This window comes from Tachypleus tridentatus, chromosome 9 (genome assembly GCF_004210375.1).
Source record: "Tachypleus tridentatus isolate NWPU-2018 chromosome 9, ASM421037v1, whole genome shotgun sequence".
NCBI lineage: Eukaryota > Metazoa > Arthropoda > Merostomata > Xiphosura > Limulidae > Tachypleus > Tachypleus tridentatus.
In genome coordinates, this window is record NC_134833.1 from 133,373,339 (window position 1) to 133,492,195 (window position 118,857).

General features: G+C 34.5%; 1 protein-coding gene across 4 annotated transcripts; it reads right to left on the bottom strand.

Annotated features, from left to right (window-relative positions):
* Positions 1-6,961: 6,961 nt before the first annotated feature.
* Positions 6,962-99,982, bottom strand: LOC143226417 (uncharacterized). Of its 4 annotated transcripts, XR_013014605.1 has the most exons (8): positions 99,542-99,982; positions 66,190-66,385; positions 55,524-55,646; positions 52,993-53,227; positions 26,929-27,019; positions 25,788-25,872; positions 8,542-8,624; positions 6,962-8,349 (listed from the first exon to the last, which is right to left on the bottom strand). XR_013014605.1 is itself a non-coding variant. In XM_076457352.1 (7 exons), exons 4-7 carry the CDS (start codon positions 53,191-53,193, stop codon positions 8,343-8,345), a joined length of 384 nt encoding a protein of 127 aa, XP_076313467.1. In that variant the 5' UTR covers positions 53,194-53,227; positions 55,524-55,646; positions 66,190-66,385; positions 99,542-99,949; the 3' UTR covers positions 6,962-8,342. The 4 variants fall into 4 exon arrangements, 3 of the variants coding, with proteins under 3 accessions (XP_076313467.1, XP_076313468.1, XP_076313469.1); XM_076457352.1 differs by lacking the exon at positions 8,542-8,624 and having other exon boundaries at positions 99,542-99,949; XM_076457353.1 differs by lacking the exons at positions 8,542-8,624; positions 66,190-66,385 and having other exon boundaries at positions 99,542-99,949.
* Between the last annotated feature and the right edge of the window lie 18,875 nt (positions 99,983-118,857).

Below are 118,857 nucleotides of genomic sequence, written 5' to 3' on the forward strand. Positions count from 1 at the left end.
TCGTTTACCATAATGAACATTTTTATGTTTGGGTTATACATATAACGATCGATACGACTCTCACGTCGCGATTGGTCTAGAGAAATCTATAGTCAGTGGTTGTCAACATTTTAAGCAGAAAAAACGTAACCTATTTCAATGAAAATTATTTACTTATGTAAAAGTACATATGATGTTTTGTCAACAATCTCTACGTGATGGAGAAAGATGGATATTATTTTCGGATTCAGAGTACAGGAATTACTGTAGAACATGTAAAAATATCAATACTATAAACCCATGGAAGGCCTGTGTTATTATTAATTACCAATCATAGGGGCTATACATTTTAAATAGAAACAGAAATCCACCTGTTAACGAGTACAGATAGACAAATATACTTGTGTTACGTTCTTACTTATAAAATATAAAATGTATTTGTGTATCTTCGTTTTTATGAGTAATAATAATCTTTAGTCACTTGATGAGTCAAACTGTTTTTGATTTGTATCAAGAGAATATGGGGTAAAAGTCTAGCTTTACGTCAAGAATATATTGGAAACAAAGTCAGTAAGGACACTACCTCTAGTTTAATATCAAAAGTGAACAGGAAACAAATAGTAACGGTACTGTAGTTTTACCTCAAGACTACATGTGAAACAATTCAAGTTAGAGCACTATGTATAACATGTAGTTTATCTGAAGAGTACATTGGAAACAAATCCAGTTACGACAATATCTGTAACTTTACCTCAAGGATGAATACGAAACCAGTCCAGTTAGCTTTACTTGTAGCTTTACCTAAAGAGTACGTGGAGATCAAGTCCAGGTAGGACTTTAGCTCTAGCTTACCTCGAGAGTACACTGGAACCAAGTTCAGTTAGAGCACTGTAGATTTACCTAAAAAATATATGGGAAAGAGATCCATTTAGGGGACTTAACGTTACTTCAAACGTTTGTAAACCACTTTAATATGAGGCAGTGTTCGTAACTATATTGCGAAAGTTCTAGAAGACGTTACCTGTACAGTTTTATTTGAAATATCTATGTAGCACATCCAGCGAAGGAATTAACTGTAGGTATACTTCAAAATTCTGATATATCTAGTAAGGCTTTTATGTGGAATGTCTGTAAAATACATCCAATTACAAGGTTTCTTGTAGCTTCATTATCTGGGAAAAGATTCACTTCGGATCTTATTTGAATTATATGACTTTGCTTCGTGAATTTCTGAAACATGGCTATGTTCTAATACAGCTTTTGAAGGTATCTAAAATTGCGTGTATTTGATTCTTACACAAATCACCGTTTACTTCAAGCAAACTTATGATTTCTGCCACTGTAAAATTTATAATAATATATTAACTCCTTCCTTTTATAAACATAAAGACACAAGTCTTTAAATTATTAGGCATTTAAACAAAAGTTTGTTAAGTGTCTGTTGCACCATTCGTGTTTCTTTCTCAGATTCATCTATAAAAGCCTTTGTTTTTAGGAAACAAAACTGGTAAGTGAGAGATAAGAGCTACTAATAGATCAGAGACATATTTGCTCTTAGGCTTCTCAGAGAGGACATTTCAAAATCGAATGATGTCTCCTTCACTTCAAACAGCCAAACCTCTGTGTCAAAGTTCACAACACCAAATATTTCATTTTTAGGTATCATTTGATAGGGAACCATAACACATGAATTACAGTAGCTGAATGTAATGTTACGAAAGCATCGTGTAACAAGCGGTGTAAAGATAAAAATAATTCGTGTTCATGTAAAAACTTCTACCAGCACAGTTGATAAAAATCATACGGTAACAATTAATAATAAATAGATTTAATTACGAGTAAATGACAGTCTACAAGGCTTTCACGACCACTCTACTTTAAGCCGTCAATTAGCGCTATTTTCAACGTCAGAATCAGTACACTCACTTCAGTGATGTCGAGAAAACCCACTTGTACAGAAATATATATGTAAAAACGGCTCGTTTGGGTTGAGAAAATATTTTACGTAGAAGAGCAAACAACGTTTCGACCTTCTTCGGTCATCGTCAGGTTCACAAAGAAAGAAAGAGGTAACTGACCGGAAGCTGACCACATGTTTGGAAGGGATTGTGTAACCCAGTATCACCAGTTCTAGCCAACATTTTTATGACACAAGTTGAAGCACAAGCAATTAACACAGCATTACATCCACCATTATACTGGTACAGATATGTAGATGACACGGTTGTGGGATTCAAATCTACAAAACACATACTTAATTTTTTCAATCACATTAACTCTACACATCTCAACATTAACTTCACATGTGAACAGGAAGAAAGCAATCAAATATCATTTCTTAACCTCAAAATTACAAGAACCGACACACAATTTAAAACAGAAATCCACCGAAAAATCACCCATACTGGACTATACATTCCTTGGGACTCAGCACATGAAACAAAACAAAAACACAACATACTAAGAAACCAAATAAACACAGCCATAAAACTATGCTCACCAGATAAAATTAATGATGAATTAGACAAAATAAAACAATAATTCATCAACATCAATAAGTTTCCTCCACAAACCGTAGAAAACATTATACGCACACACCTAGACAGAAAGCAAAATCAACCAACAAAAGTAAATATATCTCACGAATCAAATAATCACGAAACCATATACTGCTGCATACCATATATTCCCGACATCAGCAGAAAAATACCAAACATTTGGCAAAAACTAGTAACAAAATATGACATTCCAGTTAATACCAAATTTATTCAAAAACCAGGCACAAAACTGATGTCTATACTATGTAAAAACTACACTGACAAACACCACACCAACATTATTTATAAAATACAATGTGATAATTGCCACGACTTCTATATTGGAGAAACAAGTAGAAAAATGGAAACCAGATTCAAAGAACATAAAAAGTCACCTTCACACGTTTTCGAACACTTCAAGTCAAATAAACACAACATAACCATAAAAAACACTCAAATACTAAATAAAGAAACAAACATAAACAAACGCAAAATTAAAGAAGCCTTACTTATACAACAACTTAACCCAAAATAAACCAATATAAAGGAACGCCTTTATACCTATATTAATATAATAAAATAAATAAAATTATATATTGAAACATCTAACACCGCCCTCTACATTCCGACACTCAGTTACACAACCCCTTCCAAACATGTGGTCAGCTTCCGGTCAGTTACCTCTTTCTTTCTTTGTGAACCTGACGATGACCGAAGAAAGTCGAAACGTTGTTCGCTCTTCTACGCAATATATTTTCTCAACCCAAACGAGCCGTTTTTGCATATATAGTTACACTCATTTCGTTTTACAATCATGAGAGCAGGAAGTAAGACAACATTGTGTGAAAAACAAAACGTCAAAAATGAAACGATTACCAGATATATCTTTAAGATTTCTTCAATATCACGTGGGTTTCCTGCTTTGCACCCATGACAATAACATCAACACGTGAGCTCCGTTACTTCTGATGTTGGTCGTTTCTAGAGCAGCCAATAAACGTTTAACAAATAATCTCTTAGCGTGTAAAACTTTCAATACGGCTCAATCGTGCAAAGCTCGTCGCTGCCCAAATTGTATTGGTCGTATTTCTGTATTGTCAGCATGTATTTGTGATAACAAGCCGGAACTGTTGTGTCCAGACAACAGAGCTGTTTACAGTAGTGTCTCGACCCCGGGACGGATGCTAACACTTTTTTTTTTTTTTTCAAGCTTTTACTTGATTACGCGAAAATCTGATTGTACTCAAATTTGAAGCGAAGCTCTAACTTTGCTACCTGCTTAGCTCAGCTGACACACGGACGTGTAATCTGAAAACGTGTGCTCTGTAGTAATGAGGTTTTAAAATTTAATAAAGTCTGGAAATGATGAAAAGCCTTGAAACACCAGCCTGGATAGCAAACGGGTGATGTGTACCTAGCAAAACCAATTTCTGTGTGCCCTTGATTAGAATGTAATGTAGAGAGAGACTTGGCAATAGCTTAGTTGAGTGGGATGCTCTCATAATTACAAATATGACGAACTATTTCATGTTATTACGTTCACTTAATGACTCATAAACATTACGTATTGACCTGCACGGATTTCAGGAACGTGTCTTTTTCTTTTTTTCATTGCTTTTATCTTCCATTTTATTACTGTCAAATTTGTCATCGACGTTGTCGCTTGTAACCATGGGCGCTTAGAAGGTAATCTGGTAAGAGTATCACCTCTCCAATATTTCTTAATGAAATTTTGGACTTAGATTAAAACTTTCATTGAAAAAAACAACATTTATGTTGCGGAACTATCCATAAGGTATAAACAGAGGATGTCCATACGGAATATATATATATATATTGTCAACAAGAACAACACGTGTAAAAATTAATTTAAATTGCTAACATACTATCTACCATTAGCTGCAAAAGATATTCGTTACGTTTTTCATAAATTTCGTAACAATAAAATTGAAATGTAGGTAATAATTATGCCCATCAAACGTTTCCTGTCACAAACATACACGTTATTCAACTGTAACCGGCGGCGCTGATCTCTTCTTGTAAGGTGGGGAGCCATTTTAAAAAGAATATTTCATGACGTCATTAATTAATCAATTAAAACAATTCACAATGACCAGTAGAGGGAGAAATTTCACGTGATTCCATAATCTTTACAGCAGTCGTGTTTGATTGCATCTTATGGTATGCAAAAATATAATCACATATCTATAATAATAATATTTCAGTATACTGTTATCTAAAACTGAATAAAGTTATTCACTTTAATATTTTCCAAATGCGTTATTTTAAAATACATTCTGCAATAGAACTGTTTTTCCGATGCAGTAACATAAAACAAGAACCAGGCAGCTAATTAGAACATTAATTTTTTCGCTTTCTAAAAATAAAAAGACACCTCTACATTTAATCAAACGTCTGTGATGCATCTAGTTGGGACAAAATTACGACTTACTTTCTTTTATTTTTTTCCTTTTATTTTTACGCTAGTATTTAAACAAATAAGTAAAACATGCGTTTCCAGCATTTTTGAAGTAGCAACGTTTAATCATTGCAGTTGAGGGATATCGAGCATGTCATGTTTCGGGTTTCAGACTGGTTTAATTTCTGAAGAAGGGTGGTGGAAGATTCCAATACGATCCAGTCCAACGCATACGCACACATACAGAGAAACAGAAATTATTGAACACATATATGTTTAATAGGTCTGTGTGTGTTTTGTTATGGCAGATCCACATCAGATTATCTGCTGTATCCACCAAGAGGAATCGAGCCCCTGATTTGGGTAAATCCGAAATCTTACCGCTGTCCCACCGGTGAACTTTAATAAGTCTCTAAAATGAGAGGACAGATACATATACTCCCATGCGGAAGGTGCAGGGGATTGTTTTTACACTGTCAGCTTAGTTATGAAAATTTAGAACTAAACTGACACTAACCTTGTCGAAAAGGGTGAGGTATTATTGGGTTTACGGCCGAAAACATCATTAACGTCGAGAGTATCCGAGTGATGAGTCAATGGATTTTAATGAGCATACGTTTCAGTTTCCGTGTGTACTTATTAATAAATTACATTAAGTACTTCTTGTCAGTTTGTTACGTAGAATTGGCTTCATTTACTTTAAACCATATTTTTAACTCTGATCTACAGACAGCTTACTTCCGATTAGAAGTTATTAATAACAATTAACATCAAAAGAAGCGAAATGCCCTGTATAGTATCAAATATCATGTTTTAAGTATAATATTACACTATTAATCTATCAACAATAACTATTTTTGATTACTCTGCATTCGTGACAGTTGAATATAAGTTTTCTCTAGATTTCAAGACATTCCTATATAATGGGAAGATTTGGTTATTTTTGTACTTTACTAAAGCAACCTAGGTTTTTCAACGGGTTACAAAAGTTGCCCAATCATTGATGTCTAATGTAAAGTTTTACGATTAGATATTTTAATTTTTCTATATTCTCAACTTGATGCTTCACGATGTAACGTAAGCGAATATAAACAATAACAATGACTCTTAACGTTTATTTTTATCAGTCGGGGTCCAACACCACAAAAATTAAAGGTATGGTTCGCTCTACGAGGACACTTAACCTTAGGCCCAGTTGTTAGTGTCCATCTGTAAATACCAGCTTAAAATGGCACAATTAGTTTTTTTCTGGCATAACTTGGTGGTTAGTGCGTTCGATTTGCGATTTTTGAGTCCTAGGTTCGAATCCCCGTCACTGAGAATGCTCGCCCTTTCAGCCTTTAGGACGTTATAATGTTACAGTCAATACTATTTTTCGCTGGTAAACAAATAGCCCAATAATTGACGGTGAGTTATATGCCTTCCCTCTAGTTTATCACTACTAAGTTATGGACAGCTAGCGCATACAGCTCTCGAGTAACTTTGTACGAAATTCAAAACAAGCGAATCAACTATTTCTTTCATCCCTCTGTATCGATGAAACCATATTTCTCAGTACCTCTCGAGATAAGATAATGAAAATAATAAAAGTTATGTTGCCTTTAATTAACAATGGTAAGAATCTAAAAAATTAATTGTATGGGAAGTTATATTCTATTGTATATTATGCTCAGCGCATGCAGAACCACTGTCAATACGAAATTAATCCCTCAAGTTAGCGACGTATGTTTATACCATTCACTACTGGTTTAATTCACGTGCTTTCCCTGTTTTAACGCTCACTGCAGATAAGAGACGAACAATCAGTTTTCTTTATAAAATACACAGGGAACCTCAAAAGTAATTAGTGACATTAAGTGGAATATTCTTGGTATTTTTGTTGATTTTTTTTTTTTAAATAAGTAATGTTATTAGTTACCCTGTAACCAATAAAGTTACTAACACATGCAAGTTGGTGTACAAATAGTTTTAAAGACTCGATGGGGTCCATGGACAGCTTTCATTCATAATAAACAAACAGTGACACTAAAGTCAATATTTTATTATATATAAGCCTCGGCAGATATAAAGTTTAATTGTCTTTAAATGAATATGGGATCATTAAAGATTGCAGGATTCATAGAAATTAACATTTGTACATTTTTCTCCCATGAACTCAATGAACAGATATCAAAATACACTTTTCGCATTTTTATACTTCAAGCCACTACCAAAGTTTTAAACACTGCAGGTTTACGTCCCTGAATAATGCGAAAAACGTATTTACAACCTTCGTAACTTAACATAGTTTAATATAACTACGTTAACATTTATATTCTAGCTATAATGCTGGAAAGGATCCCATTAAAAAAAAAAAAAAAACATATACAGCAAAGTAGCTCAAAGTTGGAAAAGGAAAACCACAGATGTAAACAATCATTTTAGAGCTATGTCAATTTATATTCTCATTACAATGTACTTATCTAATTGACAAACAAGCTGCAACCAAATTCTAGGATCCATTAATCATTGGTGTAATTTTAATAAATTCCATACTTTGAAAGATAGCACCGAATTACCCCAAGAAGTCTAAGATTTTAATAAACAATGATAACTTTTACTTCTTCCAGTAATGTAACAGATCAGTGGACACATATAGTACAGACAATACAGTTTAATACTTAACGGTAGCAAAATAAATAACAATGGGCGATTTAAAAACTCGAGTTTCTTCCTATACTTGGTGTTTATTTATTCACTAACCTAAAGCAGTAAAAGTCACGTGCTATATCGGGTCCAGTTTTCTAGCGTACGTTCAATTCGTTTAGCCAATTAATTTTGCAATATTAACTCACATGCCAAGTGTAGACATGCTTAACTGATAACTCCACGTGGGCAGGGTGCCAATTTAATCTTAACGAATAATATGCTGATAATAATAACATAGACGAATGAGAGACAAACAGAGCGTATACAGCGATAAAAGACAAATTCTTAGTTGTTGTTATTTGCTTGTTCTTTCACTATGCAATGACTCCAGAGGGAATGTAACTGAGAAGAACCACTTTTAAAACATGTTCGATTTTTTGTTAACATGGTGAATATGGGTTTAACCTTTTCTTAATGTTTATCCACATTTGTTTAATTTTATAGCTCATGTTTTAGGTTTAATTAAATGTGATTACATGATGAATTCTGTAGTGCTGTCGTCACATTCAGAACATTACAACTTCACACAGATAAATTACAGTCGAAAAGTCAGAAAGATATTGACCACGTACTGTGTATCTGACATCACAGAACATCAGATTAAAGCCGGATAAGGTATTTTTTTTTAAGCCGTCTTCACAATCTGCCAGTTCTTATGGGATGTTTACTTGTACTGACATCGTGACGATCCTGAAGTTGTCAGGCGGGACATAAACCTTTCAGTTCCTGTGGAAACAAGAACAAACTGCCATGAGTATGGGATATATCACCAGTTAATTTCACAACTACGGCCGGGCAAACGAAACAACAACAAAAATATTATTCGACTTAACCAACTTGAAATGGATTAAATAATAATAATAAAAAATGTCTGAACGAGTTGCTCAAATCACTCCAAAAACATGAAATTAAACGTACTTGTTTATTGTTGTTAAGCCAAACAGCTTCTTCCAGAGCGCCTCGTGGCAAATGAAGAAATAACAGGTGTGCTTATTTAATAACTGAAGTCACAAACAACGCATGTAAAGGAAAACAAAGACTAATTGTGAAATGTGACACAAAACAACATACAGGAATGTTTGTGTGATGTAATATCATAAAAATCTTCAATTAATTTTTAAACTAGAATAAAAAAAAAAGCTTCAACCTACTTCACGCCACCATTACGTAGTTAAGCATATGGCTGAAGCAACTCAGCCAAAACATTATTGTATTCATACTTTCAGTCACAGAATGCATTGTGAATATCCTGTTTCTAATAAAACACTGGCCAAACTGGATTTATATTTCACGCAGGTGTATAGAAATGCAGCTGTGGGAGTTTACCATTAAAAACAAATAGCTTGCAAATACTGTTTTTTTGGTTTTTCTTGTCATTGATATTTTGAACCACAACACGACATTATCTTCCAATTACGTTTGAAGAAATGAGAGAAAAGAATTTTGTAACAATTGTTGTTAAATTCAAATCTTGTACTTTAGAATTCGTCTTAATGTCCCATTATATTGGTAGAGAAACAAAACTATGCAACTTTTGGTTTCAGTTCGAAATAAGCTTAAGTTATTGAATTAATTGGTACTTTTACACATTCGATAACATTAATCGGTTCTGGTACTTTGGTTCGGCATGGCCAGGTGGTTAAGGCACTGGACTCGTAATCTGAGGATGGCGGGTTCTAATCCCCGTCACACCAAACATGCTCGCCCTTCCGTCCGTGGGGCGTTATAATGTAATATTCATTCCCACTAATCGTTGGCAAAAGAGTAACCCAAGAGTTAACGGTGGGTTGAGTGCTGATGACGAGCTATCTTCACTCTAATCTTACACTGCTAGATTAGGAACGGCTAACCCTAGTGTATCTGTGGGCGAAATTCAAAACAAACAAATCTGGTAGTTTTCAGATGAAAATTTAAAAGAAATGATAGCTTAATCTCGCAAATAATGATTTTATAGTGAACAGTAGAAAACGAAAGTGTGCTTTGCTTAAACTTGTTTTGATTAACACGTGTTTAATCTTGTATTTGTTGTTGTTGTTTTTTTAAGTTTGAAAATATTTATTTTAAATTACTACTTAAAATGCCAAATTTTATTATGTTTAATCCTTCGCGTCAATTTCATTCTCAGAAGTAAAAATTCAGAGTAAATTAGCTCTAAAACTTTTAAAATGTAAAATCTTAATTTTCAAAATCTGCGAAAAATCAAAATGCGAGTTCAGTTTATTTAATCAAATGAAACCCTTGAAAGATATATATAAAATTACCAAACGCTCTATAATTTGAGATAAAATCTAAATATTTTTTTAGTTACCTGCAGGGCTCAAGAAAGCCCTGAACATAGGCCGAGGTATTGCATTTCTTCCACTACCTCTTCTCGGGTAACTGCTATCAGTTTTAAACAATCCAATCAGAGATGCGTGTTAGGGTCATGTGATCGCTCGAGCAGAGTGCAGAAAGGAAACGTCATCAGCAATCATGAGATTCGATTATGGATCCATCAGCGCAAGAGATGATCGTAAATTGAATTCTTACCACTTGCAGTAAAGCGCTTGCAGGAACTTCCTATATATTCCAGTAGTTCACATTTTTCCGCTAACTTAAGCTAGCCCTCAGTGCCTACTTCCATCCTCTGTGTCTTGCTTTAGGCCCTCGATATGTTGCTTGCATTTTAGTAAACAGGCAACATTTCAGTTCGTGTAAAGCCAGTTACCTTACTTTATATGTAGGGTGAAAATAGGCTGTAATATGAAAATAAACGTTCTTACCCGATATAACGGCTTTAACCTACTGTGAACGTTATGCAGTTGTCCCAAGAATAATCGTATACAAAAGATCTGCATGATTTTTAAAACATTCCTCTGAACTTTGTGATCTGAAATCTAAAAACATACATTCTGATTTATAGTAAATTTTACGTAAAACTTTTATTTTAACTTTAGTCAATATAGAATATCTTCTTTCCCCACTAAGTTTAAATTGGTAAGTGTTGAGATACATGGTTTAAGGCAAAAATATTTTTGTAACTAAATCGCGAGATGCAAGGCATGGTTTAAAGTAAACAACAGTATTTAGTAGTTATTAGGCGAGATGTAAGACAAATGGCACACGGAACACTTGTCTCGAAAAATCAGGATAGAAAATCATGACCGATATCATATTAAAACGTTGAAAATTACCTCGCCTATGGGCTCGAACCCGGAATCTTTTAAGCAGCTAGCGACGCCTTTGATGCAGGGCATGATTTAAGGTAAACGATATGTGTACCTAAATGGCGAGATATGTGGAATATTAAACAGTATATGTAGCTAAACCATGAGATGTATGGTATGATAAACAGTTTGAAAAGCTAAGTATTAAGATGTATTGCTTAGCATATAGTTCAGTTGGCTAAATGGCAAAATATATAGCATGTTAAATATATTGATTACACAACAAAATGGTGAGATACATAGTAGAGAACTTATTTGGTTTAGTGATGAGCTGCGTGGCATGGTAAACAGCTTATTTAACTGAATGGTGAGATACGTGGTTAATAGTTGATGTAGAAATGGTGAGCTGCATGGCGTGGTAAACAGCTTATTTAACTGAATGGTGAGATACGTGGTTAATAGTTGATGTAGAAATGGTGAGCTGCATGGCGTGGTAAACAGCTTATTTAACTGAATGGTGAGATACGTGGTTAATAGTTGATGTAGAAATGGTGAGCTGCATGGCATGGTAAACAGCTTAATTAATTAAATGGTGAGATGCGTGGTTAACAGCTGATTTAGCTAAACCTGATTAACGGCTTCTACACTTATGTAAATTTATACTTACAGCCTGATAAACATAATATATATACGTCTAAAATTTAGTGACAGTTCCAAAGAACGAACGCTGTTTTATGCACCTTTACGATCCATGCTTTTTGAAAATGGAATCCCATGTTATGAAATCAGTTATTAAATATGAAAAACATTAGGAATAGAAATTATGCTAACCAAATATTTTCAAAACTAAGGCATAAAATGGCATAAACAAATTTGCGTGAAATTTGAAGTTCCGCGAATTATCAGTTATAGAACTGGATCTCAACCGGGTGGTTAGGGTGTCGGACTCTGGATCGAAGGATCCATGGTTCAAGCCCGACTGCTGCAAATTTGCGCTCCGTCCTTTGGTGCCGTAAGTGCTCTATAAGTGTAAAGGTCAAATCTCACTATTTGGTCAGGCAAGAGGATTCGTAGTTAGGGACAGCTAGTGCAGAAGGTATTCGCGCAATTCTCTTAAGTTATTCTGATTCTTGTGCTCTAAACTTGCTGCTGTTTAATGTAATCTAGGCCTCACATAAATTACATTAAACAGCAGCAAGGTTGGAACACAAAAATCAGAATAACTTAAGAGAATCAAAGCGCGAATCGGTTTTTACAACAATGCTTCTACTGTGTATCCGTCATGAAAATATAATTAACCAAACTGTTGATCGGTTTGTAAAGTTCAAAATCCGTTTATAGAGCAAGAAGTTTTGCCAAATTTCTCTTTGAATGACCAATAAAGTAAACAAATTATTTTGTTATTAAAGCTGCAGGCGTTTAGTTATCCCAAGCATCGAACTTTCAGTTTTACTTTCTTTAGACAATTTTCGAACTTCGTTAGGTGGGTGTCAAATATAAAGATTCCGTGTTTAATTAACCCTGGAACTACTAATGAAGTACCTATATAAACCCCATCTGTTCTCTATTCACCACATTATTTGTGGATCCATGGCTGTGATCGCTACAAAATCCATTGTGTGTGTGTGTGGGGGGGTTATATGGAAAAGCCACTTCCCGGTATCTGCTATGTCCACTGAGGAGCATCAAACCCATGATTTTAGTATTGTAAATCCATAGCCTTTCAGTTGTTCCACTGGGGAAATACAAAAATCCATAATAGCGTACCAGTCACTACTGCAGTTAATCGCTCTACTAAATTACTGGTGCCATCTTCCAAATGTTTTAATAGAAAACGGATGGTTTCACTCATTTTTTTTCGTAAGTATGTCATAGTGACTGTTGTAATAGACAAAAGCATATACTACATCAATCTCAGAACGTTTTCAAGCATTTCGTTTATTTTATCAGACTATACATAAACTGATTTACGAGTTAATACAAGATGTATAAGTTTGTTTATATGGCCCGAGGGTCGCGGGTTCGAATACCCGTAATACCAAACATGCTTGTCCTTTCAGCCGTAGGGGCTTTATAATGGTATTAATTCTACTATTTGTTGATAAAAGAGAGCCCAAAAGTTGGCGGTGGGTGGCGATGACTAGCTGCCTTCCCTCTAGTCTTACACTGCTAAATTAGGGACGGCTAGCACATATAAACCTCGTGTATCTTTGCGCGAAATTCAAAAACAAGCAAACAACGTTTTATAGACAGGAGTTTCGAGCTTCTGCTATGAGAGTACTTGCCTGTGCAAGTTGTACAATTTACGAAATGCTGGATGCGTGAAATCCAGATACTAATCCTTCGCACATTCAGAAATAAATGTTAATAAATGATTTGACATAATTTTAAGACACTCGAATATGCGGTACAAGAACAGAGATACTGATTCACTACAGAATGATTGTCTTCAAGAATGTTGTTCCATGACACTTTTGCTTAACTATGTCACTAACTTAACCATGTGATCTGTTGCCGCTATTGTAAATAATCACTTTCAAAAACATGTCTAATAATTTAAGCAAAGTAGTTTATGTTAACTCAGGAACATGATATTTGTTTGTTTTTTTTTAATTTCGCGCAAAGCTACTCGAGGGTTATCTGCGCTAGCCGTCCCTAATTTAGCAGTGTAAGACTAGAGAAAAGGCAGCTAGTCATCACAACCCACCGCCAACTCTTGGGCTACTCTTTTTTTCCCAATGAATAGTGGGATTGACCGTCACATTATAACGCCCCCACGGCTAAAAGGGCGAGCATGTTTGGTGCGACCAGGATTCGAACCCGAGACCCTCGGATTACGAGTCGAGCGCCTTAACACACTTGGCCATGCCGGACCTGGAACATGATATATATATTTATAAAACAAAAAAAACATTTATCGTTACTACACCAAACAGAACATACACACCTGTTGCGGTCAAAGAAATTCAATAAGATCATTATGGTATTACCGTTTCGGATACAACTACTACCGAAACAAAATAACGAATGTGAATTATCGTGTTTGTGCGTGTATTTCGGGCATAACTATCAGTTAAACTAAATAAATATAAATTAGTGTTTTTTTCTGTTTTAGGTTAGACTTAACAAATATGACCTATTGTTGTTGTTATTATTTTCACACAGGTCATGATATTTCACAATGAGCAAGAATACAAATTTAAAGCGACAAAATCCTTTTAATAAATTTAATTTAAATAAAGCATAATTTTTTAAACTATCATTAAATTCTCTCTAACGCACCTACATTTTACAACCCACTCCTAGCAACAAAACAGTGTCAGTCCTTGGATCGGTATCAGTCAATACAGTCTTTAGTTCAGTATCAGTCAAAACAGTCTTTGGATATTGCCTAAACTGCTTTGGCATTTATAACCATATACAACTTTCTTCCAACAATATCAGACCTCTAGTACATATTTTTCCAAATTTTTACGAAAGATGTAGGCCTAAAACAGTTTATTATACTTACCATACGAAACGAAAAATTATACACAGACATTTATAAACATTATTCTTTAGGCTTGATTCTGCTTACGCAATAGAACATAACATAGTATTGTAACAATCACTCGGTTACCAAGACGACATTAATTGCTCCAGCGTATAACACAGTCAGTGTACTTAAGTATGATCGAAGCGTTGTACCTGTTCTAGAAAAATATCTTACTTGTTGTAAAAGTTGCAACTTTTAATAAAGTGTATTCAGTAAAGGTTTAACGAACGATACAAAAACTGCTGTGCATTTGGGTTTGCACTTTGATTCTAAGGCAAAAATAAAATATAAAGCGAGTGCAAATATTGCTCAATAGTACTTGAATTAACGACACCGATTTGTGTTACTTTCCAGTTTTAATATAACAATAAGAAAAGAGTAATGAGCTACTTGATCACACACTGACAAGAAAAAAGTCGAACAAATAAAGCCAGTTTACACTGAAAATCCACTGAATTTGTAATCCACTTATGAAACATACTGAAATCTGGTTGGAGTATCTGTTCTTTGGACTCAAAAATGGCCACAAAACCACAAAACACAAAGTGTGAAACCACAAGTTTCAATGTAACTCTGCATGGACTAAACAAATCTCCATGACTTATTTGGTGAAAATCCATTAAAAGGAGGGCGAAGTAGTAGTAAAAAACGCAAAAATATCCATTAAAACGGCAAAACTCTTTGTAACCCCACATGGACCTACTGAACATTCACACCAATTTGCCCCTCAGTGGTTTAGCGGTATGTCTGCGGACTTACAACGCTAAAAACCGGGTTTCGATACCCGTGGTGGGCAGAGCACAGATAGCCCATTGTGTAGCTTTGTGCTTAATTCCAAACAACAATAACAAACAACATACCAATTTTGGTAAAGGTCAATGCACATCTTGTGAAGTAGTTACATGGACATACAACAGACAGTGTTACTATATTTATATAAATATGAATTTTATTCGGCGCGCAACTACTAAACAAAGGACAACCTGCGCAAATATGTCTCTACATTTAAACCGACAGTCGAAGATATTCTCATCTGATCAATAAGGCCCGGAATGGCCAGGTGGTTAAGGCATTCGACTGATAATCTGAGAGTCGCGGGTTCGAATCCCCGTCACACCAAATAGCCTTTAAGCCATGGGGGTGTTATAAAGTGACGGTCAATCCCACTATTCGTTGGTAAAAGAGTAGCCCAAGAGTTGGCGGTGGGTGGTGATGGCTAGCTGCCTTCCCAGTCTTTCACTGCTAAATTAGGGATGGCTAGCGCAGATAGCCCTCGTGTAGCTTTGCGCGAAATTCAAAAAATTCATATCCACCTTTTTGATATGAACGGCACTGCTATATCGTTCTCACAGTCTCAAAAATGAGGGGCAAATTTTGTTGTGAAACCAATATGAATTTTATTCCGCTGTAATACCATTATAACAGCTTCTATGTAAAACATGAATTACTTGTGTGCATGAATAATCAGTAAAAGTCAAACAAAAGATGAAAATTGTATTGCATTCCGTATGTATTTCAAATATTAGAACCCACTAAAACATTCACTTACTGTCCCCTGGTAGGAACAGTAGGTATTTCTTGGGGTTTCTCATCTTCTGTTACATTATAAACAAACTGAAATTTAGAAAACTTATTTATAAAATTTAAACATTTTTCATCCTTCGTATCATTCATAAATAACACAAATATTAGTAAAACCTGTACCAATGTTTACAGTATACAATATTAGTAAAACCTATACCAATGTTTACAGTACCGCACAATCGCTTATATTTACCTGTAAAGATATTTCCCTGGACCATAGCCTACCATACCTGAACCATGCATACAACGAAAAACTGACAAGTGTATCAGTTTCAACATAAATAAATTATTGTAACTACTAAAACACAATAAAAGCTTTTATTGTGTTTGTGCACTAACCTTCAGGTTACTAAGTTATTTTTATACCGTTCACTATGTGTTTCTCAAACTGTACCTGATTGGATAATTTTGTGGTTTTTACTTTTTATAACGTTTACTGTGAAAAACTGGCTTCAATAATTGGGTAACAGCACTCTAGTTTTTCATGTAATATATATAAAGGATGCCAGCAATAGTTAGTGTGATTAAATTGTATTACTATTTTTTTATTTTTATGTAACTCATACATAATTACAGATTCTAGTAATCAACAAAGCCATGGACCCACAAGCAGTTTTGAGTATAAATAATTTAGAAAAACGGGTTTAGAAAGCCGATTCATGGATTCCATCAAAAATGGGCGCGAACTGGCCATGTGTCAGAACTTCGAAGTTGGTGAGCCGGGTTCGAATCCATGTGGTATCACAAAATAATCCCAGCACTTTAAGCTATGGGAGTGTTATAAATGTGACCTCAGTTCCTTCGTGGTTGGTGAATGAAGCTGATTGTCTTTGATCTTGTCAGGAGTTCAGTATTACAACCGGCGGCATGTTTTCTCAACAGCTTTGCCATAGGTACAAAATACATGTTACTTGTAAAATTCTAGGGTTTAATGTTTTTAAATACTGTTTGAAAGAAAACTTAAAATCATCTTGTAAACAAATACACTAGTTAGTATAAGATAAATGCTATTTGTGAAACATTTGGTCAAAATGAATATCTTTGTTTTTCATTTCTTTCTTTCTGATTACACCGCAATTTGTCTCTATACTAGCTAAGAAAAAAAAAAATATAACTTACTTTTATAAAGTATCAACGTTCAGCCAGGAGGTACAATTCCTAACATAATGGTTATGTACTACAGTAAGCTCATACCCCATTAACGGGAATATTCTGTTGTGGAATTTGTGAGAATGTTAAACGTGTGTTGTTTTCAAATCTGAAGGAACATAGTTCCGTGATTTTTTTTTTTTTTTATTTACCCATTTACACTTGATAACTGTGTCGACGGATGTAAAAAAGAGAAATGGCGGAAAATGAACAAAGTTTTTAACTCCGTTGTGTGGGAAAACAAAAAAAAAAAGAGTCTCAGTACATTTTTACAAATATTCTATGAGACATTTATTGATGGAGTCTATATTTGGGCACTGACTATTAGGTCAACTTAGAATAAAAGCCAGTAGTCAAACAAAGTGACACAGATTATTCAAAGAACAGCATGAAGGATGATCAGTAGCCCTACTGTATTGTTCCACCTGCATAGCAGACAAACACCGGTAAGGTGAAACGGAAGCAAGCATACCTCTTCCACCGAGTAGCTAGCGCTACCTAATGGTCGAAAGTTTTCAAATCCCTTCAAGCATGCACCGGAGCGTGGGAAAGGAAACGAAGATACCGTTACTGGCTGGCCAGCCCTTAAGTTAGAGGTCTTTTCCATTTATTCTGGTACATCAGAGAGTAACCTGAATGACCATTGACTCTTTCCATAGCTGAGGTCAGTTGGAAACCCTTAGAGGGAAATAAAAGAAGAGAAAAACAACAACACTGCATGCAGGTAACATAAATTCTAGACACAACGTTATACTTGGATTAAGTTCCACGACTGAATGGAGACACCGAATCTACAAGATTTCATGCTTATGTAACCAAGGTTTTGCGACTACCACAGTTCTTCCTCTTGAGCCACGAAACATTCAGAAAGAAAAGTAAATCATGCCACTAAAGTCAGAGATAGAGATAGGGTTACTGTTAAGAAGACAAGGTGGCACTGTTTCAAAAAGAAAGAAAGAAGAAGGGATGGATAGAGAGAAAGAGAAATTATACTGCTTTTGTTTTTCATAAAACTGACATGACATCATCATTAGTTCAACAAGTCGCAGAGATAACAGACGACTTTAAAAAAGTGAAATAAAAGAAAACTGAAGGCAGAGGGTGAAAAGAATACAAGATATCGATGGCGTTAATAGTAGAAAAACTAAATATCAAAAGTGGGAGATCAGAGGAAAAATAAAGAGGGGAAAAGGAAATATTAAAAGAAGTGAGAGTGACAGAATGACTGAAGAATTAGAGAAGTCATAAAGCCAGAAAAAAAAAGTAAAGCATGAGAAGTAATAAATTAGCAGAATAACCGAGAAATAAGAATATAAGGAAATCAAACACACAGTAACGTAGAGAAAATGGGAACCAGACAGAATATATACTTATTATAAAGATGACGGGCAGCATCTTTAATTACTCAGCAGAGAAATCCAATGAAGAAAAGAAAACGTGGAAGACGAGAAATGGGAAAAAAAACAACTAAACGTACAAAAAAAACATAGGACGTAAATATTGAGAAACGTGAGAATAGTTAAAAAATAAAATTAATAAAACACAAAGTTAAGTCGAAGGAAAGTCATCCAGTTGGATCATAGGCAAGCATGTGAATCAGAGGTTGATAGGTTGGTAGACTATAATAGACAGCGTAAGAAAGATAAAGAAAGGTGTTTAAAGGAAGGCTAAAGACTTCGATTTTTACTGGTTTTCTGTCATTTTCGGTTTTCAACTAGCACGTGATTCAAGCTCTCACTCAAGCCAGTAATTACAGTTTCTTCTTTGCATCTTATTAATTGATATAAGTTAATTTTGTATTACAGGATTTTAAGACTTTCTAAATTTATCTGCTATAGTGGTATTAGGAAAGTGTTTGGAAACTATATAAATTCGGGACAGCAGTTACATATTTTAAACTAAGAGATGCTTCAAGTAACAAAAATGTTCCAGAACTTTTATACCGTCTCGCAACAGCTACGTTACGTGTCGTTACATTCGACCTTTTGTAGACGAGAAAATAGAGCACTTCACATCTAAAAGTGGTGACCTATCAACGCATAGACAATAGGCCACGTGACGCATACAAGCCAATCACGTATTCAGCTTCGCTATTAACCTAAGTTCCCTAAGGCATTTTGTTCAAGCATATGATACTGTTATGCATAAAATTTTCTTCCAGACTAGGATCTCTTGCAATAAATACTGAAGTTGACATCAAACGTGACGTCAAAGGAGTGGTGTTTACTAACATAAACAACAAATACTTCACCTTGGTTTAAACGAACTAAGGCATTTATTGAAACTGGTAGCAAATCTCCGTGTATATTTTTAAACTTTAAATTATATTAGTGATCAAGGAGATATTCTAGAAGTTACTTTGATTAAGACTTTTTAGAATGGAATTTATTATGAAATTTCAACTGCAAATTCAAGATATTTTGTACGGTTTCAATTTTTTTTTAAACCGGAGTACTTCAAACTAAATTCTCAAGTTAGTTTTAAATTAGAACAGAAAACAATATAGTGCAAAAAAGAACAAATGTATTTGAATAACAACAAAATCATTACGCTGTCACGGATCACAAAAATACAGTTAAGCCTATTATGGTATCATGAAGTGCATCAATCAATAGCTAATTTGGTGAGGTTCCGTGAGGCTCTTCACGCAAGGACTTTAAATTCATTGCTTAGACAGAGACGTGCGAAAGGCGTGTCGTTCCTACTAAATTCGAAGAAAAGCAAATATTATATATAGATCTTGATGAAAGAGAATTTATTTTGAAAAATTCGCATGCCAGTGATACACCACAAATAAATTTACAGTTTTCTTGAGATAACGTATTATCAGAAAGCTGGCGAGCAATTTAATAAATTATGTTATTTCCTTTCGCCCTTGAATAGCTATTCCCACTAAACGTAAACTCATTGTTACTCATAGCAGTTAAGCCTATCCATACAGAGATTAAAAGATTCACAGATACTTGAGACAATAATAGATCTTAGAGAAAGGTGCAAAGGGATATTTTAAAAACATTTTATTATCATTGTAATACGTTTAAACAATTACATATACTACTGTTGTATTTAAACCGAAAATATAGACACTTAACGACTAGTGTTACCTATATTGTCATGACCTTACCATAAGATTATTTATTGCGGAAATATGCACTAAGTTAGAAAAAAAATTACACGTTCCTAATTTTAAACCGATAGACTAGAGGGAGCCTATTCAACAGTACCAATCACCAACTTATGGGTTACTTTAGTTAATTAGTGGTAGTTGACCGTTACTATTATGAAATACCAATGGTGCCAAAATGTAGAGCGCATTTCAGCGGCAACGGGACTCTGAGATACACAATTAAGCACACTTACTATGTGGCCACGCCCGAACTTAGTATTTTACTTAATACTTTTACAGACTTAATAAAAATGTGCAATTTTCAATTTTTATTTAATGTACACTAATTTCGCTAATTGGCCAGCATGCGTAATGTTTGAAAACGTATTTTTTTCTTAGATTTCGCGCAAAGCTTCACGGCAGCTATCTGAGCTAACTCTAATTTTCGAGAAAAAGACTAGAAGGTAATCAGCTTGCCAACAATACCAATCGCCAACTACACTATTTAACAAGCTTTCCATTGTTTGGATTCTGTGAATTCTGATAACTTGTAAGTGAAAAAAAAGAAAAAGAATGTGTTGTATCAGTTACACTACATCAGCCACATCCAGGGCCGACGAGGCCTTTCGTACAGTACCAGGACTTAACAAGTCATTAAGATATAACAAACGCACTAGTAGTAGACTTTCGTGAAGAATGACTGTTATGTGGTGAGCTGGATTAAATAAACAGATTGTAATTATTATCAATTTTATTTACGCTTGTTTGTTTTGTTTTTGAATTTCGCACTCAAGGGCTATCTGTGCTAGCCGTCCCAACTTTTGTAGTGTAAGACTAGAGGGAAGGCAGCTAATCATCACCACCCACAGCCAACTCTTGGGCTACTCTTTTACCAACAAATAGTGGGATTGACCGTAACATTATAACGCCCCGACGGCTGAAAGGGCGAACATGTTTGCGCGATGGGGATGCGAACCCGCGACCCTCAGATTACGAGTCGCATGCCTTAACGCGCTTGGCCATGCCGGGCCTTTAATCTAGGTCTTTAAGGTAAAATTAAGGATAAAATACCAATCTGAAGATTTCCATTATCTAAGAAAAAAAGAAAATAAAAACACACTCAGTTATTCTAAAGCTCTAAATGTATAACTTAACACAAGTTGATCTTACTTGTGGATACCTTTCCAGACCTAATTGTGAAAATTAGTTTTATAAGAAAGCTCTTATTTAAATTATAATGCCAATTACTCTTTTCTTTCCAACATCTGTACAGAGGGACGTTTAGCTGGTATATAAAATTCTTAATAACTGCACATAAAACACAAAAATATTATTACAAATAACTGTAGACCCACGATAGATGAAGAACATTATGCCAAGCACACATCAGATAATACTCCACATTTTTGGCTACTTCTGCTCTTAGATCTATTGTTTGTATCTGATTGATGGCACATTTGATAAAGATTGGTCACTTTAACAATGGTACATGGGAACCATTACTAACAGCTCTATTTATGAATTCACGGAAACCTAGTGTGGCTATTACACCACATTAATTTATTTGTAACTATTAATTTGTAACTTATTTCAAAATAGACGTATTTTGGAATACAAAACACAATTCTTAAGTACGAAGAGAATTCCGCCAGCTGTTTGTGGTGAAAACGGCCGGTTAGTGCAACATTAATTTTCGTTGTCATAAAATACACAGGTGTGTGAAAAGAGTGTTTTGGACCTAATACTTGATTTTTGTGTGTAATTTGAAATTTGAGGATCGTTTGAGATTTCGTTTATTCTTTCCGTTTCTTGTTTTGTAGTTTCAGTCTAAATTAATAAACGTCAGTATGTGTGTTTCCACTTTTCTTGATCAATCAGCACCAAATTTGACACTGTTATACACGATGACATGAGGAAAGTCATGAGATAAGTGGGGGTTCGGACCCTTCCGCCCATCTAATTTCGGAAAAGTACCAAATCACCACAACTTGACACAGCCATACAGGATGAAGGGGGGGGGGGCGTGGACCCCTAAGCTTATTTCACATATATAGAATTCTTGAAAACAATGTCTTTCTTTTCAGTATCGATACCTTAATGTATTTTAATTAAATTTTTAGTGTTTATTATGTTAAGAAAAAAATAGAAACACAATTTCCTATCCTTTGTTACAAACCAGTCTTTAATTCACTTATCCAACGAAAGAGTACTTCATCTAGTCTAATATATAAAAAATTATGAGGCAGATCAATCATTCTGGTGTGTAGTTTGTTTTTCTGTGTGTGTTTATTTCTCATGTTTATGATAAATTCATCTTTGAGATACGTGCAAATGTGATATTAATATTTCTTCTTCTTTGTCATTTTAAAATGACCAAAACAGAAGGCATAACTTTTTAAGTGAATAAAAAAAAATAAGTTAATAGCAGTGGCAGTAACATTATGTAAAAATAAAACGAAAAGTAATTTAATTTACATCTGAGTTTAACTCCTACAAAATTTAATCAATTAATAATTAAATGTTTAAAACGTTTAATTAGCACGTAAAGTTGAAATTCTACAGAAAATGTTGTTATTGTGCAAAGCAGAGATAAAATTGTACAGAAAATTACTTCAGCATGCAAAGCAGAGTTAATGTTTTACAGGAAGTATAATTAGTACAAAAAACAGAGTTGAAATTGTACTGAAAATCTTTCGTATGTGAAACAGAGTTAATGTTTGTGCAGAAAATGTTATCAGCCTGTAAATAAGAGTCAAAATTCTGTAGAAAATTGTATTAATATGCAAAGCAGAGTTGTTATTGCACAGAAAATGTAATTATAATGCAAAGCACTATAGTGACTATGTAATAAGACTTCATTAGCTCACACATCTAAGTACTTTTTGAGAATGGAATTTATAGAATGTTCAACGAGCTTTTTTTTTTCTTTTCGTGAAGCTAAAATTCAGGCGCAAAGTTTGTTATAGGTAAATGAAGCGGTTGAAGAAACACGTAAGAAAATAGTTAAATCTCCTCTAGTGATAGGCGTAAGAAACTCATTACCTCTATTCGGGTTATAGGTATACGTCTTTTTGTGTTTGGAGAATGGAGTTTGATGCAATATGGAGAATCACGGCAAAACTAACTTCCATTACAACTCATGTTTAACTTAAGTTATAATCTGTATTCGGAATTTTTTGTTCGTGAACTAGTCAGTTCTATACCTGAACAATGATAAACTCAGTTAAACCATCAGCAACTTGCAATAAACTACGTTAACAAGCATGAAAACAAAACAATAATGGTTTGTGAGCTCCCTTTACCATTATACCATCAGCAATAAACACGTTAAAATTAATGCAGACACAAAAAACAATAATCACAAGAAAAATAAATGGTGACTAGTCAAGTATTTAAACGCTGGTAACGTTTAAGACGTGTTTGTGTCATCCTTATCAGGAAACAACAATATACAATTCCTAACTGTTGCCATGGTGACAGTTTTTCTTAATACTTACAAAACTCTTCCAAACGATGGGTTTAACTTTCGAGTTACCTTTACAGTTTAATGAGAAATACGTTATTTATAAAACTAATTTGTTAAAATCGAATAAATAAGGCTTATAGACTTTTAAAGTAGCTGGTTATCTACTTTTGGTACTTTGTCCTCACTCAAACGTGCTCTGAGTGTTTGTTGAAATTATTATCCTGATACTTGTTTGGACATGGTTCATTGTGCAACCCTGCATGAAAAGATAATGATCCATACGCGACAAGCAAAATATCAAAAATATCGATAATTGCTTAACAGAAATATTTTACACACGAATAAATCAAATAATTTCAGTTTTCATATTTGTCATGGAAAATTCCCTAATCAGTTATAAATTTGCTGAAAGCCGCCTAAAAAAAAATTTAAAAAAATTCTCCCCAAATAGGCTTAGCATTATAATTTTCCAGAAGGAGACTTACTTTATCAAAACAATCCTACTTACGTGAACGACGTTATTTAGATATGCATGTTATTCCCATCCCACTAAATGAAGGATCTCTTAACAAAACGGTTTCAGTAGGATTCAATAACATATTTTTGAAATAATTAATTAAATTTGTGATTTTTTCTAATTAGTTCAGCTGTTAACTTACCAACAAAAACTGAATTGCGTGGTATATAAGAATTACGAATAGAATATTTCATCTAAGTTAACAGTTTACCTTGAGGAAATGCTCTATTACAGAAAGAAAAATCAAAGTTTCCTGTAAAATGACAATTTGAAGTAATAATTAAAACAGGGCATTCCTTATAATTGATCTATCTATAGCATATTAATAGGAAAACCTCACTGCGATACAAAATATTAAACACTGTATTATTTCTACTATACAGATACAGCACTTTCAACAGGAAAAACCTGATGAATTATTCTTTACGTGAATTTTAAAAAAATAACGTTGTTCCTCCCTACAAAAAAAGAAGGAAGTAGAAGCAACTTGAAGCGTTTATTTTTTCCGTTATTGTGTTACATGCACCCACGGTGGAAATGATAAAGTGATTAACTTCACATACCGCGGTTTTTATCATTACACATTTTTCTTCAAATATCACAATAACAACAAAAATCGTTTCCTCCATCTCGCTACTGCATTTTAATACAACGCTTGTAGTTCCCTGGTGATACAGCGGTAAGTCTACGGATTTACAACGCTAAAATCAGGGGTTCGATTCCCCTCGATGGACTCAGCAGATAGCCCAATGTGGCTTTGATATTAGAAAACACACACACAACGCTTGTATATTACAAAATACAGGATTAACATTTGTACCTATATCAAATAATACATCTAAAAGAAGGCTACAACATTGACTTGAAATTCAGTATAATATAGAAGTGAGTCAGGACCGAGCTAATCCAAACATGACAAACTGAAGCTAGCTAAAGGGAAATTAGCAAAACTTTACAACAAAACTGAATCACAGACAGCAACTGACCAGAAAATGTTCTCTGCCTTACAACAGTTAGGCTAAAAGAATGAAGTTAAGCCTATGGTGTATTATACTTTTTGTAAGTAACAGGTTTGGTGTTACGAACGTAGGAACTTCGACAAATATACTTTTTCTGACAATGAAGCTTCATATTAAAAATCTGGTGAAAATTAGATTAACAAGATAATTACCTGTTTACGAGTAATAATTAATTTTTCAAGTCAAGGTTCGGTGAGCTAGAACAAATTTCCACATCATAATTAAAATTTTATGATTTAAGGGTTCTTTTCCCTGGTGCTGCTAGCAACCGGAAATGAATGCGTCTTTGTACACTGATGAGAATACAGTTCAGAAAGCGTCAAACGTAATTGAAAAATGAACATAAAAATTAATAATGATACAAATTGCAAATGATTAAAAACGTATTTAACTAGCTAAATCATTGCAAAACAGATTCGTATTTTTGTTTCTTCCTGACAATTTAAATGATTTTTTTGAAATGTCGAGATAAGTGTATATTTTAATGGAACAAGTTCAGACGACCTGAAATTCCATTAAAAACAACACAATTTATATATATTATTATTATTAAAAAAAAAACACTTTCTTCCAGAATAAATTGTTGGCCTTGATTAGGTACATGAAAATATTCCACTGTTACAAGACAATCGTCTACAGTACCTTAAGGGCCGGACGTTGTTAGTTGTTACCAGGATGTACGTGCGCCAGATTGTGGATCCGAGGGTCCATGGCTCAATCTCCGTCGCTGCAAAAACAATACTAGAATTTGTACTTTGAAATTATGGATGAATTACAAAAGTGACAGCCAAATCCAACTATTTGGTTATAGTAGTCCAAGAACTGGATGTGGGTGCTGTTGACTAACTGATATATAAGCCCAAAATTAGAGACGGCTAGCGTAATGAGCTCTTGACTTGCTTTTAGCGAATATTCGACACAAACAAACACACTTTATCTTGGTTTAACACTAAGACTAAGTATTTAGTAAACAAGTTTAAATCTGTTCAGAAAGCCGATTAAATTACATATATTGGTCTAACACTGAGAGTAAATGTGAATTACCTTTCACTGTTCTCAGTCATTTAACTTATCTTGGTCTAACATTGAAGGCAACTGTGAATTTAATTAATACATAATGGAACACGACATTGATGCACATACAATAGGGGAGGAAGGTATTTTTTTACTTTTTTTAAACAAGTGCGTATTGTTTTCATCTGTTATCTACCACTATCTATTTTATTACTAAAAAGTAAAATAGAATGTACTTTTACACTCGTTTGATATCTACATAACGTCTCAGCGCATAACAACGAGAAGATATTAAAGATTGATACGGTTCAAAATACAACCCTGACAAAATTAAAATACTACCAGATATGAAGTCGAGACTAGGGTGAAGCCTATTGGCTACTTTTCTTTATCTTTAACGACTATTACCTTTTACATGGTTGCTTCTAGCATAGCCTAAAATAGGAGGCCACTGGTCGTTGAGCCACAATACACTACTATTATCTGGGCTATGGCACACCCTAGCTCACTGTCTCAGGACGTTCTATGTTAGCAGCATTATCACTGTGAACGACAATTACAATCCGGTATGTGGTTTGGATCAGTAGAAACTAGGCCGACTGATCCTACTTGTTGGTTGTCATGACTCAGATACACAAACTGTTATTAGAAAACAAATATAAAACAGTGGAACAGAAAAACGAGGTAATTACCGAACTCTCTGAAGTAGTTCTTATTGGAAGTACCACAAACACAACACGTGACATTGTGCGTGAAGCTTAACACCTACCTTGAATGGGAAGGATACAGGACAGAGAGTTTTCCAAGTTCCCAACCTTCTGAATGGCAAATACCTTGTTGTTGTTAGGAACGGCACAAGTCTAAAAATTCGACGGAACGTTACACATGTATTCGAAGTTTGTAAAACAAATTATTTAATCATTATTATTTTTTTTTTACATATGATAAAGTATAGCCAGCAGGGATAGTCAATTTCTACACGTGTTCAGACTTTATTCTAACACAGTTTACACCATTTAATACTTCATTGGTTGACTATTCTCTTTCCTCACATGACTTAGTTTAAAACGACGATAATACAAGACTCAGAAAAAATAAAATTCTAACAGACATTGTTTAATATGAATAGAGTGTTAGTGCTAACTGTGTATATTACTGAACTGTAGGGTATTTATTTTTAAGCTACAGCAATAATTAAACGTGTTCGGCTTACGGCACTTCTAGCCGGTTTACGTATGTACTTAGTTATCTCTAAGTGTTCATAACCTCTCATTATAAAAACATGAAACAAAACACAATATGATTGTTTTCAAATAATTAAATACGAATGTAAGTATTTTCAGCGTTTAATACAATGACGTGAAACGTTGACTCTATGTTATTTCTCGGTGGAAAGCTTCTTTCGTTTCATCAATCACAAAATAGACAAATAACATAGGCCTGTGATAATTTTATATGTTTTACAGTAACTGCTGTGCGCTAAATCCACCACTATTCGTTGGTAAAAAGAGTATCCCAAGAGTTGGCGGTGGGTGGTGATGACTAGCTGCCTTCCCTCTAGTCTTACACTGCAAAATTAGGGACGGCTAGCACAGATAGCCCTCGAGTAGCTTTGTGCGAAATTCAAAAACAAACAAACAAACAACGCTAAATCCAGAAGTGGCATCTAATTCTCTCCATCACGTACAGATTTTTCACAAAAGCTCATACGTACTTTTATACAAGTGGATCATTTTCATTGAAATTGGATCGCATTTTGTCATTCTTGAAACGTTAACAACCACTGGCTATAGATTTCTTTTGACCAGTCTCAACGTGAGAGTTCTATTAATCGTTTTATATAACCCAAATATAATAATAAAAAACGTTTTCTGTGGTAAACGAAATAATAACTTGATCTAATTAATAGTTTTCTTTTTAGAAATCTGTGTAGCAAAGTTGTAGAAAATCCATTATTAAAATCAAAATAACTTATGAAGTTTAAATTCGCAGGCCTGTGTAATTTAAAGCCATTTATTTTACGACTTATCGATACTAGGTATTAAGCCTAAAAAACGTGGATGCATTTTATACAGCGTGTTTAAGAATAAAAGCGTTCGATTTTTTACGTATCTAGGCAACGAGAGATTCCCAAGTTTTGATACTTTATTCGCAACACAATCTTTTCTTTCAGGTGAAGAAAAAAAAACAACACAAAATTTAAATGAATGCTTCACGTACCCAAGGACTCGAATGTACCCGTTCATTTTTAGTTCCCATAACTACTTACTCTGAGGTAGAGGATAGATAGGAAAATATACTGACCGCTGCCCATCTGTGTCTTCCACGGAACAAAATAACCAAAACCTGCATACATGTCTGGGATCCTATAGGAACACTCACATATGAAAGAAGTGGTCTGATTCAAAGGCCAGGTGCTATGCGATCTTTCCCGACCCCAGGGATGCTATTCAATGTAGGGAGGGGCCAGCCTGAGGGAAATAGAAGGGAAGTTTCCCATTCTTAACCGTTCAGTTGTCTCATTCCTGGGACGCAGACAAACGGCGGGAAAATAATCGAATATCGACACACGCACAGTTTTTTTTTTTTTCAGTTGCATTTAGAACATGTATAAAACTATCTATACAGGAATTCTAGTGACGTATGATCCATCGGACCCATGTTTTACATGATAACTAAGCATCAATCGAACGATCTCAACATTTGACAGAAATTTAAAGTTTCAAAAAGTTCCTTGTATTGTAGTATAATCGAGGAAAGATGAAAGGTGTTATTTTAACAAAATATGGAGACAATTCATACGTTATATTATTATCGAGTGAAGAAGCTGAAATATTTGATTTTTAACCAAATTGCTTACCTAGTTATTACCAAGGAAACAATTTGTTTCTTAAATCGACTGTTGTTAAGGGCAAAACTGCACAATGAGCTAGCTATCTGTGCTTTGTCCATTGCCAGTATCGAAACCTGATTTTTAGCGTTATAAGCCTTCAGACTTACCGCTGAGCCACTGGGGGTGGTTGGGTGAGTGAGAGGGACAAGGATAGACGGTGAATGATAGGAGTTTTAACAAAATATCTTATCTTATTACTTCTGAGGGAACAGCATCGCTGACACTTAAATTATAGATTTACTGCACATAGAAGACAATTAAAAATGTTCCTGAAATATATCAGAGTTACGTATAACTAATGAAACGTGGACTGTTACAGGTTGCAGTATATTACATCAATAAACAGCTAACTGAAACTGGAATATTACATTCTATGGTATATCACTGCAACATATAGCTGGTTAAATGTGGACTGTTATAATCTACCTTAAGTTACAAGATCTGCTGTAACATCGGGATATTCCTTGACATTATTCTAACTGGGGTTTCATAATAGGGCATATCTATAGATAACGCAGAGATAGCACTTAACCGATGTTGTCAGCTGGTCTTGAAGTACATATTAAACGTCATTGGTCTATCTTTATAACTGCTAATGTTAAGGTTTGTACCACCTGGCGCCAATGACAATACGAACGTCGTTATAAAAACATAATAATTTTGTTTGGAAGTTCGGTAAAGCGCTAACGTGAAAAATTAACGACAAATAAGATATTTATCTACAAAGAGATATATAATCTTTCACAATGATATACGTCTCGAGAGAGCTATGAGAGTGACGTATTGACACTAATATTTTCTTTCACGTAAAGCACGTGCTGAAAACGTTCAGATTGCTCAGGTACATAAAACCAGATTAAATTTTCGCTACTTTCTTTTACTCTCAGAATAATTAATAGTGAAGTACTCGTTTTTAGTTTTATGATTACATTGAAATTATAAAGTAAAAAAAGACGAGTCTTAACTTTTATACATCATTTCAAACATAAAGAATAGGATATGATTTAACTGAAAAGTATGATCCTAAACAATGAGAAGTAAGACATGTAGTCTAACTTTAGTCTGTTAGACGAAGGGGAAAGAGATGCACACTAACTTCAATATGTCCATTTAAACATAAGAGATGCACACTAACTTCAATATGTCCATTTAAACATAAGAGATGCACACTAACTTCGATATATCCATTTAAACATAAGAGATGTGATCAAACTTTGATATGTCACTTTAAACATAAGAGATATGATCAGACTTTGATATGTCACTTTAAACATAAGAGATGTGATCAGACTTTAATATGTCACTTTAAACATAAGAGGTATGATCATACTTTGATATGTCACTTTAAACATAAGAGATGTGAATAGACTTTGATATGTTACTTTAAACATAAGAGATGTGAATAGACTTTGATATGTCACTTTAAACATAAGAGATGTGATCAGACTTTGATATGTCACTTTAAACATAAGAGGTATGATCATACTTTGATATGTCACTTTAAACATAAGAGGTATGATCATACTTTGATATGTCACTTTAAACATAAGAGATGTGAATAGACTTTGATATGTCGCTTTAAACATGCAATCAAATTTTGATATATCACTTTAAACACAAGAGATATTATTTGACTTTGAAATGCCACATAAAAAATATAAGTGGTATGAGCGACACAATGTAGCTCTGGCATATTCCTAAACATAGCAAAGTACAAAATGTGATCAGACTTTTATATACATCAATGTAAGCATAAAGATGCAAAACGTGTGATTTAACTTTGATATGTGCTCTAAAAGTCCTTTGACTTTGATACGTTATTCTATACACAAAGAATTAAAGAACATTATGGTCTTTATTATCTCACCAAAAAAGAGATAATCTGTAGCACGTCTCATGTCACTTTAAACATATACTAGACAGAGATGCCAACTGAGTTTATCATATTATTTTACACAGTGACACAGGTTACGTGATTGTCATATCACTCTTAGCCCAAAAGTGAAAGAACGATGAACTTGCCATTTTAATATAAATAAGGGGTTAAAAGAGAGATGAACTATTTTGTCATCTCAATTTAAACAAAAGGCAACAATACTCCTGACATTCTATCATGTTACTCCAAATGTAAGGGAAGCCAACTGGCTTTGTGATCTCACTCTAACCATAAAAAAGTGCTTATTTTGTCATATCTTGATAATCAAGAGATTATCTGTGTGATCATGAGCAGCAGTTAAGGTGTTCCTCAATCTGATCTCTCACAGTATTATAATGAAGTTATCAATAAAATTACTTGTGTCACATCTCACTGATCAGGAATTTAGTGGGAAAGTGTTATTCTATTGTTATCCTTCACTAGACACAAATTAGTTATGAAGACATTCTTGTTTGTTAAGTCTCACTGATTGCAAGTAAGTGGTATTGGTTTCTTGGCTTTGTTATTCCTTGGAGAACAAAAAACATCAAGAAAGATATTTTTCAAATTTAAAGCATTGAAAATGATATTTTTACTTTGTCATCTTTTTTAAACCTAAAGTATAAAGATATAAACTTTGTAATCTTTCTTCTTGTCAATGTAAACAGTTAGGAAGGTCTTCTCATATGACTATTTCTATGTGATCATATGGAAATGATGGTTTTCTCATATAACTATTTCTATGTGATCGTAAAGGTGTGTGGAAGGTCTTCTCAAATGATTATTCCTGTGTGATCATATAGCAGAGATGATGGTATGAATCTATCTGTGTAATTGTATAGCAGTGATGAAGGTATGAATCTATCTGTGTGATCATACAGCAATGATGAAGGTATCAATTTACCTGTGTGATCATATAGCAGTGATGAAGGTGTGAATTTATCTATGTGACCATATAGCAGTGATGAAGGTATGAATTTATCTGTGTGATTGTATAGCATTTATGAAGGTATGAATTTATTTGTGTGATCATATAGCAGTGATGAAAGTATGAATTTACCTGTGTGATTGTATAGCATTGATGAAGGTAAGAATCTATCTGTATGATTATATAGCAGTGATGAAGGTATGAATTTATCTAAGTGATCATATAGCATTGATGAAGGTAAGAATCTATCTGTGATGAGGTATGAATATATCTAAGTGATCATATAGCAGCGATTTAGGTATGAATCTATCTAAGTGATCATATAGCAGTGATGAAGGTATGAATCTATCTAAGTGACCATATAGCAGTTATTTAGGTATGAATCTATCTAAGTGACCATATAGCAGTTATTTAGGTATGAATCTATCTAAGTGATCATATAGCAGTGATTAGGTATGAATCTATCTAAGTGATCATATAGCAGTGATTTAGGTATGAATTTATCTGTGTGATCATATAGCTGTGATAAAGGTATGAATTTATCTGTGTGATCATATAGCAGTGATGAAGGTATGAATCTATCTGTGTAATCATATAGCAGTGATGAAGGTAAGAATTTATCTGTGTGATCATACAGCAGTTATGAAGGTAAGAATTTATCTGTGTGATCATATAGCAGTGATTTAGGTATGAATCTATCTAAGTGACCATATAGCAGTGATTTAGGTATGAATCTATCTGTGTGATCATATAGCAGTTATAAAGGTATGAATTTATCTGTGTGATCATATAGCTGTGATAAAGGTATGAATTTATCTGTGTGATTGTATAGCATTTATGAAGGTATGAATTTATTTGTGTGATCATATAGCAGTGATGAAAGTATGAATTTACCTGTGTGATTGTATAGCATTGATGAAGGTATGAATCTATCTAAGTGATCATATGGCAGTAATTTAGGTATGAATCTATCTAAGTGACCATATAGCAGTGATTTAGGTATGAATCTATCTGTGTGATCATATAGCAGTTATAAAGGTATGAATTTATCTGTGTGATCATATAGCTGTGATAAAGGTATGAATTTATCTGTGTGATTGTATAGCATTTATGAAGGTATGAATTTATTTGTGTGATCATATAGCAGTGATGAAAGTATGAATTTACCTGTGTGATTGTATAGCATTGATGAAGGTAAGAATCTATCTGTATGATCATATAGCAGTGATGAAGGTATGAATTTACCTGTGTGATTGTATAGCATTGATGAAGGTAAGAATCTATCTGTATGATTATATAGCAGTGATGAAGGTATGAATCTATCTAAGTGATCATATAGCAGTGATGAAGGTATGAATCTATCTAAGTGATCATATAGCAGTGATGAAGGTATGAATCTATCTAAGTGACCATATAGCAGTGATGAAGGTATGAATCTATCTAAGTGATCATATAGCAGTGATGAAGGTATGAATCTATCTGAATGTTCATATAGCACTGGACGAGGCGTTCGACTAACAAATAACAGACTGTCTTAAATTTCGTCTGTTTTCCAATAATTATACAATTTATATTACTTCTTTTAAATTTCGTGTTTAAAAAAACACACTCTCATAATTCAGTTGTGAATATTACGATATACCGTCTATTTGGTTTTTATAATGTGCTTTGTAGATTTTTTGTTTGTTTTGAATTTCCCGCAAAGTTCCAGGAGAGCTATATGCGCAAATCAAACCATCCTAATTTAGCAGTGTAAGAATAGAAGGAAGGCAGTTAATTATTACTACCCGGTGCTAACTCTTGAACCAACGAACAGTGAGATTGACCGTCACATTATAACGCACCCACGACTAAAAAGACGAACATGTTTGGTGTAACCGGGATTCAAACTCGTGACTCTCAGTTTGCTAGTCGAGCGCCGTCACCACCTGACCATGAGAAGCAACATCTTTATATAATTTTATGTTAAATTAACGATATGTTTTCATGCGTAGGTGCTGAAGGAAGATCTTCAAAGTAGATTTTGAAATCGGTAAAACGTGATACGATACGATAATCTTCTGCATATGAAGTCGTGTTACATTACGATGATACTATACAATCGTTAGGTCGTGATATGGGATATTAGATATAATTTGATTTTGTACTTACGTTAAATTTTGAACAGTTACTCACTTAATGCGAGTTATTTTACATGTTGTACACTAATGCAATACTAAGAGGAAATTCTACATTTTGAAAACACGATAATGGCCAAGCATGGCTACAAGAAGGCTATCTGTGCTAGCCGTCCCTAATTTAGCAGTGTAAGGCTAGAAGGAAGGCAGCTAGTCATCACCACCCACCGCCAACTCTTGGGCTACTCTTTTACCAACGAATAGTGTGATTGACCGAAACATTATAATGCCTCCACGGCTGAAAGGGCGAGCATGTTTGGTGCGACCGGGATTCGAACTCGCAACCCTCAGATTACGAGTCGAACACCTTAACCCACCTGGCCATGTAGGGCCAGCCAAAAAGGTGTATGCAATGTTTGTTCTACACTCGCCTGATATTTTATTGCCTGTATTTTAATCATTGCGGTACCGAAACTTTCCTGTTGTTTGTCATTTTTCTTTAGCCATAAAACACCATTTCTACTCAAGGAAACCACAGCTAATTATCAAAGAAATAGAGAGTCTAAAGAATAACAGTGAATGTCCTATTTTTAAAAGGGAAGTTATTTTGCAATAAAACGGTTTGACTGCACAAAAAGATCTAAATATTTCCATTTCATCTTCTCTCTCTTTTTGTTACTGGGAAGAGTAAATATTAACTAGCCCGAATATCGGGACGACTTTCTGAAGACTAGAGATACCCTTTCAAGATCTGTGAACGATGTACATCCATTTCACGTGAGATGTATAAAATTGGTATAACACAGAGCTGACTATCATAACGTTTGTATTTTATAATGAGCATGACTACAGTGAAAAAAAACATTTGCAGTTTTAAGTTTCCAACTCACAGAAGTCTGATTCATTGGCAAGCAGCCGCAGTTTCAACAAAACGAACGAATCTCGCTTGAAGCTTATAACTCTGTACAGAATTTTCTAAATATGTTTGTTTCTAGCTGGTATCGTAGTCACATATGTTTATATATACATGTAAAAATACGCCATAAGTGTAACGTTAATCTTCTAGGTTTAAAAGGATCATTTTCTATAAAAGTCTTTATTAAAAAAAAAACATGTATATATATATATATATCCTTTAAGGATAATGTCGAAATTGTAATCGCTCTGACACCACTTCAAAACTGGGACAAGAAATACGGGTAGGTGTTGGTACTTTTAGAATATCATGGATGAGGTGGACAGTGATGTGTGTACCGACATTAGCTAGCGCGCGTGTTTGATAACCTGAACTAACTTAACACTCCTACGAAAAGTGGGGCCTAATAGGCCCCAGAGCAACTTGAAAGGTTATTAATATTAGGTTAATAAATTTGTATTTAAATGGAATTCCCATTTCATTTGATTTCATTTCATTAAATATCATTTAAATTTCATTTAAATACAAAATTATTAGCCTAATATTAATAACCTTTCAAGTTGCTCTGGGGCCTATTAGGCCCCACTTTTCGTAGGAGTGTTAAACAAATCCAAAACTATTCTCGCGAACAATATCCCCATCCAATGTTATCATTTGTATTATTTATTCTCTTTCGATGAGGAAATATATCTATCTGACAAACATAGATAAATAGTTAAAGTATATTCTGTTCTTCAGTCATTGAGTCTTAGTTGGTTGAAGTCATGATGGAGCTATTTCAGTTTTTTACTGCAAGTTGTTTTGTGTTTGTTTTGTTTTTATTTTAACGATTGTTTATTTGTTTGTTTTTGAATTTCATACAAAGCTACTCGAGGGCTATCTGTGCTAGCCGTCCCTAATTTATCAGTGTAAGACTAGAGGGAAGGCAGCTAGTCATTACCACCCACCTCCAACTCTAGGGCTACTCTTTTACCAACGAATAGTGGGATTGACCGTCACATTATAATGCCCCCACGGCTGAAAGGGCAAGCATGTTTGGTGCGACCGGGGTTCGAACCTGCGACTCTCAGATTGACAGTCGAACGCCTTAACCCACCTGGCCATGCCGGGCTTTATTTTAACCAAATGAATCGTCTGCAATGTGGAAATCGGATGTCGTAAAGTGTAAAGATAGTTTCTTCCAGCTCTACCAACCATCATGTAAAAATACAGAAATTTTCAATAGCCCGGCATGGCCTAGCGGGTTGCGACTTCCAGCCTCTACCAACCATCATGTAAAAATACAGAAATTTTCAATAGTTCAAACAAGGGACAGACATATTTGTAATCAGATAAACGTATACATGAACTTCAAAAATGTTATGTCAGAGATCAAGTGTTAAAGGATTTGAGGGGCATCACAGTAGGTACAAAACTATCCTATTAAAGGTGTTACTTACTCCAAAATGAAACTAAGTCTCAACCAATTAATTGATAATTTATATAAAAAAAACTACTGATGTCTAACATTGCATACGGGGTATTTCCAAATCCTATTTATCTTCAAAATAAACGTAACATACCTCATCTGTCTGTTTCTTTCGGATTTAACATTTATATGTGTTATGGATTTGTTTCAGAGATTTTGGTCACAAGAACGTAACATCAGCGAAAAATGACAAACTTACCTTTCTGATTAGCAATAAAAATAATAATTTTCGTTTGTTAAACCTAATAAAACTTATTTTATTATTTTATCTTGTAAAAACCTTCTGATGAAGTGAATCTAAATACAATACTAGCTAGCTCTCTCTCTCTCTATATATATATATATATAGTCGCATCGTGTATCTTTACCGATAACACCTGTCTGCTCCACCCGTGACATCTACACCTACACTGAACCTTTGTACAATAGGAAAACTTTAAGGCATGCTTTAGAGAAATTATGTCTACTGGGAAGCACGTGTATGTACACATCCGGATTGATGTTTGAATTATCATTTCAGCAGGCAGCTGCTGTAGTATGTCGTGACTAATCTGTTTTTTTTTACTAGGCGAGGGACGTTGTAAAAAAAGGCAGAAGCCGTATCTGATGGCTATTTTAACAGGGAGTTCAGTGGTGCAGTATATTAAAAATATTCACTCTCTTACATATACATATATTAATATACAATAGAATTCAGCTTTAGTCAACCATAAAGTTTTAGTACGAGTTCTTCAAGTAAGACGTGTAAGAGATTTCATTAACATAGTTAAAATTTTCCATACAGAAAACATAATTTATCTTTATGTTAGTTTTCCTTTCAATGATCTGTCCATTTCCAGAAGAGACATTTGTTATTATTATCATATGTTAGGACCACATAAAGTTTGGTTGTTGTTAACCCTAAAGTTACACAATAGGCTATCTTTGCTCTTCTCATTACAGTATCGAAACTCGAATTTTTAGCGTTGTAACTAAATAAACTTACCGCTGAGCCATTCGGATCCCACAAAGTTACACAGTAAAAGAAGACTATTTCGAAAACTTGTGTTGTTTTTGACAGAATATGTTGAAACGTAACGTTTACAGTAAAGTGGTTTATTGTTTATTTGCAACAACAGTAACAGGAAGAAATAACTAGATCTTTCGAAAGGATAAAAATACTGACACGTTATATAAAAATTATGACGTCCGTGCCAAGGGTAGCATTTTAATTATTTCCAGGTTATCAGTCAATATACGTTATTACAAGATTTTTGTTAAGACGGTTGTTGTGACATAGATATGTTACATACGTAGAAATTGAGAATAATATTTCCTGCTCTTGCATTTAAGTTTAAGCACAATCATAACACTTTTATCACATTAACTAATACAAATTATTGTTTGTACTCAAAACTTACTATCCCTTACAAAGTTTATGTTTCTCATGTTCGAAATACTCATTTTCTTTGTTTCACGTACCATTGGGACTTATTGAACAATTTGTCCTGAATAATCCTATAATGATTGGTTGTGTTTTCTTACAACAAAGCCACATCAGACTAACTGAATCCACCGAGGGGAATCGAACTTCTGATTGTAGCGTTATAAATCCGCAGACTTACCGCTGTACCAGCGGGACACATCCTATAAGGAAGTTTTTGTTGGTGAATTAATTAATGAAGGCCTTCGTGGTCATGGCCAAACATGACTCAGAGCGATAAGCTACTTTATAAACATTGATCAAAAGTGATCCTATAAAGCCTAATAAATTCTCTCCCGCCTGATAAGACAATCAATCAAGGGTGAAAAAGGAGTGATCAAAGGGTTAAATGTATGTTTTAATCACCGCTACACAAATGCGAATCATTTTCTGATTAAAAACGAATTAAAAGAAGGAGTTGTAATTTAAAAATTTAAATAAGATATAATTTGCTTACTTAAGCCTAACTGAACTACTTCAGGTAAAGAATGTGCCCTAACGTCACATCAACAAAAATGCATTCGCTGTCCAGTTTTATCTTTATTGATTATTGCTAAAGCGAACCAACATTAACAAGATAAACTTCTATTCTTTATGATCAGAAAACATAGTGCAGTCACTTAAATATTTTGTTGGGCTAAGTTTCAACAAAATTATACAGGTAATTTATAGCTCCAAATATAGAAACGTTCTTAAACCTAACTATAAAACAATGTTTGAACATTTAAGTAGTTCATAAAATGAAAATAACAAACTCTCACTAAAGGCTTTGATCTGAGTTTTGTTCTCTCTGGTAACACTTGTGACCTTGACCCATTTCCTATGGTAACAAGGGAGATGTTAATCGCGATCCATTGCTTGCATTTCACAGACTTGTTACCTTTACTAATTTCTAAATTTCTAAAATAAAGTACGTGACATGAATGTTCACTTACTCTTTATGTCTTCCAGATAACGCGAGTGACCTGAACGTTAACCTACCCCTTACCTTAACTTCGACTCGCTCCTATATTTTGTTTAATAAAATTTTCTCAAAGTGTGAGGTGCATCCACCAGGGGGCGAGAGCGATTACGATAGACTCGACAGTGCAATGATGTATTTCTTTATCAATGAAAATAATTGATTACTACAAGACAGACATTTTAATGCGTATCCATGTAGTACATCTCGTCACTTAACTTAATATTTTACTCATGAAATAAAAAGACGGGGGCAGGCAAGAAACCACATTTATTAAAAGGGAGCATAGATGACAAAAGTTTGAGAAACGAAGTCTAAAATAACTCGTGTGACCTTGTTTCCAAAGTAAACATGTAAACTAACAGTTTACCATCCAACGTTTTGTTGTTGTTTTTTTCTCATACAATATAAGAGAACTTTGCTATGCCATTCTCAGAAGTTTTCTAGTTTCATATTCAGTGATCTTTTATTTTTCGCTTCCGATTTAATCACTAAGAAATAGTAACAAATAGAACTTTACTAAATAGAAACAAATAGCCTTTAAAACTCTACTTATGCAGAGTGAGAGAGAAAATTGCAGCCCAGAATATTAAATTATTAGGTTAATTAAAGTAATATTATTTTGTGTGTGGAAGTCTATTCTACATCATTTTGTGTGTGGAAGTCTATTCTATATCATTTTGTGTGTGGAAGTCTATTCTATATCAATTTGTGTGTGGAAGTCTATTCTATATCAATTTGTGTGTGGAAGTATATTCTATATCAATTTATGTGTGGAAGTCTATTCTATATCATTTTTATAAAATTATAATTTAAACATTTCTTAAATAATCATAATTTTCAAAAATTGGTAACCACACTCAATGGAAAATGTTTCATTTGAAGTGTATACACACAAAGCATTACCTTACTTTGAATTTCGAGCGACATTATGACTTGTGCGTTTTATGAAAGGTGGAAATAAATATTGAAAACAATGTCGATGGTATATAATATTAACGTAGTTGTTTTTTATTATTAGTTATATCTTAGTATGCTCATATATCACAACACGCAGTTTTCCAGTATCAATACCATAGAATAATAAATCGCGTTGTTTTTCAGTATCAATACAACAGAGTAATAATTCTCGTTGTTTTGTAATATAAAAACCACTGAAAAATAACTCGCATTGTTTTCCTTTATCAATACTACAGAACCGTAACTCGCATTGTTTTCCACTACAGATAGCACAGCATGTTAACGAACATCGTCTACCACTAAAATATGTAAAACTGAAAAAGCATTAAACCAAAACAAAATTACCATGTAATTTTTTTCCATTGAAATACATTTTTTTTTCTCCTATTATCATCTAAATAAAAATAGCTATTATAAACAATAATGATTAATTTACCTACCACCACGTTACAGGTGTTCAACTATCTTTTGAGAAAGGAAAAATAATAAATTAAATCTCTCAGAACAGACGACGGCAATATTTTCAAGTCCAGTAATTGAATCCGTAGCCTACTAGACTAAAGTTAGATAAAATGTTGCTCCTTCTGGAATAATCGAACCAGAAGAAAAGCAGTCACAGAGAAAGAATTGTTGTTATAGGAGAAAGAACCTCAAGGACACAGACTTTCATTTCTCACGGAAAAGGTAACATGTAATATCATCACTAATACTGTGAACCAGAAAAGAAAGAAACCCTATGAAAGGTAGTCATCCATAAGGTAAGATATCCACAATTTTAACGTTGGTGAATTTTGTGTTGCTTCTTTAACGTTATTGTGAAATAATAGAAAGCAAGATTATAGCAGAAAATGACACCCAAGCCTTTAAAAGAAGGAAACAAACAACAATAAAAGAACTCAGTCATAACTGGCATTACGTGAAGCAGTGCCAGACTTTTACTCGTGATAGTGTTATGTGTCCAGGAAGTCAGTCACAAGGTAAATCGTTGTTTTAAATACAATGAACACAAATTCAATGTATGATCTATTCTGCTGGAAGTATGCAGATGAGAAAACTTGATAAAAAACAACTATTGCACACAACATAGAGTGCGTGGTATCCACACACTGTACAGTTTGTTATGGTATAAATAAAACTTTAATGTAATCGTTTTGGTAAACAAGGTCGACCTGCTCACTGGCTTAAACAATTCAAAGGTTTATTCAATTGCCTATCCATTTAAACGTGATACTTGAGGAGTCCACCTAATTCGTTAACCACATTTTACCGAATTTGGTTTAACCAGTTCCTCACAACAGCTCGTGACACCAGACAGACTGACGAAAAACTCTGATTTATTTACATGGATGTCTCCCATCAGGAATAATTAGTAGAGTTTGATTGATAAAATCAGGGGTTTATTTCTGACAGATTGCATGTTACTTTAGAATTGATATGTTTACTTTTTTGTTTAACAAGAAATAATTATTAAGTTTGTAGATGAATCTTATAAAAAAAACATTGTTTACGCAAGAAAAATAACAGTATACATTTAGCACGTATGCTTTTTTCTTTGACGATTCAATGGTAAAATTGGAGTGTTGATTTTAAGATGTAACGTCGATACTTCACATCTTTTGTAAAGTGTAGAATCTGGTTTACAGATGGAATAACAAGTAGGAAATTACTATTTTTCACCCCAAGAGGCAGAAAAATAAAAATAAAACGTTTTGAAAATGGTTTGATTTCGTTTTGAATTTCGCAAAAAGCTGCGCTAGTCGTCCCTAAATTAACAGTGTAAGACTAAAATGAAGGCAGCTAGTCAACACTACCGACCGCCAACTCTTGAGCTACTCTTTCACCAACGAATAGTGGGATTTACCGTCACATTATAACGCTGACACGACTGAAAGAGTGAGTATATTCGGTAACGAGGATTCAAACACGCGAACCTTAGGTTGCAAGTTGAGCGCCCTAACCATTAGGTCTTGCCAGGCCTCGAGATTAGAATAAGAATGGAAAAGGTGTAAGCCGTGTGAGTGAGGATAACATTACTACCATTAATGTAACTAGCACTGAGAACCACGCTAGAGACAGCTCAGATTCAAGTTCAGTTACAGTTAGTGCTACAAAACGTTCCAGGACAGGTTTGTATGGGTGCGTTGCTGCTTACCGCAAGGTAGCAATTTCAGAGACAGAAATAAATAACAATTACTATTTCTGGAATCTTCTGTAAATGAAGCTCAGCACATGAGGTCTATAGATAAGAATGTGATCTTTCTTTCATTTTAAGGACTTTTTAATGAATCTATAGACAAACTGTTTTGAGAAAATCATCTGGTGACTCATGATAAAACTAATATTCCCTTGAACGTTTTCAATCTAAGTAGTCCCCCGCTGGTACAGCGGTAAGTCTATGGAGTTACAACGCTAAAATCAGTGATTAGATTCCTCTCGGTGGGCTCAGCAGATAGCCCGATGTGGTTTTACTATAAGAGAACGCATACAATCTAAGAATGTAATGACATTGAAGTTCTCATTGTATAATCTAAGCTTATTTCATGATCATTAGGATATTCAACAAGTACAATATGTTATGCAACACATGGGCTAAATAACCAGATTGGAAACCCCAAGACTAGGCAAGCATAACTGTCCCATAGTTGTGAACTGCTTACCAGAGAGAGGACAACAAGTTAAATGTACCCTCCAATTTTATGGTCATGCTTTACCGATTGTAGCGGGGTTAATCTTATTATTACAATGCCAATACAGCTGGAAATGTAAAGTAAGTTCATATGTGTATTGAAACTCGAACCTGGAACCTTAAGATTTGTAGCCTGGCAAGCTAAACACTGGAACATACTCAACACGTATTTAATTCACAATCGATAGATAGGATGAAACATGCACAAAAGAATATGTAAATCGTCAAATTTAAGCCATTTAATAACCACTTTAGGAACATTAATTTTCAATAGTTGAAACATACCTGAATTAATGAAATTAATAAAAATATTTGTAATGAGGTTCTGAAAAAGTTTAAAGATATTTTAAAATGTTTTTGTAGTTTATGTCACAATATTAAGAGCAACTGATATGTATGAAAGGCAAAGAAAACTAATTACGTGTAATACCTATCATAATGAGATAGACTGCAGCAAATAGAGAGCTATATAAGCTATGTTAAAACGAATATGCAAATCATCAGGCCATACGACAACCACAGCCGATATATAAAGTCAAGGAGAAACAGAATGTATCAGTAATACATTTTGACACTGTGGTCGTAACGTAGGTAGTGTGATGCTATTGAAAACTAATTTCTTTTGGAAAGGTTATGTAATAGTTCTTTACTAAGCAAAATATTTATGAACATAAATTATAAAGATATATTCAGATCGCAGATTTGAATTAGTGCCATTGGATGAGCTTGTAAAAACGCAGACATCTAGATAAAGACCCACAACATATTACACTGCAGATGTGGTAATAAGAGTGCCGAATCTTGTAACAGGTGAGAATCTGAGAACACAGGACTCAGTGTCAAAAGCAGTTCATGCGCTCTAGGTAATAGCACATAACGTAATCAAAATAGATCTACGCCTGGAAACGAGACCAAGAGGGTTTGGGTTCATCAGAATAAGACTTCCAGTCATACTTCTATTTCAATCGTCACATACTCCAAGTAGCTGGGGAATAAAACCTGTATTAATTCTATCCCATGGAAAGACATACGGGTCAGTTCGCAAGATGCAGTGCCTATGGATTTATGTGTTTTATGACTGGTAAAACATTCATTCTCGTACAATAGATGGATTATGGAAAACAAGAAGGAACCAGTGGCGCGCTTTGGACATAACAATCTCACGACAAAGCCTTATGGAACGGGAATTACGCTACAGAGAAATTGTCATGATTCATCGCCGCCATATAAGGTCAAATATTAAATACGTGACAACTAAAAAAAAACAAACGAATAAGAAGTAACAATACGAGTAGCGTACTCTAACACTTCACTCATTACGTTATAGCGTTCTTATCAATACATGGTGGCTCAAAGTAGAGGTTTTCATCTTGGTTTATGCTCTAAAACCCCAGTCTTACTCTTTTACTTGATTGTTTCATATTTTATCTAGTTTCAGATATTCTTCACACTTGAAAACTTATACTTTCGAGGTTACAATGAAACAACAGTTATGATAATAGTTTCATTCGCTTCAGTGAAAGCGACTGGTCTTTCCATAAATGATCTAAAACATGCATTAAACAGAAAACTCAATTTTTAAAATGAGTAAACTGAAGAATCGTAAAATGATTTTCAAACTTTATTATTAAAACAAAAATGACTAAGTAGTTATTTACCTCTGTTCAAAAACTGCTTCGCAATAACTCTCCTTGTACCGTAATGCCGTAACTATGGTAACCGCTATTGAACTTACAATTACACTCTTCACAAGAGTCAATTTTACCTCTAGTGGCAACTGTGGAAAGCTTACGTTATGAAAGTTTCCTTTCTACAAATAATGCATGTATTGTTGTCGCTTTTATGGATAAGTGAAAACTGTAGCAAATTTACGGATGAGATTTGTCACGTGACACATCAACCATTTTGCGCAACTAAGTTTACTATGGGAAAACTGCACAAAAATGATCGGAAAAATATTTCAGAACAATTAATGTATGTAACAAAATAACGTGTCAGTAGGTGGCGCTACAGCAAAAAGCTGCAGGTATGAATACAACCTAGATGTGATTGTACAAGTAGCATGAGGTATGATATTTCATGAGCATATATTTATACATACACGTAAGTGCAGTATACACAAAGTTACACTAATTTTTAACACTTAAATAAAAAACCAAAACTTGAAAACATTTTTTAACTTGGAGTTTACTTTAAATAAAGTAAATAAATTGTATTTTGGTTATAACGTTAAGTGATACTCAAGAATTAGGACTAATAATATGGTAGGGATTGAAACACCAAATATGAAATAATATACTTACACACACACACATATATATATATACAGGGGCGTAGATCCTGGGGGATGGGGGATACATCCCTCTTCATTTTAGGTGGGGGTATGGTGCATACAATCATCCCCCTACAGTTTGGTTTGTTGAATTGTTTTATTGGATCGCAGGCTAACAAACTGTGTGTTTGTTCTTGTGATTCACGTGTTCTTACCAATCGAATTACATAATTAGGCCCAGATGTAGGATTTTTCAGTAGCCGAAATGTACATCTTTAATACAGACGTGCTTCTAAGCTTTTCGATCTAAGCGATAGTTCGTAAGTATCAGTCAGTAGGCCTAAGTATACATGATCGTGGCAACAAGATTACTCTGTGACTGCATGTTTACAGCTTTCAGGTTCACGTAATCAGAGATTACCAATTTGCAAATTGAACAGTCCACATAAGTGGTTGCAAAAAACGTCCCCCCCCCTCGGGTTACAATATATATACAATAAACATTCAGTGCCGATATTTTGTTGCTCAAACCCACAATGATCCATAGCCAACATTTTTTGTTTTAAATGAAACTGACTAAAACGACATACAGCTGGTTACCACAACCTAACCATTAAAAGTAATAAGTAAAACATATCTCATGAAGTTCGCAGTCTAGCCATTAGAAGTTCAATAACCTATATTGATAACATGTAGGTTGTTGAAAAAGAACAAAGTTGTAGCCTCGGAAAGTAAAGTGAGCCACGTGCATATACATACCGTTTAACTTATTTATTTATAATTCACAATGTGCGATTTCATACACGTAGATGTAGACATACGTCTACTCACACATGGATCTATTTGCAAATATGTGGAAACAGACACAAAATACCACACCTGAACCTGATTATTTAAGCAGGTCCTTTTCTTTGGTTATGATAGCATAATAAAAACTGATAAATGAACAAACGTGAGTGCATGTACTCTTTGTTGGAACCTGAGTTGGGCACTTTGCGTTGGCCATAACACTATATAAGTAGTTACAAAAAAATTATTCTCCAAATGTAGTTCGCTCTTCACTACTCTGTTGGTTTCATTTTACACGTTTTCAGCTTTCAGGTTATTTCTAAGGAGATAATGTTTTTGTTGTTTGGGGCTAACAGATGTGTTTTATAAATAGAATATATTTGCATGTGTTGAATAAAGCATGCAAATATATTCTATTTATAAAACACATCTGAAGAGACGTTACTGTATACAGTACATGGCATTTGATATTGTTTAACATCAACAATACCCTATGCTAAAACATCAAGTTAGTGACCTCGAAATTTGGGAATTGCTCCTGTCGCAGAAGTAGGAAAAACATTCGTCAGCACCTGCCGTCTACACTGCCCCTCTTCAATGAATAACACTAGTTTCATAAAGCACCCTCATTTGAAAGCGTGGAAAGTGTTTAAAAGCATACTAAGGGCTCGAACGTTGCACCTTTTGAATTGCAACCTGAATACGAACTATTAAACTGCGCCTAGCCAATAAAAGTAGCTTTCAGGGACAATTCCAATGAATATAATATAGACGAAGCGTTCTCTTTATAGAAGTCTTGACTGCACAAATACAAACGCTCTTATAATTACTTTTGTTTCTCATTTCTTCCATATGACTTTATGAGCAAGATATAGAAAGTATGGCTAAGAATTAATACTTTCATATATATATAAACCGTGACATTTACATATCAAGAAACTAGAAGCTCCCAAATATTTTTATTTATAAAGATTCTAGAACGCTAGTTAACAATTAATAACTACGTGATTTTGTCTGTCAGTTAACTTTCCATGGTCACAAAGTTGGCGAGGCTTATGCGGACTACTCTATACTCACAAACTAGTAACACTGCACAGTTGATAAAGTACACCATGACGTCATGCTGTGTTAGTTTACCCGAGTCGATAATCTAAACACCATTCACATAAAAATGCGTGTTTTATTGATCTACGCAGAGATTATGACTTAGATGTCTTCGCAGTCGATGCCAAAATTAAGAGAAAAGCTACGACAAGTCCCTGAGAGTTGTTTTTTTTATTAGGTTGAGGAATAATTCGTGAGCGTTTTTAAATAATTTCATTCAAGCATTACATGCAAGACTATACAATACTTCAATGCATGAACACATTACACCCAAAACATTTATTATGATACTTTATTTCATGTAATACCTAGGTATATAGTATGCATTGTTGTAAACGAAATTGCAAGAAATTAAATGCGAAAAGCAGATGGTGTCGAAAACGCTCGATTTTGTCCACTTGACATTCCATTTAATGAGCTGAAAATGAAAGCAAAAATTAAAGACATATGAAAATCAAACACACCATCTATTAGAGCAAAAAATTATCTACCAAATGACATGAAATATTTTGCGAAAGCGTTTCATTTATGAATATATTTTTTTAACTTGAAAAAACGCTCACGAATTATTCCTCAACCCAATATTATTTTGCGCAAAGCTACACGAGCGCTATTTGCGCTAGCCGTTCCTAATTTAGCAGTGTAAGGTCAGATGGAAGGCAGCTATTCGTTGGTAAAAGAGTAGCCCAAGAGTTGGTGGTGAGTGTGATTGACCATCACATTATAAAGCCCCCGCGGCTGAAAGGGCGAGCACGTTTGTTGTGACGGGAATGCGAACCTGCAACCCTCAGAGTACGATTCGAGCGCCTTAACCACCTGGCCATGCCGGACCACACAAGTTACTGAGAACCATTTCTGTATACTATTGTCATAAAGTTAGTACGAAATATAAGTATGGATAATGGTTTCCTAAGACGCTGCACGTAATTTTAAGATTTCTATAGCAACTGTCTTGTGATATCAATAAACTAGAACATGTTTTAATCGGTAATATAATTTTCAAATAGAACTCCATACAATATAAATTTCCTTCTGTCAAATGGTCTTAATAATACTGTAACACATTGTCAGTTTGTACGGCACTAATGCTCAACCATGATGTGCAATATTTCCAGTTTGTAGAATTCCAGTATGTTATCTTATCCTTTTCATATCACCAATAATAATAACAAAGGAAGATTACTGTAACAGAAAATTCCCGACTTGCTGGTATAACTATATTAAACACATCTTAAAATAATTAATTGTATTTCACGTTTTTGTTTTCAATATATAGGGCCTTGCATGGCCTAGCGCGTTAAGGCGTGCGCTTCGTAATCTGAGGGTCGCGGGTTCGCGCCCGAGTCGCGACAAACATGCTCGCCCTCCCAGCCGTGGGGGCGTTATAATGTTACGGTCAATCCCACTAGTAATTGTTAAAGAGTAGCCCAAGAGTTGGCGGTGGGTGGTGATGACTAGCTGCCTTCCCTCTAATCTTACACTGCTAAATTAGGGACGGCTAGCACAGATAGCCCTCGAGTAGCTTTGTGCGAAATTCCAACAACAACAACAAAGTTTTCAATATAATAATTTCTATTGTGTATTATTTTACCATTTTCATTACACCAATAATAGCAAAGGATAATTATTTTTTATATCGAGTTAGTTTATTCCGAAATGCTTGATGCATGCAATGAGCAACACCTGGATAATTTTGTATGTATCATTTGTAAAATTGTGTTAGCAACATATTAGTTTTCATATCCTTTATACTATTTATCGTAGTTTCACATAATATTTAAAACTACACATATCTAATTTTGAAGCCCTCAGTCGGTAAAGTTAATGTTTTTATGTTGATCAAGTTTTTCATATAATTTAAAAGACAAGATTATTGTTAGGCGACGACATATTTCTCCTAAGGATTTAGTGACTATATAAAAATTTAGCTTTTATACAATGAAATCAGTGTACAAAAGTTCTTTCAGAGTGAAAGGTGAAATTTCTAGCAGATCAAGACACGTTTGTAAGAAATAAAAAAACAAAAAACATTTGATGTCATACGCACATATTATTAACTCTCATTAACTTAAAATTGTATGGATTCAACAGTGTAAAATGACTTGGCATAAATCTAATTCAGAGTACATTTCAGTTTGGTATTGCTTTAATGATATGTGTTCACACACTGACTTTGACCTAATCATTTTTCATGTCACGGTAAGGTTAAAGAAAATATGCATTTGTTGAATTATTTCTGTTCAGTATTGAAATCCAGAGAGAGACATAACACGTTGGTTATATCTGACACCAGTCGTGTGAACTGAAATGTGTTCACTATATTTATATAATAGATGTGCAACAAGAATAATTTGTAAAGATTTTAAATTTATGCCTTATCCTCCTCCCCAAATAAAATGACTTTGTTTTAAGCCCAAAGCTGCGCAATGAAGTATCTGCTCTATGGTCAATGCAGGAATCGATCTCCAAATTTTTGTGTTCTAAATCTCAAACTTACCGCTGAGTCAGCTGGCGACAAAAACGGGGAAATAAGTATTTCTTCATACTTTGTGTGATTTCAGTAAAAAAAAAAAAAAAAAATACAGTTTATAAATGTGAAAATGTGCCCCTCTGGTGGTTCAGTGGCAAATCAGATTGTTTGTAATTGGTAGAAAATCGGATTACGATTTCCACAGTGGGCACAGCACGAATAGCCCATTGCTTAATGACGTCGACAACGTCAAAGTGCCTAAGTCATCACACAGAAGCAATTCTCAAACAGCTGTCACTGTTAGTTAAATATGGCCGACAGTAGCTTTGGACTCGTTTTCTATAGTTACTCAGCCGATAATGTCATTAAGATAAAAGAGTGAAGCGCAGTTAGTTGTTCCACACATATTAAATATTAATTTAAAGAAGACAAGATGTAAATAAAATGTTTTAAAAAGTCAACCCAATTTACATTAGGTGTAATGTGTGTATGATGCTGAAACACAGAAGGCTACTGTACTTGTTTATAATAATTATGGTCATAGGAAATCTAAAGTATCGTAAACAAATTTTGTATTGCTAGATTTTCAATATTCTCCTTGTAGGTATAGTACATTAAATGAGTTTTGATTACGAAGAAACAAAAGGTCAAATTATACTAGGAATGTTGTGTGGCTTCGTAATTTTACTTGAACCTGAAACACGTAGCAATAAAAAAAGAATTGTTATACGGAGAGTTAGTTACACATTATTAAAACTATGTTCTAGGTCAGCTGCTAACCTTGGGCCAGCTTCAACTATATGTGATTGAAACTAGTTTGATTGATGACCTGATATTACAATTCCATTTTTAAACGATCTTTTACACACAAAAAATAGAAAGAGGAAGAAAAACAACGAGATAAATCGCAGCATTTTGAAAACTTTCCATAGGATCCCCCCCACCTCCTCTTATACGTGAGTATTAGTTTCCAAGGTTACTTTCAACTACAGAGTTGACCTCGTCGGCATTTTAAGACACATGTAGGAGAAGATTGTGGGTTTATGATGTCGTTGTTCATAGGGTTTCTCAATAATATACGACTCAACCAAACAAAGCATCCTAAACCTTATTTCGATTTTTTGTTAAATTTTCATCACCTTCAATATATTCTCAGTAACGTAAGTGCTCGTTTAAGTGTTATTCGATCAGTAGTTGTTGTTTACTAGGAATGTGCACGTTGTTGATTGTTTCATCTATATCCTCACGTTAAACAAAATCTACGCACCTTAGTTACATTATTTTTGTGCTCGACAACAAAAAAATGCAACCAATAACGTTTGACGTTGGTCAATCATTTACTAATGTGAGCCTTTAGTTTCGAGTTATTGCACTTACCCAGCATGTCACATGGCTAGGTGCTGGATTGTTTTCTAGTTTTTTGTACATATATAAGTTACATCTGCGAATTTACAAAGTTTGCCATACAGTTATGTGACATATTTTTATTATAGTTTTATACGTAGGCCCGGCATGGCCAAGCGCGTTAAGGCGTGCGACTCGTAATCCGAGGGTCGCGGGTTCGCATCCCCGTCGCGCCAAACATGCTCGCCCTTTCAGCCGTGGGGGCGTTATAATGTGACGATCAATCCCACTAATCGTTGGTAAAAGAGTAGCCCAAGAGTTGGCGGTGGGTGGTGATGACTAGCTGCCATCCTTCTAGTCTTACACTGCAAAATTAGGGACGGCTAGCACAGATAGCCCTCGAGTAGTTTTGTGCGAAATGCAAAAAAAACAAACGTTTTATACGTATTGTGTTATATTTAATGTTTTTGTTGTTTCAGTGGTTTGTTTCGAATTTCGCGCAAAGTTACACGAGGGCTATGTGCGCTAGCCGTCCATAATTTAGCAGTGTAAGACCCACCGCCAACACATTATAACGCCCCCACGGCTGAAAGGGCGAGCATACTTGGTGTGACAGGGATTCGAACCCACGATACTCGGATTAGGAGGCGAGTGCCTTAACTATCTGGCCACGCCAGGCCTTGTTGTTTCATGTTAATAAAATAAATAAAGAACCTTTACAATAATGAAAACCAAAGAAATTAAAACGGACAATCATTGCACCACAAAAAAAGAAAATCATGTTGCACATAAGTCTTTTGGAAAGAAAAAAAAAAACGTTTTCATGGCCTTACCATAAACCTTGATCATACCTATGTACAACATCATAAACTTTGTTACATGTCAATAGAGAGACTGACGTGAAAGAAGTTTGATTTTTGTTTTTATGTCAGTCTCTCAGTAGATTAAAATATGTAAGACGTTTAATATGAATAAATAGTTTAACATGTATCATTATCACTGGTTGCTATCCATGGGTGAATCATTAGATTAAATATTTAAGCTATATTTATAATTTTCACTGTTTGTTTTTCGTTTACTTAGCTAAAGAATGATTTCAGGTTTTCTCTAAAATGGCTATTGCAGAGCAGAAGGAGGATAGCTCGTAAGAATTACAGTATGAACAAAGCTCAATTATCTTTGTTTAATTAAGTTATTTTATGCCACCAGAAAGTAACGTTTCGGTTTGTTGCTAAGGTCGATCTTTGCCTGAATCCTTAAAGAAAAGTCCCTAAAACGTGGTTAAACTAAGATAGTGTTATTTACGCGCTATCATACGTTACTTATTCAGTTTCATATTTTCATCTGACCCTTACCCTTATTTATAGCGTTGCAAATGAGTAAAAAAAATAATAATGGTTACGTAAACTATTAATTTAATATGTTTCAAATAAGAACATCACATATGAGCAGAAAGCTAACAACATATTCGATAATTATATCGTGGTTTTTAATTACTTCTTAATACTAAGCATTATATATATATCGATGATTAACTTTTAAAAACTAGGTTTAGATACAATCATGAATTATCCAACAAACCAAGCAACTGAACCTTGCAGATCGCCTCTTGTAAACAACATATTCAAAATAGATATAACAATATCAAACAGCAGATTGTTTCAGCTCAGTGTACTCAGATTATTAAAACAGTTTGAAAAGGTTACGTTATATCTTATTCTCAGGTGAAGTGCGTGTTTTAAATCATATCTAGCTTTCCATTTGATCTGAGGAATGTTGTATTCCATGTTGGATAAAATATAATTTTTCATGAACTTATTACAGCATATAAGTTAACTATTTTCATCGCCTATGTCGCGAATTATTTCTAGAACAATGAGCTTTTCTTGAATTTGGTTATTTAGATAAATTATCGACCCGTACAAACGCTAATTCTAAATTAATCTTTTCAAAACAGTTTTACATATTTTCCCAACATTCTAAAGAAGTAACTTCCCAGTGGCACAGCGGTTTTAAACGTTGGAAATTGAGTCTCGAGAGCCGTGGCGGGCACAGCACAGATAGCCTATGGTGCAGCTTTGTGTTTAATTACAAAAAAATATTATCTTCAGCTAAGAAATGACAAAAAGTTAATTATTTTCATTTTCGCAAATTTTTCTAATTTCAGAAGAATATATGAGGTGTGTTTTACTGCGTAAAAGAATGTTTTCTGTTAGTTCAAATGCACAATTTACATTTCTTATAAATTATAAATCACTAACTGAAAGTGACAGAAAAAGGAAGAAAAAAATTAAAGCGCTTTTGATTAAAATATTCTGAAGCTTCATATTTTGTTTTATTGTATCACGGAATTTCACATTTTAAAACTTTAGAAAACTCACATTCGTCCGTCGTTACACTTTTGTCCTATTTAATTATTTTAAACTTTAGAAAATGTATTTGTTTCTATAACATTTTCTTACAAAAACAATATAACAGCTATAATTTAAGGATGTACTTTAAGAGTCTTCTAAGTGGTAAAATCAAATTTGTATCATTCTTCACTTACCAGCCACATAGAGGCGATGCGTTGCTTCAGCCAATCATATCCCAAATAAATCATGCACGGCGGGCTTTCTCTCATTTGACCGTTCTCCAAGCTGATTGGCTTACTGGTCTGGTGGAGAAGCCGGTAAAAATTCTCGTTATGTACACAATCGTCAGTGTTAATAGCGAAGTATAAGAAAGGAAATTTGTTGTGGTTTTCCATGTTATCTCCCAAATCCCAAATGATTTTTTATTATCTATAAAAATTAAGTCATCGATACAAATTAACATAGAAATATTACGATTATTTGATTTTTTCATCACACACACAAAAAGCAATAATACCAATAACGTCTAGCAAATAATTCTGTGGATTACGGGAGAAAAAAACTGGCATAAACGTTCTTTCTTCAAAACTACTTGTACATAAAATCTAACTATCTGTGTACTTACCTCTTTTGTACTTCCAGTGTCTCTAAACGCCGGCAGTCATGAAGACATAACTTAACTGCAACTTTTATGCTATTTAATTGATAACATTAAGCATTATTTGTGTTATATTCTTGTCATGCAGCTGAGATTCTTGAAGAACTAGCTGCTTTTGCAGCGTCACCGTTATATTATTGCGGTTATAACTCCGTAGTCTCGCCAGTGGATCGTCATGCGCTTTCAAGGTCGTTTCTCTCACAAGTTCCCGCCGTTTCAGCTTGCAAAGCACGATCGCGTCCTCGGTAAAGACCAGTAGGCTCATTCTCTACTATTATTGTTTCTACGGGCCTACCACGAAGGTCAGATTCACGAAGAAAAGAATTCGCCACTGAAGTGCGGAAAGAAGAGGCGGGAAAACGCACCCATGCCGCCAATAGAACCGCTTGTTCCCAGTGGCCTCAGAGTTTCTTTCAACAGCTTTCAATGGCGAAGGAAACACGTTTCTGTTGCTGGAACACTACGGACATAACTAAAGATGCGAGCTTACTGAATACTTGGTGCCAGAACCATATGCTAACAAAAGGTAGGCCTCATGCTGGCCCAGGCTTGTACCGCCGCCCAAAGCTAAACCTGTACAAACGTTCCCAACAATAGTTGTTGAAGACAAGTTTGTCTCTACCTGGCGTTCTGGATCGTCAGTAAAGCCCACAGGGGTCTGGAAAGGACAGGTACTGTCCAGCTTTCTTTGTTCCTGCAGAAGTCTCATCCTCCACTCCAGCCAGGCTCAGTACGGGTTGCTAACCGTCAGACTTCGCTCCCGTTATCTCGAATTGTATTAAACGAACCGTATAGATGTCAAATCAACATGTGCTGACACTCACTAGGGGTTTATATATGAGATCACTACGTGTATTCTGAGAGCTTTTAACCCGCTACATGTGGATTAGTAATCCTAGTTATTGAAGTATTTCCTTTAAACAAGCTATCAGTAACAAGAGCTGTAAAACAAACCATCAGAACAATTCCACCATTGACAGGGGATAAAATATTTAACAAATGATCTTCTTTGAAGATGACCATAGAGAACTTTTTTATATAAATGTATTCGCATTCAAGCTCAAAAAACAATTAAAAGAAATGCATTATGTCTTTCGTAAAGCTTGCATAAACAAAGCTCTTTTCACAAAGTATACTATTTACTGGCAATAGAAGTTTCTACGTAAATCCCACACATTAAAATGTTTTTTTCTTTTTTTAACAGACTGCATGTGTCAGCCAGCCAGTGCATGTGTGCAGTAAAAAATATATGGTTTAGTCTCACAATTTAACAACAAAAAAAGTTATCCATAATGTATAGTGAGGATAGATTGCTTCAGGGTTCAAAGATCGATACTTGAAATATCAGGAAATCGGTAACCTGACAACTGACCCCCCCGCAGACATATAACCGACTAAAATATGAGAAAAAAAAACACATTTTTTGTATTTCATAGAAAAATGAATATTATACAACTGTTTTAAGCAGGAAAAAATAACACCGGTTTCGTGTTAAATTATATTTCGTGTAATAAAATAAAAAAGCGCAGTACAGGACAACCGGGATAAGGTAGTTATTCTATAAGATATAATAAGTATGTGTTATTTTTCCTATCTTAGACAGTTATATTAATATATATAAGAAGTTATAGCTGCGGGGAACAGTTGTGAAAATTCTTCGGGAACATTTGTCCTACAACCCAGGAAATCATTGTTGAAAACCCCATGGAACAAAAGGAGATTCTAATGTGAAGACCTTTACCAAAATTACACAAATTTTAAACTACCAAAATGATCTGTGATTGGATCATGAATCATTTGTTTTTTTATTGATTTTAAAATATTTCACTTAGAAAATAAAATTGTATCTTACTGGTTCTTTGTATATATATATATATAATATTTAATATATATAAAATTGTATCTTACTGGTTCTTTGTATATATATATATATATATATAATATTTAATATATATAAAATTGTATCTTACTGGTTCTTTGCAAGTCTTCCCTTATACATTTTCAATGAAGACGACATACAATGTTAGTTTGTTTTACTTCTTTTTCATAGAATGAATAAACATTTACCTGAAGTTAAAAGTCTTGATACAGAGTCATGCCGTTTCAAAACTTCATTTTCTAGAAGATTATCAAGTTGTTATCTGAATTTTTCTGCCGTCTTCATTGGAAGTTGTTTCGATTCACTCAACCCTGAAAGTTTTTCAAAAAATTATACAAAGTTAATCTTCACGTATATATTTGGACATATATATAAATATATATCTTTCTGACTGTTTATGCCACTTCATTTAGAAAAATTGATGTACCATGCAGTGTGCGTGTGTTATAGATACGTTGGTATGCTTTGCCGATCTTGTCACCTAGAAAAAATATATATGTACGATTCTTTGTAGCTCTTCGCATAAAAAAACTAGTATGTCTTGACAATTAATTGTGGCTCATCGCATACAGAAAAAAAATACGCGTAGCTACTGTCTGTTCTGCTATATAGAAGAGTTGTACTGTTTGTTCTGCTATGTACAATAATTATAGTCTGTTCTAGTATATATGTTAATTATAACGTCTGATTATGTGTGAGCAACAATCCCGACACCTGTTGTGCCACATCCGTAACAATTCTAACGTTTAGCCTGGTATGTGAAACAATCACGTTGCAATGAATTTTTATCTTTTGGATGGAAATACCTTGTATCATATGGTTTGATAAGTGAAGCAATCCCGTACTTTGTAAATCAGTTCTGTATTATTTCATCTACTACATGAAAATAGACCTGATTTTTTTAACCTAATAATTGAGAAAATAACAAAAATGTCAAAAAGTTACAAAAGAACTGGTGAGAGAAAACCTTATATTCTACATGAGAAGTCAGAGAAGACTGTATCTTCTACATTATAAGTGTGACACAGCTTTATCTTCCTCTGTAGTATCTCAGTTAGCTTCCATTTGTTAAATAAGACTATATTGTATCTTAAACCTGCCAAGTGTTGTGTGTTCCAGCTGTTAATAAATACATTACTCATCTTCCAGCTGATAGGTAACATGAACGGTATCTTTCAATTGACTGCTAACATTAACTATATCTCCTAGCTCTTAGAAAACAAAAAGTCTATCTTTCAGTTCCTAGGTAACATATATTGTATCTTCCAGCTGCTAGGTAAAATAAACTGTATCTTCCAGCTGCTAGGCAACATAAACTGTATCTTCCAGCTGCTAGGTAACATATACTGTAGCTTCCAGCTGCTAGGTAACATATACCATATCTTACAGCTGCTAGGGAACATATACCATATCTTACAGCTGCTAGGTAACATATACCATATCTTCCAGTTGCTAGATAACAAAAACTGTATCTTCCAGTTCCTAGATAACACAAGACTGTATCTTCCAGTTCCTAGATAACACAAGACTGTTCCTTTCAGTTGCTTGGTAACAAAAGACTGTGTCTTCTAGCTGTTAGCTAACAAGAGACAATAGCTTTCAGCTTCCAAGTAACACAACACTATCTTCCAACTGCTAGGCAAAACAAGAATATGTCTTCTAGTTCCTAGATAAAACAAGACTTTATCTGCTAGGTAACACAAACTGTATCTTCCAGTTCCTATGTAACACAAAACTGTATTTTTCAACTGCTTAGTAACACAAGACTATATCTTCCAGCTGATAGGTAAAATAAGACTTTGTATCCCAGCTGCTAAGAAAGATCCTAATGTATCTTTCACCCTCTAAGTGAGATATAATTACATCTTTTAGCTACCTAATATGGTTTATTGTATTTTGTATATCCTAAGTGAGATTTATTGTACTTCCCAGTTAATGCAAGACTGTATTTCCATTTGCTAAGTAATACAATACTATATCTTCTAGTTGCTAAGTGAAACAAGAATGTGACATTTATTATGCAAGACAAGACTAAATAAACATTGCAGCTGCTAAGCAAGGCCTAATGTACCTTTTAGTTACTATGTAAAAGAAGATTGTATCTTATGGTTGCTAATCAAAACGAAACTGTATCTTCTAGTTGGTTAATAACAAAATTCTGTATGTTCAGGCTGTTATGACACAATTGTGTATCTTCTAACTGCTAAGTAAGACAAGAATGTGAGTTTCATGTGTTAAATAAGCCACAGTGGCTTTTTACACCAGCTACGTAAAACATGGTTTTATTTGACAATAAAGGCTGTATCTAGTATGTGATAAATAAGCAAAGACATTATCTTGCAGTTGATAAGTAAGTAAAACTGTATATACTACTTGTATGTTGTATATTTCATCTTTAATATTATAGAAGATCTTTGCTTATACTCGGCAAATAGGCAACAAAAACTATGTTATCCATTAGCTAAGTCACAGAAAATTGCACCTTTGACCAGTTAATAGAATACTGTATCTTCCACCTGCTAAATAAGACAAGACAATATCTTCTACCATCTAATAAGACAAAACTGCATCTTCTAGTGGTTATATAACAAGTACAGTATAGTTAAATAAAACAAAACTTGATTTTTCCAACTGCAAAATAACACATTATAAAGACAACATTTGTTTTTAATTTATGAAATAACAACACATATTGTGTAGAAACAAAACTTAGAAACTGAATTCAACATCCAATTGTTAAAAATGTGTTTTTAGAGTAAGCAATTTTTATAGCCTATTAACATGACTCTAACTTCAGGAAGGTCTTAGCTGGTTAAGTTTTCTAATGTGCTGACTACATAGAAAGAAGTTTTGTATCTGTTCTGTTCCATGCTCTTATGCATTTTCATTAGGAATGTTTTAAAAGAAAAAAGCAAGTTAATTTACATTATTTTCTCTAGTCACATATGTGATAATGATGACTAGTTTTAAAACAGTGAAACAACTATCATTTAAATATGAAAGAAGTAGCTTACAAACTCTAACAACCACAACTTCCAGGGTATGGTTCATGTATGACAATATACGTTTAAATGTTAGTGTGTGTCTCTCTCTACATAAAACTTAAACATTCTAACAACCACTACTTCAAGGGTGTGGTTCATGTATGAAAATAAGGTTTAAACATTTGTGTGTGTGTGTGTATACATAACTTACAAACTCTAACAACCCCAATTTCTAGGTATGTGTGTATACATAACTTACAAACTCTAACAACCTCAATTTCTAGGTATGTTCATGTATGAAATATAGTTTAAGCATTTGTGTGTCTCCCTCTCTCTCTATATATATATATACAACTTAAAAATTCTAACAACACCAACTTCAATGGTGTGTTCATGTATGACAATATATGTTTACCTGTATATGCATATTTATTGGGAATGTATAAAATCAACCCATTCTTTACAATAGGCATAGCTATTAATCTCCTGTCTCCATGTTTTTTGTTTTATTATCAGCTGTATTAAAGCTATTTTTGTTCAAAATATTTTTGAAGAAAAAGCAAAATAATAATTAAAAAAAACAACAACTTCTTAGTATTTAGTTCAGAACACTGTTTGTTTTAGGCAAATAGAAGACTTATAAATCCAGTATATATTTATATATTATTATTAATTCTGCTATTATAAAGTGGTGGTCAATTCAACTTCTTGTTAGTAAAAAGTAACCCAATAGTTGACGGTGAGTGGAGTTAATTAACTAACTCCCTTCTAATCTATCTTTTCTAAATTAAGTGTGGCTAGTAAAAATCAAACAAACAAACACTAGCTTCTGATCAAGGCAAATTACCTAACATAATATAGTTTTTGAACTAAGTGTGTGTGAACAATTAGAATGCACTGATGGATCAGGTAATGATATTTTTGGGTGTAGTACCAATAATATTTCATGAGACTCCGAGAGCCTAGAAGGCTAAAAGGTTAATCGTAAATCCAACTAGTAAGTTAGCATAATCACTTTAATAATTGATGTATAATAAAAAAGTATACATGTAATATTAATAAATAAAGATAAGTATATCATATTTTAATTAATACTGTTAATGAAATTAACATTTAACAGTGAATAGAATACAACTTACAAAATCCATAAAAACTATTGTTTACTTCACTATCACTAATTCCCTGTACCTAGCTAGACAAGCTGTTTTTTATATACAGCATTCATATAAACATATGAAGGCGCTGCTGCATTTGTTTTGATTCATTTCTAGTTGTTTTGTTTTTTTTCACTTACAGCATATTTGTTTTATAAAGTTTACATTGGGTTTACACTAATATGTTTTATACATTACATTTAGCAGGATAAACTCTGATTATAGGAATGAAGTTGTTTCAATGAATGGAGAATTTAAAAAAAATATATAAATCTACACACACATATTCACTCATTGAATTCATGAGTTTCTTTACGAATATGAATGGTATAACTGGTAAAAACCTCTTGAACCTTTACAGTTCATGTCTAACAGACTACAAACCTTTACAGTTCACGTCTCACATACCATGAACTTCTATAGTTCATGTCTAACAGGCTACAAACCTTTACAGTTTACGTCTCACATACCATGAACTTCTATAGTTCATGTCTAACAGGCTACAAACCTTTACAGTTCATGTCTAACAGACTACGAACCTTTAAAGTTCATGTATAACAGACTATGAACCTCTAAAGTCCATGTATAACAGACTACGAACCTCTACAGTCCATGTCTAACAGACTACAAACCTTTACAATTCATGTCTAACAGACTACGAACCTTTAAAGTTCATGTCTAACAGACTACGAACCTCTACAGTCCATGTCTAACAGACTACGAACCTTTACAATTCATGTCTAACAGACTACGAACCTCTACAATCCATGTCTAACAAACTACGAACCTTTACAATTCATGTCTAACAGACTACGAACCTCTACAGTCCATGTTTAACAGGTTATATTGCTGGAATTTATGGTGAAGACATTTTATTTTGTCTTTTACCTCCTGTAGTATTTTACCACAATGTTTTAGGAGTAATCCATAAATCAATAATTTAATAAACTATGGTTCTTGGAATTCTAAATGTTATTTTTCTTCTTTCATGCTAACAAAGAGAGTTCCAAGAAATATCAAATTTCTACTTTTAATGTTCTTTTTTTTTTCTGTATCCCATTAAATACCTCTTTTCTCCAACTACTTTCTACTCCTAACTATATAAATGGTTAGGTAAGACAAAAAGCAACTTAATTTTTAATTACAAATGTAATGGGGCTTGAGATGTTCCGTGTTATACTGTCGGAATGCAGTGTTTGTTGTATCAATTCATATTACCTCCAGGGGCTTACTGGGGACTGCTGTGATCAAAAAGGAAACTGCAGCGTTGAAACAATCAACTATTAAGTATATACCACCAACTATTACTTGTGTAAATCTTAATAGTTAGTGTAACAGTTGGTGCATTTGTTTGTTTGTTTTTTGAATTTTACGCAAAGCTACACGAGGGCTATCTGCGCTAGCCATCCTTAATTTTGGAGTATAAGACTGGAGGGGAGGCAGCTAGTCATCACCACCCATCACCAATTCTTGGGCTACTTTTTTACCAACGAATAGTGGGATTGACTGTTACATTATAACGCTCCCAAGGCTTAAATGGCGAGCATGTTTGGTGTGACGGGGATTCGAACCCTCGACTCTCAGATTATTAATTTTATTAATATTACTGGTTATATTATGTAAAATAATTCTGAATGCTTTTATGTTTGATTTTACGTTTCGCATTATTAATTTTGCTCATCCTCGTGAGATATCATTGAGATTCTGGCAGAAAATATACTTAATAGTAATAGTACTAACGAATGAGTCTGACAGTGATAAGTTTAGTGTGTGAGTGTGTTGACTTACGACACTGTGTTGTTGTCATTAGTTGGTTTTATAAATGTGATTCATTAATCTATACTTCTAATTTATACAGTTAGCTTACTGTTAATCAGAAGGTACTAATAATTACATCTTCTCCACCATCGATCTTTCGACATTGCACTCGACAAGCGCTATTTTTCTCCCACTATCATACAAAGTCGAGCGTCCCTATACGTATAATCTGTGTAGGTGAAATTTCAGAGTTAAGGTTCGCACTGACCAGAAGATCGAGGTTTAATCGGTTCGCCTTTTTTCTATTTTTCATACAAGGAATTTTCTTTATTACCCCCTCTCCACACTCGCTGGATCAGCGGATAGCTTGTGGATTGATATCATTGAGGCGAGATCGGGAGTTCATCGCGCAAGAAACGTGCCTTTCGGAGCTAATCTGTATACACACCAACACTTCATTGTTTTTATTTTCTTGTCACGGTCTATTATAATCATTATAACTAAACAGATATACAATTTTATTTCCACAACTAACTGCAAATATGTCAGGTGGGTTAAGGCGTTCGACTCATAATCTGAGGGTCGCGGGTTCGAATCCCCGTCACACCAAACATGCTCGCCCTTTCAGTCGTGGGGGCGTTTTATGTAATGGTCAATCCCACTATTCGTTGGTAAAAGTGTAGCCCAAGAGTTAGCGGTGGGTAGTGAAGACTAGCTTCCTTCCCACTAGTCTTTCATTACTAAATTAGAGACGGCTAGCGCAGATAACCCTCGTGTAGCTTTGCGCAAAATTAAAAAACATATAAACAAACTGCAGATATGAAAGGCCCGGCATGGCCAGGTGGTTAACACACTCGACTCGTAATCCGATGATCGCGGGTTCGAATGCCCGTCACATCAAACATGCTCGCCCTTTCAGCCGCGGGACATTATAATGTGATAGTCAATCCCATTATTTGTTGGTAAAAAAGTAGCCCAAGAGTTGGCAGTGAGTGATGATGACTAGCTGCCTTCCCGCTTGTCTTACACTGCTAAATTTGGGACGGCTAGCGCAGATAACCCTCGTGTAGCTTTGCGCGAAATTCATAAGAAACCAAACCGTATATGAATTGTACAGCAATCGAGAACAAACCCCAAATCTGCAGCTTTGCGTAAACGTTATATATATAATGTTTCTTTAAGCTCAACGAAAATTCGCCGTGCGACTGGCTAGTGTTACCGGCCTATTCGGACGCCTCCCTCACAACAACTCCAGCTATTGCACAAATGATCACGGGAATTCTGGTACGTGTGAAAGAAAACAATGCAGTTGAAAGCACCCACTGCCCAGTCTGCGTTGTGTCAAGTAACTCTGAGCTTTGCTGTCGTTCACTCGGTCTACTGAAAGATGGAAGGTAGGATTCACCAAGCCATGTTGCAGTGTTGTTTTGTAAGATCATCACTAACATTCCTAGCCAAATTCGTATTTCAACTGAGACACAACAAAGTTTCGAATACAAATATTCGCTGATTTTATAGTAATATGTCAGTAATATACAATAAGAGTAACTTACATCAATTGCCAGTGATGATTTGAAATAAAACTTTGAGTTTCTGCACACTTTCTTTAATATTCCTTCAAAATAATCTTCATAAAGTTTAAAAACTGACGAAAATCCAGTATATATCCAAGTGTAAATAATTCTGTATATGTAAACATTATATTTATTTTATTTTCTAGTTTTGTTTAAAAGATAGTTTATATACAGTATTGTTAAATCATGATGTTAGAAAGGTGGACCTTTCTTCCTTAGTTTGTGTCGCTTTGCACGAAGATTCTGAACAAACAAACGTAAATGTGCACACAAGTCAATCCTAACTACGTAGCAGATGCTAACGATGACAAATCTTCATAAAAAATAAACAGTGAATGAACTGCTGTTGAAAAAAAATCTTAAAAAAACAATCTAATTTACTTAAACCTTTTGTAAAGCAGTTATTATCGGTTAACCCAAAACCCTCACACATTAACTACACATAACGGTCATTGATTATTACAGATTACACACGTGTACACTTTAATAGCTAGAGAGCTGTTCCCCTATCTTTCACAATTTCTATCCTACAGCCGTGAAGTTCGACATAGTCTTGTCGCTGCCAGCTGATCTGTTGGATCAGCCTTCTACAGATCCTTTCCAATATTGATACAAAATGCATCACCAGTAACCGATGTGTACGCATAGTGAGGATAGGAAAAGATAATCAAATGTTTTAAAACCACGCTGTAAAACAATGACACTCTGTCAGCTTTTTAAACCACAGTCGGTAAAACATATCTCAGAAAGTACACACACTTTGAACTTAATAAAATTAAAAGTTTTGTTTTTAAGTAAAAATCTCTAATTATTGTAATATTCTCACGGTCAATGAGCATCCGTTCAGTCTGGCTGAGCAAATAACTGGTTCGCCGACTTAAAGAGTATCAAAGTTTCTACTAATAAACAAACACGTTCGTTACTAGCGTGGCTTTAGCGATATTTTTACCGATCTACCAAACAGTCGTAAACAACACCGACAGTGTAGTACACAAAGTGACAAAGAACGGTGAACGGCCGTAGCACCTGGCTTAGAGCTAGCTCGTCATTTCTTCGGACGTCTGTTTATGTACGTTTAAGCCACTCGCACATCGACCCTCAGCCAAAGAATGGGGTAGTAAAGCCACCTAACAGGCTCTGACCTAACGAAAATGCCACTTTCTAACATTACTAAAGTGAAATTTGAAGCAGATAAGAAGACTTATTGATCTAACTAAAGATGCTTCCAAAATAGTGAAAGTGAAATGATAACATCAGTCAGTCCACGATGAAATTTAATGTTTTCTTACAACACTTGATAAACAGCGTTGAACAAACAACAAAAGGTGGTTCAACAAGCCGTTGACTCTTAAGATACGTTAAAGAGACCGTAATTCAAACTAACTTGTTTTAATCGCGAGATATTACTTTAATTATATTAATTAATTTCAATTGTACGCACAAACTTTACTCTCTGTTAAACCACAGCTCAGCTGCTATAATATTTGCTTCAATTAAATATCGTCTTTACACAAACCGTATTATACTGAATAACTTGCATGGAGATACAATGTATCAGTAAAAACTTTACTAAACTGTTCAGCCCAACTTACTTACTACATCCATAATGTAACACAACCGTCCTTCTTGGACACACCTGTTTAATATGTGCTTAACCCAACCCGCTATCTAACCTTACAGTTAATTCAAAACCCTAGTCCAAGGATTACAAGGTTCTTGATGTATCAATACATTTACTGTTACATCATAATCCATCTGTTAAACCTTCTGTTACAGGTTCATTCCTCAGTTAGTTTACAACGAAAATCTGCAGTTTGTTTTCAGATTTATTTCAACTTCTCCATGATGAACCTAGACTAGTAATGGAGGATGGATCGAATTGGACTTTTAAGAATATTTTAATACATTACTTATACACCTAGCTGCTTGGAATCCATCACTTTCTATGTTACAGGGTCCCTAATTAATACATAAGTGCTATGGACTCAAAATTTGCCACATCTTACTTTGTTATTTGCACAAACAACAGATCATAAATATACATATATGCCTTTGCAGAATGATCAATCGAATAATTAAGTCGTCCAATCACCCACGAGCATTTTATTTTGGTATTAGGTCGATAGACTCATTCTATCCAATCCTCAAATAAAATTATTATATTCATAAATATTAAACTTGTTTATTCTATCAGGAGATTAAAGTTAAAACTTTCCAATTTAAATTTTACCTTCGGGTAATCGAAAATCTCTACCTGAAAGTTTTCTTTAAATGTAAACCTGATCTTAAAAAGCAACAAAACGAAACAAGATATTTAAGTAAGAACAGCTGACGTACCCGTTCAACGCACAAAGAAAGAATAACAGCCCTTGGTAGTTCAGGTCTGAACGTAGACTTCTTCACTTTCTCCCCGGGGGCCCTAAATGTACTTGCTAGGTTTGATGAAAACCAGTCCATCGGTTCGCCAGTTAAAAGCGGACAGACAGGTGTCAAATAATTGTTTAGACCACTTATTAATATTAGGGTTAGTGTAGAACCACTCCTATGAACTATGGTATAGATAAGTAAGTCTTTAACATGCAATACATACTACAAGATGTACTTGGGCGGGGTCCCCGAAAGTGTTCTCTTTCTAGAGTAAGTAAAACCAAAATTAATAGTAGCAAATATTTTTATTTCTTGCTTTTGAGATTCGTATGTCACACGGTGTTGTAGCCTACATAATCCACAATTCTTCTCGTGCACATATTTAATTGTCGTCACAACTGTGCAAATTGCAACGTTAAGTGCTCTTCAAGAGAAATCGTTTTAGAGTATACTAACAGTTAGACAATATACTACTGTATAGTGACGTGAGTAGTTATAGCATGTGACCCCTCCAGACGAGCTTCGGCCCCTTTCGGAGAATAAGTCCTTGTGTGTGTGTGTATATATATATCTATATTTATATGAATATTAAAATAAATATACATATATACACATACATATGTGCAAGATTAACATTGAATTTCCATATATATATGCTAATAGTCACTACGAGTAATAAATGTGCAGAAAACAACAAAACTATATAACGCAGTCCAACTTCAATTTTGTAGAAACTGTACAAAAAAGTTGTAAAGGAATATTGTGGGACATGTAGAAACTGTACAAAAAAGTTATAAAGAAATATTGTGGGACATGTAGAAACTGTACAAAAAAGTTATAAAGGAATATTGTGGGACAACTCTCAAATACTCCTTTATTCTCAGGACATAAGAAGTTTGAAAAAAATATTGGTTGATTAAACAATTTTGCTTACAGGTCCTTCAAAATCAAAAATTTAAAATCTAAGTTTATACCTACAAAACACAGCCTTTACCGTATATAATAAATGTCTCATACCTTCTAAAACCTTTGCCAGCTCGTAAGTTGATCGATTTATGTTCGTTGCTCTTTCGTGTGCTGGAGTAATAAATAATCTCGACATTGGCCATCAGATTTCTTTGTTTCATTCTGTAACCGGCATAAATCACTGTGTACTCGCTGGAACAGTTCGACTGTACAAAGTCTGGCTAGCGTGAGTCTTTGAACATCTGATCTGCAGAGATACCATCATTATACCCTCCCTTAAGGAAACGTATAGAACATGAAGAAGGAAGTATGACAATTAAAAATCGAATTCTCGTCATTAGGTAAAACATGAACAATTCCAAAAACAAATTAAGCGAAATATTACTTGATTCGGTTACGTTTTACTTCTGTACTTCGCTGTACTTCTACTTTTAAAAGGTAGCGAAATGTTTTGTAAACCGTTTGTCAAGATCTGTACATATACAGAGCTAGTCCAAGGTAACTAAAAGTTATAACAATCATATCCAGTTATGGGGAGAATTAAACTACAGTTTCTTCTTCCAATTATTATATTTTATAGCAGCAAGTCGCAGAGATGTAGCCTCGACAATAGATATTCAACTTACAAATACGTTGTCTTTAAACGTCTCTCGAAAGAACGTTGGTGTACCTTGTGGTCACAGTCGCTACCAGGAACCAGAATGAAAACACGGAGCCCTTGCCTACTTATGATATTCATGACATCATCCACAATGTGCAAGGACAGTAAACTTCTAACAACACGAAAAATTGTGTACATTCACTATAATACTTTAACTTGAAATATATTTTTATTTGAACAAACATGGTATACAACCATAACACTCTCAATATCAATGCACAGACTTGTGCTGTTAAAACGAGAAGTGACGTCATTGCCTCTTGAAATAGTTCATTTTATACGAAAGTACTGACTTTTAAAACTTTGGATGACCGTTTTCCTTGGACTTGCTCATGGTCTACCATTGTTTCAGTTCACTACGGTGTACACTTTCGTTGCGATAAAGCAAGACTGCACAAGAGAGACTCACTTTTTTCTGTGCTGCCCTCATGCAGCTATTGTTCCGAGGTTCCCCATGATAAGACACAAAAATGGAAGTTACCACGTTTCGATCATGAACCTCATATAGCTGTCTGGTTGATGGCTTTCCTTACTAACGATCAGGGGCGTAGATTTTTTACACCCGATGGGGGGGGGATGATTTTTGCAACCACTTATGTGGTCTGTTCAGTTTGCAAATTGGTAATCTCTAAACCTGAAAGCTGTAAACATGCAGTCACAGAGTAATCTTGTTGCCACAATACTTGGACGTGTACTTGGCCTACTGACTGATACTTACGAAGTTACGAACTATAACTTACATCGAAAAGCTTAGAAGCACGCCCATCTTAAACATGTACATTTCGGCTACTGAAAAAGTCTACATCTAGGCCTAATTATGTAATTCGATTGGTAAGAACACGAGAATCACAAGAAGAAACACACAATTTGTAGGCCTGTGATACAATAAAACAATTCAACAGACCAAACTGTAGGGGGAGATGATTGTATGCACCATACCCCCCACCTAAAATGAAGGGGAGGATATATATCCTCCATCCTCCCAGGATCTACGCCCCTGCTAACGATATTATAATTCTATTTTCATATTCTCACAAAATTCCATTAGAAAGACTAGATTATAACCTCTAAAGCTTATAATATAGCGCTAAGATCGGGCTTCAATTCCTGTGGTACATGTAGTGTATGTAACAAACAACAAAACAAGCAACTCTTACAAAATTACAATAATTTCAAAAAAGGATCAGTTAGTTATAAATTATAAAACTATTTAAAACTTTTCATGTTTTGCCAAAACATGTCTTTTGATTTCAAAAATAATTAACTGACATAGCAAATATCTTAAAACCATGGTATTACGTAGGAGCTGTTCAGAATATCTAATAATCTTAATTGTCATACTACGAAATACGTGTCAGATAGCAAGTTAGTAGTCGTTATTCTAGTATTATATGTAGGGTTTGTTCAGACTCGGTTAGGCCTACTTGCAGCACTACCGAGGAGTTGTTTGGAATATAAGCAGTCTTGATTATTATAGTGCAATTTAACGGGTTGTTCACACTCTGTTAAGCCTGATTGTAAACTACGGAGGAATTTTTAAGATTATAGGTAGTAAGTTCAATTGATCTTAACATTTGAAGCGATTCTCCTCACAGTTCCTCTTTAAATTAATGTCTAGCCATCAAGATCTAGCTTTTCATAAGAAATTCAATTCTAAAATTGGCTTTCAATGACTAAACGATATTCACCTCATTATAAGCCTCGAGATACGAGAGTTTTGATTCAATTATATAACTAAATGTCACCTGTCGTAAACAAGATAACATTTTAATGCTGCTTTGACAACAAGTGTAGACTGGGCGTTTCTAGTTTTGTTTAGTTAATAATTTTTGTGAATAATAATAATAATATTTCTTGATGATAACAATAATGAAACCATCCTACCATATTCGTCATTTCTGATCAGAGTAGGCGTTTCAATTTCCTGAGCACTTCTAAACGAAGACTTTAGTTGTTGTTGTTTTTTTCTTGTTAATCGAAAAGCTACGCAATAGGATATATGTGCTCTGCCTACCTCAGGTATCAGAACCTTCCTTTTAGAGTTATAAGCCCCAACCTAAACCTGCCACTGACCTATTGAGGGACAGGCTGTGCTTACAATACAGGATCTTCTTCCTAAATTTTATGATGAAAGAATAGACGCACGAACAATGAAAATAATTTGAAACAAGTACAAGTAGCACTATGTTAATGACAATTATTACTTAATTCAAACAATATGAAGCAAAATAAAAACATTATTAAAAACTGTATGCGGCTATCGTTAAGAATGAAGTTTGGGAGACGTTTATAAATAATAAAAACGTTACATGTTTTTATACATACATGTATATACTGGTTTAACTTTCTGAAATAACTGTCAACAAACTTTTTATTTCAACAAACATTTCACCACTACGATTTTATCAGGGTTAATAGTACAAGTACTTGCACTGATAGCATTGATGAGGAAGCAACGAAATAAGTTTTTCTTTATTACTTGTAAAGTAAAAGCCTTTCGAAAAAAAAACTCTTTGATGAAATGTCTACGTCTCTCTATGAAAAATAACAGAGTACTTTGAACAAAATACTTTCAGTCGTTCACTTCTATTTTGTTGGCGCGGTTTCTTCCTACTTACAATTTTTTAAACAGTTACTACTAAACACAAACAATTTGATCAGTTTCAACCACCCATCTTGTAATTTTTTTCCAACATTTACATACGTATTTGAAAATACCACAACTTTTAAAATTTCACAAAATTTGGTTTAATAATCTTATATTTCTTTTTTATAATATGAAGTTTTATTAAACATACTGAGGCACATTTTACCCCAAAAAAAAAAAACAACAACAACAAAAAACAAACAAACAAGTAACCAATATTTTAAGTTTCTTCAGAATTCGTGGTCAGTTCTTATTGTGGAAGAAAATCAATTTTATTAAAGCAATACGTTAATTACGGTTTCATGTAAAATGCATTTTTTACAATTCTATAATTTTATATAATCTGAAAGAAAACCAAAACGAAACTGAATTTATAGGCTAAACATTATTTCACAACACGACGGGTTCAAATTACTTCTATTTTATACATTATTGACAAACGAACAAATTATTTCATGTATAATCAGGAAAGTTTTTATCAGGCAACTTTTAGATAATACCTTCGTTTCAGAGTTGAGTTAAGCCTTTTGTTTTCATATGATACAAGTATGGAGTGTAATTATAAGATGATGGAAACTTAATATGACGTGGTCATTAAGGAACATTTAATGAACCACGGCATACGCTTGTGTTTTTAATGTTTTCAAGTTGTTATTCACTCTGCTTAAAACCAAATTGATCTAGCTTGATAAAAGTAAAATAAAAAAACCGGAGTTACAATGAAATCATTTCCTCTAAAAATCTTTAATTAGTAATGACACAGCTGGCAGTTGATTAAGCAGAAAATAACTAAGGGAATAGGAGAACAACAAGTGAAAAAGCAGGACAAAATAGTATTCTCTTACTAATAGGTAGTGCTGGAAATAAGATCTCCTCAATAAGAGATGAATTTATCATCCATGGAATAGAAGATATATTTTATCCAGGGGGAAATAGTTACAATAGAACTTTTCAATTACTTTTACAGAAACAATCAAAATAATAAAAAAGGTAAATGTATTATTAGATATATAGTCAATGTTTTCAAAGGTATAGCTCTGACGCTTAAATCCTGCTCAACAGTAACAAACCATAATGTAATGATATAAGCCAAAATAACTTGTTTGTTTGTAGTCAAGCTCAAAACTACACATAAGTTATCTGTGCTGTGTCTGTCACGGATGTCAAAACAAGGCTTTTATCGTTATAAGCCTGTAGACTCACAACTAAACCACTGCAACAGTTACATTAAACTTATTAGGCCAGAATGATGTCATACGTCCATTCTTCACATTAATAATGAACGTAAATATGGGTTTTTGAGATAGAATGTTTTTAAGATTTTAAGCCAGGATTGTGTAGCACTTCTTTTCTTCAGAACAACAAAATGTTCATATGATCCGCATAAACTACTATGATACAATATTTTCGGCCTTCGCAACAATGATTGACATAATATAGGACACTGCAATATTTAAAGATCACTCAGCCATATTGTGAGTCAATAATATACTTTTAAACGTTTCAAATTTCTAATTTCTATGCATACAAAACTGTAAATATGATTCTAGTTAAGTGATTGATTATTAATAAAATAGAAACCAACTTCAAAGCGTTTGAGTTAGGGGTATAAAGATTGTTTTAATACACAATAAAAGAAGGTTCCTTATACAACAGATTCCTTTTCATCAGGAGTAAATATTGAAAATATAATCTGTGACGTAGAAGCCTAATATATATATATATATACATTCTTTAATTCGTTGTAATAACTGCTAAGAACTGAAGATTTGATTAATGAAGGCTCATGAGCAAAGTTAGGTCAGCAAACCAAAGACATACAGTATGATCTCTGAGACAGTTGGTCCACTGTATAATACCAAAAATAAATTTGATTCAATACCGTTATATTATTAATTTACCTTCAGTAATTTAGACTATTAAGTGATGAATGAAATGAATATAAAAAAACCCACAAACAGAAGGTACAATCAATTTAAATATCTACAAACACTTGCTGTTGACTCTAAAAGCAACTCTTGACTACCTTAGATGGGAAATTCATCTCTTGTCGAGGCAACCCATCTTCCAACATTAACTATTGATAACTAAATATATTTCTAGTCTGATTGTCCATGTATTGTTCATATATTCCTGCAGTTATTTTCTGATTAATCAACTGCTAGTTGTATTATTACTAATTAAAGATTTTTAGAGGAAATTATTTCATTTTAACTCTGAATTTTTCAAACTTGTTTTGAGCAGAATGAATACCAACATGAGAAAAGAAACACAAGCGAATACCATAGTTTGTAATATCTCTCTTAATGACCATGTCATGTTGAAATAAAGTGTTAACTCTGAAATTGCCAGTAAGAGGATTAAAAAGGATTTTGATATGATATAATTAACAACAAGAAATGTAATTTTGCCATCTTAAATTAGGAATTATATAGAAGATATTAGGACGTAAAATCCAAAAATGTTACAAAAGAAGTATATTTTAATCAGGGTTTTTATTCAACTGATAATTAATTTTTAACAACAAATCCACTCAAACATTTCTTGTTTTTGTGTGTTACCTCAATGTTTGTGTGTGCTTAGAACAATGAGTAGTTTTCAAAAAGAGCTACCTGAACTCATTAATAAAAAATTCATATTTAAAGCTTACATTATTTGAAACCAATCTTTGTCTTGGGTCTCTTCTCCTGAATGTTTACTTCATGTGTTGCTAACCCTAATTACTAAGGTATCTGTTTATGTTACTGAAGTAAAAATAACACGACTGGGAACTTCAGAAAGAAAATTCCACTCATCATGCTAACCACCTGGTAATCCAACTTACCATCTGTAATATAAGGAAATATAATGGCAATATTTAAATGCAAATTTCAGATAACCTCACCTGTTATGGTACTGGTTCTTCAAACCCTTTGCTATTCTACTTCATGTCTCTTATGATTTCAATGAGTATAACAACTCTTGTAAATATGAATACCTAGACTTGTTATGTATTTATTTTTCTCCGACCATAGCACTGTTTGCACAGAAATATCATACATGATCAGTGTGTTAAAACATCCGCTGTAAAAAAACAAAAAACTCACCACATTTTCATTTGAATATACCAAAACGTACAGACTGCATAACACTACCCCATAATAAATAAAACTTTGACAAGCAAAATTACTTCCTGTGTTAGCTTTCGTTGAAGACTTTTGTTTTTTAAAAGACACAAAGACAACATTATTTTACGATATATATATATATATACAAACACGATTAGATACATGAATACACACAATGCTGTAGAAACATGACGTATTGAAAACATAAAATGCATTAACTTGCACTGTTATCATTGCAAATACTCAATATTTTTATCACGTCAGTTCACATGTCAAAACATTTTGCTATTGCACTAGGAGATTGTTTCAAACATTAAAATTCATTAATGTATAACAACCGTTAAACAGACTATAGAACCTTTAGGTGTTTACTATAAGTTTGTTTGTGTTGTCTCTCAGTTCCCGAGCTACAAGAAGCTTTTAGAGGCAGAACGTCATCATAAAATGAAAGAACACTCATGCCTTATGTGAGAAGTTATACTTAGCATTTTTGAGTAGCGAGCTTACACTACTTATCAATGGCCGAAAGCTGTACATATATTTAGTTTGATTGGTCTAAATACTAATTAACGGTGCTGCAATTTTCAGTTACATTTTAGCTAACTAAAAGTGATCGAGTGCATTCAGTATGGTGTGCAAGGTTGCCCTTTTAATATATCCAAAATACGTGAAGTATAACACTTCAACCACGTTGCAAGGATGCCAACCATTACAAGTTGAGCGTAATAATTACGATTTTGGTGTGTGCATTACGACTATACGCTCATACAGACAAATATTACGGCTCGTTGCAACTTCCAAATTATTATATGTTATATAGGCCTACACAATAAAGTGATAACTTGTTCCCCCAGGTCTTGAAAGGGGTGAAAAGAAAATTTCTAGTGAGATACAAATAAATTTTGATAATAAATAAAAGACATAGTCCAAACGGCTACTTGCGATAATCATGTTTGTGCTTGAAATAATAAAAAATATTTGTATCTCCGACGTCTACCAATAGTTTGAGTGCAGTGCTTCTCCATACTGGGAACGTGGGGGAATCCATAGTTACGTTATCACTGCTTGTCAGCCAATCAGCACTCGCGTAGATGGGTATTCCTCGTTTTCTAAGCGCCATAGAAACACCAATGCGATCGTTCAGAAGATGGAAAAAAAAGAGGCCTCCTTCACCAGATTGTCTTGTTTTTGGCAAATCTAAAAGAACTAAAATTGTGAATCAAAAATTTAGGAAAGAGTATAGTGCAAAATATCTGGTCATTGCATCAAAAGTCAGTGACAGTCATGCGTTTTGTACAGTTTGTCATATCGATTTTTCTGTAAAGCATGGCGGGATAAACGATTGTTCCAGACATACAAAATCGGCATCTCACCAACAAAAGGCTGAGGCGAAGACATAAACAATGCAGATAACGACATTTATGAGTAAGAATTCAGAATATGAAATCATAAATGCAGAAGTAATGTTCATGCAATTCTTCATTGCTCATAATTTACCCCTAACTGTAACCGATCATGCAGGACATCTATTCAAAAAAATGTTCCCAGCCTCTGATATAGCGAAAAAATATGACTGTGCTAGAACCAAAACTACAGCCATTGTACAAATGTTGGGTTATAAAGATGACAAAATGATTTAAAGCATACTTACTAACAGTTTTTACAGTTTAGCCACAGATGGATCCACAGACATGGATGACTCAAAACTGTATCCAGTGGTTGTACGATATCTTGACCCTTTGCTTGGAAAAATTGTTTGTTCTCTTCTGACAATGGTGGAATAGAAAGAAGCTTCAAGGGGAGAGAATATTTTCAAGCTTTTGGACCACGAACTGACAAAGAGGAAAATTCCATGGGAAAACTGTCTTAGTTTATCTTCAGACAATGCCTCAGTTATGTCTGGTATAGGTTTGTTTTTGTTTGTGTTTTTTAATTTCGCACAAAGCTACTCGAGGGCTATGTGTGCTAGCCGTCCCTAATTTAGCAGTGTAAGACTAGAGGGAATGCAGCTAGTCATCACCACCCGCCGCCAACTCTTGGGCTACTCTTTTACCAACGAATAGTGGGATTGACCGTAAAATTATAACACCCTCACGGCTGAAAGGGCGAGCATGTTTGGCGCAAAGGGGATGCGAACCCGCGGACCTCAGATTACGAGTCGCACGCCTTAACACGCTTGGCCATGCCGGGCCCTGGTATAGGTAAAGGTGTGATGGGACACATCTCAAGATGACAGCCTAGAATTTACTTCATGGGCTGTGCCTGTCACCTCATGAATATTGCTGCTCAGAAAGCTTCCAGAGAACTGCCCTGCCCAGTTTATAATATACTGATAGATATCTACTATTTTCTGGACAAAAGTGCTAGCAGAAAAGAACATTTCAAAGAGTTTCAAGAATTGTATGACAAAGAAACAAGAAAAATTCTACAACTTCTTAACACAAGATGGCTATGACTTGGGTTGTGCCTCAACAGAATATTGGACATGTGGAAATCATTGAAAAAGTATTTTCACTGTGAAAAGGAAAAACTAGATTCAGAAGGATCTAAATGTGCAGCTCAGTCAGGCAGCAAGACTTTAACAGTCAGGATATCCTCTCAGCCACGCAGGGACAGTCAAGACACCCTCTCAGCCACACAGGGACACAAGACAACAGTCTCCAAAAGCAGACAAAGAAACATTTGATATAACTCAATATATGTTTAGGCAGTCTGACCTTGAACTATAGAAGAGACAATCAATGAAAAAAGAGAAGAAAACAAAAGCTAGCAAGGAAGTAATCAAGAAAAGTCATGCACAGAGCAAGTTAGATAAGTTAACAGTTTTCTTGGACAACAAAATGAACTTGTTATTTTGTCTTTTTCTTCAGTCTGCAATTCCGCTATTTGAGCAAGCCAATTTGATATTACAAAGAGAAGAAACTTGCATACACATTATGCATAGAACTCTGATTACACAGGTTAAAAATACACTTGTCAGATACATCAAGCCAGAATATCTTGAAGGCAACATCACTGAACTTAACTACATCAATGAATCCTTACACAAATCTGATGAGACAGTTTCTATTGGAAATGCTGCCAAGGAATACATTGTTAAATATAAAAAGGACCTGGACCTGATCAGCTTCTACACCAGTGTCAAGAAATACTATATTGGAGCTACAAATTACATGATGAAACATTTCCCTCTAAGTGATGAACTTCTGATTCACGCAGAGGTTGCTGATCCAAAACTGAAAGTCAGCAAAGATTTCTCTTCTCTACGCTTCTTCACAGACAGGTATCCTGTCCTTGTCAATACACATGAGCATGACACTATTGACAAGTTGGAAGGGCAATATTTGAACTATCAAATTAATACTTTCTCAGAAACTCTCTTCAGTTGAATTTTGACAAGTTTTGGGTTCAGCTGTCTACAGTTAAGGATGGAAATGGTAACCAGAAGTATGACATTCTGTGTAGGATTATGCTTGGAATTCTTACAATCTTCCATTCTAATGCTGACAGTGAAAGTATATTTAGTTTAGTGACTAAAAACAAAAGCAAGTTCAGACCAAACTTCAGCACCTCAGTTTTGAGCAGTATTATAACACACAAGATGGGTATGCAGTCAAATGGACAATGTTGTTATAACTCCCAACCATCCAGAGACATTATCATGAAAGCAAAGGCTGCAACAGCTGCAAAACTATTACAATAAGCATCATAAACATGATATAAACTAGTCCTTACACAAAGGCTTTTTCTGCTAACTGTTTGTGCATGTTCAATGTTGTTTTACCAGTATATTTGTTACTCTGAACTAAATAAAAGACATAATTTCAAAAGAATTTTTTAAATTTATTTATTAAATGCATAAAACACAGTCATAAATTAGCAATCTATAGCAGTAATAAATAATAATAGTTATAATAATGATACTATAATAAACAGCTTAGAGACATTGGTCAGGCCTAGTAGCTGCAAATGATAAAGGGCTCTGTCTACAATCATTACGCTCAGTCATTTGAAATAGTTGGCATCTCTGATGTTGTCGTGATAACTAATCACGGTCTTTAGAACGACAGCAGAAACCAAGGGTAAAATAGGAAACGTTTACCTTATTTTATTAGCGCTCATACTTTATGAGTGTTATATATATGTTGCTGGTAGGTAAATAAATGAAACTTCGTTCATCCAATAAGTCTTCATATAACAATAATTAAAGGACGCTTCATCTTATGTAGCACAATAGAAATAGTGTTTGCACAAAGACGTGTTAATCTGATAAAAATACAGGTGCTTCAAAAACTACATTCAATACCAGCAGGTGCTTCAAAAACTACATTCAATACCAGTGACTTATGTTTAAAATATAATTTTTGTTTTCAAAAATCATTGGAAGGCTGTCTATATTGCTACAATATGCAAAAATAAGTAAGGCCTTGCTTATCACAGTTGATATATGTAAAACAAATTAGCGTATATACTCTCTAAATCTTACTGTTACGCTTATCACACGTTAAGTTCTCGTTATTAGTGATACAATAAACAAACCTTAGCAATTTCTTTTCATTTGGTTTGTTATGAATTTCGCGCAAAGCTACACGAGGACTATCTGCGTTAGCCGCTCCTAATTTATCAGTGTAAGACTAGATGGGAAACAGCTAGTCATCACCACCCACCGCCAACCCTTGGGCTATTCTTTTACTAACGAATAGTGGAACTGACTGTCGCATTATAAACGTTCACACGGCTGAAAATACGAGCATGTTTAGTATGAAAGGGATTCGAACCCGCGACCCTCAGATTACGAGTCGAGTGTTTTAACCATGCCGGGCCAACAATTTCTTTTCATTGTCACTTAATACAATAAATAAACTTTAACAGCCTGTGTGTTATTTCTTCTAATACAGTACGTAAATATGAACATTTCCTTCTTCTATTTCATTCATACAGAATATTCAAATATTAACAATCTATTTCTTATCCATTGTAAGGCAATATTTAAACTCTTAACAGTTTCTTTAGAGACTTTAGTTTTGAGTGATAAAAGGTAACAACCTTGGTATTGAAGTTTATCACACTTTATAAAATCGATGTTCTAGATCTCGAGATGTCCTTCATTGAAAGTCTTCATTCTAATGGCCACGACTGCGTATTTCTGCGAAGGTCGACTATGTCAAGCCTAGATAGACCACACACGTCTTAATAAACTCTCTACAGGCATTTCACTTTATGTTGATGTCTGCTTTCCAAAACCATTTTAAAACAGATCACGAGCATCAAAGTCTACCGAGCTGTATCTAAGGGCGCGACTGGCACGTATTCCAATGGTGATGCTACGATTTCAACTTCGTAGGCCATGTCATCTCTTTCACGAAAACAGCTGTTGGTCTCGGGGTGTGGCCGGAAACTTGTGAGCTTTTGTCATCTTCAAGTCCTTTTTAATTGTCTTGTTAATGACACCAGAAAATACACCCAACTTTGTCGCAACGTTGCAACTAAATTCATTACTCCTGATTGACCTAGGGTGTGTGTTCTAAACCGTTTGCCGTGCGGAATTATTTCCACGGAGGACGTCACACACACACACACCCCGCTTTTTTTTTTTTTTTCAATGCCGTGTTTAGCTTTACCTGGTTTAATAATCTGACTAAATACGTCGCCCGTGGTATCAGATTTTCACCTGAGGCAAAATTCTCCAGTAATATATAATGCGATTATTTTTTTTTACATTTTATTTTTTTATTCACAAATAGAGATCATCAACTTTGATTTTGAAGTAAAAATGTTTCATTACATGTTTTAATGAAAGGAATTCGTTTTTGTTTTCCGTATTTTGGTTTTAAAATGAATGCTTAGTTCCTTTCACTACTGAAGATTTTCGTGAGGTAATACAGGTGACAGATGATAATTATGAACATTCTTCAGATAAGAAACCACCCAGCCGAAAGAAACTTATCACGAGATAACTAATTTATTAACAGAAATGCTCTACGACTCTCCAAATTATCCTATTCTGTAGTCCAAGTTTCCTTGTTAATTTGTGGAGAAAACTATTTAAAATGTACAATCGCACACAGTCCACCATTGGTCTGGTGGTTAGGGCGCTCAATTCGTAATCTGAAGGTTGCGGGTTCGAATCCTCTTCACACCAAACATGCTCGCCCTTTCAGTCGTAGGAGCGTTATAATGTGACGGTCAATCCCACTATTCATTGCTAAAAGAGTAGCCCAAGAGTTGGCGGTAGGTGGTGATGACTAGCTGCCTTCCCCCTAGTCTTACAGTGTTAAATTAGGGACGGTTAGCGCAGATAACCCTTGTGTAGCTTTGTGCAAAATTCGAAAAACAAACAAACATATAGTTAATGTTTGTACTTGTTATAAAACTCTTAGTAGACCAAATTCCAGGTAACGTTATCAATGAACTACAGTTAAGCCCCAAGTGTTTAATTAACTCAGTAACGTACATATGTTAACACAATAGAATTACTTTCATACGGTCAGTGTGTTACCAATGGCATGGCGTATACTCAAACTTTGAATAATACAGGAAAATTTATTGTGGTTTCAGATGAATAAATAGAAATATTCTCTTAACGATAGATTTTACATAGTTACTATTTACTAATGACACGATGGGTTGGACCATTCAGGTTGTAAAAGCACAGTAATTTCTGTGTTTTTCGTTTCTACAAACTGGGGTTTTGTTATTTATGTCACTTTACTTCATTTACTCAAGCTTTCAATGTTCGTCTAATACTAACCATGATTAAGTATTTTCTTCTTACAGGAATTATTAGTAGTGCCATTACACAGGAACTAGTTTACCATTGCGCGTTGTCACGTGACGAATCTCCCGCGTTGAGAGCAGAACTGACTCGCGCCAATTGTCATTGTTTGCCGTAGGAAGAAGCTTGCTTGGCACCACTGAATAATTTTCATAGAAAGATTTAATTTAATAAAGTCTGTTTGGAAGGGTGTCTTACACGCGTACTGACAGATAAAGTTTCTTTTCTTGTTTGGTGGATGCAATGCTTTTATTGTATCTTTCGGTTCTGCCTACACTGTCACACTGCAACTACCGTTGACCAATATCATTAACGTAAAAAAGTGCGTAAAAGACCTTTCTCGTTAATATCTAGGATAATACTGTCGTGACAACAAAATGTGATACATTGATGTGCCTTTAAAAAAAACCTGACTGTTTTGTTTTTTATACGAGAAATTTGTAAGTACCAATAAAGAAAACGTACCATTGAGAAAGAAATAGATCCTCAAAATTCTTGAGAACTATATTTGTTGTAACTGAGAAAAATACTGGTTACCTGAATTCTTAAGAACCATATTTGTTGTTCGTAAGAAAGAGACTGGTTCTCTGAATCCTCGAGAACCATATTTGTTGTCTCTAAGAAAGAGATTGATGCTCTGAATTTTTGAGAACTATATCTGTTGTCGCTGAGAAAGAGACTTGTTCTCAGAATTCTTGAGAACTGTATTTGTTGTCATTAAAGGTATGATTAGTCTTCAAATATTTAAAGGTTACATTGTTATAGGTAAAATGAATATCAACTCTAAATAGCGCATTAATTGTTAAAAAACTAGAAATAAATAGTTTTCGGATTTCTTCAAAAATACATTTGTTGTCGCAAAGATGTAGGTTAGTCCTTGGGTTAACGTTATAAAGTATATCAATTATCTTGACTAATGAGCATAGCTGGTGAGCTGAAGACGTCTTCGTATATTTTAAGAACTATATTTGTCTATAGTTGTTTTCAGTCCATGCTTTTTATTGATAGACCAGAGAGAGAAGACAGTTGTCCAAAAACAGCTATTACTGTGATTGAATATTAGGGTTTGGCTGTCACTCTTACAATGTACTCGTTATAAAGTAAATAATATGATTTCGCGCCAAAAAGACGCGACCCTGAATTTTTGTATTCACACTCTTGCAGGTTGGTCACACGGCCACTCAAGGTTCAAGTGAAATGAAAACTAGTTTGTTTTCACTTTGGTATATTAGGCACTGTATATGGTGTTGAGGTGATGTACATTAGCATCCAGGTTTAAAGTACATGTTTGTTGTTGAGGGGCTGATGCTTTACCCCATTCTCACTTTCATTAAAACGTATTTTCTAAAATTATTAATTTTTCTTTAACGTAAGTTTTGTACAGATTATAAATGTTTATGTTAATGCAAATATATCTGTATAAAAATACAAAATCAGATTACGTTTAGATGATTTTGTTGGCAAATCCTTTATACTGTTCGGTTGACGAATTCATTTTTAAATGATTTTGTTAATATTGCTTAATTATTTGTAGTCAAACACAAATCTAACACAATGGGCTGTGCGTAGTGAGCCCATCATGGGTATCGAAATCCGATTTTTAGCGTTGTTAGTCCGCAGACGTACCGCTGTGACACTGGGGGAGAGGCTATTGTGTTAGTTTGGTTTGTTTTGAAATTCGCGCAAAGCTACATGCGCTAACCGTGCCTAATTTATCAGTGTAAGACTAGAGGGAAGGCAGCTGTTCAAATCCCCGTCGCACCAAACATGCTCGCCTTTTCAGCCGTGGGGGCGTTATAATGTACGATCAATCCCACTATTCGTTGATGAAAGAGTAGCCCAAGAGTTGGCGGTGGGTGGTGATGACTAGCTGCCTTCCCTCTAGTCTTACACTGCTAAATTAGGGATGGCTAGCGCAGATAGCTCTTGTGTAGCTTTGCGCGAAATTCAAAACAAACAAACAAACACACTTTAGTATTATATGGAAGACAAGTATTGGTTATGGATAACGTTTGTAAATCTTTCATGCGTACAGTACGAAAAATATAAATATCTGCTATGCTGAGATGTAAAATTCTACCTATTTCATTCTGTTCACATGAAGGAATTCCATACTTTGATAAAGTAGATATTTTGTATTGTACAATTCTAAAAATCATAAATTAGTCGCGTAGTCGTGGATACAAATTTTCATAAGAGGTGTTACTTATTGAATGATAAAGACTTTCTGAGTAGAGTTAGCTACTGGTGAAGAGACAAAATAATAATTAAACTAGCTAAATGTAATATTCCAAATCTGGCTAATACAGCACAGAATTGCCTATGTTTGCAACTCTGTTTCATGAGATTCGGTTGTTACTGACGATAAAACACACTTGTCAATTTTATATTTAACGTCACATATATACGTATTTTAGCTGAACATTTTTGAATGTTCTTGTAGAAACTCACAATTAATTATATTTTAAAATCTTTGCAAGTAATCCCAAAAACAACAATAGATACTCTCATATTTTTGTTGTCGATATTAGAGAAATAATTATGTCAAAATAAACAAAATCCACAGCAATCATTTTCAAAACCTGCTTTGGTAATATTTTCTCTCAAGAATGAAATAGTGAAACATGAGATATTTTAGAAGAACAAGTTTGGCCCTAAGAGTTTATTTGTGTTTCGGCTACAGTCATTACATTATTGAGTTAAATTTTGCTAATTAAACATTTTCAATACATATGGTCTTCCCGTTACTACATTACCCGTGTATCTGGATAATCGCCATCTACTGCTTCTCTGTGGAGAAAAATGGATATTTTTCTCGCGGTCATTAACTCAAACCTTATTCCAAACCCACTGTGGAGCACAAGAAGTCTCTTGTAACTACAGCAACCTTCCTCAAGAGAGATCCACTTACCTGCTTATACTTTATGAAACATTTCTACACAATTCTGTTTGTTGTCAGTTTTTATCCTTAGGTCATAACTTTCGTTGATGCCAAGTCCGATCCACCGATTACTACTATTACTTCATTTTCACTGCCATGAGTCGACCTTTTATGTACTTCACCAGCTCTTCTCAAAATAAGACGTTGACTTACTGGAAAGTCGTTCATCTTGCCTGTTCTCTAATATGGATTTCAAGTTTTACATTTGTTCTTATCCTTTGGAAATACTTAAACTCTGTTTCTGTGATAACATTCAGCAGATAACATACGAGGTTTGTTCAAAAAATACGCGGACTGTTTGAATTGCGCGGCTCCAGTTGGTTCCAGGGGAATCCGCTTGGTGTCGCTAGGTTCGCACAGATCAGCTGATTACGATGTCATTTCCCGATTGCAGATATCTTCATTTGTGTATTAGCTACGCGGTTTTAAGTGAAGTGCGATTTTTTCGTTTGGCGGATTTCAGAATGAATGACCTGAAGGAGCAACGACTTGCTGTGAAATTTTGTGTTAAACTGGGAAAATCAGCGACTGAAACTTTTGCTATGCTTAACACGGCTTACGGTGATGTTGCTGTGAAGCGTACGGCATGTTTCAAGTGGCATGAACGTTTTAAGGATGGTCGACAGTCCATTGAAGATGATGAGCGTCCTGGATGTCCTTCCACGTCAACTGACGACCCACACGTCGATAAAATCAACACCATGGTGCGGACAACTCGACGTCTGACTGTCAGGGAGCTTGCTGAAGAGTTTGGGATATCAGTTGGATCTTGTTACGAGATTTTGACCGAAAAATTGAAGATGCACTGCGTTGCTGCGAAATTTGTGCCTCAGAACTCGTGAGTTTTTGGCCAAACACTCGATCACTGTTCTTCCCCCCCCCCCCTACTCACCTGACCTTGCTCCTTGCGATTTTTTCTTGTTCCCCAAACTCAAAAGACCCTTGAAAGGAAGAAGATTTGAGACGATTCCCGAGATTAAGGCAAATGCGACGAAGGAGCTGGAGGACATTACAAAAGAAGCGTACCAGGACTGTTTCAACAAGTGGAAACACCGTTGGGATAAGTGTGTGCGTTGGGGAGGAGAGTACTTTGAAGGAGTCCCAGACCTGTAACTTCTAAATAAAGTACATTTTGTTTTATGACGTCAGTCCGCGTATTTTTTGAACAGCCCTTGTACATACGTAACGAAATGATTGTGAAGCCCCATAATTCACTTTCGCGAAGTACCATTTGTAACAAGATGACCGTTGCTAATTTTGGGGCCTCAATTATAATTCAAAATATTGGACCATTTACTCCGCTATTTCCATGTGTGGTGTGGATCTATTCATCACTGAGAAAGAAGCTATTCCTCGATAGCTGGAGGATAACTCTGCTGTTTGACGAGCCCAGTCATGATTCCGGATCCTTATTGACAACACTAAGGTTCTTGGTCACCTTCTTTAGGATATGTATTTATAAACAACGTCACAGAGTTGAGGCTTCTAGAACATCACAAACAAAAACATTTCGTTGAAAAAAAACCCCAAAAAAGTTTAATCTACAACGTCCACCTTACTATATTGTAAACACACTGTAGATGCCTTTATTCTACTCGACTGTGTGGCAAACCGGATTCGACTCCTGTTTTAAACACCTGTCAGAAAAGCAATCCTAACTATTCTTGTCGCTCTTCAGAGCGCTTTTTGTCAAAATCCAATGATCCTATTATAGTTCCTTCTCTAGAACCAAAGATCTGAAGACATCAAGAGTCCGTCGTCAACCTCCTACTACTGAAAACATTATATATTTCACGACTATTGGAAGAACAATATCCATTCATATCAACACGCATTTGTCAGGGACAGTATTAATCATGGAGTTAAGTCAGTTTTTAAAATTAACATGTAGGATAGATATTTTAAACTTAATACTGATTTACGTACGTTTCAAGCCTACGAGGAAATCGAAATGGCCCATTAGGTTAGAAGCAGATTATTAAATTTTCTTTTCACAAACATTGGCTAATTACATACAAATCAGCTACTACTCGAAGATTTTCTGCCTTTCAACTTCATCATTTGTTTATTTTTCAATGAGATATTCCCTAAACCATCTCAAACTGCAAGGTTGCTTGGTTACACGATCGTGAACACCTGCTACTTATTGTATACGTTGCATCTCGTGTCATTACACCCGCTATCAACTGTGTTCGAACTGAAAATCCTTTGCCTTACGACTTTTTCGCCTACATGAAGCATAATTTCAGAAGATATATTTACCAATGTTGGTGTTGGTAATAGTTATCATACACCGTTTTCATTTCGTACTGGACAGTATTGCTGGATCTCGTTTGTTCCCTTCGTTCTCTGCTCGTCCTGAATTCAGTACAGCTCCTAATGTTTTATGGGCTCGGCAAATTAGTTCACCACAAACATAAAACATTATTTTTAAAGTTGATAGTGGTATTCTTTCAACTGTAGTTCAGCTAGCCACGGAAGATACTTTAATGTACTGTGATACAGACTGACCGTCTTATATCAAGTATGCTCTTCAGGATATGGTTGTATATTTCTATCTTCAGTAAGTAAAGCTACAGTAACTTCAACCACGTTATAATCCACAAAAACCTCTATTACCCCCATCAAGCGGTGTCATAACTTCACCCCTTAATTTTTGTACTTCGTTATCATTGCCGTTCCAGCCACCCACTCATCCTACGAGTATTCAAAGAATAGTCCATGATTATATTCAGACAATGACGGTAAGTTTGTAATCAACTTCGGGATTCCTTTAGTTCCTCACACTACTGGCAGATTGGCCAATTGCACTCTTCCGTTTATCCAATCATATTCTTAATGCTCCAACAATGTTCTTAACAAAGCTAATCTCTGTGCAACCTTTCACGAAACAAACATTGAAACTTCACAACCACCGCCACCGGACTTTTACATTTCGTATAACATTTCTAGATTATCCAATATATTCTAACCTGAGCTTATCTACAATCTTAAACACACATCAAAGAAAACAAAACAGTATGGATTCTCCAACCACCACGACTTTTAGGATAAGCGTAAAATTGCACAGGGTATTGACGGAATTGTCTGTGCACATCTTTGTCAAGTTCCAAGGAAGCTATTTCTGCATTTGGCAACACTGTTTACATTTTTCTTCTCACTGGATTTTATTTACAATCTTAAAAATTCTCAGTAATCCTGCTTTTCTTAAAACCTCTATAAGCTTCGTTCAACTATAAGCTCTTAACCTACAACTAATCTCGAGTATACTTGTTACTGTTGAAATCAACTTCTCACAGACCATAACATAATGGTAAATTCACAGGCCGGATTTGGTCTCTTATTTTCTCCCAGGATCCACTTCTACGCTTCTTAGACATCATTACGAATCATAAAATACAAGCCAACAATATTATTCGATAATCTTTGATTTTGAAAGAGTTTTTGATCCCATTTGGCGTCGATGATTGATCTTCAAACTGAGTTCTATATTTACAACACTTACTTATGTCGGAGACATTACGTCAGACCTTATGGATCGCCAGGCAGCTATTTCTATAGAAAACACCGTCTCAAGACCCTTTCATTGCCAGGCAAGTGTTCCAAAGGGGTTTGTTTCTATCACTTATTCTCAATGTCCTGTATGTTTCAGACATGTCACAGTCTCACATCCTGTTCAATGACCTGGTAGTCCTGCCATAGTAGCTACCTGCTTGACCATGGTCACCTCAATCAGCACTCAACTGTTTCCTCATACGGTGCAAACAGTGACAGCTCACACTCAGTACATATAAAACTAATGCTACCGTATTTGGTTCAAACAAAAGAAAATATTTACGTTGCTGAATACTTATTTCTTTAATATATATGCAAAAACGGCTCGTTTGGGTTGAGAATATATTTTACGTAGAAGAGCGAACAACGTTTCGACCTTCTTCGGTCATCGTCAGGTTCACAAAGAAAGAAAGAGGTAACTGACCGGAAGCTGGCCACATGTTTGGAAGGGGTTGTGTAACTGAGTGTTACGCTCTTCTACGTAAAATATTTTCTCAACCCAAACGAGCCGTTTTTGCATATATATTTCTCTACAAGTGAGTTTTCTCGACATCACTGATTATTATTTCTTTAATGCTTAAACAGATAATGTTTCCGTACAAGTACCTAACAGTTAAATATTTGAGTCTTAGTTGCATGGTTGTAACTCATAAACAAAGTACATATGATGGTGATTACATTGTAACAAATAATGAATAAACTTAACATCACCGTTGTTTTATTAAGTCCTCATACACTATGCGACAATCCTACCAAGGTAAAAATCTTTACCTGCCAATTCTCTCACAAATAGCATTCGGTACGACTGTAATAAACAATACATTGGGGAGATAAATGCCCATTAAAGGTAATGTTCAAATAACCCTACAAAGATATTAATAAATGTGCTATAAATACATCAGTATAGCCTTTTACATTCAGGAAAACGGCAATATAATATACTTAAAATTACAAAAAATAACAGGCAAGGAAGAAACCACCAAATAGAGAAAAAATCAAAGGAGCTATTACAGTCCAAGTTCCAGACAGTGGACTACGAGTGGATATTAATCAAAACAAGGACCAATAACTAGACAATGCTGCATGGACACCACTTATGAAAGACATTTTCTTTATCGTGGTTTCGATATAAAAATGAAACCATTAATTCTACAGTGTATCATTTGAAGAATGAAAACTTTATTTCTTTATATAACACCTGTAATTGTATTTTTATTATGTTTATTAGACTGAAGTAATCGATGTACCCTCTTTATTACCAGATGTCAGTTACTGTTATGGTTGTTGCCTAGATACCTCTTTCAAAGCAGTGTTCCACAGGTAGATGAATATTAGTACTAGTATTAGTACGTTTACTAAAACACAAACGGACACTGACAGTACAAAGTTCTAAATTAAGAATTTGGTGTTGTAAGTTCACTTATTTCTGGTGTTAGAAAATTTTCTTTTACGCCATGCATTGTACAATATTCACAACAGAAATTAGATAAACAAATTTGTTTAGGCTTAATACATTGTTTCCCAATTAAGGCTCCGTTAAGAGAGCTAAAAGATCACAAATAAAATAATAGTATTTAAGTTAGAGAAAAGTTACGAACCTCAAAAATAAGTGAAGTTTGTGCTAGCTAGATACGTGGTGGTGAGTCATGAACCAAGGAAAAGTGGTGTCAGCTACACGAAAATAAAATAAAATATTCGAAGGGTCAATCCAGCTATTGGAACAATAAAACATTACGTTTTTGTTTAGCAGTAGACTGTGTGATTAATTTACTTTTTAGGGTGATGTTAGATTTGAGGAGATTGAAACAACGAGTTGTTGGTTCAGGATGAGCTACAAGTTCTAACATTTCACGTGCGTTGCTGTAAAATTAGATACTTAGAAAAAGGTAAACTTTCTATTTAAGCATTAATAAATAATGTATTTTTTATTGGTATTATGAAAATATGTATGATTTGAAAATAGATTTGCATCAGAAACGGAAACACTAATATGTCGCTTACTTATCTAATATTCATAATAACATCTACTGAAACGACGCAACAGTTGCTATAAAAACTTCAACACTCATTTTTAAACACAACACTCCTCCTACTCTCCCCCCCCTCAATACCACAGTGGTATGTCTGTGGACTTATACCACTAGAAACCGGATTTCTATGTCTTGGTGGACAGAACACAGATAGCCCTTGTGTAGTTTTGTGCTTAATAACAAACAAAATGAGGCGAGTGGTTTAGTAGCAAAGGGATGCAAACCATGAGTCCTTTGATTCAACTTCTAGGCATGTTAATTAACAACTAGGTCACACACAGCAAAGATAGACTAAAAAAACGTATAACTAACAATACTTTTCATATAAGGTTAATTAACGTACACTGAATGATGTTCATAGGATATTAAGACACAATCCGTAGATATTTAATAATACTTAATAATTACAGTATTAAAGCAGTATATTTAAATAAAAATCGCGAAAAATTGGTGAAACAATGGTATGACTTATAAGACTTAAGTACAAGTTTTGTTTTGTTTTCTCAGGAACCACAGCGGGTGACCGATACGTTTATGTACTTACATTCTAAAATCAGCGGGTTCGAATCCCCGCAGTGAACAGAGTGCAGATAATTATAATCAGTCCAGTATGTAACTTTGTGCTTTAAAACCATAGTGGTAACATTTTTTCTCAAAACTCGACAGTAAATACGTACAACCCAGCATACCTTTAGAACACCTACCAATATTTTGGACAAAAGCCAAAATAATTATATGCATTCTTACATCGTATAATCATCTACACACATGTAGATAGACACATATGCATATACCTGTCATTAATAAACGCTTTAGGATGTATCTTAAACTTCTGGTGACTTTTTTGACATGTACAGTGAGATTCCGCATAATCCATCGCCAGAGGGCTCAAGGCAGATTCTACGTAATTCATCGCCAGAGGGCTTCAAGGCATTCTTTTTCTTTTTTTTTTGTCCGTCACTGTTCAGGAAAAATGGTAAGTAACTTCTGCAGATGTAAATTCTTGTACGTAACAATATGCACATGTATAATAAAAAACAGAATTGAGAAGGAGTGTTACGACACGTAAATGTAAGGATAAAGTGATTTTAACTGTGGTCATGTCATGAACAATGTAGACAAGAAGTATAAGATAAAATGGACTTTTTCAATGAAGTATTTTTTCCTTTATCTACTAATTCAAATCTGTAACACATATTTTACAACCAAATTCGAAAATAAATGGAACCGTAACTTATTTAAACGGGGGTGTTTATGTTTTCTTATAGCAAAGCCACGTTGGGCTATCTGCTGAGTGAACTGAAGGGAATCGAATCCTTGATTTTAGCGTTGTAAGTCCGTAGAATCACTGCTGTACCAGCGGGGGAGTTAAAATAATTAGCCAACATTTCTGACCCAACAAGAAATTACTCAGTCATAACCTTGAAAAATCGTCATCATATTTGCTTTAATTAGAAATAATAAAAAAATGTATTTACGATCATTTAACTAAGTTACAAATAAATTCGTTGTTGTTTCTATCCCTTCTTCTAATAAGCCATCAGAACAGTGTCTTAAAGTCTGTAAGTATGTGAACCTTATTAACGCTGGACTGTGACGTTAATATAGCCATGTACTGACGGAATCCAACTAAATCTAACAAGATTTAGTCGCTGGATCCTAGGCGCTCTGAAGCTGCTAATTACATTATACAATATGGGGTTTGAAGATAATACTTGGCGCATACGTTTTCATTAACTTTTATAATCAAGAACTGTTTTAAATGTCAATCTACGGTCGTAGCTGTCAGTAATGGCCTTTCACTAAGTGTATTCAGCCTTATAATAGGTTTAAGTGTCTGCTAAAGGTTTCTTTCTTACAGAAGAGGTTCGACAGCGATATTCACCTTTCATTTATTGTAATTTTTTTTTTTTTTCATATGTATACTGTCAATAAATGTTGGAAAACATTCATTATGTTTGCGTGTTCCTATTTACTTTGCTTATGGTTATATCAACTTTTCGATCCTGTATTAGAATACTCAAATTCACTTCGAGTCAAAACTGACGAATGTTTCACATCACGACTTTTTTTTGTCCATCTTTAAAACTGAATCATTTCTACTAACTCACATTTCAGAAAGTTTAAAGTTTTATTATACGGAAAAATTTTAACAGTACGGATGGACTGAGACATTACAACATTTAAAAGGATATACAACGTTCTCCATCAATCTCGGTTTCGAATCAAGGGCAGAAAAAAAACGTGTTTTCCTGCTAGAAAATTGGGTTCTTTTCAATTGATTCTGGCAGATACCCGTTAAAATCCATAAATACGATGGCGAGAAAGAAGTTTATTTGAACATGTTTAACGTTTGTCCTGCTAGGAAGAGGAGAGGGTACGATTAGGGTTGATTGCGTCGAATGAAATAACATCAGAGGTTAAGTGTTACAGTTTTTCCACACCCCTAGTTTAATACTCTATCGAATCAAAGAACAGATTAGGTCACTTATCTCACATTCTCTGCGCTGAAACTTATGTTATGGAGAAAATAATTTCATAAGTAGATAAATGAACAGTTAGTACACTGAATAATAACTGACAATTAATTGTGACAGTATGCCACACGCTTCTAAACTCCTAAACAATTTTAGGCTATTAGTGGGAAGTACTGTACATCAAAACCAAGTCTACATATTCTTAAAGCTTCAGTTCAAATGTGAGACTGAGGTGTCTCTTATTTACTCTGATTACACGATATATTCCGTATGATTGTGTGTTTATGTGACTGTCAAAAGCAGAACTTTTTGGAGCTTACAATGTGAGAAATATCAAGAAGACAAAACTGTATAAGCATTTTATTCACATACACTAATGCCATGACATTTCGAACAGAGAGAGAGAGAGAGAAAGAAAAAGATAAGCGGTAAATATATTGAATGAAGACGTTTGATACCAGTTCGGAAGTAGTATCCGTTGTGTGTTGACATAAGCTGTTTGTAGAGTCTTTCTTAAGTAGAAACGTCAAGTAATTTTAATACTAACAATTAATCGGCTTGAGCTCGAAGTTTGTCAACAATAAAACGCCCGGGAACGAGTTAACGAACAACAGGGTGTACCACCTGTCAATGGCAGATACACGGTTGCCTCGAGCTGTGTTCCCTCGACTGCGCCGTCGCAAGGGACACCATTCGTATAGCAAGACTAGGTAATTACGAGATGGCTTGACGAGAGCTTTTTCTGACTATTCCAGGTTCTATGGATATATCATAATGTAGGTGTCGGAAGACTAAACTGAAAATAACATTATCTTTTTAACAATCGTGTTAGAAGTACTTCCACTAACACCTAACCGTTTTGTGTTGGTTTTTTTTCGTACGCTCTGAAAAAGAAACACCAAGACAAACGATTGTTGTTTCCTACTACATACAAGTTTAATATTTTTTTTAATTTGTAAATTCACACGACAGCCAGATCACGTCTGTTTTTCTTGCCAGATGGTAAAACAAAAAAAAAAAAACTGTTGCGTTGCAAATGACAAACACGAAGACACCAACGAAGAAATGCGAGAAATGTGTATACATTATATTTATGTTTTTTTTTACAGTTCTTACTTAGCTTTAAGGCTATGAAAAAACGTCAGTAAAAATGTTTTATATTGTGACCTATTAAAATATTGTTTTTGACACAAAAAAAATATTATACTGGATGCGTCACGGGCAAGTGTTAGAATATGTTGTAAAACGCAAGGAAAACAGTTAAGTTGTTATTCCAAATAAATATCTAAGACATTTCATTGCTTAAAAATAACTTTTGTTTTTAGTTCTCCAGCGCGAGTTTACATTCAGCTAACCTAACTGTTGAAAAACAACAACAGAAAGAAATCCGTTAATTAAACACCCGCTTTATCTGTATCTCATTAAAGTGGGATCATAATACTATAAGACTCCGAAATATTCAGATTTAATAATTTTATAAGTAGAGTATCAAGTATTTATGGCTTAATGTGTATAAACTGTTGCTGGAAATCGGGCAAATATATGGAGGACATAAGCATAGATTATATCCTCTTGTATAGATCTATACAGACACACAAAAAAATAATAGTATTGAATGTTTAACGTGCTCACTGTACTTGTTTCCCACATAAAGAAAGAAAACAGCGATGAGAATTAGTGAACTATTAATAACGGTATGTGAACTTAACTAGGTTACAAAGATTTATATTACAGCAGTATAACAAAATCAAAGAATGTCTTCTAAAGCAATAACAGTGCAAGCATGTGTTTATCGGAATTCATTATTTACAAATCTATTGGTCTGGAAGTTAATCAGGAATTATAATAAAAGCTTGTTTCTTTTTTTTAATTTTGCGCAAACCTACACGAGGGCTATCTGCGGTAGCCGTCCTAATTTAGCAGTTCAATACTAGAAGGAAGGCAACTAGTCATCACCACTCACCGTCAACTCCTGAGCTACTCCTTCAGCAACAAATAGTGGAATTGACTATAACATTATAACGACCCAACGACTGAAAGGGGGAGTATGTATGGTGTAACGGGGAATGGACACAATGACACTCAGATTGCGAGTCGGATGCCTTAACCACCTGTTCACGCGCGGAGCCATAAGAAATGCGAAATGATGATTCCCAATTTATGTTTTTTTAAACTACAAAAGGAAACCGTAATTGGCGAAACAATAAAAAAAGCGTATAGAAAACACATCTTAAGGTCAACTCGATTGTCGTCAGCTTGTGACTTATGACGAAAGGTACAAAATAAACTGTTAAAGAATACGAAAGATAGAAATAAATTGTGAAATATTCTGACAAAAGCTAATTTATCGTAGACGGTTTTACCGCTGATTTTCAAAAAGTCTACTATATTGTTATTTCAAGAGGAATAACACAGGACTGCTTCAACGTAAAGTTTCATGTGCATGTTTGTGATTTGGTAGCCAGGCAACGCAATAGAAGTTTCGATTTATGCGGACGTTTTAATAACTGAAATATAACTTATAAAGACACGTGCTTGTGTAAAAATACGAATATCTGCTGAATACGTTTACGAAACACAATAGACTGATAGAAATCTAAAGATCCACTAGGTAACATAATGGATCTTCAAGCTCCCTTAAACTTGAATGCCTTTAGGTAACCAGTCATTTTAGAGGAGATATCAACTCTTGTAAATTTAAATATAATTGACAACATTGCGGAGGAATATACTCTCGTAAAGTTTACTGTTCGACAGATATCTAGGCAACGTAGTGAAGCTCTCTACTCTCGTTAATATTAACATTTACCGGGTAACCCAGCAACATATGGGAGTTGTTTGTTTGTTTGTTTTTGAATTTCGCGCAAAGCTACTCGAGGGTTATCTTCGCTAGCCGTCCCTTATTTAGCAGTGTAAGACTAGAGGGAATACAGCTAGTCATCACCACCCACCACCAACTCTTGGGCTAATTTTTTACCAATGAATAGTGGGATTGACCGTCAAATTATAACGCCCTCACGGCTGAAAGGGCGAGCATGTTTGGTGCGACCGGCATACGAACCCACGACCCTCGGATTACGAGTCGAACGCCTTAACATGCTTGGCCATGCCGGGCTTATGGGAGCTGTAAAGTGCAGCAAATTTAAATATGTATGTGTGTGTGTGTGTGTGTGTGTGTGTAATTTCTTACAGCTAAGCCACATCGGGCTACATGCTGAGTCCACCGAGAGGAATCGAAACCCTGATCTTAGCGTTGTGAGTCCGTAGATTTACCGCTGTATCAGCGGGGGACATATATTTATGTAAGTAAGTAGTGTAATAGAGGTCTAAATTTCTGTAAATACAAATAAACATCTACTAGATAAACGTCGCAAAGCAATGTAAGTTTTAATTTCCGTAAAACTGAATATCAACCAATTTTGCTTCGTAATTAAGCGAAAACCACCATAAGCTACACATGTGTGTGTGAAAATACAAGTATTTCTATTTCATTCGTACTTAAATGAAGTATTAAGTGTGGGCTATTTTTCATGTTAGCATCGTAATTACTATGTCCATCATAGTTTGCTATTGGTGGTAAAAACAAAATTTTCTAACATTCTTGCTGGATATATATATACATTGTCTTAAAGTTTTTCATTAGAAATGCTATTGGTTAACGATAATTATGCAGTGAAATGCTATTGGTTAACGATAATTATGCAGTTACTATTGGCTTGTTGCACTTTATTTTATTTGGTGTACTTGTACGAACCTGAAGGAAGTTTCCAAAAGCAGGTGAGTGTAAAAAGGTTATGAGGTAATTTATTTCTGAAGAAACTGAGACAGGGAAGAATGCATGCCATTCCAGTTAAAAACTGTTTGAATTTTCTAAATACCAGTATTTATATCCAGAGACGTAGCCAATGTGGATCCAAAGGGGTCTAACCTCTCCAAATCTCGGCATTTTGATCACGTATTATTAAAACAGACTCCTTTTTATCACTCAGTAAAAAAAAATACAATTTCTATAAACTATTATAATATTATTGGATTTATTTCAATGGCCATTTTCTTTTAAAAATAAAAAAAATTCAGTTTTGTATTGATTATTATAAAAAACAATACTTAACAAAAAAAAAAAAAAGAAAATAACAAAAACGGCTGGTGTGGGTCCTGACACATTTATTGATAAAGAGAGAACAACGTTTCGACCTTCCTGGGTCATCTTCAGGTTAACAATAAAACTGTTAATACCCATACCAGACGTTCTGAGATACATATTTATTTCTAGTGGGTTTCTCGTCATCAAAAGTGAAATGTAATTGTTGGATTTAAATTTATTACACAGTTGAATGGCGTGTATAGTATAGTGTGTGATAAGCATTCTAACATTCCTGACAATATATTTGACATTAGTATTTAAGTGGAATTTGAAGACGAAAACAAACAAAATTATTTTGATTAATGTGAGAAGATAAAGTGAACAAAATGAGGCATAACTGAATAAGTTATATTCAACATGGGCTACTTCGCTCTTTAACCATTATATTAAATGGTTATCTTTAAGGGCTAGTTGCTCGTGTTATACAACGTTTTAAATTATAAAAAATACATCCATTCTTATTGTAAAATTAAACACCAAATGTTGTCTCGAACGTTGTTGAACAGATAAACAAATGTGCAGCTTTCATTTTAACAACAAATGAAATAGGCTTAGAGCAAAGAAATACTTTATTACGTCATCATTCTTTCTGTTTACAAAATTTAAATTCTATTAACATTTAAAGGTCTCTCAATGTTATACAAGTTCTTGATAAAGATAGAAATGTTAAAGGAAAACTGTGTGGAAAGTATGACGAATGATATTTCTGAAACAAAAATAGTGTTAAAGACATTCTTCACAAATAGTTAAGTGTAGTTTTGATTGTTAACAGAACTTTGATAAAAACAGAATGTAGGTTCTACGTTGTCAGTGAAACTATTGATAAAGAACGGAACTTGGATCCTATTTTATTAATGAAACTCTTATATCATATCGGCCCGGCATGGCCAGGTGGTTTAAGGCGTTCGACTCCTAATCTGAGGGTCGCAGATTCAAATCCCCGTCGCATCAAACATACTCGCCCTTTCAACCATGGAAACGTTATAACGTTACGATCAATCGCACTATTTCTTAGTAAAAGAGTAGCCCAAGTGTTGGCGGTGGGTGGTGATGACTATCTGCCTTCCCTCTAGTCTTACACTGCTAAATTAGGGACGGCTAGCACAGATAGCCCTCGAGTAGCTTTGCGTGAAATTCAAAAAAACAAACAAACAACTCTTGGTAAAGAATGGGGCGCGGGCTCTACATTTTTAATGAATCCTTCGTAAAGAACTTAGCGTAAACTCTACAGTGTTAGTGGAATTTGTGTTAAATAACGAAACGTGGACTCTACATTGTTAGTGAAACTCTTGCTAAATAATAGAACGTAACCTACACTGTTTGTAGAGCTAGTTATGAAAATATAAAGTGGTTTCTACACTGTTTTCGAAAGCTCGACGCAGAACTAAATGTAGCCTCTTTGCTATTAATAAAATTCTTGATAAGAAAGAAAGAAAGGTCTATTAATTATCAATGACATTTTTGGTAGATAAGGAAGTATATTTCATATTGTTAATATTACTGATCAAGAACGAGCTACATATTTTTATCGCTAAAAGGACTTGATAAAAAGAGCCGACAAAAACAAAATATAGTTTAGTCATCGTTAATGAAATTATGATAAAGATTAAATATAGTTTCCTCATTGTTAATGCAGTTCTCATGAAAATGAAACATAGTTTAGCCATTGTTAATGAAATTCTGATAAAAATTAAATATACTTTCCTCATTGTTAACGAAATTCTGAAAAAATTAAATATAGTTTCCTCATTGTTAATGAAATTCTCATAAAAATGAAATATAGTTTAGGCATTGTTAATGAAACTATGATAAAGATTAAATATAGTTTCCTCATTGTTAACGAAATTCTCATAAAAATGAAATATAGTTTAGTCATCGTCAATGCAATTCTCATGAAAATGAAACATAGTTTAGCCATTGTTAATGAAATTCTGATAAAAATTAAATATACTTTCCTTTCCTCGTTGTTAACGAAACTGAAAAAATTAAATATGAAATTCTCATAAAAATGAAATATAGTTTAGGCATTGTTAACGAAATTCTGATAAATTGAAAAATAGTTTCTTCCTTGTTAATGAAATTTTAATAAAACAAAAATAAACACGTCATTATCAATAGCATTATAGAAATTTTGACAAAGAACGAGATATTGCATTCATTGTTAATAAATTTCTGACGATTTAAGAAATGTTGCATGTTAATATCTTCGATAACAAATAAAGTGTCAAGGAAATTCTTGCTAAAAAGATGTGTAATGTATTCATAGTTACTCCATCTGCATAGAAACGTTTATAGAAATAAAATTGTATTTTAGTGAATATTTCATTCATAAGAGTCTGTAGTTATATATTTTGACCAACTGCACAAGACATCATTACTTAATGAAAGTTTTTCCTGACAATTTCTAACGACGATAAATCCTGAAATAGAATTGAACAATTAGCTTTAGCAATTCTAATTAATGCTTCCACAGTCTGGTTCATGCCATTATAAGCTAGTTGCCACATTGTAGGTGAAAGCAAGCACGTCGATATCAGCGTTGTAATTGTTGATATAGTATCCCCACCTCTCTCCTCATACCTTACGGTTTTAGCCTAATTTTTGTATTATCTAGGGAAACCCTTTATTTTATTTGAGAAAAAATCTCGAATATACGTTCCCGACTAACGCATCTACATGACTTCTTCGTATGTATATAAACTCCCAGGAGGACCTGCACATCCGTAAGAAATACCATGTGTCTCTCTTCCCAGAACATATTCTGCTCCTTCTACTGCAACAGAACTTAAGAGATATAACTCTTTTTAATTGCAATGTATTACATGTGTAGAATAGCTAAACTAGTATAACCAGTTTTCGTGTTCCTCCCCAACCCCAACTCCAAAAATCAGAAACCGAAGATCTTTTTTTTTTATTTGCGTGGCTTTGGAAATCCATATTAACAGTAACGGATTAAATATTATTTTAATATCGATATTGTTTCAGTTTAGTATAGCCGTCCATAATTTAGCAGTGTAAGACTAGAGGGAATGCAGTTAGTCATCACCACCCACCGCTAACTCTTGGTCTACTCTTTTACCAACAAATAGTGGGAATGTCCGTAACATTATAACTCCCCCAAATCAAACGTGTTTGGTGTGATGGGGATTCGAACCCGCGACCCTCGGATTACGAGTCGAGTGCCTTAACCGCCATGGCCTTAAACAGTGTGAAGCCAGCGAAAAATAGACAGCTAGCCAGCTTAAGCGAAGTGTAACAGTATCAACTTAGAATTAATTCGCTCGTCATGGATCTGGATTGTTGATAAAATATTCAATTCTAGACCAGATAGAAGACTCAGTTTAGTTTGTAAGCTTGTAAAACTCTTGTATATAAACCATTATATTGTTATTTGTATATTAAAATTTATTTGTTGTAAGAGAGTAAACTGTGTCTATCAACTTTGTTGGCAAATATCATAAATTTGATGACATTTAATTAACTTCTAAATCAAAATTAAAATTTACGTCAATTTTAAATCGTAATACGTAACGTACGAAGCATAATAAACTGGAGACACGTCTGAGATAAATTCTAATACGTAACATAAGTAACGCCTAAGTAATCGTTAAGAGATTCACATTGGTTTACTTTATTGTGGACACATCACTATACTTTATTTATTTATGTTTATCTCACTTACCGCTAAGTAATTTAAGAAAGATTTGTTTAAAAGAAAGGTAAAAAAACACATGAATAAAACAGTAAATCCACCAGCAAAAAATATTGGTTTTGTTTGCGTAATAGACAACAGTGCAAGTTGTATGCATAAGACAAAGATAAATAGAACACATTCAGATATGTCCAAAATATTCATCGTATTACGTCAAACAAAAACAAACATAGTGACCACTAACTCCGTCAAACACAAATAAGTCAGCTACTAACAAACTCGTTCAAGCACAAAGAAGCATAATGACCACTAACTACTTCAGACTCAAACAAATTAGTGACTACTAATTACTTCAGACACAAACAAACATGGAGATTTCTACGTTTTATAAAGACAAACTACTGGTCACTAACTATATCTGACAGGGCGGTCGTTATGCACTTCAAACGCAAGCTAGTAGCCGCTAACTGAAAACGCAAACAATAATGATAGTCTTTAATTGTTTTAAGACACAAACAAACACAGAGGCCGCTAACTGTTAAAGGGGATATGTTGTATTAAATGAAAAAAATGTAATGTAATGGTAGCAACCACTAGGGGGAGCTTAGCGTCAGTAGTAGAGTCACGTGACAAATTTAAATATTTTATATAGTGATTTATGGATATCTAGAGAAAGGTATACATGTTATCCAACTTAAGTTTTGAGAAAGGGTTAGAGCATATATTTTGAGACGCCAATACTTGATAAAGATAACATAAATTTGTGCTTAGTAATTATTCTTTCTTCCACCATTACCACTACACACACTGATTTATCGTTAAGTCTGAAGACTTAATTTGCTAAAAATCGGGTTTCGATACCCGTAGTAGGAACAGCACAAATAGTCTATTGTGTAGTGTTTTGCTTAGTAAAGAACAAAGTAATTATAACCCTAATAAATGGTAGTGTAATCGATTTCCTTAGCGTCAGTAAAATCCTACATCAATATTGTCAAATATTTCATATAACATATGTAACTTAGTCCTTGAAACAGGACTACTTTATCGTATGTTTTTATTTGGCTTTGTACTGCCCTCAAGTTCATAGCATAAGTTTGTAACAGCACTATGCCCTATGTTTTAATTAACAAAACAGGTGAATTATCCTAATTTACTTGTGTAAAATCCACAATACATTTTATATTAGCTGAATTAGCCGAAGAACAATACTTTTAGAATAAAATATTAGAACATAGACTAGGTAACTAGTTCTGACACATTCATGCGTCCTCTTCGCTCTTTCAGTACGTCCATTTTTGTCCCAAAGTTTTTTTTTTATTATTTTTCTATTTATTTACTCTAACTTATTGTATTCAAAGAATTTCGTTATTTAAGTGCAGAAAAAATTCTCTTAACCTACCACGGGTAACCTTACCTTTACTGTAATGAAAGAGATACTATTGTTGTTGCTTCTCGTGCTGTTTGCAACACACATCACGAGGAACGCGCCGTCGCCATGGCTGCAGACCTCACAGCTTGCACGGTCGATGAGCGAACAGTAGAGAGAGAGAGCAAAGCAAATAACCTTTTTGTTTCGAGATTCAACACGCAGTAGATGAAATATAACTACTACTCTAGATTTTTGTCACTGTGTACACAGAGTGTTGACTTGGTTACTTAGTCGGTCAATCTAAGTAGTGATAGTTAGGGACTAACGTCAACTCTCTAAGGCACCCTACCGTGTTTTGAGTCCGAAATTCTCGGAAACCACTGAGAAGCACACTTGTGACTCGGCTAACTCGGGCGACCCCTCGCGGCAGCCGCCATTAACACCTGACGAACAGAAGAGTATCGTGCAGAAAGCTATCAGCTATAGAGGAGGTCTATTTTTATTCTTATTTGGCTTTTTTTTTTTTTTTTCGTGTGGTAAATGAAACCTTTTAAGTCATTACAGGGGTAAGTTTTGAAGCCATAACGTTGCTTCATCAAAGACGATCATAACCAGGCCTAAAAATAACAAAGTTTTTACACTTCCACCTACGTTTTGGTAGTTAGTGTGAACGTTTAGTACACGTTGTTGACGACAGAGGTACAGCTATGATTACGTTAATATTCATAAGTAGTACAAGACAAATTTTACATATTGAATAAAGCCAGCATACTGGAGCTTCATCAAACACACCAAGATTTAGAGGTTTCTCTTCTATCAAACAGTATTAAATCCAACATTAGAATCACGAACTTGAAAATAATTAATTTAAAGTCATGCTTTGTAACTAAGTGCTATAAACTAATGTGAAAATTAAAACTTGATTTAAGTAACTAATGCTACTAAAAATTCGTTCATTTCAAAGCTGACACAATATATAAAGAAAACGAAATTATCTAATAAAAAGTGTTTGAAAGTCATTATTTGATTAAAAGAAAATATCTGACTAAATATTCTGAAGTCGTGTGAAAGTCAATATTTGGTTTAAATAAAATGTGTGACTAACTATTCTGAAGTCGAGTGAAAGTCAATATTTGGTTTAAATAAAATGTGTGACTAACTATTCTGAAGTAGTGTGAAAATCAGTATTTGGTTTAAATAAAATGTGTGACTAACTATTCTGAAGTCGTGTGAAAGTCAATATTTGGTTTAAATAAAATATCTGACTAAGTATTCTGAAGTCGTGTGAAAGTCAATATTTGGTTTAAATAAAACGTGTGACTAACTATTCTGAAGTCGTGTGAAAGTCAATATTTGGTTTAAATAAAATGTGTGACTAACTATTCTGAAGTAGTGTGAAAGTCAACATTTGGTTTAAATAAAATATCTGACTAAGTATTCTGAAGTCGTGTGAAAGTCAATATTTGGTTTAAATAAAATGTGTGACTAACTATTCTGAAGTCGTGTGAAAGTCAATATTTGATTTAAATAAAACGTGTGACTAGCTATTTTGAAGTCGTGTGAAAGTCAATATTTGGTTTAAATAAAATGTGTGACTAACTATTCTGAAGTGGTGCAAAAATCAGTATTTGGTTTAAATAAAATGTGTGACTAACTATTCTGAAGTCGTGTGAAAGTCAATATTTGGTTTAAATAAAATATGTGACTAACTATTCTGAAGTCGTGTGAAAGTCAATATTTGGTTTAAATAAAATATGTGACTAACTATTCTGAAGTCGTGTGAAAGTCAATATTTGGTTTAAATAAAATGTGTGACTAACTATTCTGAAGTCGTGTGAAAGTCAATATTTGGTTTAAATAAAATGTGTGACTAACTATTCTGAAGTCGTGTGAAAGTCAATATTTGGTTTAAATAAAATGTGTGACTAACTATTCTGAAGTCGTGTGAAAGTCAATATTTGGTTTAAATAAAATATGTAAGGAACAATTGTCATGTCGTGAGGAGCTCAATATTAGTTGAGAAGAGATTCTAATTCATTTTATAAGGTACAGAATCTTGTATCAATAGAGAAAAATTGTGACTAGTAACTACAAGTGACTGTAGCTGTAAGGTATAAGACTACATGAAATACATATTTTAAATTTCAGTGATTAATGTAAAAGTGTGAAAATTTAACACAATAGCTGAAGAACTTCAAACGAACTGCTTTTTAGTAACCTTGGTGATAAATTATGATAACTTGAAGAAACATTGAACAGTATAACAAGACTAGATTAGCAGAACCCTTCATAAAAAGATAAGTTTACATGTATATACAAATCAGAAATAACATGTTTAAAAGTGTTGTTACGATAGCAAAGAATTCGTCATATATTTTAGAATGAAATGAGCAACAATATAAGATACGAAAACGCTATTCCTATAAAAAATCACATTTACAGAAGTTTCTAGGTACTCTACAAATAGGTGGTAAAAAACAAGGAAAGATTTGTTGTTATATAAACATATGGAACCGAAGTAAGATTTAGAGAGTTTGTGTTTTTCCACTACACAGAGATACAGAACTAACATAAGACTTAGAGAATCCGTGTCAAGGTACTGTATAGAGAGTTGGAGTAATGTAAGATTTAAAGAATCCGTGTCTTCTATATATTATATAAACAGATGGATATAATGTAAGATTTAGAAAATTCACATCTCACTATTATATACGTAGATAGAGCTAATATAATTATATTTTTGAAAATCCGTGTCTAACAACTACACAAACATATGAAAGTTGATTCCTTACATGTTCAAACAAATGACGGCATCATATAATGTTGTGTTATATTTCCAAGTCACCTACTGTGATGTATCTTACATAAATATTGATAATTTTCTGATATGATTAAAGCTGATTTTAATCACTAAACGAACATTCGATTTAAATATATATATATGTCATTTTTTCATTTAGTATTACAACAGACTGATACGATACCTCTTTTTTCTACTGAAACACATCAATACAGTCAACTGCTACTCACACATTTTTGGGTGATTTTCCTAGAACACCCAATCTGTCATCCAGTGTTTTAAGAAACTGTTATCTATCTAGGTTACAATATTCTGTCATCCACCCCCTTCTAGATATTTCCTCAGAAGCTGTAAAGTATATCAACTATTCATCTGGTATTACAAGAAAATGCATCCTATCCTTTGTTGAATGTTTTTTTGGTTTTTTTCCTGGTTGTCTAAAATAAACCAGTTCCCAAGTTTTTACTGAAAAGAATTGTTTCCTATCTCTTATTAAGTGTTTCTTGTAAATCTTTAAAGTACGCTAATTTCTCAATCTCTGTTTCAATATACTGAATGATGTATAATTTTTGGTGGACGGTTCTTCTCACACTAGATCTGGATTACACATGTACCTTTCTAGTGTTATCACAATCTATCACCTATCTCCTTCTTGAAGTTATAAAATGTGTCAATTTATCAACTAAAATTATATGTTGCCGGTTAATCTTCGAAGGATGTTTCTCCTGAAGGTCTAAGATACTACAATTCCTTATCTGGTACCAAAACAAATTACCACCCATTTCCTGTTGGATGTTCTTTCTAAAACTTCCGATATTTATTCGGTTCTGCAGTGCGTTTAGCCACAAGTCTATTATTCCAAATTTTGGTTTGGTTTGTTTTGAATTTCGCGCAAAGCTACACGAGGGCTATCTGCGCTAGCCGTCCATAATTTAGCAGTGTAAGACTAAAGTAAAGGCAGCTACTCATTACCACCCACCGCCAACTCTTGGGCTACTCTTTTATCAACGAATAGTGGGATTGACCGTTACATTATAATGCCCCTCACGGCTGAAAGGGCGAGCATGTTTGGTGTGACGGGGATTCGAACCTGCGACCCTCAGATTACGAGTCGAGTGCCTCAGCCAGGTGGCCATGCCAGGACTCCCTTGTGAGCTCGTGAAAAGTAGTTTTACTGATAGTGAAGTAGAATTCTTTTACTTTAAATTTAAGTAAAATAATTACTCATTACACATATTACATATTTGTGTTTAAGTTTGATTCCAAAATACGTTTAGAAATTATTTTGTTTGATATATATGATATATAAAAGACGATATCTTTACAGTATTTTACTAGAGATAATTAAATTCGTTAGTAGCATATACCTAATAATACCTCAGTAATACATAATTCTTAAAAGCAGGTAGGTAACATTATGGCGTATACGAGGGCAGTTGCAAGTTGCGTTTCAAAATACTTTTCAAACAGCGGTCACTTTGTTTGTTTGTTGTTAAGCGCATAGCTGTTCAATATGCTATCTGTGGTGTATCCACCGCTCGGATCGAGCTCGAAGTTTAGCATCATAAGCTGTCATGGTTATCGTTTAGTCGCTGAACTAGTTACACTAAGAACACATGAGACAGTTTTTCTTCCTCATTATTTCAACACCGAAGTGGTTGAAAGTAAACCTTAAGGACAAAGGGAGCTATTTTAAACTGGAACTAGGATTTTCAATTTGATTTGTAGTTGTTTTCAGCAAAAAGCTGTCTGCACTCTGGAAGTCAAACCTTGGATTTCAGTTTTGTAAATCAGTAAAGTTATCGCTGACCTTCCGGAAAAAAATTTTCAACATGGACGGCACCTGAACCAACTGTTCTCAATTTTGATGAGTGGGAAAGAGTTCCCCCCCCCCCAAATGGCGCAGCGGCAGGTCTGCGGATTCACACATCTAGAAACCAGGTTTCGATACCTTTGTGCTTCATTTCATAGCTCACACTCAGAGAGAAAGAAGTTAACCACACAACAACATCCTTTGCCTATCCTTTTGAACAGAATGATTTCGGTATTATAACTTATATAATGCGCCAACAGTATGTTTAGTGGCATCACGTCTTGAACGCCAGACTCTGGAAACGCAGCCCAATACGCCAATCACCCCGCTTAGTAAAATATCAACCACAGTTTTCATAGTAAGTCTATTTATTTATGATTAATTTCTTTAAATATTGTTATATTAGTAAAATAACCCCGAGGTCAATAATATTAAGGTTTTAGAAAAAAAAAATTAGTACTGTTTAAAAACACTTGGAACAGTTGGTTTGTTTATTTTTAATTTTGTGCAAAGCTACACGAGGGCTATCTGCGCTAGCCGTCCCTAACTTAGTAGTATAAAACTAGAGGAAAGGCAACTAGTCATCACCACCCACCGCCAATTCTTGGGTTACTCTTTTCCCAACGAATAGTGGGATTGACGGTCACATTATAATGCTCCCACAGCTGAAAGGGCGAGCATGTTTGGTGTGACGGGGATTCGAACCCGCGACCCTCACATTACGAGTCGAATGCTTTACCCCACGTGGCCATGCCGGGCCTACTTGAAACAGAAACTATTTGTGAAATATATATATATATATACTCTTCGCAAAAGGCAAAATTTGAGACAAATTGTTAACAAGTTTATTCCGAATAGCTCTGTATGACATGTGTGAAACTTTGCACATCTACTGCTGAACATCCAAAGTCTGCAAAGGCGAAGTCCACGCTCACTAGTTGAAGTTTAACGTCACTCAACGTCAATAACGAGTATGCCCCCCGTGAGTATCAATAACTGCTTGGCATCTCCTGCCCATGGAAGCGATGAGATGACGAATCACATCCTGTGGAATGGCTGTCCACTCAGCCTGCAACGCTGCTGCAAGCTGAGGTAGAGTCTGCGGTTGAGGTTGTCGCCGTCGCAGACGTCGGTCCAACTCGTCCCAAAGATGTTCGATGGGGTTTAAATCTGGTGATCTGGAGGGCCAGGGAAGAACGTTGATGTTGTGGTGTCTCAAGAAGACAGTGGTGAGTCGGGCTGTGTGAGGACGGGCGTTGTAATGTTGAAAAACGTCGTTGACGTTCACCATGATGGGTTGCACATGGGGCCTAAGAATCTCGTCGACGTATCGTTCAGCCGTAAGATTCCCTCGAACATACAAAAGATCTGTTCTGGCATTGTAGGCGATGGCAGCCCACATCATGACGCTGCCACCACCAAATCTGTCAACTTCCTGCACACGTTTGCTGCAAAACGTTCACCTCGGCGACGGTAAACACGGGTCCTTCCATCCTGCCTACGAAGTATAAAACGTGATTCATCGCTGAACCAAACATGCCTCCATCGTCGATGAGGCCATACCCGATGTGCCCGAGTCCACTGCAGCCGTGCTTGACGATGTTGCTGGGTGAGGATGACGCCTCTGACTGGACGTCGAGGTCGGATTCCTGCATCTCGTAGACGGTTGCGTACGGTCTGATCGGAAATCCTACGCAGCCCTGGTATGGTTGAGGCAGTAGACGTCGCAGTGGTGGTCCTATCCCGAAGGTGACGTAACCGGATGTAGCGATCTTTTGCGGGCGTGGTCACACGAGGTCTGCCAGATCGTGGACGGTCACGAGTTGATCCATGTTGTTGGTGACGATTCCATAGCCTTGTGATGGTGCTTGGGTGGACATTCACAGCTCTGGCAACATCTGATCGATATTCGCCTGCTTCCAAGCGACCAATGGCGTTGTTGCGTTGTGCTTCAGTCAGTCTTGGCGTAACTGTATTGCGTGTCGGTGGCTTAACACTGAGCTATGGAAACCGAGAACCCGTCACTTTTATAGGGATTTTGCACATGTTGCACTTGCAGAACATGCAGATCTCTCAAACAAATTTATTGGACACGAATGCGTTTTGGCGAAAAATCCGGTGTTTTCCTCCGTTTTCAAAGTGCACAACTTTTATTGTCATTTTGGTCTGACAATCAGTGCCTTAACACGTGTAACATCACATACTCTGAGCTTGTAACGTTATTACATATATTTCTCTTTAAAATAAAAAAAATATCCCTTTTGCGTTTCTTGTTTTGAAGAGTATATATACAAAATGTGTTTATATATATATAAATACAAAATGTGTGTTTGTTTGCACCTTAACTCCTCTGAGCCTATTGGGTCAATCTCAACCAAAGTATGTAGTAAACATTATGAAATAAAGGAATTTTTCTAAGGAATCAAAACTGAACTTTACCCCATTTCTTTTGTAAAGCTTATTAGTTAATTACTCCCAACCTATTGAGCCAATCTCAACAATCTTGGTAGACTGGCACATTGAATAATATAAAATATTATAAATGAATTTACGATCAAAGTTGCTGGATTGTTTCTCAAACAACTACATTTTTATCATGGTCAATAAGATATAGGGTGTTCAAGGAAGAGATCACCTCAAAATATTTTTTTCTTGGTAGATGGAGAGCAAATTCCAAATTTTTATAAAGAGCCTTTGTTATATTTTTAAAATTTTGAGATAAAATTTATGTTCAACTTATTACTTTGAAATATACGATTGCTGTTAAACTTACACTGTTTTAATTAAAGGTAATCATTTCCCGTCAGTTGATGGATATTTCTGGCTGTAATATATATATATAATGTAGATCGATAAGTTAACAACAACCACATGTCAAACTGTTAAGTAGTTTTTTCCACGACAGATGTAAAGCATTTGGTGATTCCTAAGCCTAAATGATTAATGACCTTGTTTGTAATCTTGTGAAAAAAGCAGAGTAAGGGTTTCTGTGATGAATAGGTTGGCTGCAAACTTCGTTTTCGTTTGGTACAGATATCATTACTGTGTGCACACTTTGTATATACCAAAGGCAAGCAAGCATCACATTCTTTGACGGTCTAAGATCAACCTGATATTCGAGAAATACCACTACTGCATCAGTTACTTTATTTGTTTTCAGTTCCGTTGTCTTTTACTATATTTTTCTTTATCAAACGATAAAAAAATTAATTACTTTTTTATAACAAGTATTATTTTTCACTCATATGAATCAAATAATGAGCGTTTGATTTTGAGTACACCAAACACTTTAAAGTCAAATGTCTACGACTTATTCTCACCAGTTTTGAGATTGTTTCGTGTAAAGCTACATGAAATCTATTTGCACTAACCGTCCCAAATTTAGTAGTGACTATTATTTTACCAGCGGATAGTGGGAGTGACCGTCACGTTATAACGACTACATGGCTAAAAAGGCTAGTATTTTTGGTGTGACGTGGATTTGAATCTGCAACCTTTAGATCACGAGTCGAGCATCCTAACCACCTGGCCATGCCGGAACCTGTACAATCGAATGGTCAGAAATTCATCGTGAACGATGGTTCCGTGGCACGCCACTGTATTAACATTAGCAAATCATCTCATAAACACTGGACTTAACACTTTGTATGGCAACTCAGATACAGAAAAACACAAGGCAAATATATGTAGAAAAATATTAAGTCAGGAAAATCAGTGATCTTCGGAGATTAAATTAAGTTATAGTTGTATTTATCTGATCTTTTTTTCCCCTTTTTAAGTAAAAATATGTCGACCAGCAATAAATGTCCCAGAAAATACTGAAGTATTTTTTAGGCTAAGAAATGCACTTCCAAAAAATATTTGACTGAAGGTAGTAGCATTGGTAGAAATATTATCAAGTGTGTGATGTTTACTGATGTTATTGTTTCAACGTGTTTGGTAGATTACTATCAACGTGCAAGGTACGCAGAGAAAGCAAAAACCAACAAGATATTTTTCCTAATATTGTTTGATGGGATGAGGAATCAAGCCCGCGACCCTCATAATGCGGGCCTCCAGTTTTGAGTAAAGCTGTTAAAGTATTTTCAAGTAAATATCAAAAGCTAATTACGTAGGATGTTTCTTGACCAATAATATTCAACTGAAACACCTACTGGAGACTTTGTTCTCCAACACCAGTTCTATACATCAATATTACCGCGTCACGCTAACCTGAAGAAGGAACACAAATGTGTTTCGAAACGTAGTCGAACTTAAACAGGCAAGTTATCTGCATATTTGTTACCAAGTAATTGGGAGTTTTACATGTTTTAAACTTAGTTCAATCTGAGTTAACTTGTTTCTTTTTCTCATTACTCGTTGTATTGCATCTAAGGAATTACTGACTCAATCGTGTCAAAAGTCACTAGTAGAAAATTACCCCGGAAGAAATTCATTAGACATTATTTGTATTAAAAAACAACAACAACAAAAGGATAAAAATAATTACGATATTCTTAAAACATACCCATCTTACAACGATATAAAGTTCGTTTTCTTTTGTGTAGAAAATTAAGCAGTCGTTTAAGTGGGTCAGTATTCGTCAGTATGTATATCTGTAAACAAAAAAGGTTGTTACACATACAGGCAAATAAAATGTTATACTGACGAAACTGTGTAGAATGGACGACAAATGCCTGTTGTGGAGAGTGTAGAGGAAGACTATCGAACGTCGTCCTCTACGCTAGTGTTTCCACAACAGGCATTTGTCGTCCATTCTACACAGATTCGTCATGGATACTTTGTCTGAACAATCTATCAAAGAAAATATTATATTGTTGTAAAACACTGTACTGTTTTGTTGTTTTTGTTTCAAAATAAAATGCTTTTGAGTTTGGTGTTTTTGTTTTTCTTAATTTCTAGCACAAGTCTATTTCACCTCATATCTCTGTCCTCGCTTTCCGGAAACACCACTCTGTCTTCCCTAACTCGTCCCCAAACCCCTCAATACGTGAATACTGGCATCTTTATCGAACCACTTTAATAACTGAAATTAAGTCAATATGATTTATCGAATTCATCAAAGTATCATTTGATCCAAACTGATTAGAAGTTCACTTTAAGACACAGTGTTCTATCTGGATGATGTGACGCCCTGTAAATATAAGTAAAAATTCAAAAATGGAGGAAGAAGGATGATGAACCAATATTATCTTATTAAAATCTTCTCTATCTGCTTTCACATTTTTTAGTACAACCCATCCTGATATTTTCAGGTCGAAGCAATTTATCTTTACTTTGAAAATCAACATCAAAATATGATTTATTTTCTGTTATTGATTTCGCTTTCGTTACACAACGTAAGAGGTTGAAAAAAAAAACTATGGCTTAAAAATAGTTGGAGACCGATTATCTACGTTGTCCATTTTATCAAAATAGCGTAAAAGACTTCAGGTGGTGATGGATTCGTGTAATTTCACCCTTCTTGAAATTTTGTTGCATTCACTGTATTATTCAGTTCCACCCTTTCGTAAAATATTGTAATGAATATTTTTACTAACTGTTACGTAAAGCAACTGTTAAAGAAAAATCGTTTGTTGCTAGAAACGAAGCATAAGTTCAAAATACAAAAAAAAAATATTAAGAGATTTACTCTGTTATTAATTTGTCTTTTACTTTTAATTCTTTGAGTATTAACTTTGTTTGTTTGTTTTGTTTTTTAAATTTCGCACAAAGCTACTCGAGGGCTATCTGCGCTAGCTGTCCCTAAGTTAGCAGTGTAAGACAAGAGGGAAGGCAGCTAGTCATCACCACCCACCGTCAACTCCTGGGCTACTCTTTTACTAACGAATAGTGGGACTGACCGTCACATTATAGCGCCCCCACGGCTGAAAGGGCGAGCATGTTTGGTGCGATCGGGATTCGAACCCGCGACCCTCAGATTACGAGTCGAACGCCTTAACCCACCTGGACATGCCGGGTCGTGAGTGTTAACCCAGCGTTATTATTTGTTCACAATTCTTGTTACTTATATCTCTACTATGGATAAATTTTGACACAGTGCGTTATACCTATGAATTAAATATTAACCCTTAAGTTATTTGTTACGCAAAACACACAAATGCTCGCCCTTTCACCCGTGGGGGCGTTATAAAGTGACGGCCAATCCTACTATTCGTTGGTAAAAGTAGCTCAAGAGTTGGCGGTGGGTGGTGATGACTAGCTGCCTTCCCTCTAGTCTTACATTGCTAAATTAGGGACGGCTAGCGCAGATAGCCCTCGAATAGTTTTGCATGAAATTTAGAGACAAACAGAGAAAGCACAATTGGACACAGTAAAAGTTGTTGCTCCTATAGTTTTAAATAAGATTTTTTTTTCCTCAAGCAATTAAATCTTCGCCCTTTGACTGGATTAACAAACAGTTATTTGCCAGAAATGAATAAACATGAAACATATTTAAAAGTTTTCCTTATGAGAAATTATCGCTCGAAGTATAATGATAGATTAGCAGTTAATACATACTAAATATTATTCTTACACGAAACAATGCTTTAAAAAACAGTTAAAGTTCCATCCCACTTTACATTGTTAAATTCTTTATATAATTATAAACACTATCCTAAACAGCTCAAATTTTTATTTTAAAAGGTTGTTCAAAGTAACCATTAAAGAAGGTGGAACATCACGCCATTTTCCTGAACGATTGGTAAAATCAAGCTTTGAAGCTGAAACTCATACATGAACAGGCTTTTCAAACTTACTATTATAGAAACTGAAATATCTCATCATGTTCTAAATGAATACTAAAACCAAGTTTAGTTATTGAAACCCATATGTAAAAAATAGCTTTTCAAAGTTACCATTAGAGGAGTTGAAACAAACACCTTGCCATCTTACTGAACAGTTCCTGAGAAATTTGATTTAAATGAGTGAAACGTGCATCACTGGTTAGGTTTGTTTTGAATTTCTCACAAAGCTACACGAGTTCTATCTGCGCTAGTCGTCCATAATTTAGCAGTGTAAGACTAGAAAGAACGCAGCTAGACATCACTACCCACCGCCGACTCTTAGGCTACTCTTTTATCAACGAATAGTGGGATTGACCATACCATTATAATGCATCCACGGCTGAAAGGGCGAGCATGTTTGGTGCGACGAGGATTCGAACCCGCGACCCTCGGATTACGAGTCGAGTGCCTTAACCACCTGGCCATGCTGGGCCCGTGTTTCACTGAGTGCAGCGATAGTCTGGTACAGAAGAAACTATTGCTATGTTAGTTTGTTTGGAACAATAGATATATTGCTAAAACAAAGTTTACTAAAATCTGAATAGAATGGAGTATTATTACTTTCATAAACGTTGAAAAATTTCTAGAATTTAGTACGTTTTTGTATTTTGTCAGACAACAATTTTATTAAACCGAAATAATTTATTTTTAACTGTAATGAAAAACAAAATACACTAGATAAAGTCTTTGCTGATCTATGAATGTTTTGTTTTCATTTTGTTCGTTAACACGATAACTATTTCTTAAGAATACCGTAGCTTTACACATACAGTTGTTAAAGCACATAAATCTTATTTCTTTCTGTGGACACAGAAGTATATTGTGGTTTAAAGGATTGAATGGGTGTGATAGTATTGAATATCGGTTGTTCATAATTGAATTAATATTTCCACAAAAGCAATCGAAATGAAGAAAGTGAAGTATTGAGAGAATTTATTGTCACTCTGTAAGATATTTATACCAATTAGTACAATCAAACCAATAAACACGTGCTATTAAACTTCCCGTTTCTAAATTGTTAGCCATGCATAGTGACTCACATCACAGAATGGATTTGTGTTTTTATTTGTTTGTTCTATTTTCAAGAATAAAATCTAGCTCATAGCTCTGTTACTAATTTGAAATGTAGTCACAGTTTTGGAATCAGGAGGTCACGAAACTTTTCGATGTTGTGTATTTGTCCATGCCCAAGGTCCTATAGATTAATAAACTCTAATCCTGTCTGAAAAAAAAAAAAGAATTTGAGGGTAGACTAGTAAAGATCCTTACTAGTAATAAAATCGGATCGGGTACACGCGCGCGCCACGTTTGGTGTTGCTGGCGCACAAAAGTATTGCTAATATCGACCAAGAAAGGTCTTTTACATTAATTTACTCAAATTCTGCCTAAACGAATTTCACGTGTCACGGCTATTCCAGATCCACTCTTGTTTATGTTGTTTTTAGTGCAATGTTAGAGTGAACTATCTGCACACTTTGCACCGCGGAAAATCGAAATCCGAATTTTATCGATGTGAGTTAGTAACTTTATCTCTCACCCACTAGGGTTCTGTTTCACTAAGATAACTTAGATTTGTTGACACGTATGTGTCATCAAGACATACGTTAGTGTGTCGTCCGACTAAAACAATCACCTGTAGGACACACCGTGTCCTATTAACAGGAGAGATTTTCCACTTTCTATATTACTACTGTGGTAATCCAATTTCTCACAGATATCCACTGGATGTTTGATACTGGATTTTACTTTAAATACCAAGCTTCTAGGCAATTCATTAAGAAATATCATATATAACATCTCCAATTTTGATTGTTTGTTTGTTTTTTGGAACTTCGCGCAAAACTACACGAGGGCTATCTACGCTAGCCGTCCCTAATTTAGCAGTGTAAGACTAGAGGGAAGGCAGCTAGTCATCACCATCCACCGCCAACTCTTGGGGTACTCTTTTACCAACAAATAGTGGGATTGACCGTAACATTATAACGCCCCCACAGCTGAAAGTGCGAGCATGTTTGGTGCGACGAGGATTCGAACCCGCGACCCTCAAATTACGAGTCGAACGCCTTTACCCACTTGGCCATGCCGGGCCTCCAATTTTGATTGAGTTTCTTTCTATTTCTTCGCGCCAAAAACACGGAAAATTATTTGATAAAAAATATACTTCACTTTATGGATTAAAAAAAAAGTTATACAAATACGGATTTACAACCCACAATTAAGAGTCACGTTTGAGGTAAATATAAGCCACATGTGCAAAGTCATTCAACAAAAAAGCTCGTATTTAACAAAAATTCTGTGCACGCTTCTGCAGAAAGTCACTTCAGCTATCGGTCGAACTGTTTTTTACTACAGCTTCACCTAAGAGTAAAAGTATATCGTTTTTACCTTTTTGTCATTTGGATTAAAGTCGGCTGATTCAGAGAAGTAAATCTTTAAGTTGAAAGGACGTGTAGATACGATAGTATTGGTTAGGCCAAGCAAACTAGATTAGCAGTGTCTAGCACAAGTTTTTTGAATCACACAGGTGGATGGTTATTATTGATTATCAATTGACAAAGACGTTCTTCATTAGATTATTATAGCAGGAGTGAACACAATGGTCAGCAATTCAAGAATACAGAACGTTGACCAAAGAAAAATTACGATTTTTGATCATCAAAAGATAAGGTTAAATAATAAAATATAAAAACCGTAAGAATAAATAAGTCAAGATGCAAAAGCACTATAGCAGTAATTATGTAGTAATTATATAATAATAATCGTGGTAAAATAAAGGACTTTCTTCCTTAAGCCACAACGAAAAATACCTTCTCCTTCTCTGTTAAGTCAATGACTTACTTTCCATGCGTGCAACATGCATGCCAGTTTAGTAAATAAATCATCGACACATTTATATTGTTGCCATGGCAACAGTTGTATCACCAGTAAAAATGGCTACTAGTCCGCTAGAGGGAAGAACACTGAACAAGCACGCATTCGTATCTATAAGTTTGTATATGTATGCATAATAGGTTTGTTGAATCCTGTTTTCAACTCGCAGTATGGTCATAGAACATTCTCCGTGCAGCTACTATCTTTGTTAAGCTTATAAATATTTCCGGCCATGTATTCACGCGAAATTCTCACAGCGGTCACGATAAAAGCAATGGACAAATGTACAGTAAAATCCCGAGGGGTTATGCAGCATGACTTACTTAACTACTGTTAGTGTAACCACAATAAACTATATTTACTAAACAGCAACAATCGAAATTTACCTATCGAGATACAAAGCGAAGTATTTCATTTTACAAAAATACCTTTTTAAATCTAGTATATTTAACATACGTCATAATCACAGTTTATCAGCACGCTTACACTGTTATTTTACGTTACTTTACATTATTATTTTGCACTTATTTTACATTGTTATTTTGCACTGTTATTACACATTGTTATTTTGCACTGTTATTTCACACTATTATTTTACATTGCTATTTTGCACTGTTATTTTACGTTATTATTTTACAATGTTATTTTGCATTGTTATTTTGCACTGTTATTTTACGTTATTATTTTGCACTGTTATTTTACGTTATTATTTTACAATGTTATTTTGCAGTGTTTGAACTTCGTGTTCAAACAGTTCTACTTCATAAATAATACATGATGTCCTCTCACAATAACCAAAGCTATTTCCGCAGTTTTTAATGTTCAAAACACTGTATTTGGCTACTCCAAATTAGTATAAAACTCCCACGTCTGTATATTCAGAACCACCAAAGACCTAGGAAAAACCCAGGTCCCAAACACGAAGTTTAACTGCGAATATGTTAGATAATTTCAAGACGAGAAATCATACATTTAAAAAAAAACCAAAAACGTTTCTATGTTGATACTAGAAGACAAATATACAGTTATAAATATTAAACGCAAAGATTCCATTCATGTCTGTAAATTTACAATTTTACCATCTTCCAATGTTCTTTCAAGATCAAAATACAACGCGTTCTTTGTATTATAGGGTTGCGTTATGTGAAAAAAAAAGTTGAAAGTAGTTTATTACATTTTTTAAAATAATTTTTACACAAACAATAGAATATTAATATCCAGTGACTGAATAAAATAATATCACAAAAATATATAGTTTTCTAATTTAGCTTATATAGTGGTTGGGTGTGTCCCAGGGATTTGCGTGCTAAGACTGTGAATTCGTGGATATTTGGTACTTTGTACTTTGGGGCCGTAGGTGCATTATAGGAGTGACGGTCAATTGTTACTAAATGGTCACACAATAGTATCCTAAGAGTTGGTGTTGGGTGTTGCTGACTACAAACTACGTTGCTATATGATATTAGTTTAAAATGAGATATGGATATTAGGACATAGCCCTTTGCGCAGTCGTGAACATTTTGAAACGAACGATAAACGTTTTATATGAATTTCGGTTTTCTAGTGGCATAGCGGTATGTCTGTGAACTCACATTGCTAGAAATTGAGTTTCGATACCCGTGTTGGGCAGAGCACAGATAGCCCGCTGTGTAGTTTTGAGCTTAATTCCAAACAAATATATGAATTTCGAAATAATCAATAAGTTGTTTTCGACAAATTTTGACTTTATGTCTGTTTGACCTTGCGCATTACAAACATAAAAGCAAGATGTTTGATGTAAACTTTCAACTTCTCGGAAGAAACAAAAAGGTTATAATTGGATATAAAACTTAAGAAAAACATGATATCACAATGAATATGAATTTGTCAACTGATAGCGTATTTCTGGAGGCCTTCAAAAGTATAGGTAGTCAATAATTATACAATGAACCGCAAAGCGTTTGCTAAATTTTCCCCCGAAATATATATGTAGTTGAATACAGCATTCATCTTTCAGTAGCTAATGTTTTAGAAATGAGGTTGTTACTTGCAACCAGTCATAAGTTAACGTGAAACTAGATATAACAAACTAAAACACATAATTTAACAGATGGTTGAATAACGTCTTCGTAAACCGTAAGAATATTGCTAAGAGTCACAAAAAGGACACTCAAGTAAGTAAGAAATATATTTTGTATTAAACTATTAAAGATTGGAAAAAATAAACTGTGTTTTTTAAATAATAACAACAAAAATATTAATCAAAATAAAGACATATGTGATAAATGTAAACTAGTTTCACTTTAGTTTTGAAGATATTCTAATCTATTTAATTTTTACAAGGATTGCATTCTATGTTTTCACATTTTGAAAATACGTGCACCTAATTTAGGTTAGTTATGTTCAGTTGAATATTTTCTTCACAAATTCTTTGTAAAATTATGTCCTGAAGAGTGACATTCAAAGTCATAAAACCGTTAGTTTGTTTAAGCATACAGCCACATTTGGCTACGTGCTATGTTCATAAGGGGAATCAAACCCTGTCTTTAGTGTTGTAAGCTCATAGACTTACCGCTGTCTTACCGGGGAACAAAAACGTTAAACAATATAAGCAAAGAATAAAAACAATAGAAGAGTCTTAAGTGCTGTAATGTTTTGTCACTTGTATACACAACTGGATATTTGTATGTGTTTAGATTGTATGTATGTTTATTAGTCATGATGTTACAACCCTGAAAGATTCGCCTTAAATACGTAAATGCTATTATTAAACTCCCGATGTTAAATAATTTAATGTTTTGTAAGCAATCCATTTATATCATATACATATAAAATACATACATACGTCAGAAAGTAGATAAAACGTAACGCATTTTTTCTTCATGCTAACGCAGAATGAAACCACATTTAAAAAATAACTGCATTCCATTACAAACTAAAGAATAATTATTATTATTATCTGGACGTCAAATTCTTACATGAATTGGAGACCAGCAAAAAAATTCATTTGTTTTGAATTTCGCGCAAAGCTACACGAGGGCCATCTACGCTAGCCGTCCCTAATTTAGCAGTGTAAGACTAGAGGAAAGGGAGCTAGTCATTACCACCCACCGCCAACTCTTGGGCTGTTCATTTACCAACTAACAGTGGGATTGACCATCACATTATAACGTCCACACGGCTGAAAGGGCGAGCATGTTTGGTGGGATTCGGACCCGTGACCCTCAAATTACGAGTAGAGTGCCTTAATCACCTGTCCATGTCGGGCTTCCGGTAGAAAAGAAACGAAACCAAACAGGGGTGATATTTGACAAGACTTTTATTGTCCTTCTTCGTAACGAGTTCATATTCCACTTCGACAACAATTAATAATGTTATAATGTATAACTAATGCGTCTGCGTTGAAGAATATTTCATTTATTGTTGCTTTTAACTTGCAGAGAATTCGTTCTCTATTTTCTTGTATCAATTGAATTTTCATACAAAATAAATAATTATATGTATACTGTTGATTTGAATTAAGTACGAAGCTACACAATGGACTACCTGTGCTATGCTCACCACGGGTATCGAAACCCGGTTTTTTTAGCGTTGTAAGTCCGCAGACATACCACTGTAGGCTACTTATACTGATACATCTGATATCTTCGAAATGTACACACGATAACTTATTTCCTGCTCTTACTTTCCTAGAACTGCTCCCGTGAATATTTCAGTTTTAATTCACCCTGCGGCTTAGGAACGCTCGATAGGAAATCACGTACACATCGCTTTTGTACATTGACTCGAGATTTGTGACAGAGGTTCGTTAACAGGTCAAAACACCCAATTAGAATTAAATGTACATAGAATAAATAGCATGCAAATATAAATGTTTATAATTTAATTACATTATCTTAATAGTTGCCGAAAACCAGAAATATGTGAATACACTGAACGTAAAAAAAAATAAAGCTAGAAAACAAAGGCTTGTAATATGTTTTTAAAAATATTCCCATCAAAGTACCTTCTTTTTATTCTCAGCAAACACAGGTGGGACAACGTTAAGTCTGTGGATTTGCAACGCTCAAATCTGAGGTCCGTTTCCCTGCGGTGGACACAGCAGATAACCCAATGTGGCTTTGCCATGGAACAAAGAAACACAGGTCTTAGGACATAATTTGTTATATCTGTGAACTAATTATGTAAATAAAAACATTTGTTTCATAATCGAAACAATTAATTGAAACTATCGTCCTGTGGAGACGTATAGAAAGTTTGGATTAAATGGGCATCGAATTTCTCACAAGCCAAGTTTCGATAAGTCATAGAAATAAACTTTTCAACGGTCAGTGGAAATAGTGAAATGAATCACTGTGATCAGTTGAAATATTGTAGTCTTTCAGTGGTAAAGATGAAAAAATTTTACATCAAGGGGCTTCATTACACAAAATTACTCTATTAACTCTTATGCTTTATTGAGATACTAAAGAAACGTATTAATTATTCTGTAGGCACAAACAAAATTAACTCTTCGAAATGAAATTAATCGCTAATGAAAGACTTATTGAAAATATTCAAGACTTTTCCATAACGCATGCAACACGAGTGTAGTTTAAGGTATGAATTTAACCTTACAAAACCAATTTGGCATCATATTTAGTTCATTCAAAATAATTTATTACATCTCTGTACCAGAGTTCGAAGTACGGTAGGAGAGGTGAGGTGTGAAGTCCCTCTATAATATATAAGATCCTTCTTTTAAAATTTAGAATGTGAAACCTTTGTGTTACCCCTTCGTCCTGAAGGAGTTGTCACTTCCAATGTTTTTGCTTTGAACTATGGTTACGTGTTTGTAAGGGTAAGTGAAGACAAAGTATGCCATCTATTAATACCTAATACCTAGTCCCCACCCCCATGAGGCAAAAAGTAATTTCGATAGTGCTTCGTACCACCAAAATATAATAACAGAATGTTACAAATTCTTTAGGCTTAATTTACAGAAATATTTTGTTTCCGAAAGAGTTGAGAACAACAAGAACAAATTTGTGATATCCAAAATAAATATTTATCTCATAATACGTACAAATAGCTCAGCTATTCAAATAATAGGAGGAGTCCCAGACCTCAAACCCCACACCAAATATCATTG

Coding starts and splice junctions, on each gene's coding strand:
- LOC143226417 (XM_076457353.1), bottom strand. CDS start 53,193: ATGGAAAACCACAACAAATTTCCTTTCTTATACTTCGCTATTAACACT. Junction 27,020..52,992: donor GCATCGCCTCTATGTGGCTG/GTAAGTGAAGAA, acceptor TCGAATTTTTAG/ACTTGTGCCGTTCCTAACAA. Junction 25,873..26,928: donor CTGTATCCTTCCCATTCAAG/GTAGGTGTTAAG, acceptor TTGTTTTTGCAG/CGACGGAGATTGAGCCATGG.